Genomic DNA, 144179 nt, shown 5'->3' with positions numbered 1-144179 from the left:
TGTTTCAGGGAACACCTCCAGGACACATACACCAAACAACCCCATCCCCTGTGACTGACCACTTCAACGCTCCCTCCCACTCCACCAAGGACATGCAAATCCTGGGCCTGCTCCGCCGTCAAATCCTAGCCACCTGATGCCTGGAGGAAGAACTCCTCATTTTCCACCTTGGGACCCTCCAATCACTAGTTTCCTCATCTCCCCTCCCCCACCTCATCCCATATCCAATCCTCCAACACAGCAGTGCCCTCTTCAACTGTCCTACCAGTCCTTCTTCCTTCCCACCTATCCTCTTCAACCTCCTCTCTGACTTATCTTCATCACCCCCCCACCTGCATCTACCGATCACCCTCCCAGCTACCTTCACCCCCTCCCTGTCCCAGCCCCACCCTCCTATTTATCTCTCTGCCCCCTTTCCCCCTGCTCCCACCACATTCCTGATGAAGGGCTTATGCCCAAAGCATCGATTGTCCTGCTCCTCAGATGCTGCCTGACCTGCTGTGCTTTTCCAGTGTCACATTTTTGACTTTGATCTCCAGCATCTCCTTTTGGTAGAAAAGCAAACAGAAAGGTAGTGTAATTCTTAAACAGAGAGAGATTAGGAAGCGTTCACATCTAAAGGGTGCTGGGTGTCCTTGATCTGAGTCATTAGGATGCAGGTACAGTAAACAATCAAGAAGACAAATGCTATTTTGGCCCTCGTTGCAAAGGGATTTGAGCTCAGGAGTAAAAATGTCTTGCAGCAGTCTTCGTGGAATCCTGTGTATAGCTTTGGTCTCCTCAGCCAAGAAATGGTGTACTTGCCATAAAGGGTGTGTGATGGAAGATAAGCAGACAGTTTCTTGTGATGACAGGATTGTCTTATGAGGAGAGATTGAAGAAACTGGTCTGAAATCTTTAAATCTTTGAATGAGAGATGATTTGGTTGGAAATTACAAAGTTCTTATTATAATAGGGTGGATATGGATAGGATATTTTGCCCGGCTGTTGAGTCTAGCATCAGGAAACAGAGCCTCTGAATAAGGGACAGGTCATTTAAGACAGAGAGTTGAAGAGGAATCGTTTTCACTCAGAGAGTTATGAATCTTTGGAATCTCTACCCCAGAATCAGGGAAGTTTAATATGTTCAAGCCAAAAATCAATATATGTCTAGTTATTAATGATATCGAAGGATATGGGGAAAATGGGGAGAAATGTGTAGAGGTAGATGATCAGGCATGACCGAACTGAATAACAGAACAAGGTTGAGTTGTCATTCCTGTTCTTATTTGTTATATTTCTATACAGTCATGTTAGCAGCTCGCAATCTTGGAGCTTTGAGTTAAAAAGACTTGCTGGAAAAACATGTTCGACATCTAACTAAGTTCCTTCCATATTATTTGTCCGTGATAATGAAATTTCTGTCTGATTTAGAGAGATGGAACCTTTCAGCCATTTTCTGTGCTGGCAGAAATGCAGATCATGTGCAGAGGAAAGGCAGTATGGATTGCATCTCTTTCTTAGCACCATTATTCACCATGAACTGATACACACAGGGTGTTCACAAGATTAAAAACAGCTTCGGGAGCACACAAATCACATCAGACCCTCCATTATTAAGCTGCGTCAGTTTCTTATGTCTTCTACAATTTTAAGATTGTGCAGCAAATGCACTTGTCAAAACAGCAAACAAGAAAGCTGGTAAACAGAAACAATGGAAAAATAGCTTTTATTCTAAAATATCAGCAATGTATGGAAGTACCTTTAATACAGTAAGACACTTAAAGGGTTTGAACGACTGGATAAACTGCTCAGTCTCAGTTTATAATGCCATTTTAAGCCAGTCAAGTGTGTTATAGCCTTGTAAAATGTTCCCAGCCATTTATTATTCTCTGTATAAAATGACACAAGTTTTAACTTATTGATTGCACAAAACACTGCAAAAAGCACTGCAATTGTTAAAGTCATTGTAGCAGCATTTCATTCAAGTCCATACAGTGGAAATAGCATGTTGAAGACAGAAAAAAATCATTGCAGAAAATAAACTACCTGATAATGTAGGTCTATTTCACCACTATTATAGCTGTTTAACAGCAAACCACACAATGGGCAGAATCTTATGGAAGGAGTCTCTGCCACAGGCTGGAGAACAGTGAAAGCCTTGCATTGTCTGTTTACTGAGATATCCATATTCTTGTTGCAGTCAGGCCAGTGTGGGCCTTCCCTCAGGATCAAGGACCTCCAGTGCAAGTGGACACTTGATTAAAGATCTCAAATGCATGAAGGACAACTGGGCGGTCCACACAACACACTCCATCTCAAAACCCTATACAGAGGAGGGCAACGGTTTTTGTTCAGTGTGTACTGTATATTGCATGGCCCAGAGTGTTTGCTTAAACAAAACTAATATTGTGTTATGTGTAAGACTTTCCTGCCATCCTATGTCACATAGAGATTGAGTAGCTGATGAGTTGGAATTATTTTTGCTGCTATTGTTAGGTCAATTGATTTGGATTCAGTATGTGATTGTGGTCAATCTGTGAATCTGTATAAGATGAGCCCAACATAGGAAGGATAACAATTGGGAAAGAATGAAGAGCAGGAAATATAAGGTCTGGAAACGAATAAGAGAGGAACAGATCAGAGAGAAGTTGGAAAGATAAGCTGGAGGAAAGCCAGATTGCAAATAACTTGCTTGTGACTTGATGATGTAGGATTTGGTAATACTTTACCAGAACTCCGAGAGCAGATTAAGACTACACCCTTCTAGTGAAACATACTGAGTAAACCCTCCCTTGCATAGTGTGAATTTGCTAATGCCAATAAACAGTTTTAGTAGATAGTATGAAAATATGATTTATCAAAGTTCTGACACACAGCTAGATACAGTAAAAGAACCAGCAGCAGCTAATCAATGCATTGCCTTGGCAACATACATTGCCAATAAAATACATGCTGTAATATTATTATCAGTATAATCTACTAAATGAAAGGTGCGAGTATCAGAATAGAAAATTGGGTAATGAACTGAATTAAAGCCTCCAGAGAGATTTATTTTCTTGGAGTTCATCCCAAAAAAGGTCTAGGACAGAAATCAAATTTGTTTGGCCATTTTCCATCAAGTCCTTAATGTTTATTTTGTTGATTGAAATATAAATAAAGCAGCTGGTAATTATACTATTTTCTGATGTCGTGCCATATCTGATCTGACGCGCAGAGCCTACTCACAGAGAAGTTCTCTATTGGTGCCAGAACACAATTCTTTGCAAACTTTTCAAAGACAACGTTCTTTTCTTTTGATGGTTTGGTTTCATAGAGATACAGTGGAGCATTCCGGAATAAAGGAGAAAAGAAAGCAAAGTTGAGAATATCCATGAAGTTTCCAAGTGAATTTCATAATGAAGTTAACTGTTACAAACCAGGCTCCTCACACAGACAGCAAGGCTATATAAAATGAAACATAATCTTAATGTGCTAAAGAAGGGCTGAAAAAAACAGACTTAAAATGCTTGCAGTAATCAACTGACCACAGGTTGAGCCAGCTCATGAAACTATTAATAGACAAGAACTAATCTGAACTGAAATTAACCTCAGTACCAAAAGCCATTAAAATTCATATCTTTATCTCCTGTTTGACTTAGAAATTTATGGATACGTTTTACATATTGGAATGAAAGACTTGTCGACAAATGATTCAGCTTATATAAAATAAAGCCAGAAATGGGAACGCACAAATGGGCTATATTTCAAGCAGCTGTTTTGGCAGAGTAACAGAGAGGGAAGAGAATATTTTGTACCAGCAAAACTGAAAGACTTGTGCTCTCCCAGCTTTCGCTCAGCCTGCCAAAGATAATGTGCATTGATAAAGCAAATTGGAGAAACATCCATCCAAATATATCTGCAATATTTATTCCTGCTGAGGATTCAAAACATCAATTAAACAACTATTGTTACATGACCAAATGTAACATGTCAGGGACTCAAATCAACTTCATTATTAAAACAAGGAACCAAGGAATGACACAAAAGCATCAGAATTTCCTTTGCGGAGAGCATAAATGGTAATTTGTAGACTTTTGATACATGAAAAGTTTATCCAACATTAATTCCTAGTCATACAGCACAGAAACTGATCCTTCAGTCCAACCAGTCTATGCCAATCATAATTACAAACAAAACTAGCCCACCTGTCCGTGCTTGGCCCTTGAAACATTTGTTATTCATGTACTTATCTAAATGTCTTCTAAACATTGTAACTGTCCCCTCATCCACCAGTTCCTCTTCATTTTAACCATTTCTCTAAAATTCTGCACAGGATCAAACGGTTTTATATGAATAGAGTCAGATGAATGCTTTTTGGCTCATTAGACAATGTATTTGAAATGGAATAATGGCTGCTGAAAATTCTTCACAAAAATGTAAAGTACATGCATCAAATGCACTTGAATTTTTTCTGTTCAGAATATATGGTTGTTCATGACAGCACCACATAACATGTAAATCCCTCAGAGAATGCCTCTGAAGTGTCTTCACTTTCAGTTTGGTTGGGAATTTTCTCAAAACTGCTCCAGCCTTTTTGCTGTAGCTTAGCCAGATATGTTTTATTTATGTGTGATGGATTATAATTATTAGAAAAGACTGATCAGACTAGAGTGATTTTCAATGGTAAGGAAATGTCTGAATGGGATTTAATAGTGTTCCTTAAAATGGACCAGGGAGATATAGACACAATGTTTCCACGACAGAATGCTAGGACCCACAGCCATAAAATAGTCTTTACTAATTGCCATGGTGTGGCGGTGCTGGTGTTGGACTATAACCAGGTGTCACATGATTGTTGACTTTAATAATTGCAATCAGGAATTAATGAGAAACCTCCTTGTAAGGCAATCGTTGAAATGGGGAATATGGAGCAGCTGTGTTGAATTGCCAAACTAAGGAAAAGCTAGATACATTGGTATGAGATAAAGTAAATTAGAAAGAGCTGAATGGCCATTTTGTGCTGTAGGTTCTATGTCATTATATGTATATGTGGTGTCTGCAACACAAAGTGGTGATGTTACAGCTCAGAAGAAATTCTAGTCATTATTTCATTTCACTTCCCCTTCCTGGATTATCATTGGGTTCCATGAACAATGGTTCTTTTGGTCTCATAATGTACAGTGTACAATCAACCTTCTCAATCAACAGCAGGAAATACTAACGTAGTATTATAAGGAAGGCAATGATCATTAAGCGGTTATTCTAAATTTCCCCTTTACCTCAGTATAAGGACCAGATCGATAGGAGTCTTCCCTTATCCCTGTTTCATTTAGTAGCAAGTGATGGGACCCTTGCATACAATGAGAATCAGTAATTTCAGTACTTTTCAGAATATTGGAACGACAAAATCCTGCAATAGTACAATGAATTTGCTTGCTTTATGTTTATAAGCTGATTAAAAAAATACAATTAACATCTAGCACCGACAGTACAATTCTTATTTTCAGAGACACACCTTTCTGCTCCATTTCTGTTTCAATATTATGCAGCTGCACTTCAACATCCACACTATTGTGAAGTCACATCGTTGCCATTTAGATATTCAATATTGTTTGAGTGACCTTCTAAATGGGGTCATTGTGTCATATTTGCAGATTATGGCAGGTATGGATTTTACAACAGTGCATTAATATTGCAATAATTATAAATATTCACTGCTGATTAACTGCAAGCTGCAATCAATTATTATATCTAGAGTGTCTTTTAGCCCTTTCCCCTCTCAAATAAAATTATCATATCAGCTGCTTTGCCTCTCCCTGCTGGCCCATTTTTACAAATAAAACAATGTCATGAGTGCCGCTTAAGGCATTTTCAATGACATTGGGAGCTGTTTGCTGCTTCCTTGGAGTTTACCCAATTTTTTTCAGTTAAGTTGCAAACCATTAAACAGTATCCTTAACATTCTTATTAGTCTGAGCTTACTGGCTTACCTAAAATCTTTTATTTTCCATAAATTGAAAGTAGAATATCTGTCATGGTATCCCAGTGAGGGAAAATGATCATTCAGTCAGTCTCCATTTTAATGGTTATTACTTGTGAGGAGATTGAACACTGAGGTATAAAAGCTGTCCAAACAAGATGGCTGCCATCATTATTAGGCAATTAATAGTGAGCGCCTCATAAGGAATACATTTGAAAAATGATCAATTTTCCACTGTAAGTACTTACTACTAAACAATCTTAGTTAAGGTAAAAATACTGTATAACGTATTATCTTGAATTATCTTCAGACATCACCTTTGTTAAATATGTCATAGAAAATCTGAGGACTTATTGTGATTTATTTAAAATGATCCCAACAATTCATTTCATTCTTAATCTGTGAAAAGGTGATCCTCACTTCATCAAAATAGCATTGGCATTAAAGCTGGAAAAGCCTGCCAAAATATTTGTTACCCTTGCGCTTTTGGGAATAATTCATTGGAAAGATTAGCTTTTCACGGACATGTATCACTGCCATTATCATCAAGTGAGTCAGCCAGAATTTAGTTTGCTTTTGACCCTTCATGGAAATGCAAGGAAGAAAATTGTTCATTTGTCTGCCTGTGCTGACTCCAGAACTGACGAACAAATGTCCTCCCACCTAATTTAAAGCAAAATCTAAACTGTTACAAACATTACCCTTCACCCTCACCCTCCAAATTAAATGATGAAGTGAAAACTTGGCTTTCTTCCAACTTTCCACTTCAGAAGTTGAATTGAGGTCAAATCTTAATAATCGATGCAAATACAGACAGAAATCTAACTTTCTTTTGAATACTCATAGGTCACCAGCGTCGTTGTTCAAGAGACTTAGAAGCTACACAACCCCTGCCCAATTTTCTAATTTGTTCAATACCCTCTCAAGCCCAAGGATGTTTAGCCTGCAAACCCCACATCTTCTTAAAAGCAAGCATCTGCCTCAATACATGGGAAGTGGAACGTTGAGGCCCCAAATTTACTACTGAGGCAGAGGAATAAAGTAGAAAGGTAAAAACAATGACTGCAGATGCTGGAAACCAGATTCTGGATTAGTGGTGCTAGAAAAGTACAGCAGTTCAGGCGAAATCTCGCTGCACCTTGGATGCTGCCTGAACTGCTGTGCTCTTCCGGCACCACTAATCCAGAATGAAGTAGAAAGCCAAGTTCAAGGCACTTGGGAGAAGACTTGATCAAAAAGAGTTTCTATCCTACTACATGTCCAATTTATAGCTAGGTCTGAGTGAGGGGATCAGATCAAATCAGATCACTGACCATAAATTAACATAAATTAATATTGCTTAGATTTAATGATGTAGAAATAAAGGTACAACTTGAGGTTGATAAGAAATTGAAGGTAGGTGTTAGTTCAAGGAGCTGTATTGATGTACAGAGGATGCTGTGTCATGCAACTCAAGAATTGTTTTTGAAATCCTTAAAGATGGTATGATTCTGAGGAGGTAGCTAAGGAATTTAAAATGGCTAGGCAAAATTTATCCAACAGATTAATGGTAGCCAAAATAGCAAAATGAATATATGAAAACATTTATTCCATGAATGGTGTTGGAGTAGATAAAAAGATACAAAGTTAAAGATCACACAACACCAGATTATAATCTAACAGGTTTATTTGGAAGCAGTATCTTTCGGAGTGCTGCTCGTTCGTCAGATGGTTCATTCCTGATGAAGGGCTTTTGCCCAAACCATCGATTCTCCACCTGCTTCTCAGATGCTGCCTGACCTGCTGTGCTTTTCCAGCACCACACTCTCAATCCTTAAACTATAGCATTGCACCCAGTTCTTGTTATTGACACAATAGAAACACTACACCTTAGTATGAGAGCAGATTAGGGAAACTTGGATGTTTCACAGATTACTGAGATGTGTAATTCTAAAACAATATCTGCACTTGAATTATGTCTGAATCTGAGTCCAAAGATGTACAGGTTTGATAGATTTGGTCATGCTAAATTGTCTGTAGTGTCCAGAGATGTGCAGAAGAGATGGATTAGCCATGGGAAATGCAGGGTTGTACAGATAGAGTGGAGGGCTGGGTTTGGGTGGGATTTTTGTTGGAGAGTCGTTGCAGACTTAATGGGCTGAGCAGCCTTTTCCTGCACTTCAGGGATTCTGTAATTCTGTGAATTTGGGCATTCAGCTCTGAAACTTGCTCTACCATTCAGTTAGGATACTGTGGGTTTATAGCTTAACTCTATTTAGCCACTGAGATATATTAAAAACTCTCTCAATTTTAGTTTGTAGGCTCCAATTAACCCAGCCTCCATAGATTAATGATGCTTTGAGTAAAAGGTTGTCACGCAATATTACGCCCATTGAAAAATATTCAGCGTTTAGCTTTTTAACTTGTCACATAGCAACTGTAATGGTGTCACAATTGTTAGTCCTAATTTGCATATTTAACCACGGAATGTTAGCAGTGAGTATGCCATCCATCATTGGCATAAAACAGAATGAAAGCAGTTCAAAAACTAAGACAGTTTCTAAAGAATAAGATACCTTACAATCTTTCAGAAGAATCTTTATAAAACTGGCTTAGCCTCAACTAGAATATTGCTCAAATCTGAGCATTGTCCCCTTGGAAGGATGCAAAGACAATAGAAAAGGTGCAGAAATAAATTACTAGAATAATAAACCTGAGGAACAAGGCTTCAGTTGTGACAATAGATTTGAGTAATTGAAGCTGTCCTCCTTGGAGAATAAAATGTTGAGAGAAGATTGAACAGAGTTGTGCTAGTTATGTGAGGCCTAGACAGAAGTATCCAGGTGGGCCGAATGGCCTGTTGGTGGGTCAGAGGACTTGTTCCTGTGCTATTCTAATCAGGGGACAAGCCCGGGAACAAAGGACTGAATGGTCTTGACTACGCTGTATCTGTAGTATGATTCTATGGTGGACATAAAGCACTCAGCTTTCACTCTTCGCATTGATGATGTCATCCGGATTGGATTATTACCTTTAAAACATTCCCTGGTGTCCATTAATCTAGATATAAGTCTTTTTTTTTACTGTATTCCTCACTTCCTAGTTACAGGCCAGTCTTGTACCAGCATCACTGGGAGAAACAGAAGAAACCATCGTAATGGCTTTCAAAACTCTCCCTGCCATTACTTGGAACAAATGGTTCACTGGAGTTCGAAATATTGAAATCCTATCGTTCAAACACTTCAATAGTTTAATTATGCGAGGCATACTCACGTCAGCCAATACTGCAGCCTGATTTATAATCATTAGATGAGGGTTTTACTGAATTAAAGCAGCATCATCCTCCAATGGTCCTTAATCACTTCTCGAGTGTTTCTCAAACTTTCTTCCTTTCTCTTTTAAAAGGGCGTTATAGATAAATAAGTAATTCTTAATTAATACACTGTTTGTGGTCATGGCATATCACAGGCTTTACATTATATCTCATGCATATTTCTATCAAGGCTTAGAAAATATAAACAAAGTATACATTTGGAATTTACGGTTGGTGTTTGTGAAACTTACCAACAATGGCATCCGAATTTGCCACAGGATCTGGCTAACAGCAATCAATCTCTAACTGACCTCAACTTGAATTTATAAAACAATTATAGCCATGTCCTTGAAGCTCTGGTTATGCACAGCTCCACTTTAACAGAAGTATATCCAGAATTGTGTGTTAAATGGTAAAGTGGTCCAGTCCTTGGCACTGAAGCTAATCCTTTGATTTCCAGGGGCACTTCTCTGGAAAGCCAATTAGATCTGATGTCATCTGTTGTGTAGAGTTGCTATATTGATCGGTTAGCCATGTGATTAGAATCAGGCATTAATGTGGCTACCTTTACATTGACTTACAAATTAAAAGTCACCACAATTGACATAAGCAGGTCTGAATAGTTAATTGGTAGCATTTGTTTCTAAGTTAGTATTACTTTATCTCAATAGAAGTAACTAAAGCTCACTATTTGAATAGCTTTGGAGATGGAGTTGATGGGAAGAGGAGAGGAAGCTGTGGTGGGGAGATTACCTGGACTGCCTGGAGATCTGAAGACAACTTAAATATAAATGAATGCACCAGGGCTGATTTTTCAGGCTCACCATTATTTTGTCAGTGATGGTGTCCGCCTCCAACGTGTGGAGGGGCTTCCAACTCAGTCAGGGAAAAACCCCTGAGGCAGACTGCGATGAGGAGGCCATTGGAGTTATTGGGTCTCTACAACCCCAATAATTCCCCAGGAGGTCCTACCAGATGATACTCTCCCCATTCTGCATTACCATTTTAAATTCATGTCTCCATGGAAGGCTTCACACTATGATATCCTCTCAACTCCCAACCTCAGCAACACCCACCTTTCCTCCTGGTCTTTCTAAACATCCAGAGACAGCATCAAGGACCCTCTCTCTATGTTTAAAAGGGTGGAGAGTGTTATTGTAGAACATAATATAGAACAGTACAGCACACCTGCAGGCCCTTCAGCCCACAATGTTGTGCTGAACACGGCACCAAGTTAAACTAGTCCCTTCTGCCTGTACATAGGCCTTATCACTCCATTCCTTACTTATTCATGTGCTTATCTAAAAGCCCCTTAAATGCTTTTATTGTATCTGCCTCCACCACTACTTCTGGCAGCATGTTCCAGGCATGTAACACTCACTGTGTAAAGAACTTGCCCTTCACATCTCCTTTGACTTTCCCCCTCTGACCTTAAATGCATGCCCTGTAGTATTAGACATTTCAATAGTCATGTGTCCCCAGTGAATGAGTACAAAATACAGAAGGCAGGAAGGATTAGTAATGTGGGAGGATGAAGTGGGTGAGAGCCATTGAATGGACATGACGCATAGCAAAGTGAGAGGTGTAGTCTTTGGTGGGAAGCACTTGTAAGGACAGACTTGGGTGAATGATGACCCTGTAAATGTGAAATAGCAGACAGAAATGATGACATTTGCCCATGTGGAGAGTAGAATATCATTGACCTTCTTCCTGTACTGCTGGTCATCCCATTTCACTAGGGAGACAGCACTGACTCAACGTGCAATCTCTGCCCGGGCTAGCTGGAAAAAGGATCACCTTCCTCTCCTCGTCATTCACCAACACCTCCAAGACCCTGGCCCCAAGCAGGGGGTGAGTTTTCTTATCCTCTGGACCAACCATTGAATGTACAGGCTAGAGTACCACAGAGTGGGAGGCAGTTCCGGGCTTGCAGGGTCTGGGGTGGTGTGCAGCTTCCCTTTAAACATGGCGCTGGAGCAGTGAAAGCTGAAGGGTTTCGGCAATGGCAACCACTTCCAGCTCCTGCATGGTTCCCAGGGAAAGTTGCCTAAGAGTCCACTTGCACAATGGCTGAAGTGAAGAGAGAAAGGTTGTGTGAGAAAGGTCACTGAGTCACCACAGACTGGCTACCATGAATCTTACTCCGTAAAACTCTTTAACAGAAAATGGGAAAATTCAGTTTGTAGAATCACAGCATAGAGACAGGCTATTCGGCCCAACTGGTGAGTGATGAGCAGAGATGGGTACTGCAGATGCTGGAGATTAGAGTCAAGATTAGAGTGGTGCTGGAAAAGCACAACAGGTCAGGCAGTATCCAATGAGCAGGAAAATCGATGTTTCGGGTAAAAGCCCTTCATCAGGAATGGTTCCTGATGAAGGGCTTTTGCCCGAAACATCGATTTTCCTGCTCATTGGATGCTGCCTAGTCTGTGATGGTATTTGTGTACAATGCAAACCTCTCCCCACTTTCAACATTTATTCTATCATACGATGTGGGTATCACGAGCAGGCCATGCCTAGTTGCCTTTGAACAGTGTCTCACTCGGCCAGTTCAGCGTGCAGTTAAAAGTCAATCACATTGCTGTGGGTCTGAAAGCACACGTAGGCCAGTCCAGGCAAGGATGGCTGATTCCCTTGCCCAAAGGACATTAGTGATTATTTCATGCTCACTATTAGTCAGGGTAGCTTTCAATTCCTCACGTATTAATTGAATTTAAATTTCACCACGATGGTGTTTGGACTTTAGCCTAGGTCTCTGGTGTATTAGTCCCAAAACATTACAACTGCACCACCACCATTTCCCTGTGCATTCTGTCATCACATCCCTGACTTCCTGATTCTCTAACATTTACATCAGATTTCCCTTTTCATGTGTCAACACAACTTAGACATTCGGACCAATCTTTTAAATATGAAAAAAATCTTTCCTAAATTCTTTCTTTAATCTATTTGTGCCTGTCTTATATTTACGGTTCCTTGTTACTGACAAAGCAAATTCTTCCTACACCATTTTTATGAAATATAATTTAGAGAACATTTATTTGCTTTCACTTACAAACAAACAATCTGATGTGAATCTTGTTAAATTTCATCCTGTACGCCAAGTGTCACAGTAATGAAAATTGTGCAGCATTTTCCTGCTGCCTCTCCCACAGCTGATAACAAAGGGTCGGAGACACCATTGTTAGAAAATATTTCTCAATACCTTACTCCTAATAACAATAAAGAACTACAGCAGATGCAGTTGTTTTTAATACACATTTGATTGCAGAGAACATCTGTTCATATCAACAGATGCCAATTTTTAGTACAGATTTTTTTTTCCATTTTTCATAAAATTAATCATGTTAAAACATTTCTGCTGCTATGAAGGAACATGAACTTCTGAAGCAGTTCAGTAAACAATGACAAAAAGCATCATCTTATCTCTCATGTTATTTATTTTATTTTCTCTGATGTTAGAACAAAAGCAGGTTTGTGAAATATTTCTTTGATGCTTCTTTGTATAGCTGGGATTTTATGAGCCTTTTTCATCAGCTCATCCTCAATTGTCCCATTTTGAGCAGATTCCTCAGCTTCAATCTATTTTTTTGAAAAGAATCGGGGAAATTTAAGTTGAATTTTACCTCACATTTCAGGTTAGCTGTTCATGTTAAAACAATTCATGGTATGGCAAACTTGACAACTTCTAAAAACTAGAAATAGAGAATAAAAATGTTTCAAAAAAAATCTCAAGCCAGTGAATTGTTGAAATCATGAAAGAAATGCAACGATAATTCAGGTTGCTTGTATCCAGTTATTTTTTTCTCTGCAGCAGCCTGCACACTAATTCAATTTCCCCAAATCCCGATTTGCAGTCTTGTTTGACAGGGGTGGCACCTGAATCAGTGCAGTAAACAAAGCAACCCACTAGGGCTTTAGGCAGCAGTACTGCTGGGGTAGCACAGGAGGATTGCTCCCACTGCTGCATCGATTTGCCCTTCATCTGTTTGAACAATGAATAGCTGTGTTGCCCTTTTGCTCCCTTATCTTCGCACTGCCTCTGTTAGCGATCCAGCTATAGTTACTTCAGAGACACAACCTCACCCTTGTTACTATAGTGATAACAACAAAACTGAGGAAGTCACATTCCGTTTGATCTCTGCCTTGAAACGAGGGTGTTGCTAGCAAAGATCAGGATTGCAATGACTCTGACCTTGATTGGCTGATGCCAAGTCTTGGAACTTTAGTAAATAAAGTTGTGTCAGGCGATTTGTTGGTTAAGCTATTACTGATCACTAATGAGACAGGATGACAAGAACTAGGGACTGGTGGCCCAAGGGCTTTGGAAATGTTTTGCTGTAAAAACAATTAAGTGCACTGTTCTTACTTTTTCTTGGGTGCTTTCACTGTGCTATTTTTCTACAACTTGTTTGAATTTAGAATTTTCTTTGACAGATCCTAGATATTAATTTAACTCGGAGCGATTTCTGAATTTGCTCTATTGTGTAGGTACAGATTTAGCTACTCAGTGCACATCTCTCCTTGTTTTCAATTCCAGTGAAGCGAGTGGAATAAAAACAGAAAGTGCTGGAGGATCTCAGCAGGTTCTGGGAATGTCTGCAGAAAGAGGAACAGTGATAATATCCCAGTCCAAATGACTCTTCTTTGGAAAACAAATCTTAATTACAACAGTAATACGCATGCAAAAGGTGTAAAATGTCTGGTCTAATTCTATACCTTAACCCACGGTCAAAGTGATGCATACTGTGTCTTATTAAGGAAGCTCTACCGTTTTTCCTAATGATCTTCCCTTGAGATTTACTAATGTTGCACACTATAAGTGGAATTTAGTTAAGATGACTGGAGTGGGGAAGATTGTGTGAAAGCATGGCCGTTCAGATAGGAAGCCCTGGTTCTGATTCCTGTTACAGCAAAACTGTCCCACATTAAGTGAATAGGAGGAAGAAGCTAAAGCAAGATATACACCCCAAAATGGCAAGGGGATAGTAATGCTCAATAATGAGCTGTTTAAATCTAATTATCCCTCTGCCTGACAGGTTACAATGGTGGCTCCTTGTTCTTTTGCTTGTACTTTCGATGCATGCTCCTGATCTTTCATTACCTGGCTGAGAGGGGACAGGCAAGTCCTTATGGTCCGCTCTTGGTCCCAGAAAAAGTAGCCATCACTAAGTCCAGGCAGTAGGCTGTGGAAAGGGTCATAGATCCCTGACCATCTTCTGTGGCTACACTCATGTCTGGGTGTCCTTAGAGGGGGAGCATGCAGTGACAACCAATACTCTCAAAGCTTTTAGAGGCATGCGGGGACCATAGGGTTTGGAGTGTGCAATTCCCTGTCCATCTCCATTTTAATTTCATCCCCTCTATGATAGTACTGTGGATTTAAGAGATGTACTTTGTTCTGTTTTTTTTTAATGAAGAAAGGTTGAAACAGAGGTGAAGAGCAATAGAGCCAGTAGAGTAAACAGCTTGTGAGGCCTAAGGTTTTTCTTTAAAGTGGGAACAATAGAAGCAGCCCGAATGGGTTGGGGCAAGTTCCCACAAACCCAGGATTTTTAGTTTTAGTTTTCGACAGTTCCTGGGGTCTGGATGTGGAAGCTCTTATTCCTCTCTCTGTTACAGCTAGTAGGTTGGGGTTTTCTTCCTGCTGCTAGAATTGCATGTGAGACAATCTATTTTTACCAATTCATAATTATGAGATGTTACTATACTGGAGCAATTAATTAGTAGTAGTTTATATATATATTGTTCAACATTTCAATAGAGTTACAGCTAAGCCAGTTCTTTTCTTTTTTATTTTGCCCATATTTTAACTGTAGTGTAAAAATAATGTGTGATTTGCTTAAAATTGATAATTTGACCAATAAAATTGCATTTGGAATGCAATGCCTTACACTTACCTTTAAAATAAGAAAAAGTTAGGGTCGAAAATATTTTGAGGGGATTTGGTTTGGTCCATAACACCTCCCTCTTTTCCTGCTTCCACTATACAGAGGAACCTCAATTATCCAAATACCAATTATCCAAAAATCGAATTATCCAAAGGAGATCTCGAGGACCCGATAGAAACACTACATCAGAGACGTGTTTACAACAGTGATCGCGTCTTTTGTTCACAGTGGTTAAACAGGCACCGTCTCTAAATGGCTGTCTGCCCGCCCTCTCTCTCTTCCCCCCCAAACACTTTTCTTGGAGTTCTACACAGGGGTGTACCCTAAACCCCCTCCCACATAATCTCTCCAAGAAACAGCAGTCTTGTTGTCAGTATCCAGTCCAACTGCCCTGGAGAAAGGGCAGTTGTGTATGGGGTTGGTGGGCGGTGGGGGAGGCAGTGTTGGACAGGGTCTGGGGTGGGGTTGGTGTTGGGGGCAGGGGACAGTGTTGGATTGGGTCGGGAGCAGGGGGCTGTGTTCGACAGGGTTGGGGTCGGGGCTGTATTGGACATGGTCGAGAGCGGGGGACGGTGTTGGGGGCAGGGGGCAGTGTTGGAGGCGGGGGTAGTGTTGGACGGGGTTGGGAGCGGGGCTGCGGGGCCTCACGTGCTGTGTGCTGCTGCAGTCTCCTGGACGGGGGGCAGACGTTAAAAACTCCGAGACCCAGAGGAAAGGCATTTAATCAATTAACCAGATAATCTATTATAAGAACAAAATAGTGCCAGCCCATCACGTTCGGATAATGGAGGTTCCCCTGTATTTGTTGTTATAGTTGCGCTGTCCCTAGTAGGTAGCGCTTGTTAATTGGTATTTTAATTAGAACTTGGAATTTCCACCGTAAGGTCATTGTGGATCTACCTACAGTGCATGGCCTGCAGCAGTACTAAAAAGGTGTTCCCCCCACCTTCTCACGGACAACTGGGGTCAGGCAATACATTATGGCCAGATGGCGGTGTATGTCCCACAAGTAAATAAAAAATAACCTTCGACAAGGGTGATTTGGTGGTGGGTTATTAAAAAATGAAGAATGTAATGGTGGCTTGGGGCTCTTGTGGTACAGTGATAGTGTCTGTGCCTCTGGGCCTGGAGGCCTGGGTTCAAGTTTCAGTTACTCCAAAGGCGTGCAATAACATCTCTGAACAGGTTGATTGAAAATATCTATAAATATAGGTCGGGGTTCTGAGGTGAAAAATGAACAATGGTTGCAAGAGGTGACTTTCTGCTGAGAAGGGAAATATAGTCAGCCCTCTCACTTGTTTCTTCCTGATCTTTATCCCTCAGTTTGAAGTTCCCTGGCACACTACAGGTTCATCATTCCACTGGCCCCACACAAAAATTTGCATTTGGAGTCTTTTTTTTAAAGTTCTTTAGAAAACACGTTGGAATACAAAGTTCAAAATGTTGATAAGGATTCAGACCTGACATTATTACTGGAAAATACCATAATCTAAGACCCCAACTGCCTCCTTGGATGGATTTGAAAGATGCCACTATTTCAAAGAAGCGTAGAGAAGTTATTCCTGGCCAATAGTTATCCCTCAGTCAACATCACAGACGTTTTAGTCATTATCACACTGTTACTTATGAGAGTTTGTTGAGCACACATTGACTGCTGCATCACTAACATAGCAATAGTGTCTACACTTTAAGGAGTGCTTCACTGGATGTAAGGGCTTTAGGACATAGAGTAGTCCTGTGTAGTGCTAAATAAATGCAATGATAAGCAAGCAAAGAGAGGTGTGGAATCAGGCAATTTGAATGTCTTTGTGGGGCCAGCTGCATGTAAATTTGCTTTATGCTTGCCTATTTGCCAGAGTTTGAAAAAAAGTAGTTCACAACTGTGAAGTGTTTGGATTTTCTGAGGATTTATATAAATGAGTGTCCCTTCATTACATATTTCATTGCAACACTTAGTGTTTCTCTCTTCCTCTACTCCTTCACTGTTCTGACTGCTCTATTCCATTGCAATGCACGCTGTCCTGTTAAAATGGGCACACTGCCCATTCTTCATGGAGATCACTTATAAAATAAAATGCCCCATCACAGCTGGCAACTGGCATATTTACTCCTCCCACAGAGAATAGAAATGTGGGTGGTTCTTTCTGACTATTTTCAGCTACAATTTCTATCATTGCAATTCGATGGAAATTGTTCCTGTTTTCATGATCATGAGGTGTAAAGGAAGGTGACAATTCTACTATTTGATGTCCCTTCTCTGACATATCAGTCTCAAAGATCTGTGAGCCCATGAACTATTGCCTCATTAGTGACCATTTAAAACCAACTGATCCTGATAATATTGTCCAATGTCTGAAGATTGAAATGAATATTTGGTGAAACCCTGTACCAGTATTGCTGCCTCACGTGCATAAAGTTCATATTCGTGGGCACACTTCCACTCATTTCAATAGATAGAAAATCAAGTTTAGTGTGGCATTACTGGTGATACAGGGTAAAATGTCCTCTTGGCATTAGATAGTCAATAATATGCATTTGAGGGTATATCAAAGTTTTGTGTCAATTAGAATCCCTACAGTGTGGAATTCAGCCCACACTGACCCTACAAAGAGCATCCTACCCAGAACCTCCTCCCCATCTTGGCATCCCTGTACTTTACCGTGGCTAATCCAGCTAGCCTGCATACCCCAGGACACTATGGGCAATTTAACATGGCAAATCCACCTAATTTGCAGATCTTTGGGCTGTGGGAGGAAACCTGAGCACCCAGAAGAAACCCATACAGACCCAGAGAGAACATGCAAACTGTACACAGGCAGTCGCATTAGGCTAGAATCGAACTCAGGTTCCTGACGCTGTGATACAGCAGCACCAACCACTGAGCCACCATGTCATCTTCTTGGTTATGGCTGGCGTATTAAGGTTGACTTGCCAAATAAATTTTACCATGAAACTGAATTAAGTTGTATTTTATTCTTATAATTTGTCTATCTACTCTGATCTACTCTGTGCTACTTAAAGTTTACTACATTAACAGTGAAAGGCTGAAGAACTACCTTCAGTACTTTGGTGTACAGTGCAGCATTATAATCTCCAGGAACCAACAATCCATTCAAAGTTTCTCCTCCATCTCCCCAAAGGCACCTTTATCCCACAGACTAGATCTGAGGAAACAGGGCATCTCTTTCCTTTGATCTCCCTCCATTAACTGCTGCCTGACAGGTTGCAGTCCTCTTAATGATTGTGAGGAACCCGTGTTCTTTTGAAGTGGGCCTTCTGCTATTTGTTTGGTTTTTACTTCCCAAGAGAATATCTTGGCCTCAGCCTTCTATTATCATTGCCTTGTGGTCTTACTAAGCTGCAGGTTCCATTGCAGCTTTATTTTATTAAAGCAGAAAAAAAGTGCAAACAGCCTCATTTTATTCAATACCCACATGATAGAATGGTAATTGTGTGAAGCTAAATGTGTGATTTTGTGTAATTGCCTTCTGACTTGGATCAAGCCAGCTAAATATTACGTGATTTCAAGTAAAAATAAAACAGTATGTAAGGTTAATGTAGGTTTAACCTGCAAGTCTTGGGAGAGGGTCCACTGCCCAATTCGGTGTCCATCCTCCCTCTGGTGCTAAGTAAACTTTTATTTCTACCTCCAATGTATAATGTTATAATTTAACCTTTCATTTCAACTATCTCCTCCAATTGCAATAGTTTATTTTCTCCTTTTAAATTGGATTGAGATCTAATTTGATTTGGTGTTAATATAGTGGGATGTTTCAGTGTATATTCTCTGAGGGGATGGTGGCATTGTAGTGATGCCAGATGAACTATGATTTAGAGCCCTAGGCTCTGGATATAAGTTCCATTCACACACCAGCATCAAGGGAATTTAAATACAATTAAATAAATCTGTAATGGTTACCATAGTTGATTTTAGAGGGTTTCGAGATCACAGTTACCTACCATAGGCAGGCGATGAATTGTAGCAACTTTCTGATAGTTTATTGAGTTTGTTTAGAAACTGTAGTTTAGATGTGGTACATTAGTTAATTAGAGAAAGGAAGTACACAGCCAGGACAGATGGGAATGCTTTCCAGGTCTGTACAATGGAGGAGCGGGGACCTGTTACCAATATCCAATGTAGAGATAGGGGTTAATGAATATGTAGACGAGCCTCTGAGGTGAGTTGTAATGAAGATATATACTGCATATAAATTAACCCCTTTAGCCTATTCTGACTATTGAGCTGATTTTATTACTTGACATTCCCCCCACCCACAAAAACTTCTTCATCCTCTTCTTCATGAAGAATGTATCGACCCCTGCCTAAAAAATATTCAAAGAGTCTTTTTCCACAGACTTTTGAAGAAGTGAGTTCCAAAGATTGACAACTCTCCATGGGAGAAAAACAAATACTCCTCATTTCTGTTTTAGATGGGCACCCTTTGTTTTTTAAGAATTGTTAGGTTCTTCCACAAGGGATTTTTCTTCCCCATATACAACCTCAGGGTATGATATGTTCCAACCATTATCAGCTCTTCTAAACTCCAGTGGATACAAGGCCAGCCTGTCTAACCTTTGTTTATAAAATAATCCAACCATTCCACGTATTAGTCCAGTAACTTTGTCTACATTGCTTTCTACTCATTTACATATTTCCTAAAATAAGAAGTTATTTTGATCCAAGCTGACAGGCTGCCTAGTAACTACTCTACTCCCACTATTCCATGGAACACACCATAAAATAAAATACTTTTCCCAGTTTCTAAGATGGCCAATTAAATCCCTTATCCATATCAGGTATTAAGTAAAAGAATCCATCAACCAGGTTTACTCAATAAATGCAATAATTGATTTATTTGCGAAGCAAAGCATATTCAATGAAGCTGCAATAGCTCATAGTCAGTAATAAAGAAGTATAAATGTTTATCCTTATAACACAAAAAAGACTAGTACATACTTCAAAAACAGAGAGAGAAAATATTTTTTCTCCTCAGAGGTTCACTTTAAAGAAAACACTTTCTGGCCATTAGGGTTATTCTTGAAATCAAAAAGCTCAGGGCAATAAAATGTTGCAAAGTCTTTTGCTGTGGTGTTCTGGCATGTGTAGTCAAGTCACTAATCAGGCACAGATGTTTCTGAGTCTTGGCAAATTCAGCTTACTGAGGAGATACAATATTGAGAAGTTCCTTCACCGCTAAGAAATGCACATTCTTAAAACATAGGAGCAGAAATGGAGCATTCAGCTCCACTTATTCAATAAAATCAAGATTGGTCTGTTTGGATTTCAACTTCCACATTTCCATCTACTTTGATTATTCTTACCTAAAAATATTTAATCTACATCTGTCTTAAAAATATTTATTGGCCACTACATTCATCACCTTCGTAAGCAGAGGTCCAAAGTCGAACAACCCTCTGAGAGAGAACAATTCCCCTCATCTCTGTTGCAAAATGGTGACTCTTAATTTTAAAATGGTGCTGCTGAGTTCTGGACTCACCCATGAGAAGGAACATCCTTTTCACATCCACCTTGTCAAGACTATTCAGGGTCTTATACACCTCAATCAAGTCACCTCTCACTCTTTTAAACGTCAATGGAAACAAGTCCAGCCTCTCCAATCTATCCTCAGAAGGCAATGTGCTCTTTTAGATATCAATCTAGTAAACCTCCTCTGAATCACCTCTTACGCCTTTACCTCTCTCTTTAAATAATGAGGCCAAAACTACATGCACTGTTCTAGATATGATCTCACCAATTCCATATATAACTGAAGCATGACAATTTAATGATCAATTTCTCTCACAATAAAGGATGCTATTCCATTAGCTCTCTTGATTACATGCTGTACCTGAATGCCAACTCGTTGTGACTCATGCACAGCAATATTTGGAATTCTGCAATCATTTTTTGTTTAAGTAATACACAGCTTCTTTATTCTTCTTACCATAGTGAACAACTTCATATTTTCTCATATGCATCATTTGCCATATTTTTGCCCACTCGCTCAACCTGTTCATATCAATCTGAAAGCTTCTTATGTCTTCATAAGATACTTTTCTAACTGTCTTTGAGTCATCTAAGTTTATCTATCATGCCTTCACTCCCCTGATCTAAGTAATTGATGTAAATTACAAAATGTTGAAGACAGAGCATTGATCCACTCATTGGTCTGCCATCAAGAAAATGACCCATTATTGCCTGGTCTCTGTTCCTTGGAGAAAGTGAGGACTGCAGATGCTGGAGATCAGAGTCGAGAGTGTGGTGCTGGAAAAGCACGGCAGGTCAGGCAGCTTCTGAGGAGCAGGGGAATTGATGTTTCGGGCATATAAGCCCTTCCTGATGAAGGGCTTATGCCCAAACACTGATTCGCCTGCTCCTCAGATGGTGCTTGACCTGCTGTGTTTTTCCAGCACCACACATTCAATTGGTCTCTGTTTCTTGTTGACAAGCCAACCTTCTCTCCATGCAATACCATAAGGTTTTATTTACCAGAATAAACTTTGATGTAACAATTTATCAAATGTCTTCCAAGTACATAATATGCCAGTTCATCTTTACTCCCAGTATATATTACTTCTTCAATAAACTTCAAAGAACTTTGTTGAACATTCACTAAACCATGTTAACTCTGTCCAATTACCTTAAACCTTTCCAAATGCCATGCCATATCATCATTCCATAACAGCTTCTAACATTTTCTCTATGATATTAAGCCAACTGCTTTCGGACTTCCTTCCTTTTTGAATAACAGAGTTGTATTCATTATTTTCTAATTGAATGAAACCTTCCCTGAATCTAGGGAATTTTATAAAATTAAATCCGACGTTTCAACTCCCTTACTAGCAATTTCTTTTCGGACCTGAGAATGAATTTCAGCTGGATCCGGTACTTGTCAACCTAAAGCTCCAGCACTTAGCTTGGTGACCTCAGTAGTTATGTGTTCACCTGCTAAGAGGTTGGAACCTGTACAGCACAGAACATGCTGCTCTGTAGCCTTATGGAACATGTATAGACAGATCATAAATATTGTTTCAAACTAATCCAGAAGTCTGGCCTAAGCTCATAAGAAGACCCAAAGAACTGATACCTAGGACACCAACTTCCGATGTAAGGCTTTTTAAAAAAAGTTATATGTTTCTCAAGCTAACAGTGGGAATAGAGAGAAAGTAAGCACTGCCAGAAACATCAACTCTCCTGCTCCTCAGTTGCTGCCTGACCTGCTGTGGTTTTCTAGACACTAACAGTTGGAATACCTCTGCTACATCGATTGCAGGGACTCACAATCACCTTCAACTCACAACAAACCACATCTCTTTAATGAAGTAAAAATCTGAGCTGTCAACTATCAACTTGTACAAGAAGTATTTTTTCCCTTTTATTACCAGCTTTAGGATCAAATTGGGCTTGAATTACGTTAACTTATTACTTGAGGTTGTGTTTATGGCACAATATTAGCGCTCACATTGCAAGGGGAGAGTGAAACTTCCAAACACAGTGACAGGTGCCAGCCTGAACCTTGATACCCTGTTGTACCTATGTACGGAATGATTTGTCTGGTTAACACACAAAACAAACTTTTCACTGGAGCTCAATACATAAGACAATTATAAATCACATCAAGTCAAATTATCTTGTTACTCAGATTTTGATCCTATGGACTCAGGGGAGAATGTGAATAATTTCTATTTCTAATAACAGTGTAAAATAAGCAATATAAGATTGCCATTGAAGACAATAGAAACTAAAACTGGTAGAGAATACTAACTGGTGGCTTATCTCTTGTCCATTTTATTTCATCCATCCATATTAGACTTAACTCCGGTGAGTGTAATATTACTTAAAGCACTGGGGTGGTCCTCTCAAAACTGTAAATGTGTATAACGTTGAAAGGTTCTGAGGAAGGGTCACCAGATGTGAAACACTAACTCTTGATTTCTCTTCACAAATGCTGCCAGGACTGTTAAGCTTTTGCAGAAACTTCTGTTTTTGTTTAACATTGAAATGAGTAACAGAACAGTGAAATGAACAAATTTATCTAGAAATTGAATTTATTTGATGTATTTCCTTTAAATGGAGACCAATCTGCACACTGAAAGCCAATAAGTGATTGAATCTTGTCAGAAATTGTCCATATAGCAGTTTGTCTTTTGAGATTTTTTTTTGCAATAGCACCTCACACTGCAAGAAGCAAGCTACATTACAAAGTGATACACCTTCTCTGATTCAACAAACTAGAGTATAGGTTTTCAGGGATGATTTTAACCATGAGGGTAATTTGGAAGGTGGTCACTCATGCATTCACGTCATCCAAGATCACTAGCCAGCAACCTGAGCCATTTTGAGCTCTGGAGCTCATTTCCATCATCCCATTGAGTATTGTTCCAGTTGGAGAGGCCAAACTGAAAATATTCTTACTGACAAAGTGGGAGATAATCATGTGGAAGAGGTCAAGAAAGGCAGGATGGTGGAGGAGATAGTTGTCTTTGGTGTGTTCTTAGGATGTGCGCATCCCTGACAAAGCCAACATTTATTGTCCATTCTTGAGCAAGTGGTGGTGAACTACCTAAAACTGAAAGGCTTACTATGCCACTTCAGAAAGTAGTTAAAAACTGATCTGGAGTCACAGACACCAGGCAAGAACAGCAGAGATCCTCACCAAATGATATTAGTGGATCAGGTAGACTTTTAAAATGAATGGCAGGCTTTATGATTATTTAAATTTAAATCCTTCCAGCTGCTGTAGTGGGATTTGAACACGTGTCTCTAGAGTTTTAGTCGTAGCCACTGGCATTCTACTTCAGTGACACTACTCTATGCTACAATCACCCAGCTGCCAGGGGCCAAGAGGAATCTGCATTAAGGTAGTAACTGAATTGAATAACACACACAATTACAGCTTAATTGTTTTGTGACAAAAAATGTAGACACTAACAGAGTCATGACACACTGAGCAAAGAAGAGGAGGTGAGATATCCAAACCTGACTTCTATTCAAAGATTAATAAATGAATCCCAAAATGGACGTTTGATAAGGCAGTGCTATTCATTGAGTGCGCACATTACTAACCATAGTTTCTCTGAAAGTATTTACTATGTATATCAACTTAGACTTCTGACCTATGCCCCCTCGAAACGATATCCTCATTGTATATTGAACTTTAAAGCAATTGCATTTATTTAACTGTAATTCTTGATGACAAGGATCTGAAGGTAGTATTTTTAGGAACATTTTGGAAGGGTTGACAGACAGTTTTCTTATTCTGAAATCTCATTTATACTTGGCAACTTTGCACTACCTAGTAGCAATCTATGTAACCAATGGTACCTGCAGTACCATAACATGGCAGTTTTAGTGCTAACAATGTTAACCCATGAATTTTCCAAGATAGTTGCTGTTTTCTTCAATATTTTGTATTTTCAGCAGTATGTGAACTCCCTCTCTGCTTGCTTTCTAATTGTCTTTCAATAAGTTTGTACCTTGATGATGGTCATATTGAATTGTAACACTAACAGTATGATTGGTCAAGTATTCTCTACAACAAGGAATCACCTGATGTCTGCCTCATGTCTGCCTGGTGTCTGACTGGCCATGGTTAATCAATCATTGACGTTGAAATGGTTCATTAATATTTGGGCTAAATCATCATTTGACCACATTGTTTGATCATAATTGATGTTATTCATCAATAAATAGTGCCACCACATTTCAGTCCTGAATATCTATGCGACCTATAGAAAAATCATAACACTATTATCAATATTAAAACAACTAAAACCAATCTGCTTCATATCGAAATGAGCTGAAATGAGACTATGAAATTACAGAAATGTAATTTTTCTGTATGGATTTGGTGAAGTATTTATTATACCCCTCTTGCTTACTTTTGAAGAAAATACCTTCAACATTTTCATTCTGCAATAACATTAATAGACAAAATGTAGGATTTCATTCCCATCACAATAGACGAGTTTATAACAAGCATGGTAGGTTTGTAAGTCAGAAAATTCAAGGTGCAGTCATCATAACGTGATGACCTACCGGCCATTTGCAGCTGCAGGCAGATGTCACATTTTATCCCAATTATATTCACCGTCACAAAGATATGTTTGATACACGTTCAATACTTCAGAGTGAAGCAAATGTTCAAATTGGCACAAGGAGTTGAATTTTACCATTTATATTACATATCACCATTTCCATCTCATGTTCCGATCAAAATCATTTTCTGATAAGTAACTATTAAAATAGTTGCAGCTGAAATCAGTATTTGCTCCATTCATCTGTCTAAAAACTCCGTTTATTATTTATACATGGGCAGAGTCAATAAAACCTATTCCAGTATTCAACACTTTTGGGAAACTCCCATTGGTACAAGTTAAACTGTGAATCACTTGCCTAGCATGCTCCTGGTTTCAAGCAACATTAATACTAACATTCTTTGCCATTAACCTTGCAACCTACCAACTATTTTCAAATCAAGTTTTCTCTTTCCTTGTGTGAGGGTCAGTTTGCTTAAATGCAAGTCAAATTGTTGGGTTTCGCACTTGCTCAGAAATAAGCTTAGAAGGGATAAAACTAACCCAAATAATAATAGTTTCCTCATCACCACAATCATTAACTCTCCACCACCGAATCTCAAAAGTTTGTCACTAAAATCTTCTATTATAAACCACTTTTTTCATTCCCGATTAAATCTCTATCAAAGTCAGTAAGTTCAATAAGATGAATTGCTGATAAAAGGGAAGGCTTTCTTGGTCTCCACAATGAGGTTTGCCTTATTCTATAATATCAAAATGATCTTTCCACTTAACAGATAGCCATATTCTAGTATTTGTTAAATATTTACTGTTCAGTTCAAAATGGTGATTGTGAAAATATGGTCCAACTGAGAGTTCTGAAATGCACTAACTAATGAAACTGGTAATGGCAACAAATAATATTCCTAACAGAATTCACAAACAGCTAGGCAGCCATCTGTGGTATGTCTCAAGGGAGTAAAAACCAAGTGTTGCCTTCAGATGAAGGAGTGTTCTGAGGGAGGGGATGTCATGCCATTTCCACAGGCCACATCGACAAATTTCACTCATAATATAAAATCATACATGTTGTCCTTTCCAAACTGATACTTTGATTTTTTATTATTCTTGATATTTGGATAGTAAAATAATTTAAAAAGAGAGATAGAGATGGTTGAAACATACAAGATACTCCATAGTAAGGGTTGAGGAGCTAGAAGGTGGAAAACTAAGGTATTACATTACCACGACCATGAAAAGGTGTCATTATAGTGTGATAAGTTTCCGTAGCCAGTTTTCCTTATAAATGTAAACATCAGAACTCAAAATGGTCAATGTTGACAGAAGAAAACTCAGATATAAGATGCTAACAGGCTATCGGCATTGTTAAGTTTAATTTGCAATTACATCCAAGCCATAACAAATTCAGTTATTGAATGAATATGAATTGGTCAATGGTTTAAGGCTGAAAATGTGTTGCTGGAAAAGCGCAGCAGGTCAGGCAGCATCCAAGGAACAGGAAATTCGATGTTTCGGGCATAAGCCCTTCATCAGGAATGGGCTTATGCCCGAAACGTCGAAATTCCTGTTCCTTGGATGCTGCCTGACCTGCTGCGCTTTTCCAGCAACACATTTTCAGCTCTGATCTCCAGCATCTGCAGACCTCACTTTCTCCTCAATGGTTTAAGGAACAAGTATATTAGTCCCTTGAGGAAAAATGGCATTGGAGCTTAGATTTGTCAGGAGCTAGTAATGCACTCTGTTCAGTTTTCTTTCCTGTTAATTTCCAATGAGAATTTAAATATTTACCTTACATAACATTTGTTCATTAATTGGAGAGGTGTATACATCATTAAACTAATTTAATTTAAAAAACTAAAGATGTGGGAGCCATTGGTAAAGAAAATATTTATTGCTTGTTGCCTTGAGAAGGTGATGAGTGAGCCTTCTTTTTAAACCTGTATATTTTCAAAGTACGATCAGTGGCAAGTTACAAGATTTTGACCCAGTGATGGTGAAGGAATGTTTCCAATTCTGCATGGTGTGTGTATTGGAAAGGAACCTTGAGATGTTGGTGTTTCTTATCTTCCTGGGTGGTAGAGACCAAAAGTAGTCTTAGAAGTTAAGAATTAGAGGTTAGGAATGTATGAACACTTTGAGAGTAAGTGGACAAACAACTTGTTGCTAAGTCTCCACTAAAGTTCTGTTCTTCATGCTTAACATGTGATGTAAGGTCATTAATGCTGATTGACTGCATTCCAGGAGGATTCAGCACGTGACACCCTGCCTTTGTCCTCTAGATTGACTGCCCAATCTTCCTTATTTAACTATTATCACAACCATTTGAGGGAAGTTTCTTGAAAAGCTGCCATTATTTTTCAACGTTCTCATGATTTTAATGGGTTGCTCTCTGATATATCGTGGAAATCAATTTTTACTTCCTAGAAACCATAGGACAATTCTGGATGATTGCTTTTTGCCTAGGTTGGTTCACCTTCTAGCTCTCTTTCCTTCCCCACATGGTGAAGAACTGCCATCTTCTTGGCATTCACCTCAACAGCATAACTGAAATGCAGAGGGATTTCTCAGGTAAATGAACTTGCATATTGATACATCAACACACTGTTCTGTTGCACCACCATCATATTACATTAATTCTATTAACAGTCTGTCTTGGGCTCATAAATTCACATTCACCCGACAGTGACCTCTGAGTATACACAGGCTCTGTTTTTAATTTAAGCAAGCATTTATTACTTAAATAACATTAAAACATGATCAAAGGGAAGTAATTAGCAGAATTCATTTAGGAAGGATCTGACGTTTAATTTTCTATTGAAGGAAAGGTATTCTGTCCAAACAAATTGGAACTTTGTAAATTAGTTCTCCATGTTTACTAGATTCACGTCACTGAAATTGTGCTTCTGCCTGGCGTTAGCTTGTATGGACTATATTTAAAAGCCGTTAGCAATGTACCTTATTGATGGTCCCTGCGGGCCTTGTCAGCAAAGGCACTGCCTGGTAAATGTACGTTGATCAGAACTCTGCAGTTTCAAATCCTGAACTGTGCTGAGATAGCTGGTCCTCGGTCTTAGCTAGGGTGACAAAAATTATCTCAGACCTCCATTTTCAAGCACCTATTTATTGACTGGTGACAACAGGATTGGAAAGTCTGTATATATGAATATTGGATGGTGACAAGATTATCTTGGCTGTGATGCATCGATCACTAACATTATTTGTTGATGAAGCCCACACAAGCATAACTGGAGTGAGATATCGGAGGCTGTTGCTACCTACAACAGTCAATGCTTTCAAGAGGGAATGGAAGAGAGAAAAAGTAGGAAGGGCAAAATATTCCATTGACACATGTGGAACTAATATTGTCTTCAGATAGCTACCTGAATGGGGTATAAAAAATAAATAGGCAGCAATTTTTGAAACCCACTTCAAGACTTTTCTACCAAAATTAGCTTTAGGTGTATAACGTATCTAATCAAATATTGTGATTTGATGCAAGTAGCAGTTTACCGAGTAGCCTACAATTTTCACATTAGAAATACATGTTGCTACTGTTATGCAGTGCAGGGTGGAGATATTTCTAATCAATCTATTCAGAGATGTTCTTACACGCCTCCAAAGCAGGTAGGACTTCAACACAGGACCCTCTGGCTTAGAGATAGCGACACTATCACTGCACCATACACATTTTTTATGGTGTGAAGTTGAGGGTAGAAATTAAATTTTAAACCAATGCCTTTGCATATTCAATTGATTGTGACAATTTAAAGGACTTGAGAATCTTGGAAAGTAAAATCCTTAAATAATAGTGAACCAAGTCAATTCAAGTTATAAAAAAAAAGAAACCTGCACTTTAGAAATCAGAACAACAAATATTTTACTTGACCAGCACAAATTGCAGGCTGCATTTGGAACTTCTTCCCCTATTTTGGGTACCCCAATTTAGAAATGTCATCAAAGCCATGATTATAAAGTGTGTAAGAACTTCACAAGGCTGATTCTCAGGAAAGTTTGGCCCAGAAAGTATTTAGTTTAGTGAAGGTAAGTGTCATGATAATCTAAAATATTTACTATTAATCTGTGAATTTCATTGAGTAGAATAAAAACGTTGAACTTTGGTTTGTGAGACAACAATTAATATTGAGCTGAGACATTTCCAAATGACAGCTAAAAGTAACCTGATCTGAAATTGACAAGCTCAACAGACATTGTCCAGATCAACATGGCTGAAGCTATCTGAAATACCATGGAAAGGCGAACCGGGAGTAATTACCTGAACACTAAAATTTATCATCTGAAACATATCATTCACAATAAGACCTTGAAATGTCTCTGGGAAAATAGTTTGTGACATGTTTCTCTGGAACAAAGAATTATTCTCTGAAACTCATATTACAAAGAAGAAGATTGAAATGCACCCTATCCATGTCAAACAATAAGCACAGAACTTTGACAATGGATCATCAAACACTTTGTGGGAAATAGATTGGCCCTGTTGTGGGACAAAGATGATGTTTTGTTTCTCCCAGAAGATAATGGATCTTCAGAATTCTTTACCGCAAAGTTCCATTGAAGCTGGATAATTAAATATATTCAAGGGTGAGACAGACAAATTTTTATTTAATAAAGAAATTAAGGATTGTGGGGATAGGTGGAATCGAAGATGATCAGATTAGCCATTGCATGATATCCAGTAAAATTTAATCCCAAGTCTGACCATCCTTCCAGGCAGTGATTACAGATTTTAATGTATTCTTCATCCTGTTCCTGGACATCTCCTATCTCCTACAATTTACTTTCAGTAACTGGTAAATGTTTAGAGACTTCATTACGTAGGCTTCGACCTCACCAATAAAGTCTAAATCTGCTTATTCCACTTGATGATGTCCTTGTGGATATATCTACTGTTATTGGGTACTTTCAGTAATTGAATGTCATCTCTGGTGATGATAGTGGTTAAATGTGAACTATTACAACATTTCTTGTCCTCTATTGTCTGATTTTAATACCTGAGACAAGGTACCTCACAAAAGTTTAAGTCATTAGATAAGTGCCCAACATGTTAGAAGTAGTATATTGGCACAGATAGAGAATTAGCTAATGGGCAGGGAAAATGATTGGGGATAAGGTTGGTGACCTGTGACCAGTAGTGTTCTGTAGGGATCAGTGCTGGGACTTCAGTTGTTTATAGAATGTATTAGTGACTTAGAGGAAGGAAGTAAATGAACAGTTGCCAAATTTGCAGGTGACACAAAAATAGATGGAAAGCCAAGTTGTGAGAGGGACACTGGCAATATAAAGAGAAATATTGACAGGTTATGTAAATGGCTAAGAAGTTGGCAAATGGAGTATATTGTGGAAAAACATGAAATTGTTGATTTTGGAATGGAAAACAAAAAAAAAACGGCAGAAAGCTGTAAGATAAAGTGACGTGGTGCTACTGTGCCCAATGCACAGAAAGCTAGCATACAGGTGCAGTGGTAATCAGGAAGACTAATGGAATATTGACCCCTATTTTAAGGGGGTTGGAGTGTAAGAGTAGGGAAGTTTTATTGCAACTGTACAACATGTTGATGAGAACAAACCTGGAGTTTCAGTCCACTGCTTTAAGAAAAAAATCTTAATTCTATGGGGACAGTTCAGAGATGATTCACTAGGATGATCCACAGTATAGAGGGATTGTCTTATGAGCAAAGATTGAATAGGTTGGGACTCCACTCATTGGAGTTCAGAAGAATAAGAAGTGATCTCTTTGAGACAAATAGGATTCTAAAGGAGCTTGACAGGGTAAATGGGAACATTGAAATTCAAAAACTAAATGTATTTCAGGGAGTTTTTGTTTTGGTAAAAATTAAAATGTATGTGTAAATGGAACTTAAGAGGTGTATCTCTTTCTTCTTGCTGTTTCTCAGCCTCTTAAATGACAAAGAAGCTGATGATTACTCAAACTGGAGAAAATAGATCAATGGCAGCAGTGGAGTTCTCAGTGATTATATAAGAGATCCCTAATCAGCCATAGTCTCAGGTTAAAGTTGAATACATAAGAACACTCCAAGGACAGTGAAGTGCAGATTATATCGTTTTTATTTTTGTACTGGATATCATCTCCTCTAAACATTAAACTTGTGTATGTATTTCATGTTTTTATTATTTTTCTTAGGGTTTACAAATAATAAAATTGCTCTTCCATTGACTCAAAAAATGTCATCAGCTTCTTAACTGTATCTGGTGAAAAATTACCTGCATTTTTATTTAATTGAGGCATAGCTGCATGCCAAAAAGATTACTAAATATTTGTGACCAACTGGTGAGGTTGAAAAGACAGGGACCGATTCATCCCTTCTCACCTGGTCATAACACTTGTAAGTCTTAATCTGGACCTGCTGAATTCTGGCCAGAATTGTTGTTTTCAGAAGAGTAACCAATGATTTATGATTAGTCGTAATTTTGAACTGTAAGACCATCACATAATCTGAATGTTTTTGGCACACCCACTTTGCCTTCAAAGCTTCTTTCTCATACATGATCCCAGTATTAATTCCATTACTCCCCTCACTGAACTTGATTTGTTTTGGTTTCTGGTCTCTCAAGAAAAATGGTAGCAAGCAGCCATTTTTGTTGTTGCCTTGTAAAAAAATCCTCGTTTCTCTTGACAGTAACATTTTAAATTAGGGATACATTTGAGAACCTTCAGACAGCGTCTCATGTATGTAAAGGAATTGCTTATCTGCCAGAACTGAATTTAGTTGCATAAAGAGCATTCTAGTATAATGCATGTTTCATCAATATGAATTGGCCATAATGCGATTGACGAATTGTAGACAGGGTTTGGATAGTGCAAACTTCCTATTGAAAGGGCATGGCGATTTTCTATAGTGAACGTCTATAGAGTAATTTTCTATAACAGTTTCCCATAGCGTGAGATTGAAGAGGAATGTAACTGTCGTGTTATACCAAAACTACATGCAGCTTAATCTTTGCATACTCCTGTAAAAGGATTGCCTGTGTTTCTTCCCTACACAGATAGCTTTGAATTATAGAACTCCTACAGTGAGGAATCAGACCATTTGGCCCAACAAGTCTGAACCAACCCTTCGAAGAGTAACCCACCCAGACCCATCCCCCTGCCATATTATTCTACATTTACCCTTGACTAATGCACCGAACCTACACTTGGGCAACTTAGCATGGTCAATTCATCTAACCTGCACATCTTTAGATTATGGGAAGAAACCCATGCAGACACTGGAAGAATGCAAAAACTCCACACCGACAGTCACCCGAGGCTGGAATTCAACCTGAGTCCCTGGCGCTGTGAGATAGCAATGCTAACGACCGAGCCACTGTGCTGTCTTTGTATTTTAGTTATTTTGGTTAAAAAAATACTCTGCTCCCTAAACAAACAGAATTCTACTCAGTGGTAGTTTTAGCACAGGTCTTAAATCCAGCTCAACAAAACTTGAAGTTACCTGAAGCTTGTACATTATTATATACTACCGTACATCCAATTGCTTGCGGTTAAGGGATTATTTGGACAAGAGCTCTTGTGGTAACTGTATGCCAGTCACTTCTTGTACTCCACGTGACCTTTGACCCCAGCTGACCCAGCTTGGCCCAGTTTATATACTGCGCTTGAAGCTCTTTGAAATGGCTATAGGGTCACATTTCCATATATACGGAAATCTATGCTTTTCTGGAAGTTTTGCTGCCACATCTGTACTTTGTGTGCAGCACAGATAGCACTTACATTACTATGTAAATTTTTCAACACTATTTCTTTACTAAGGTGCATTTTTTTCAAGCTTTAATAAAAAGAAACTTATTGATTTGATTCCATTTGTCTCCTATTAAGTAAATCATGGATTCAATTTCTTTATCCGATAACTAGCAACATCTCAGATTTGACATGGTCTCAGCCCTGAGGTTGCCAGTTATGAGACTGCTTCTATAAAATATTTAAAATGAACCTCAGAAATCAAACCAAAAAGTACTTCCATACTAAGTCCTTTAGGACGACCCATAACCTGAGCATAATCTCGTTATGGAAAGGGCAAGTGTGTCCAAACAAAGGGAATTAACTCAGTCGCTTCCTCTAGAGTTTTTATTTTATCTTTAAAGCAGGCTGACTTCACATATCCATGGTGTCATTAACTTGAAATAGCACTAGACTCTTCTGCCTCACAAACAAAGAAACTTTAATTTCCATCAATAGTTCTAAGTGCTTACAATTAAACAGTAATTATTTACAACAATACCAGCACTAGCAAGCAGTTACTTAGACTGGTGGGCATATTGAAATAGAATTTAATCCATGACTGAAAATGTAGACATTATTATAAATGAACGGAAGAATGCTTAATACACTTATGTAACATGCCTTTTTCTGATATTTTAGCTTTCTTTGATATTGTAGCTGATTAGCAGACAGTAGAACAAGTGAACACAATGAGTGTTCAAGCACCATCAATAATTTCTAGGCTATGATCTTTAAAGTTCTGTCAGCTAATGAATCTCATTCTGGTGTTAATTCAGTTCCCTCACATCCAGTCCTGCTATTGTTGAATCGAGGAGGAAAATGTAAATGGACCTCAAGTGATTTAATTACTAAGGTCAAACCATTTTGACAAAATCCAGCTGTGCAATCCCAGGACTCTGGGTGCATGTTCTATGAAATTGTAAACTGCTCTTTAATCTCAGGATATTTGTTTCCATTGAACAAAGTATCAACTGTTTTATAATCCTACTGCAGTACCACAACACTGTGTGCCAGTATTCTACAATTTCAGCTTACTGGGACAATAAGCTAACCGTTGATTTCCATCGCAGCTGAGAATCAAGGAGATTCATGCCAACATTAAAAACAGTTATTAAAATAAGTTTATTGAGATACATTTTGAGGCACAGTGCCCAAATTTGAGCATTTGGTTTTCACTTTCAATTTACTTTTAAGCCATCTGCATTCACTTATTTTCAGTAGGGAGCTTGAAAGAACAAGTTACTGATGCCTCATAACATGCAGCATCTATGAGTATCTTTTGATTGCTGATGGAAAGTTCATTGTGGCTAGTGTATAAGTTATTTCTGGTAATAATGCTTTAAACTGGAATGAACTATCAGAACTGACATAGAAGGCTGGCATGTGCAAAAGAACTGTCACCTGTAAGATTTAACCATACAGAGCATCTCATGCTTGTCTGTAAAACTGAAATACCTTTTCTGGAATGAAAGGGCATCACCAGGTTAATTTTGTTAATGTGCTCTGATGGCTGAAAATGCACACATCAAGTTTGTTGAATGTGATTTCATGGAATATGGTTTGCAGGCTCATTCAGAGTCTGCAATCTATTTCCTTTTTATCTCCAAGCCCTTCAGTTGAAACATCACAAAGTTCTATAAGCCCAACTGGTGGCAGCACTTACACACTTCCAAAGGTTCATACTGATTTTGTCTCCAAGCAGATCTATATTAAGATTTAGATACATATGGATCTCTTTCCCTATCACTTATCATGCACAAGCTACCAAACGAGATGGACAGTTGCCCAGTGGTATCCTGTCCACAAAAAGAAACAAATCCCATCCAGCCAATTACCCTCACATCCATCTACTCTCAACCATGATTGAAGGTGATATCAATAGTGCTAACAAGTGGCGCTCACTCAGCAAAAATCTGTTCACCTTAGGTTTACCACGGGAACTCAGTTTCTGATCTCATTACAGCCTTGGTCCAAACATGGGCAAAATAATTGAATGCAAGAGGTGAGGTGAAAGTAATTGCCTTTAATATGAAAGTAGAATTTGACAGAGTATAGCATCAGGGAATCTTAGTAAAATTGATGTTAATGTGCAACAGGGTAAGATTCTCCATTGGTTAGTGTTATACTTTGTGCAAAGGATGATGGTTGTGGTTGTTGGACTCCAAACATTTAAGTCCAGTATTATCTTCAGGAGTTCCTCAGGGTAATCTCTTATGCTCAACTTCTTCAGCTGTTTTATCAATTACATTCCCTCCATCAAAAAGCAAGAAGGGACTCTACTTGTTTGTGGTAGTATTATGTTCAGTACAACTCATCACACATCAGACACTGAAATTCGTTGAGTCACATTCAACAAGACCTGAACAACATTCAGGATTGAGCTGTCAAGTGGCAAATAACAGTGTGTCACACAAGCAGTTTAAGCAATGACTGTCTCCAGAAGAGAGAATTTAACTGTTGTCCCCTTATGTTCAATGGCATTGCTGAATTCCTAACTAACAACATCCTGGGAGATCCCATTTATCAAGAGCTGAACTGAATCAGCAATTTAAATATTGCAGTTAAAACAACAAGTCAAAGGCTTGGAATTCTATGGTGAATGTATGATCTCCTGACTCCTAGAGTGTCTCCACAAGGCGCAAGTCAGGATGTAATGTTTCCCACTTGCCTTGAATAATGCTGCACCAAAAACACTCAGAAAGTTGAACATAATCCAAGCCAAAGCATCCAATTTATTGGAATCCTGTCTACTACCTTGAAAATGCAGTTCCTCTACATCTGACCTGTAGTGGCAGCAGTGTACAACACCAACAAGGTGCACTGCAGTGATTCACCGAAGCTCCTTCAACAGCTTCTGATCTCTACCGCAGTGAAGGACAAAGATAGCAAACATATCAGAACACCACCAATTCCAAATGCACCATCCTGACTTGAAACTAGATCACTTTCCTGCCACTTTGATTGCGGCAAAATCCCAAAATTCTCCTCTTAACAGCACTGTTGGGAGTAGCCACATCACATGGACAACAGAATTTTAAGAATGCAACTCACCAGCATCTTCTCAAAGATAATTAGGGTTGGGCAATAAATGTGACCTAACCACTGATACCTACATTCCATGAAAGATATTTTTTATAAAGATAGTCAGACAAAATATGATCAATATCCAGTTTTCTCAAGAAGGATACTATTTGGGTCATATTTCTTCTTCAGGCACAGGTCTTCATTAAGCATTCCTGGACCTTATAAGATGCAGCATTATATAAATTCTGAGTGCTACATTATAAGAAGGATGGGAAGTCTTGTCAAAAATCCAAATTAAGTTGACTAACAGGACAGCCATATTGAGAGATTTCAGTTAGGCAGAGAGACTAGGCTGGAATTGTTCTCCTGAAAGCAGTCAAGTTTAAGGGGAGATTTAATTGTCCTCTTTTTAACCATTAGCATTTTGATATAATAAATAAGGAAGAAACACAATTTCCACTTGCTGAAGAGTCAGCAATCAGAAGTAACAGGTTTGAGATAATTGGCAAATGAACCAGATAGTAGGTGAGCAATATTCACTTTGGGCATTGAGTTCATCAAGAACTAGAATGTATTGTCTGAAGCAAATCCAATATTAACTTTTAAAAGGGGATTGGATGAATACTTGATCAATCAAAGAAATGGGACTATTTGGGTAGCCCTTTGAAAGAGCTGACATGGGCATGATGGGCAAATAGTATCCTTTTGAACCGTACCATTCTAGGATTCTGCAAGGTAGAAGTACTCTATTACGGGCAACCTTTTAAGTCATTGATATTTTTAATTGTACACAAATGTAAGACTATAACCTTGCATGCTTAAAAGCATTCTTTCCATTTGGTCTTACCGCATTCTTATGCATATACTTGATTGAGAGGCATCTGCAGTTCCCCTTATCTCCGATCCTGTCCTCAGTACATGTCGGCAGATTCCTCTTCCCTTCCACTCCTAAGGTATCATCCTTGTCTGTGATGATAATCCGAGAGCTGCACTTTCCACTCTGAAGGTAAAAAGACAGTGAAACATTGAAACACACAGTGAACTGTTCAAAGAGACTGAATAAGAATGGTCTGAGAATTGTTGTTTTGTGTTCTAATATATTTCAGTTTCCAACATTATTACTTGTTAGTAATAATTAGTTGAAATATTTAACATATAATATTCTCCTTAGGACTAAATGCATTTCCAACCCCACCATTGCTCCCAGTGAGGTCTATTATTCTCAGGTTCAAGCAATGTGGAGACTTTGTAATTCTGCCTGAGCTGGTCATTCAACAAAGTACTGAAGGGTAAAATAAAACAAAGAACTATGGATGCTGAAGATCTGTTAGAAACATAAAACAGAAATTGCTGGAGATGCTCAGCAGGTCTAGTCACATCTCAACAGTTAACTCTTCAACTCACCAGTCAGCAACATTTGGGGAATCATCTGAAGATTTTCTTGCTTGTTGTTTAAGCTTTCTTCATTGTTGCTTGGTGTCTCCTTGTGGTTCTTCAACTTCATCTGAGAAAAAACATCACCTTCTGAGAACAGTATCTTCAATCCATGTTGTATTCTGTTCTATTTTGGGTCATTTGGGTTTTCATACAAGCTCAGGCCAGACTTAATTATTGTTAGACAACAGTTATTGCACTCTGTGCATGATTGTAAGGCTAAAGAGCAGCATGCCATCTACACTACAGGGTCTAACTTCTTAATACAGAAGTTACTAATACCAAAACATAACTACTAAGATGCTCACCTACGTATTCATTAAATCCTGTCTCAGCAAAAGCCATACAGGAGAGCAAAAAATAGGGAATTGTAGAACAGATCGGTTTATATAAAGAAAATTTAACTTTTGAGTGACAAATGAATTTTTTTTAATGAAGAATCTCAAACAACACTTCCATAACTTAAGCATGGACTTGTTTCTGAACAGAACTCTTAGACATAACTACATACAATACATGGTTGATTTTATGAGAATTAAGGTTACACACAATGAAACAATTATGAATTACTATTAAATAAGCTTGCCATGGTTACTTTAAAATTTTCAGTATGGATACCTAAAGACACAATACTGGCCACTACTGGTGTTATAATAACTCCTTCCAGCTGTGAATGAAGTAATCATGAAAGTTCAGTGCATTTTGTGACAGCAGCAGATTGGTGGCAGTGGTTTTAAGAGAGTATCTCATTTTAGGGTTCATATGATGATTAGAGGCACCTCCAGCTTCACATCATGATCTAGGATGTCACTGAACCCCTTGCTTCAATTGCTGTTTGGCAATTGCTTCCAAGTATCTATTTAATCCTTTTCCTTTTTCAGGCTTCTCAGAAAGTACAAGGTGAAACACATTCTTATAAGAGAATAACTTGTTCCCCAATAAAATAAAAACTTTTTATTAGGAGTATCATAGTAACAGGATTTCACTTTGTCATATATTTCATAAGTTTGTTTTAGTCATTGCAACGTCTCTTGTGAATATGGTGAACTAACCAAGATTCCGATGTGTTAGGATCTAGAGAAGTATCCTGCCTGAGGACAGTTCATATCAACTTATTTGGTAACACGAAATAAGCCCCAGTAGTAACTGAAAGGGAGTGAAACTGATCTTGCAAAAAATGATCTGAATGTCTTTGTTGGATTGCTTCCCAAAAATTACTCCCATTTCTCCAGGAAATACAGAGATCTCAGGAGGAGAAAGGAAGAGGTTGGGACTGGATTTTATGTTGTCCCCACAATCCCTGACTAAAACTGGGGTTTAGACAAATATGCCAATGATCCTTGTGACTGTCTCATGTGGTACCTGAGGGTAGTTCCTCTTCTTTGACTGTGTTCAAGAGACTATTTGGTTGAAAGTGAAACAACCACCAGTGAATCTCAACAAGAAGAGGTTCTGTCTTAACAAGAGGAAGTTTCAGTGCATAATAGCAAACAGATCCAGTGAACAGCTTTTGTGACACAGTGATAAGATGCTTACCCTTGAGCCAGGAGGCCTGTGTTCAAACACCACCTGCTCCAGATGTGTGCAATAACATCCCTGAACAGGTCGATTAAAAAAATCTACATTGGCCAGTTAGGCATTGGGAGACATAGACCTGTCCTCTTTGAGATCCAGAACTACACTTTTGATTTACCTACCCGGGACTATATGATCGTATCAGATTGCATGGAGCTTAGTGGAGCTCGTTGAATGGATCAGACTCCAATATTAATCCTCTCAGAAGCAGCCTACAACAGTTTAGCACAAGGAGAATGTTAATTTCTTTAGGGTGATACTTTGGCCCCTATCGCAGTAAGAAATCCTGTCCTAGAGAGATGCCAGCTAAACTAATTGGCCAGCAGCTCTGTAGCACTAGAAGCACCAGCTGGGAGTGATGGCTGCTGCTGACCCACATGGTTAGGGAGCCCAGGTATAAGTTTGGTTCCGAGGTTATAGTGAGGCGGATAGGGTAGGAAAAGGCAGGATTCATGAGGCAAGAGTTAGTGTCTTAAAGTGAGGATTGCTTTGAAAAGTACAGTGTACCTGATGGTCCCAGAGAACCTGCAAAGGTCATACCAAACACACATATGCCCAACTTGTGTGGCTGCCCATGGGCCTATTAAAACCCATACAGAGCAGTCTACTGATCAGTGTGAAGTTTACCCAGCATTACCAGGATTTTAACACCAGTGAGGGGTAAGCTTTATCATGAAGGATTCTCCTTCTCAGTCTCTTGCCTGAGGTGAGGTGACTCTCAGGTTAAACTATCAGCAGCTGTCTTTCTCCATAAGGAGAGAGCACCCCTACGGATTGATAAGACACTGGTGACTTTACATCAACTTGACGAGATCATTCCAGCTGCACATTCACAAACTCGTGAAAAACGCTAAGGACAGTCACACTTAGTCTAGAAAACTGCTCAGTCTAGGTCAGGTTACCCTGGAAATGTAAAGTAGTAGGTGAACCTAACTATTTCACCATGTGACTACACAGCAGCAACATGTGTTTGCAATTAAGAAGATGCTGCCATCAAGCCAGAAAGACATTCTTCCCTTAACACCAATGAGTAATGTGGCATATGAATTTGTGTTGTTTTGATGCCAGGTACATGGGCTGTGCATCCCAAGTCTGATCCAGATAGTATCAAACAGGATATTTATTAGGCTGTTTGCAGCAAACAAAGTATTCTATGTACCCAACCAGTTTTCATTTTCAAAACTCATAATGTTAGGTGTGGTTATGCAATTGGACAACATTTGCTGGGCAATCCTGTGCGTATTGTTCCCTTTAACCTTTCTTGCTGTGCGGAACTCCAAGGACCATGCAGTGGTTGTGCAGTTTAGAGGATCCATTGCCTGTGTGCGAGATGCTTACAATGAGTTGTCTGGCACACTTGTGTGTACTGGAAGCTACATATATTACTGCACAGGATCCTTTCCATTGTAGAATGCATGAACATGCAAATGCATTGTGTCTATTTCAACTCAGCAAAAGAGATTTCAGCCATTCGCTGGCTCATTTCTCAGGGCAATACCATGACCAATCAAATTCAACTTCCTGGTGTCAAATCTGAAAAAAAGCCTGGCAGTTAACAGTCAATCATCATTAACTACTGAATTTTCTATGGCAGTATCTCCACCAATCAGAGTGCACTTGGCAATCAATCAGCACTTTCCTCTCGTACAATATTAATATTGATTTTCCCTTTTAATAGTATTTGTGTGAATTGTCCTGATAATGAAAGCTTCAATAGGATGTGCCTTTTTCCAACTATAGTCATTTCATACAACCGAATGATTATTAGAATAATCTGTATTTTTAACTGGGTCATGGCAAATTTGATCATTGCAACGTGAGCAAATTGTCTGAAATCAAACATATTTTTATGTAGTAGTATTTTGTGCCTTAGTCCCAATGAGTTTTTCTACACAGTGATGATATCGATGATCAGACAAAAGGAAGCAAGATTTATGAATATTGAAGTTGATTGGCTCACCGTGAACTGAATTTCCTTCACTGTTTACAGCCTACGATAATTTGGCAACTTGTCTACAGAGGAATTTGCCTACATATGTGCTGGTTTTCTAAAATTGGACTAATTGAAAGGGGAAGGTGAGCAAATTCTTGAAAAGAAACAACATATTCATATTATGTGCTGTCGACAACTGTCAGGATCAATAATGCTTAATAAAATCATAGATCAAATTGATCTTATTCTAAAGAATGTACAGCATTTTATTTTTGCTGATCCTCTGGATTCTATGAAATTGAGTATGATTATTTTCCGGTACTCCACTTCAGTAGAGAAATGTGAAAGTAAATGGTTTGCATTTACATAGCACCAGATCTCAGCACTTAGCATTCAATTAATTACTTTGACATTCCATAACTGTTGTAAGACAAGCAAGCATTGTGCCTGTTTTTTCTGTGTATGCCACCAATAATAATGAAATACCTGTATGCAAGGATAACTCCTTGCATCTCAAACAATGGCACAGCATCATGAACATCTACTCAAGGTATCATAACAAACAGCTGACCCTGATTTCTCTCCACAGATGCTGCCAGACCTGCCAAGTATTTCAAGCAATTTCTGTTTTTGACTCAGACTGACAATCTCTCCTCATTGGACAGTCCTGCCATTCTTGATATTAGCCCAGTGAATCTCCTCTGCACGCACCTCAAGGCAACTATGTCCTTTCTTAGGCAGGGAGATCAAAACTGTATGCAATATTCCAAGTGTGGCATCACCGAGGTCCTGTGTAACCATAGAAAACCATCCCTATTTCTGAACTCAAATTCTCTTGCAATGAAAGCCAATATATCATGTGCATTCCTAACAGCTTGCTACACTGACCTGTCAACTTTCATCAGTTGGCATAAAAGGATGCCTAGATCCCTTTGTATATCCACACTTCTCAATATATCACTAGTTAAACAATAACTTTCCTTTCTGTTTTTCACACTGGAGTGTATAACTTCACATTTAGCAACATTGTACAACAACAATCATGTGTTTTCCCACACATGCAAGTTGTCTAAATCACATTGAAATCTCCTTGAGTCCTTCGCATGGCTTACAATCCCACCCAGTTTTGTATAGTTAGCAAACTTGGAAATGTTGCATTTGGTTACCTCTTCTGGTCATTTATATTTTTCATGAATAGCTGGAGCCCAAGCATTGATCCTTGCAGTACCACACTAGTCCCCGACTATCAATGTGAAAAAAATGCACTTATTCCTACAGTCTATTTCCTGTCTGTCAACCATAATCCATATTAATATGTTACCTTTATTCCTTGTGCTTTAACTTTGCTCACTCATATCATATGAGGGACCTTATCAAAAGTCTTCTGAAAATTCATTACATACTTTATTTATTTTACTAGTTGCTTCCTCAAAACAACTTCAATTGTTAGTCATGATTTCCCTTTCATAAATGGAGCAGCACGAGTGGCTCAATGGTTAGCACTGCTGCCTCACAGTGCCAGGGACCCGGATTTAATTCTCACAGCTGGTGACTGTGTGGAGTTTGTACATTCTCCCCATGTTTGCATGGGATCCCTCTGGGTGCTCTGGTTTCCTCCCACAATCCAAAGATGTGTAGGCCAGATGAATTGGCCATGCTAAATTGCCCATAATGATAGGTGCAATAGTCAGGGATAAATATAGGTTAGAGGAATGGGTCTGGGTGGATTACCCTTTGGAGGGTCAGTGTGGACTTGTTGGGCCAAAGGTTCTGTAGGGAATCTAATCTAAACCCATGTTGGCTTTGTCCTATGCTGCTAATAGCAAGTGTTCTGTTATTATATATTTTATAATCAACTCATGCATTTTACTGCTGACTGTCAGTTAACTGGTCTATAATTCTTCATTTATTTCTCCCTCCCTTTTTAAATAATGGGGTTACATTTGCCAGCTTCCAATCTGCAGGAGCTGCTCCAGAATTTTGGAAGATGACTACCAACGCAGTCAATCTTTCCAGGGCCACTTCCTTTAGTCCTCTGGAATGGAGGTTATCAGACTTGAGTGAATTTAACCTCATTAACCTCCCCGGCACAATTTTCTTGCTAAAGCTGATTTCCCTCAGTTCCATGCTTTCACCATACTCTTGGTTGCCCAATATTTCTGGGAGGCTGTTTGTGCCCTCTTTTGTAACACATAATCAAAGCGTGTGTTCAAATCTTTTGCGATATATTTGTTCCCCATCATAATTTCCTGGCTTCTCAGGGACCTACATATGTCTGAATGAATCTTTTCCTCTTCACATATTTATAGAAATCTTTATGGTCAGTTTCTATGTTCCCCGTCATTTTACTCTCAAACTCTATTTTCCCCTTCTTGGTCAAATCTTTTGTCCTGTCTTGCTGAATACTAGCATTTTCCCAATCCTTAGGTTTAGTGCTTTTACTGGCAATTTTATATGCCTCCTCTTTGGATTTTGTAAAACCTATAATTTATTTTGTAAGCCATGGTTGAACCACCTCTCTTCTTTAATTCTTGCACCAAACAAGAATACATAATTTTTGCAAGTCATTCACGTGTTCTTTAAATATGAAGGTGAGAGGGGTGGCACAGTGACTCAGTGGTTAGCACTGCTGCCTCTCAGCACCAGGGAACTGGGTTCAATTCCAGCCTCAGGTGACAATCTGTGAGAAGTTTGCATGTTCCCCCAGTGTCTGCATGGGTTTGCTCCAGTTTCCTCCCACAATCCAAAGATGTCCAAGTTAGGTGAATTGGCCATGCTAAATTGCCCATAGTTTTCAGGGATATGTAAATTAGGTGAATTAGTCGGAGTAAATATAGGATAATAGAGTAGGGGAATGGGTTAGGTGTGTTACTCTTCAGAGGGTCGGTGTGGACCTTTTGGGCTGAAGGGCATGTTTCCACACTGTAGGGATTCTAATTGTAACATCATAAACACATGGAACTGGGATTGACCCTGAATCTGATCCAAGACAACAACCCTCTCCAAGGATTCAGGGCACTAAAGTGTACTTTTCTCATTATTAAGAAAACACTTTCAACTATGTCTTTAAGCAGGTCTGATTGTTTTCATTCATCAAATGCATGGATAAGGAGAATAGAATCACTGCCCATGGATTTAAGCGAATCAGCTCAATTAACCCTAACCTTCAATTTTCACAAAATCCACAATGATTGTATTTTCTTATTGTTATAAAGAAAGGTCAATTGAATAAAAATGTCAGTAATCTCTAAGGTAGACCATATTTTTACTCTGATCCCTATATCAATCTCAATTTCATTTTTACGGTCATACAGTGTAAGATGTTCTTATGGAGGGGAATGAGTAAACTCACAATAATTCTATCCATGACAGAAATACAGCCAAATGGCCAGGAATCTTGCAGCCCAGTTCACAATTATATCACAACTGATAGATTGATGGTGTTCTCGCTATCCACAATGAAACCAAATTTGTTGTATAATGAAAAGTTTTAAAACATATACTATTTGTGCAATTTATTCTCCAGTGTAATTCAGACAACTGATTGCCTCAACTGGATGTTCATTAAGCCCATATTATATGTCAAACCTCCTTCATGAAGCAACTTAACTGACAGAAATTTTTACTTTGATGAGGTAGCAGTGTGCATCATCCTAAAATGTACAAAAGGAGGATGGTTACCATCCACACTACACAGTCAAAATTATGTATAAGGGAGGACAGTTTTTGATTAATGCATTGTTTTTGACTAATATAGTGTATCGATTAATAGATCCAAACAAATGCCCTTTGCAACACATTCAAACTTTATATTATGTATATGTGTTATTGAAAGGGTTAAATATGAGTGAACTTCAACAGTGGTCCCTGGCAAATCATCTCTTCTCCTGCTTCATTGAACTTCTTTTCGTGATTGAGTTTGCATAGTACCTTTTAATATAATCTGGAATAGCATATTGGAAGCTGGTCAATTATATGACATATTTGATGGTTCTAGCAATGGTTTATTTCTCTCATGAGCCACTGCTGGAAATACTCACTGATTCTACTATAAAGTGTGGCATGAAATGAATAAATGACTTGGGAGGAGTGGTTTATTGAAAACTAAACCACCTCATGAATATTTGAACTCCAGAACCCATTCACATTTCAAACTAATGGCTTATGTGGTCTGATGTCACTCACTGTTTAATTTCTGAGTAACTCACTGCACACTTATATATCTGACTAATGTGATAAATAATATTCTGTCTTTAAGAGCATTTTACCTAATACACATTGTTATCTTTTTCCTTTATGAATAAGCCAGGGCAGCCATTCAATGTTCAAGAGAAGGACCACTACGTGAATGTTTTTAATTAATGTTTCAGTTGATCATTAAACAAGGATGTTCCCTTTACACGATGTATTGTTGCCTCTACATGACTAATTGCGATTGGGGTGGGGTTGATGTGCGTGAGCAGGAGGGGTTATGAGAGGAGAAGAAAAGATGCAAGCTTTGACTTTTCAGGCACTTTGAGTGTCCGTGAAATGGTCAGTAAAGCAGAAAGAGCTCACCAATAATGATTTGATCAATCAGGACAGAGTCAATCTGCCCATAGGACATGGCTGAGATAACAAATCACCCTTGCTCTGAAAGGATAGTACCGCACAGTTCACTGTTCCACACATCTTTCATCTTTATAGCTACAGTGACCTGCATCAAAGCAATCCATCACAGAAAGCTTTTACAGTGAAAATGTCTATGTAGTGCTAAAATAGTTTCAATCAATTTGCATAAGATATAAAGAAATGTATTAAAAATGTGTGCCACACATGCCTCAGGTACAAAGGTATTTTGAGCCAGAGAGACCTGTTTTTCAAAATCCAAATGATAGATTACAGAAGGGTGGCTTAGGGTTTAGAACATTTTTAATCCACAAATCATTCTGTATAGATTGTTCTTAATGATGTGCAATAGAGGTGCGTCAAAGAGGAGATGTATTAGTATTTAACACTGTATTTTGTAGTAAGTGTATATAATGATGTAATGGGAAAGTTAGAAATTCTTTATATGTGATTGGTTGAGTACTTACCATGGCAACCAAATCATCATTGGTCAGTTAACGTCTCAGTTCATGATGCACCAATATTGAATAATTGCAGAATCCTTCAGATTAACAGGCTAGCCCTTATGATTTATATCCAGAATGTGAAGAGTGTTGTGGCAAAATACGTTAGATATCAATTTTTGGAAGAATGTTGGTCAATTGTACAGTAAAGCTCACCTCATATAAAATTCTATATTTTGTTAAGACCAAGAAGGGATATTGCACTGTGTCTCTAACTCATTACTTCACACATTACAACATAAAATAATAAAATTATAACCGAGTCCTGATTGTATATCCTTACTGTATGCTTTCTCTAGATTATACTGAGAATGAAAAGTTCCATTAACCAGATTTACTTAATAAAACAATATTATTGCTTTGTTATGAAATAAAACCCATTCGCTGAAGATACAGAATGTGTTAAAACATGCAAATTGTAACATGAAGTTATAATTTTCTTTCCCCTCTGAATTATCTTACAGACATGCACACACACATGCACACACACATACAAATTAATGGGGATTCACTTTGAAAATAAAATTAATTTCTGGCCAAAGATGCTTCTTCTTGAAGGCTAAAAAGGATAAGGTGTAGAATGTCTGTTGATCTGATGCTCTTGTACATATGGTCAAACCACTAATCACATAGAATTAGTTATTTGGTCATGGCAAACAGAACTTGCTCAGTAGATACAAAATTGAGAAGTTGTTTCAGTGACTCTTCCAGGGGAACAATCAGGTCTTTTCCCTGATCTCACTGCAAAAGATATTTTCCAGAAATGGGAGAAACTAGCTGGACAAACTTCCTCAGTCTTCATCCCAATTAAATCCAGAAAGCAAACATACTTTCCAAACCAGCATGATTCAAATAGGTTTTCATAAATCATATGTATTTCAAGAGTTAATTCCTTTATTAAAAATGATGTGAAAGTGGCTATTCGTGACTTTTTTGTTTAAAAAAACAACAATCTACATGTTCATATTGAACGTGAAAATGTCAAATTTTTCCACGATCTTCAGAAACCCAAGTCCCCAAAGAAATATTAAATATGAAGCACTTGATAAACTAATGGTCAAGAAAGACTCATAGAACATAGAACATAGAATAATACAGCGCAGAACAGGCCCTTTGGCCCTCGATGTTGCGCCGACCTGTGAACTATTCTCAGCTCGTCCCCCTACATTATCCCAAAATCATCCATGTGCTTATCTAAGGATTGTTTAAATCTCCTGAATGTGGCTGAGTTGACTACCTTAACAGGTAAGGCATTCCACGCCCTTACCACTCTTTGCATAAAGAACCTGCCTCTGACATCTGTCTTAAATCTATCACCCCTCAATTTGTAATTATGCCCCCTCGTACACGCTGATGTCATCATCCTCAGAAAAAGACTTTCACTGTCTACCCTATCTAATCATCTGATCATCTTGCATGTCTCTATCAAATCTCCTCTTAGCCTTCTTCATGCCAATGAGAACAGGTTCAAGTCTCTTAGCCTTTCCTCATAAAACTTTCCTCCAGACCAGGCAACATCCTGATAAATCTCCTCTGCACCTTTTCCAATGCTTCCACATCCTTCCCAAATTATGGGGACCAGAAATGTACACAATATTCCAAGTGTGGGCACACCAGCGTTTTGTATAGTTGCAGCATGATATTGCAGCTCTGGAACTCAATCCCTCTACCACTGAAACCTAACATACCATATGCCTTCTTAACAGCACTATCTACCTGGGTGACAACTTTCAGGGATCTATGTACATGGACTCCAAGATCCTTCTGCACATCCACACTACAAAGAATCTTTCCATCAACCCCGTACTCTGCCTTCCTGTTATTCTTCCCAAAGTGTATCACTCCATGTTTAGCTGCATTGAACTCCATTTGCCACCTCTTAGCCCAATTCTGTAGTTTATCCAAGTCCCCCTGAAACCTGTAACATTCTTCCACACTGTCCACTACTCCACCGACTTTAGTGTCATATGCAAATTTACTAATCCATCCACCTATGCCTGTATCTAAGTCAGTTATAAAAATGACAAACAGCAGTGGTCCCAAAACAGCACACCACTAGTAACCACACTCCAGGCTGAATATTTTCCATTAACCACCACTTGCTGTCTTCTTTCAGAAAGCCAGTTTCTAATCCAAACTGCTAAATCACCCTCAATTCCATGCCTTTGCATTTTCTCCAACTGCCTACCATGTGGAACCTTATTAAAGGTTTTACTGAAGTCAATGTATACCACATCAACTGCCCTACCCTCATCTACATGCTTGGTCACCTCAAACAAACTCCATGAGGTTTGTGAGACACGACCTGCCCTTGACGAAACCATGTTGACTATCTGAAATCAAATTGTTGCTTGCGAGATGATTATCTCTTATAATCCTTTCCTACAACAGAAGTAAATCTCACTGATCTATAATTACCTGGGTCATCTCTACTGCCCTTCTTGAACAAAGGCACAACATTTGCAATCCTCCTGTCCTCTGGTACCAAACCTATTGACAATGATGACTGAAATATCAAAGCCAAAGGCTCTGCTATCTCTTCCCTAGCTTCCCAGAGAATCCTTGGATAAATCCCATCCGGCCCAGGGGACTTGTCTACTTTCACTCCTTCTAGAATTGATAACACCTGTTCGTAACTAACCTCGATCCTTTCTAGTCTAATATCTCATACTTCATTCTTCTCCTCAACAATATTCTCCTTTTCCTGAGTGAAAACCAATGAGAAATGTTTGTTTTGCACCTCTCCGATCTCCACAGGGTCCACACTCAACTTCCCACTTCTGTCTTTGATTGGTCCTATTCCTAACCTAATCATCCTTTTATTCCTCACATACCTAGAGAAAGCTTTAGGGTTCTCCTTTATTCTATTTGCCAAAGACTGCTTGTGTCCTCTCTTTGCTCTTCTTAACTCTCTCTTTAAATCCTTCCTAGCTGATCTGTAACTCTCCATCGCCTCATCTGAACCATCTTGCCTCATCAACACATAAGCCTCCTTCTTCTTCATAACAAGAGATGCAATTTCTGTTGTAAACCACAATTCCCTTACCTTATCACTTCCTCCCTGCTTGACAGGGACATACCTATCAAGGACACACAATATCTGTTCCTTAAACCAGCTCCACATTTCCATTGTCTCCAATCCCTGCATTTTGCTACCCCATTCTATGAATCCTAAAATTAAAATTAAATCATTAAAATTACCTGTGGTTTGTTAATGATTTACATTTCACTTTATTAATTTTTATTGTTTTTATATTAGATGGTGTGGTGTAACTATTTGACAACAATGCCTTTCAGCCTTTGACACTGGGTTTGAATTTGACCATCACAGATGGGAATAAGTTCTTGACAAACAGCTAATAAAGATCTTCAATAACATGGGTTTGGGCTACTTTAACTCAATTTTTGAGGAGAGATACATTGAAAGTGTAGAAAATAAAGAGCACTGTGCACAGATCAGAACGAACCCTGAAGAAAAAAAACAGTAAAACTAGAAAATGACATATACTGGCATGCTTAATATACTTCAAAACTGAACTCCAGCATGATCAGTATATTTATTTCCAAGTGTTATTGGTTTTATTTCCATGAGGGAAATATAATTTCAGCAATTTCATGCAAGGAAGCAATATTGGTAGAAAGTATGGGTGCGTGACTGTCACTATAGTACAAAGCAACTGAGGACACAATTTTGCCTGAGTCATGTTTACATTGCCCGAGTCATGCTTTATTCCTGATGAAGGACTTTTGCCCGAAACGTCGATTTCGTTGCACTTTGGATGCTGCCTGAACTGCTGTGCTCTTCCAGCACCACTGATCCAGAATCTGGTTTCCAGCATCTGCAGTCATTGTTTTTACCTCATGTTTACATAACCCAGTTCTGAACTGATTCTGAAAAGAGTCACTGGACTCAAAACTTGAACTCTGCTTTCTCTCCACAGATGTGGAGTTTCTCCTGCAATTTCTGTTTTTGTTGTAAATTTAAATGCAAATGATGTAAGCATATCAGCATTCTCACAAATCAAAATGATTAGATTAGTATTAACAAAACAAACAGTGATATTTAATTGCTTTGATCTTCTGAGTTGACTGAATTTATTTATGGACAGAAAGAAATTAACTTTCACCTAAATATTGTTGTTCAAGCTTGGCTCATTTTAATAGAAGTCTTTCCTCTCAGTCAGAAGATTAAAGCCCCATTCCAGATTTGATCTCAAACTCTAGGTTGAACATCACTGTAACATTGAAGAATGCTGTATGATTTGGGTCAAATAAGATAACAAGCAAAATTTTGGGCACAAATTAGAAAGTAAATAATCCAATGGCATTATTTAAAGAAGAGAGTAAGAAGGTACCTAGGATGTTATTCTTTCTTTAATTGTGGTTCATATTACTGCTTTTTGTGACACACCGCCGTATTCAAAATGTGTTTTGTCTAGAACAACTGTCACTACCCTTTAAAGAAATAGATTGTATTAAAATACTTAGGGATGTCAGGTAAACAATAAGGTGGAATATTATGTCTTTAGTATTCAATATTTCAGAAGTTATGTCTTTAATCAAAAACATTTGGTATAAGTATCTTTTTATGAGGTCTAATTTATGACAAAACCATTTATTTTTGCATGTAGCTGTGAAATATTACACACATAGTTATATCCTTATGTTATCCTTACATATGTTAAGTACATGCAGATGTCTAGTGGGAACTCTTATACAGCTGGGAAATGGATATATTGTTGGGGGAAAAAAAGCTTTGAAATGCATCTTGAAACAGGAATGATTGATGATGTCAGCAAGTGTAAAGTAGAACACATCCCATTTTGCCTAGCACTCTTCTTCCTTAATGATCAGAATACTCCCTCCCCAATCAATATCAAATCACTTTTAGAATGTGAACAGATATATGTAACAAACTGAATGATTCACACAGCTGTCAACTATTCCAGTAGCTGGGCATTATGGTATACGTTCAATTCTTTTTCATCTTAAAGAGCCAAGAGGAATCACAATAAAAAATACTTGTAGGCAATTTGATTTTAACTGTATTTCAGTATATTTGGAAATTTTGGCTCTCAGAATAATTTTGCAGTATGTGACTTGTAGTAGACCTATGAGTGCATCGTGTTCCTTTCAAAACTCAGGTCATAAAATTCAACTAATACATAAACAGTAGATGTGATGGATTCCGTTTTTATGCTGTTGCTGCTTCTCATGGTGGCCAGTTCTGAAATTCTGTGAAAATGAGTTGCCAGCTGAAGCTTCCTGATTATAGATACGATTTCAACTCAGTGGTTTGAAATAACTTTTAGCCAAATGTAAACAAAATTGCATGTTTGAGACAAGATTTTAGGAGTTTAGCTCCTCGGTATAGCACCACCTGGTGATTCAAATGCATGGAGGAAGTATCCAGAGTGAAAGAAAAAGAATTGTTGTCTGTGTTAGTTGCAGAAAGGTTGTTTCTATGTTACTCCATGGGTTAATCTTCACAAATGAGTACTGCAATATGATTGCAAGGAAGTAGAGATATGTCTCAGGTCACATTGGTGTTTTCTTCCTGCTTTACGCTATATGTTAGTGGTGGATGTCTGAGATGTCTCAAGCACACAAAGAGTTTTGTGATGACTTGAAACTTGCTTGATAGTTTCCCTCTGTCATTGTCAGGTAAGAAGGTTGGGGTCTGGAGGATGGTACTTCCAGGATACCACTGTTATTGTACATCCTTTACTGAGCTGCAGACCCATCAACCAAGTTCATAGATGTAGCTTTGTAAGATTGGGCAGAATACAAATATAGCCTGACTTGACTAGTATCTGTCCACTTGTCCACTTCTTGCAAACACCCCCAAGATGTGGACGTGCTGATATTGGTCTGAGGTGGACAAGGTCAGAAGTCACATGACACCGGGTTACAGTCCAACAGGTTTACTTGAAATTACCAGCTTTCGGAGCTTGGCTCCTTCTTGAGGTGAACAAAGGGACAGCACTCTGAAAGCTTGGTCTCAAATAAACCTGTTGGACTATAACCTGGTGTCATGTGACCTCTGACCTTCAAACACCCCAAGCAGCGAACTTCTTACAGACAAAACCAATAATGATGCTGACTCATAAAAAAATTAAAACCTGCCACAAAGATTTCTTAAAGCTTTGATCCACACAGAGAGAAAAAAGAGAAATAGTTAAGACGTGGCTGATTTTGAATTAATTTAACATTGCTGTATTTTAGCAGCTGGCCACATGTTAGTCACTCGCTGCTGTTTCTGGATGCCTGGTTTATGCTGACATAATTAAAAATGGGTACCATGCACAAACAAATTTGAAGAAATAATGTGCTGTACATTTCTTACGTTGAAATTTAGGTTTTTTTGGTCATAGATTCTCTACAGTGTGGAAACAGGCCCTTCAACCCAACAAGTCCACACCAACCCTCTGAAGAGCAACCCACCCAGCCCCATTCCCCTACATTTACACCCGACTAATGCACCTAAAACTATGGGCAATTTAGCATGGCCAAGTCACCTAACCTGCACATCTTTTGGATTGTGGAAGGAAACCAGAGTACCCGGAGGAAACCCACACAAGACACAAGGAGAATGTGCAAACTCCACACAGACAGTCACCTGAGGTTGGAACTGAACCCAGGTCCCTGGCGTTGTGAGGCAGCAGTGCTGACCACTGAGCCACTGTGCTGCCCTGATGACAGCTTTCCCCACTTAGAGAAATGTGTATGGCACACAGAGGGTAGAGATCTGATAAGAGTGATGTAAGTCAGGTGAATGACCAGAAAAATAATTGCTGTTGTATCTAATAGTATAGAAATTACAGGTTTTGCCACAGATAATTGCTTGGTAAGAGTAATTTCAAACATGAAGGGTGAAACTTCCATTTTTAGTAAGGCTAGCCTTCCTCTGAAAGCTGAGTAATTTATTAAGATTTTGCTTAAAGCAGGATACACACATGTACAGAGTCTTCAGACAAAAGGCAAGAGACCTGATCTATTTAGCTTGGTCTATACAATTTAGATGTGTTCTGTATCATAACACCAAAGAGCAAGCCGCCATATTCCTTTTGTGTCAAGTGTTCCCTGAGACAAACAGAAGAAAGCATCAAAAACCCAATTTGGAAAAGAAAATATGGAAACTCACCTTCAATCCCTTTTAAAACTGATACTAGTCCAAGAGACAACATCCTTTTTACATCATTAAGCTCCTACCACTTGTACAGTACAATCCTTATCTCGAGTTCCATAGGTCCATTAATCTCTGAGAATATCTTTATTCCACATTGGATGATTATTCTTATTAAAAGAACCATTTGGGTCATTGGACTTATTAATAAAGTGTTATGAATCCAGCTGACAATAATACTGGACAAGTGAGATCCTGGAGTAAAATCTCAATTGTTATATCCATAATGACTAGTCCCTGGGTGAATCACCCTATTTCATTTGGGTTCATTGTGAAATATATCAAGCTGGTAAAGTACTAGCTAAAAAGGGTTGATCTGGCAACTTCTTCACTCAACTCACCACTCAATTGGTCACCACAAAGGTTAGTTTTACAAAATATCCCTACCCACCGAGATACTTTCCTCACAGGCTCCTATACTTTATGTTTTAAAAGGACACAATTTAATCAGACTTCCTTGAGTTAGCAAAAGAGTGAGCTTGACATCTATCAAATAGTCGAAGGAATACTAACACAGCACATATACACACAGGTTAGGGAGAAGAAGTGTGTCCAAAACAGATAAAAGTTAAAATATATACAGTTCAATCATTCTGAGTCATTCATGAACAGTTGAGAGTACAGGGCGAACCCCCATATCCACAGGTCTGGTTTCCGTGGTTTCAGTTACCTGCAGTTTATCGTGGTTCGAATGTAGTATAGGGAACGTTCCAGAACCAGGGACCAGGAGGCTGCTGGGAAGGCATATTTCCCATTTAAATGAATGGGTTCACACCTATCCACGGTTTCATGTTCCTGCATAGGTCTTGGAACATATCCGGGGGGGCTACTGTAGATTGTTACAACTTTTAGAGTGGATGGTACCAGTAGCATTGACGTTGGTGGTTGAAATTCTTTGCTTTGCAAGTTGATCAAAATTCTTTTGTCCTGGTTCCTTTTGACAGCGTCTGACTGGCAGCATTCTGAATGAGATAATATTCTTTCCATTCCCTTACCTGCATTGGTCTTCCTGAAACTATGAGCTTCCCATCAGCCTAAACCAATTGTAGGATCTCAGTTCTAGCACACTAGTACAAGGTTGAAGTTCATTTCTCACCTCATTTTCAATGTAGCTCTGGAAGGGTAAACCACAATTGTGTCTGCAGCTGATCACTCCTTACTGACAGGGAGTTGGATAGTCAGCCTCTTATTATAGCTACTTTTTCTGTCCTTCCTTTTGAAGATTTCCTGATTCTGTACAACTGTTAGTTCCAGAATATGTTTCCTGTCAGCCACTGAACTTGCACCCATTGTCATCTTGGCTGGATCAATCCTCTTTTAAAAATCACTTGGTGAAAGGAAAAGTTCGTCATGATTGTAGGTGATCCAACTTTTTGCTATGTGGTCATGAGACATCTCCTTCTTGATGAAGGAAATGAGATTCAGTGCAAACAGTTGTAAAATGGAAACAAAGCACGCATTCATTCATCTCGCCTTGGTTAGTTATATCTCTTCAGTTCTAAATGGATTTCCATAGTTTCAAGGCAGAGTTTCTGCAATCATATTTAATTTCCTAGAAGTATGGTTGAAGGATCAAACTCCAACAAAATGATCTGAGTCTTAAACTTTTACACAAAAGTAGTTGGTTTATGATCGTATGGGTTGTGATACTTCCCACCCATATCAGACATATGCTCATGCTAAATTGCCCATAGTATCCAGGAATATACAGGTTAGGTGGCTTAACCATGGGAAATGCGGGTTACAGGGATCAGGTAGATGGGTGGATCTGGGTAGACTGCTATTTGGAGGGTCAGTGTGGACTCAATGGGTTGAATGGCCTGCTTCCATACTGTAGGGATTTTATGATATATCTCAAAATGTTTGAGAGCCTGTACCCAAACTGAACATTTCTTCTCCATTGTGGAGTATCTCTGATGTTTTGATTTTGGAGAAGTACTCATTTGGTCTCTCGCCATTCTGGATTTGTCTTAATGAAGCAAAATAGCCCCGATCCCAATATCACTTGTATCAATGTTTACTTTAAATGCTTACATTAAAATTAGAGCTGCAAGCATAGGATCACTTGTTAAATTGGACCTTCTGCTTTTCAAAAACTGTCATCTCCTAGTTTAAATTACCTGGGCTTCTGAAGCAGTACATCTACTGGGCTTTGGAATGTATTTTTAGTAAAACACACATGCATTCCCAAGAACCTCATGGTTTCCAATTTTGTAATGAGAATGGGAATTCTGCTTGTCTCTTTACAGACCTGGGCAATAGTCGTTCTTGACCCACTATGTAATCACAAAATGGATCACTTTGGCCTTAATGAATTCATTCTTTGTGGGATTAACCACTACGTCACTGACTCTATTTTCTGGAAGATGGCTTCCAGTTGCTATAAGTGCATTTGACAGGTATCACTGTACACTCAAGATCATCCAAGTAGACTTTACAATTAGATAAATCTGCCACTGTCTCATTTATCAGGCTTTGTAAGATAGCTGGGCAACTCAGCATCCTAATGGCATGATTTGTCAGTAATATAACCATCCAGAAAGTGAAGATTTCCTTCAAACAGACAGTCAAGGGAATATGCCAGTATTCCTTGAGTGTCTTGATAATGTATGCTGCTTTACCTATCCAATCCTGCTCCTGCTCCTAGGATGCTGCCTGACCAGCTGTGCTTTTCCAGCACCACATTCTTCGACATGTAATCTTCTGGCCAGGGTATCAGGTAGGAGTCAGCTCTCAACTCTTTTCACCAATCAATCCTGGTGGGACCATCTGGCTTGAGCATGAGTATAACTGGGGAGTTCCAGAAACTGCTGCTCGGTTTTATTACTTGATGCTCCAGCAAGTTTGTAAGCTCATCCCAAACAAGGGCTGGATTTTCTAGGCCCAGCTAATAGGGATGTTGCCTAATGTGAGGGGCCTATTGTACATCCACATCATGTAAAATAGATTGGTACAGCCTGGAGTGTCTCTGTAAGTCCTTGAATTCAGTGAACAGTCTTGTTAAATCTGCTCACTGTGCTGAACCTAGGTGGGTAAGTAAGGAACCTAGGTTTTCTAGTATTTCCATGTTTATCAACCAGATAGTAGGGGCTCAATCACGTCTCCTTTCAATTCACTCTCACTGCTACTCTCATCCTCTCGGACTGGGGAAATTGGACATACTGTGACCGGCTTGTCTCCTCCTCAATGGTGGTACTGATTTATGATGTTGACATGATGCAACCTTTGCTTTTTGTTGTCAATCTTGGGTCTTACTCAGATAATTCACTTCCCCGAGCTTTTCGGTTATTATATATGGACCACTGAACTGGATACTTCAAGGTTCACCTCACACATTGCACATAGTCTCCTGGCTAGAAATCTCGGACCCTGGCATGTTTTTCTTGTCATTGAAAAATTAGAGTGTTTTGAGGCCCCTTCACAGGCTCATGACTGTCACTCTGCTATACCATCTAACATAGAGACTTCCAGCTTCTGTTCTGAAGCATTTCCTTCAAGGGTTTGAGGTCAGGCAACCAGCAGCAGAAATGGCTACTCGACAGGTTAAGAGCTACAATCGAGTATGCTGGGAATTTTGATCAAGCTATTTTAAACTCTGACCTCAGTTAAAACTGCAACCAGGTCCTGTTGTGACCTGCAGTTTCCCTGCCTTTTGTCTGTCTGGCAAGGGAAGAATACTGGGGTAGAAGATTTGAGTACTCCTTTTCGAGCAATACGTTTCAGGTTCCCTCACACTTGCTTTCCATAAGCTAATTCAAATGGAGTAGAATTGATGAATTTGTTGCACGAGTCCTTGGTGGCAAACTTATGAGAATCTAGCACTTTATCCCAGTAAGAGAGCAGCCTTAGCAGTCTGCCCGCATCACTGGTCTAGCAGTACCATTCCAGTGCCTCCTGTTAGTGCAGGTGATACATTGAAAAGTGGGGCATGACTTCCTGGAATAGTTTGGGCATGAAATTTGAGGTCTGTTCCAACTGCATCTCCATGGGTAGACTACACCAGCTGAAGAATTGGGTCAATTCCCTCCCCACTGCTTTAGCAGATCCAGTTGTCCAAGGAACAGCCGCTTGTAAACAGCCACAAGTGCATCAAATGGCAGAAGAGCCTTGGGGAGCTGAATTGCCTACTCCTGCTCCCAAGTTTTCTATTCTTGTGTCCGAAGTTAAAAATTTGGAAACACTAGTTTTCAGAGCAATGTTCCTTCATAAAATAAGTCTGTTGGATTATAATCTGGTGTTGAGTAATTTTTAATTTTACACACCCCAGTCCAACACCGGCACCTCCAAATCAGTCTCATGTCCATAATGGGATGGACAGAGTATCTTGGAGTCAAAGAGCTATATGGCATGGAAACAAACCCTTTTGTCCAACTCATCCATGCCGACCAGATATCCTAAATTAATCCAAACCCATTTACCAGCATTTGGTTGATATCCCTCCAAACCCTTCCTATTCATATACACACTTAGATACCTTTTAAATGCTATAATTGTAGTAGCCTCCACCTCTTCCTCAGGCAGCTCATTCCATACATGTACCATCTTCTGTGTGAAAAAGTTGCCCTTTATGTCTCTTTTATATCTTTTCCTTCTCACCCTAAACTTATGCCCCACCCTGGGGAAAAGACCTTGTCTATTTATTCTATCCATGTCCCTCATGATTTTATAAGTCTCTATAAAGTCATTCCTTAGCTTCTGATGTTCCAGGAAAATCAGCCTCTCCCGACAGCTCAAACGCTCCAACCCTGGCAACATCTTTGTAAATCTTTTCCGAACCCTTTCAGGTTTCACAACATCATTCCTATAGAATGGAGACCAGAATTGCACACAATATTCCTAAAGTGGCTGAACCAATGCCCTGTACAGCTGAAACATGACCTCCCAATTCCTATACTCAATTCTCTGAACAATAAAAGAAAGCATACCAAACACCTTCTTCACTATCCTACCTACCTGTGCTCAACTTTCAAAGAACTATGAACCTACACTCCACTCCCCAGGACCTTACCGTTAAGTGTATAAGTCCTGGCCTGATTTGTCTAACCAAAATGCAGCACCTCATGTTTATCTAAATAAAACTCCACCTGCCACACCTCAGCCCATTGGCCCATCTGATCAAGATCCTGTTGTACTCTGAGGTAACCTTCTTCGCTGTCCACTACTCCTCCAATTTTGATACAATCTGCAAATTTACTAACTATACCTCCTAGGTTCACATCAAAATCACTTATATAAATGCTGAAAAGTAGTGGACCCAGCACCGATCCCTGTGGCACACCACTGGTCACAGGCCTTCAGTCTGAAAAGCAACCTTCCACCACACCCTCTGTCCTCCACCTTTTAGCCAGTTCTGTATCCAAATGGTTAGTTCTCCCTGTATTCTATGTTAAGTGACCTTGATAACTAATCTCGCATGAGGAACCTGTCAAATGTGTGACTGAAGTCCATATAGATCATGTCCACTGCTCTGCCCTCATCAGTCCTCTTCGTTACTTCTTCAAAAAACTCAATCAAGTTATTCAGACATGATTTCCCATACACACAAAGCCATGTGGGCCATCTCTAATCAGTCCTTTCTTTCCAAATACATGTAAATTCTGTATCTTCCATGTCCTTCATAATGCAAAATATCTGTTGAGTATAGAACATAGAACATAGAACATAGAAAAATACAGCGCAGTACAGGCCCTTCAGCCCTCGATGTTGCGCCGATCCAAGCCCACCTAACCTACACTAGCCCACTATCCTCCATATGCCTATCCAATGCCCGTTTAAATGCCCATAAAGAGGGAGAGTCCACCACTGTTACTGGTAGGGCATTCCATGAACTCACGACTCGCTGAGTAAAGAATCTACCCCTAACATCAGTCCTATACCTACCACCCTTTTATTTAAAGCTATGCCCCCTTGTAATATCTGACTCCATACGTGGAAAAAGGTTCTCATGGTCAATCCTATCTAAACCCCTAATCATCTTGTACACCTCTGTCAAGTCACCCCTAAACCTTCTTTTCTCCAATGAAAACAGCCCCAAGTGCCTCAGCCTTTCCTCATATGATCTTCCTACCATACCAGGCAACATCCTGGTAAACCTCCTTTGCACCCGTTCCAGTGCCTCCACATCCTTCCTATAGTATGGCGACCAAAACTGCACACAATACTCCAGATGTGGCCATACCAGAGTCTTATACAACTGCAACATGACCTCAGGACTCCGGAACTCAATTCCTCTACCAATAAAAGCCAGTACGCCATATGCCTTCTTCACAGCACTATTTACTTGGGTGGCAACTTTCAGAGATCTGTGTACATGGATACCAGGATCCCTCTGCTCATCCACACTACCAAGTATCCGACCATTAGCCCAGTACTCCATCTTCTTGTTACTCTTACCAAAGTGAATCACTTCACACTTAGCTACATTGAACTCCATTTTCCACCTTTCTGCCCAGCTCTGCAGCTTATCTATATCCCGCTGTAACCTGCCACATCCTTCCTCACTGTCAACAACTCCACCGACTTTCGTATCATCCGCAAACTTGCTCACCCAACCTTCTAGCCCCTCCTCCAGGTCATTTATAAAAATGACAAACAGCAATGGTCCCAAAACAGATCCTTGCAGAACACCGCTGGTAACTGCACTCCAAGAGGAACCTTTACCATCAACTACTACCCTCTGTCTTCTTCCAGCCAGCCAATTCCTAATCCAAACCTCCAACTCACCCTCAATGCCATACCTCCGTATTTTGCAGTAGCCTACCATGGGGAACCTCATCAAACGCCTTACTAAAATCCATATACACCACATCTACCGCTTTACCCTCATCCTCCTCCTTAATCACCTTCTCAAAGAATTCAATAAGGTTTGTGAAGCATGACCTGCCCTTCACAAAACCATGCTGACTATACTTGATCACATTATTCCTATCCAGACGTTCATAAATCCTATCCCTTACAATTGTCTCTCAGACTTTGCCCACAACAGAGGTAAGACTCACCGGCCTATAGTTACTAGGGCTATCCCTACTCCCCTTCTTGAACAGGGGAACCACATTTGCTATCCTCCAGTCGTCTGGCACTATTCCTGTAGACAACGAGGACATAAAAACCAAGGCCAATGGCTCTGCAATCTCTTCCCTTGCTTCCCAGAGAATCCTAGGATAAATGCCATCAGGCCCAAGGGACTTATCTATTTTCACCCTTTCCAGAATTTCCAACACCTCTTCCCTACATACCTCAAAGCCATCCATTCTAATTAATTGTGACTCAATATTCACATCGGCAACAATGTCCTGTTCCTGAGTGAATACTGACAAAAAGTATTCATTCAGTGTCTCCCCAATTTCTTTAGCCTCCACACGCAACTTCCCACTACTATCCTTGACTGGACCTATTCCTACCCTAGTCATTCTTTTATTCCTGACATACCTATAGAAAGCCTTTGAGTTTTCCCTAATCCTACCAACCAAGGACTTTTCATGTCCCCTCCTTGCTGCTCTTAGCTCTCTCTTTAGATCCTTCCTGGCTACCTTATAACTCTCAATCGCCCCAATTGAACCTTCGCGCCTCATCTTTACATAGGCCGCCCTCTTCCCTTTAACAAGGGATTCCAATTCCTTATTAAACCACGGCTCCCTCACACGACCCTTTCCTCCCTGCCTGACAGGTACATACTAATCAAGGACACTCAATAATTGCTCCTTGATCAAGCTCCACATATCGATTGTACCCTTCCCTTGAAGCCTACTTTTCCAAGCCACGCATCCTTAGTCCTGCCTCACCGCATCATAATTTCCCTGCCCCCAGCTATAACTCTTGCCCTGTAGTGCATACTTATCTCTCTTCCTCACTAGAGTAAAAGTCACCGAATTGTGGTCACTGTCTCCAAAGTGCTCACCTACCTCCAATTCTAACACTTGGCCTGGTTCGTTACCCAGAACAAAATCCAGTATGGCCTCACCTCTTGTTGGCCTGTCTACATATTGTGTCAGGAAACCCTCCTGCACACATTGGACAAACACCAACCCATCTAACGTACTCAAGCTATAGCTTTCCCAGTCAATATCTGGAAAGTTAAAGTCCCCCATAACAACCACCCTATTACTTTCACTCTTCTCCTGGATCATCCTCGCAATCCTTTCTTCTATGTCTCTAGGACTATTAGGAGGCCTGTAGAAAACTCCTAACAGGGTGACCTCACCTTTCCTATTTCTAAGCTCAGCCCAAACTACCTCAGATGGTGAGTCTTCATCCTTCGTCCTTTCCACTGCTGTAATACTATCTTTGACAAGCAATGCCACACCTCCCCCTCTTTTACCCCACACCCCTGACCCTACTAAAACATTTAAACCCTGGAACCTGCAACAGCCAATCCTGTCCCTGTTCTACCCATGTCTCCGTAATAGCCACAACATCGAAATCCCAGGTACCAACCCATGCTGCAAGTTCACCTACCTTATTTCGTATCCCTCTCGCATTGAAGTATACACACTTCAAGCCACCTTCCTGTTTACAGGCACCCTCCTTCGAGATTGATGCCATGTTCCTAACCTCCCTACACTCCAGGTCCTGCACCCTAAAGCTCCAGTCTAGGTTCCCATGCCCCTGCAGAGTTAGTTTAAACCCCCCGAAAGAGTACTAGCAAACCTCCCCCCAAGGATACTGGTGCCCCTCAGGTTCAGGTGTAGACCATCCTGTTTATAGAGGTCCCACCTTCCCCAGAAAGAACCCCAGTTATCCAGAAACCAAAATCCCTCCCTCCTGCACTATCCCTGTAGCCACGCATTTAACTGCTCTCTCTCCCTATTCCTCGACTCTCTATCACGTGGCACGGGTAACAAACCAGAGACAACAACTCTGTTTATTCTAACTCTGAGCTCCTCCATCTCCTGCAGTTCCCCACATAGGCTGCCTTGCTGATCTTGGAGGGGTCCTATTCTCTCCCTGGTTACCCTTCTGTATTCATAAACTCCCCTTGGAGTCTCCTTAACCCTATTTGCCAAAGCTATCTCATTTCTCCTTTTTGCCCTCCTGATTTCCCTCAAGTATACCCCTCCTGCCTTTATACTTTTCTAAGGATTCACTTGATCTATCCTGTCTATACCTTACTTATGCTTCCTTCTTTTTCTTGACCAAAACCTCAATTTCTCCAATCATCCAGCATTGCATAAACCAACCAGCCTTTCCTTTCACCCTAACAGGAATATACTGTCTCTGGACTCTTGTTATCTCATTTCTGAAGGCTTCCCATTTTCCAGCCGTCCCTTACCTGCAAACATCTGCCCCAATCAGCTTTTGAAAGTTCTTGTTTAATACCATCAAAATTGGCCTTGCTCCAATTTAGAACTTCAACTGTTAGATCTGGTCTATCCTTTTCCATCACTATTTTAAAACTCATAGAATTGTTGTTGCTGGCCCCAAAGTGCTCCCCCACTGACACCTCAGTCACCTTATTTCCCAAGAGTAGGTCAGGTTTTGCATCTTCTCTAGTAGGTACATTCTTGTACTGAATCTGAAATTTTTCCTGTACACACTTAACAAATTCCTCTCCATCTAAACCCTTAACACTATGGCAATCCTTGTCTATGTTTGGAAAGTTAAAATCTCCTACTATAACCACCCTTTTATTCTTACAGATAGCTGAGATCTCCTTACATGTTTGTTTCTCAATTTCCCATTAACTATTTGGGGGTCTATAGTAATATCCCATTCATCCCTTTCTTATTTCTCAGTTCCACCCAAATAACTTCTCTGGACACATTCCCAGGAATATCCTCCCTAAACACAGCCATAATGTTATCCCTTGTCAAAATCGCCACTCCCCCTCCTTTCTTGCCCTCCTTCTATCCTTCCTATAGCATTTGTATCCTGGAACATTAAGCTGCCAGTTCTGTCCATCCCTGAGCCATGTTTCTGTAATTGCTATGATATCCCAGTCCCATGTTCCTAACCATGCCCTGAGTTCAGTTGCCTTCCCTGTTCAGCCTCTTGCATTGAAATAAATGCAGTTTAATTTATCTCATTCTCTGCTTTGTTCCTGCCTGCCGTGACAGTTTGACTCACTTTTTTTCCCAACTGTATCAGTCTCAGATTAATCTCCTTCCTCACTACCTCCCTAGGTCCCAACCCCCCAGTTTACTAGTTTAAATCCTCCCCAGCAGCTCTAGCAAATCTCTCTGCCAGTATATTAGTCCCCTTCCAATTCAGGTGCAATCGTCCTTCTTATACAGGTTACTTCTATGCAGAAGAGATTCTAGTGAGCCAAAACTGTGAACACCTCTCCCATACACTAGCTCCTCAGCTACGCATTCAATTTTTTTTAGATTAGATTACTCACAGTGTGGAAACAGGCCCTTCGGCCCATCAAGTCCTCACCGACCTGCCGAAGTGCACCCACCCAGACCCATTCCCCTACACCTAACACTACAAGCAATTTAGCATGGCCAATTCACCTAAGCTGCACATTTTTGGACTGTGGGAGGAAACCGGAGCACCCGGAGGAAACCCACATAGACATGGGGAGAATGTGCAAACTCCACACAGTCAATCGCCTGAGGCAGGAATTGAACCCGGGTCTCTGGTGCTGTGAGGCAGCAGTGCTAACCACTGTGCCACCGTGCCGCCCATTACAAGTCCACACTGACCCTCCGAAGAGCAACCCACCCAGATCCATTCCCCTACATTTACCCCTTCACCTAACACTAACAGCAATTTAGCATGGCCTATTCATCTAACCTGCACATATTTGGTCTGTGGGAGGAAACCGGAGCACACGGAGGAAAAGCACGCTGACTATGCAAGGGAGAATATGCAAACTCCACACTAACAGTTGCCTGAGGTGGGAATTGAACCCGGGTCTCTGGCATTGTGAGGCAGCAATGCTAACCACTATGACGCCCAGGCAATTCATTTGCTCTATCCTCCTATTCCTATCCTCACTAGCTTGTAGCAGTGGGAGTAATTCAGATATTTCTACCCTCAAGAGCCTCCTTTTTAAATTCCTGCCTAACTTCTTATATTCTCCCTTTCAGAATCTCATCCTCTACACATCCTATATCATTAGTTCCAATGTATACAATGGCCTCCTGCTGGTACCTCTCCCCTTGAGAATATTCTGCACTGTCTCTGAGATATCCTTGATCCTAGCACCAGGGAGGCAACACACTATTCTGATTTCTCGTTGTCGATCTCAGAGAATCCCCTATCACAATCAATCGTTTGGAACTTGACGTATCCCTCATTAGCTAGTCTCGGAACCAGAAACTTGACTGCACATGCTACATTCCCCTGAGGCTCCATCACCCTTGACATTTTTAAAAATGGCATACTTGTTTGAGATAGGGATAGTCGCAGGAGATTCCTGCACTACCTGTCTTCAGCACAAGGAATTCTTGTTTTTAAAATTTGTTTCAAAGTGACAATTTACTCACACAAGCCTCCCAACTTGTTATGAGCAGCACAAAAACAGAAGTTGCTGGAAAAGGTCAGCAGGTCTGGCAGCATCTTTGAAGAAAAATCAAAGTTAACGTTTCAGGTCTGGTGACCCTTCCTCAGAACCACTTGGACACCGATCACTGGACCTGAAATGTTAACTTTGACTTCTCTTCACAGATGCTAGCAGACCTGCTGGGCTTTTCCAGCAACTTCTGTTTTTGATTCTGATTTACAGCATCCACACTTCTTTCAGTTTTTGTTATGAGCAGTCCCTGGGTGAGCTTTCCCAATTCGCTATACCTCCAGGTGAAAAATTGTTAAGCTCCCAGATGAAGTGGGATGAACTGTTTCCCTTGCTTTACCCACCTGCCCACTTGGTTGGTTACAGTGTTAATTTAACAAAAGGTCCTTGCCCTTGTGGATACTGTCCACCCAGACTAAAGACCTTCCAGATCAACAACAAAACCTACAGACTAACAGAACACCCATGGGATCTCCGATATCAGGTTCTTAGCAGAGGCAGTAATGCAGAGACTCGAACAAACAGCTCTGCCAACCATCCAACCCAAACTCTGGGTCCACTACGTGGATGACACCTTTTGTCATCACTAAACAAAACAAATTAGAGGAAACTTTCAAGACCATTAATAATACCCTTACTGGAAAACAACAATAAACTGCTATTCCTAGAGCAAACAGCCAATGGGGAACTTCAAACCAGTATCTACAGGAAAAGAACATATTACAGACGAAATACTGAAGCAATCATCCCAACACCCACAAACGAAGCTACATGAGAACATTATTTCAATGAGCCACCACACACTGCAGCACAGAGGAACTACGCAGCGCAGAGGAAAATCAGGTTAAACAATGTATTCAAAAAGAATGATACCTAATGAACACAGTCTGCCAATTTCTCAGCAACAAACCCTAACAAGCAGGCAAAATGTGTCCACAAACCCTAGCCACTCCCCCCTACATCAAATACGTCTCGGAAATGACTGCCACACTACTCAGACCCCTTGGCATCATAGTAGCCCACAATCTCACCAACAACTAAAACAGCAGATGATGAACTTGCAAGAACATATACAGACAACAAACAAAACTGATGTAATTTACAAAGTATCTTGCAAGAACTGTAACAAACACTACATTGGACAAATAGGCAGAAAACTAGCCACAAAAAGACATGACCCACTCTCACTAGTATCCTTACATATAGATGAGGAAGGATACCACTTTGACTGGGACAACACATCCATCCTAGGACAAGCTAAACAGAGACATGCACAAGAATTCCTAGGAGTATGGCATTCCAACTGGAACTCTATTAACAAACGCATTGACTTGGATCCCATTTACCATCTCCTGAGCAAAAGAACAGCTAATGATATCACCACATAAAAGGCGTTACCACAGGAAATGACATCACCAACCCAACGAAACCTAAATACATAAATAGAAAGCGGTCCATGCCACCAGTGCTTCATCTAGAGGCTCACTGATGATGTCACCTAGTATGGTAACGAAACGTTTGAAAGTGAATCTTCCAACTCAATAAGCAAACCTCCAACTAGACCAAAGGAATTTATATTTTAAAAGGAGCCAATTTGACCAGACTTTCTTGGGTTAATAAAAGAGTAATTTATTAATTCTTAGAGAATAAATAAAAATAATAATATGATGACTAGGAAGAAGAAGTGAGTCGAAAAGGATAGAGATTAAATCCAAATCAAGTATATAGATCCGTCTTTGAGGTCATTCATGAGGAGCAGCTGTGGAATGTTATGGCTGTTATATTGAATGGTACTATTAGCGTTGTTAGTAATTGAACAATCAAATTCAAGATTCTTGGATCTGCAGGTTTGTTGAAATTCTTTTGTCGAGGTTCCTTTCAACAGTGGCAAATTGGCAATAGTCAGAGTGAGAGATTACAGTCAAATTGCAATGCAGGGTTGTTCCATTTCTCTTCTCAAAATAGTGACTCTCACAGCACGTGTTCATCAGGCCACTAATACACACAGAAAAGGGCTGAAGCTTGCTTTTAAACCCACTGGGTGGTCAGCCTCTTGTTAATTTTTCCTTTTTTATTTTTTCTTTTGAAGTTTTTCTAACTCTATACAGGAGTGAGATTGCAAAGTTATACTCCAGACACTGAATTTACATCTGCATACATCTCCTCTGTGAAAAGCGTTTTTATGTAACACATATTAAAATTAAGTGATCTCGGGTTATGATCTGGGACAGTTACTGAAGACATTCACAAGAGGCTGACAGTGTACTTTTAATACAAATAGTTTTTCTAATAAGCAAGAAAAATATGGAATATATTACATCAGGCAACATTATAGGTTGGAAAGATTAATTACAGACATCAGAAAGGAAACTCATACTATTCCTTTTATTTCAGCAATATTCTTATAAATATTACACCTCAGAGTGAAGTTACCATTCTCTCATACTAAGACTCCTCACTTCGTTTCAGCCTAATATAACTGCCAATCATTTCCTTCCAGCAACTTTCTGTGCAGCTGCAATATGCTTTTTCCCTTTAGCTAGTATCGTTCTCAAGACACCTAAAACAAACCGCAAGCTAAATTTTCAATGACTTTAAGTTCAGAGTAACTGCATATGTTTCTTAAGCCCAGTATTCAGCAATCCTTCACTCTGTGGCCTACCCCACACAGACTAATGGACTTTCTAAGCATGTAAGCAAATAAGACCTCTGTACGACTTATCACCAGCCATAATAAAAAATAAAAATGAAACTAAACCATGCACTCCTCCTTCTTAACACACTGAAACTACAAAATTTAAATTTAACTTGAAGTGCTTCATTCCGATGTAATTCTGGTAAATCTTCAGTGCACCTTTTCCAAAGTTTTGACAAAGTGCATGAGGGTAATAGAACAGAGTGAGGAATACAATGTTACAGCTGCAGAGACAGTGCACAAAGAGTGAGGTCAACATTAAATTTTAAATTCGAGAGGTCCATTCAGCAGTGTAATAACAGTGGGGATTCGAGCTATTCTATTGATGATAATAGATGCACCTTAGAAACCATTACTTTCTATGGTGCATCTATTATCATCACTAGTTGCACTTTAGACAATAGTGGAGAGCCAACATTTTGAACTGACACAGTCCATGCAATATTTGAATGAATAAGGAGAAATTTTGGCTGTTAACCGAAGGTCAGAGATTTAAGACGTTTGGTAAAAGGACAAGCAGGGAACGATGGAGTGAGCTGTTAAGACCTGGAAGGAACTGTCTGAAATATATTTGAACTTTACAAAGGAAATTCGATGTTGGCTTGATAGGATAATGAATTTGGGGCTAAGGGGAAAGAGCAGGTTGGGTGGTATAATGGAATAAAAAGGATGGTTTTCAAAGAGCCAACAGAGTGAGCTCAGTGGCTTCCTTCCATGTTGCAGCATGCTATGTAAGATAACTACCTTAGGAAGAAATATTAAAACTTTTGGAAAGCTCCCTTGCAGACAAAATGTTTCAGAAATGGAATGAACAATCGTACAGATAGAAAATAATTTTATGTGAAAAATACTCTGGTTTCTTCCACTATTCCCCAGCTAGGAAAGGGGCAGCAGGCTGGTTCTATCTCAACAAACCTTAACTTATTTTGCTTTAATATGTTTGAGGTCCACTTAATCAGAATTCAGTAAAAGCATTACTTGGTGATAAAACTTAATGGGAAGACCCTTCACTTCTCATTTGATTCAACCACAACAATGTTTTATTACAACTTATTTTACTAGTCTACTTAGTTATTTCTGGAATTCATATACACCTTTAGAGATTAAGTTTTCATTTTTACTGGATGACAATCATTTTTATTAGAACACACATTAAAGAAAGAAATAAAGTCAGGTAGGCAAAATATATTAAGATTGTTTTATTGTTTGGAGTCAATATAAGGGAAACAAATGGCATTGATATTATTCATATATTTTATTAGGATTACGTCTTTACTCCTGTCACATAACTTCAGCCAATAAAACTTGATGCAATTTTCAGTGTAACTGTGACTGCAGGCTAATCTGTTAACAGGCAGAAATGGGAATAAATACTTATAAATGCAAGTTGTAGTTCTCCTCAAACTACTGTTTTGATGTCTATTGTGAAGTGGGAATAGCAATTTTTGAAAAATGGTCTCCATTGTGCTTCCCTCCACATTTGCTGCCACATTCCTTCTGCTTTAATTGTTCCCTAATACCACGTTTTCAAGAAGATCTCGGTGCAAGCTGGAAGAACAGCACCTCATTTTCCACTTGGGAATTCATCAGTCTTCTGGACTCTATATCGAGTTCAACAATTTTAAGGCTTAAGGCACCTTCTCTGATGTCATTACTGCAACCCCCACACAGCAGGCCTTGTTATCACATGGTCTGCTATTACACATAACCCATTGTTAGCTACTAATAGTCCCCATTAGCCACTATTCATTCTTGACTGACTGTTATCTGCTCTTGTGTCTGACAACTGTTTTTCTGTCACTTTGGGCTCTATCTTCACCTATCGGTTATTCCTTAATCCCTCCCCCCACCCTAACTTCTGAATAAAAAAAAAATCAATGTTTCCCTAGCCATCATCAGTTCTGGAGCAGGGTCTCTGGACCCAAAATGTTAGCTCTGATTTTTCCCTGCAGATGCTACCAGACCGGCTGAGTTATTCCAGCAATTTCTGTTTTGTTTCTGGTTTCCAGCATCTTCAGTTCTTTTGTTTTTTTTGTTTGTAAATGGCAGCTGGGAAACAGAATATTTAGATTCCCTACAGCGTGGAAACAGGCCCTTTGGCCCAACATGTCCACACTGACCCTCGGGAGAGCAACCTACCCAGTCCCATTTCCCTCTGACTAATTGACCTAACACTATGGGCAATTAAGCATGGCCAATTCACATGCACCTGTTTGGACTGTGGGAGGAAACTGGGGCACCCGGAGGAAACCGGCACAGACACAGGGAAAATGTACAAACTTCACACAGACAGTTGCCCGAGGCTGGAATCAAACCTGGGACCCTGGTGCTGTGTGGCAGCAGTGCTAACCACTGAGCCACCATGCTGTCCTGAATAGTTCAATGTAGTTTTCATCTTTATGGAGCTATGAATGGCAGATCTATATATTAGCAAAGATGTCTATATGAAAAATATCTAATTTTGTTGGAACTACATTAAACTTATGAAAGTAAATAATTCTTGAATCATCAACTGGTAATCAATTGGAGCACAAGTCTGGCTGCTAATAGCTTTATAGTGATAGTAAGGACTACAATATGATATTTCATCAACATCTATCAGTATTATTATGGTTTGGAGATTGAACTAGTAGTACTAGTACTTAGTGAGATTTATCCAATGCAAAGAATAGGGAGAGGATGAATAGACTAGGGCTGTTTTCCCTAGAGCGTCCGAGGGGTAACCTTATAGAGGTTTATAAAATCATGAGTGGCATGGATAGGATAAATAGACAAGGTCTTTTCCCCAGGATGAGGTAGGCTAGAACTAGACAGAATAGGTTTAGGATGAGAGGAGAAAGATATAAAAGGGACCTAAAGGGTAACTTTTGCACACAGATGGTGATGCATGTATGGAATGAGCTGCCAGAGGAAGTGGTGGAAGCTAGTACAATTACAGCATTTAAAAGGCATCTGGGTGGGTGTATGAATAGGAAGGGTTTTGAGGGAAATTGTTCAAGTCCTGGCAAATGGGGCTAGTTTAGATTAGGATAGCTGGTCGGCATGGACAAGTTGGACCAAAGAATCTGTTTCTGTGCTGTACATCTCTATGACTCTATGACTCTATGACCTTTTGCTGAGCCACAATCCTTCTAAGATAATGTATCTGCTAGTGTCACCAACTAAATATGCCAGTGAAAGCCTTTAAGAGGATTTCTTCTTAAAGATGTTTGAAGTTGAAACCAAATTTAATGGAACAAGATTAAGAAAAATGTTTCAAGTCCTTTATATTTCAATTATTGTAGTGCAGAGTGAACATATCTTGGCGGAGAAAAATGGAGATTATTTTCATTTTCCTTTGTTTAGAATCATATGGCATGGAAACAGATCCTTTGCTCCAATTCATCCATGCCCACCAAGTTTTCCAAACTAAACTAGTCCCACTTGTCTGTGTTTGACCTATATCTCTCTTAACCTTTCCTACTCATGTACCTGTACAAAAATCTTTTAATTGTTGTAATTATACCTGCACCTACCACTTCCTCAGGCAGTTCATTCCATATACGAATCGCGCTCTGTGTCAAAACAATTGTCCCTCAAGTTCCTTTTAAATCTTTCTTCTCTCACATGAAAATTATACCCCCTGGTTTTGAATTCCCCCACCTTAGTGAAAAGACATTATCCATGCCCCTGTGTGTTCAAATTAAACTGATTTGAATTAAAGGCACTAATATAAAACTAGAAATTGCTGGAAAGCTGCAGCCAGCATGGCATCACCTATGCAGTGAGCAACAGAATTAATGTTCTCTTCTTCAGAACTCTTCCAAATAAGAATCTTTGGACTCAAAACTTAACTCATGTTCTTTTTCCACAGATGCTGCTAGACCTGTTGAGTTTCTTCAGCATTTATGCTTTTCTTTGATTTCCAGCATCCGCAGTATTTTGTTTTTAATGAATTGAATGGGCGAATTGATTTGCGATTTCTTAATCCAAAGGAAATTTGACTCAGAGGAAGTGGGAGTAGAAATAAAATGTGTAAAGTGTCCAAAGTCCAGATGCAAAAATGAACATTCTCTATCTGGAAATTAAATGCAATGCATTTTTGGCTTTCCTCTCTTTGTTAATTTAGTGGAACATTAACCTGTTTAAACAGATTCTAAAGAGATGAACCCTTCCTTTGTATTGGCTATCACAGTAATGTAATAGAAAGGAAATATGATTCATTTACAAATATCATGTGTACTGATTCCTATGTACTTAAGATTAAGAAACAAACATGTCTTTTTTTGATCTGTGTGTAAAAACATCAGTCTTATGTACACTTCGGAAGCAATATCATTTTGGTTTTGTGTTGTTAATTCATGAGATGTTTAAGGAGCCAGTGTCTGTAATATGCTTCAAATCAATTCTTTAAAAAAATCTTAATTTCTACAGCCTGCTTGGTGGAAAGTAGATACTACTTAAATGTATGTATATTTAAAAGCCATATTGCTCTTCTTCATTTCTCTGGAGACCTGATTGGTCGTCTGTTTAATTAAAGGTAAGTTTTAAATGTATAATTCTGCAATCTATATGTACAAGCTAGAACATCTTTCTGAAGTGGTCTGGTTACACAGTCATTATCTTAACAGATATGGCTTTGTTTGTTGCTCAGAAAAATCTTTTACTAATTAACCAGAGCAAATAACCTTACCTATCTCAATGAAAATATAAGTCAAAAGGTATTCATTTTTAGATGAAAATTTGGCACCAGAAAATCCGCTGTGCCACATTAAATATAATTTTATGTTAGCAGCTTTAGTATAAGTTAGAAGTATGGCCATTTAAGTATAACAGGCAAAGTATGTAACCATGTCAAAACATATTCATCTATCTCCTGACTTTCTATATCAGCTTCTCAAAGAAAGTAGTATCTCAAAATATTCAAAGAGAAACTATTTTTATTCAACAGTCTGGGTCTTAAAACATTCATTGGTATTGACAGATAATTTCACCAAGTGGAATTATTTTGTTTATCTGTTGATTTGTTCTCCTTGCATTTCTTTCTTTCCCGAAGGGTTATTTAAGGGTCCAGCAATCATAATTTTAGGAGCTCTGTACTCATGGGTCAAGACTGGACTTTTATTTCCCTGCAAGAAAACTGATAAAACTCACAGCATGTATTGACAGGCAGGTACGAGTGTTCAGTCCCCACTGCTACACAAGTCTATGGCAGGACCGAAGTATAACAGTGGTGAGTGAATACTGCTACAAACCAAGGAGGCATGAAATTGCATATGGATCCTTTTGAAAAGGTGGGCGGTATTCGCTTTGAAGCAGACCTGACAACTGAAAATGGCAATGATGTGCATGTTTGTAGAGATCCGGAACCTTACTGGTTCAAAACTTTGCACATTGCTTTGTTCAAAGCAAGCTTTCAATTTCTGATCCATTTTCAAATGTGTTTCAAATCAGCCTGCATCCTTTGCTGACTTTTTTTAACCTCCTTTCTTTTAACAAAATATTCGTAACCATCCCTGTATTATTGTGGAATTGGAAGGGGAAAAATAAATGATTGATTATGAAGAAAAAAACAACATGAGCTTCTCCTCCCTGCACATCAGCAATAAAGAGAAATGTGTTGCAGTCAACTGACAGTAATGTCATGGACATCTGACCAGAAAGCATTGTCAGACTATGGTAAATCAGCAGCTAAACCCGGAGGCCAACAACAGCTCCAGCATAATCTGCTGTGCTATGCAGAGCCTGTTTTGAGAACTTTAAGCCTGGCCCTAAAAACATTGATGGGTTGTATGGTGATCAATACAGTTATATTACTGAAAGATGGCTCCCTGCACCTGCAATGATTATAGGAGTGCAATGACTGTACTGCAGTTTGATTAATAATCAATTACATTGAATAATATGCTGAAAATATGCCTAGCTGATTACACTAATTAATGGAATATTAGTTGGGACTGACTTTTATTAGCAAGAACTTTGTTGAATTTTGCTGATATCCTGTTTTAAATGCAGCAATACAAATCTCATTGATGTCGCAATTTTCTGGAGCTGATACTTTCTGGCAATGTTTAAGGGTGAGATCTTGAAGCAGTTAAATGTAAGCTGCGTGTCATATGAATTTCCCATGGCATTACCCACCGAAATTCAGCACAAGGTGAATTGTGCCCAGAGGTCGTTGATGTTGCTGTATGGATAGGCATCCCAATCTGCCTGAAGCTCCTGGAAGTAGTAAGGTTCAATCAATTGTAGATGTGTGGAGCCATGGACAAAATATGAGATCCAGGATTGATTCAATTACTAACACCACTATCTCTGACCACTTCCTTCCATTCTCCAATGTCCTTTACAACACCTCATCCATTCCATTGCCTGTTACACCCCCTACTCCATTCCATTGCCAGCTACAGCCTCTTATCCATTCCAATCCTCCATCCTTCTGATTTTTGAACAAAACCTTTCCAATTGCACTATTAAATTCACAACAGTTGAGCCTCTGGCCTTCCATTTATCATTATCCATCTGCAGCAAGTGATTATGCCATCTTTCCCCATATCTCTGCTTTTGATGCTGTTATCCTCATTTTTGTTCCCAATCAAGTCCACTCCTTTATTGCTGTAAGTCCATCAGGCATCTTGTTATCACTGCTGTTTAGTTCTGTATCCCCTCCAACCTTTCTTCAACAACAAACTGCAAAGAGCTTGTGAACTTCTTTTTCACAAAGACTCAGACCATTTCTTCTTATGTAACAAGCCAGCCTGTTCCCCTATTTCCTCAATCCTTCCTATGGCCTCATCTCTCTCACTTTGACCTTCATAGCTTCACTGAGCTGACCTATCTTCAAGTATTGTCCTAATCCTTCTTCAAAACAACCATTTTCAAACATCACTGTTGATCAATGCAAACCTTTCTTTTACTGTCCAATGTTTTAAAGAATATGTAATTATCACTTAAATCCAGAGAGATTCAAATGACAGTACATGAATTGAGAAATGGACTGTGGACATGATTTACTGTCTGCCTTGTCTTTCTCAACCTTTCTGCAGTTTTTATCAATGTCAACAATTCTCAGTCAATGCTTTTCCTCTGTTGTTGGAGTCCAGTGAGACCGTTTTGACTATGCCCAGCTGTACCGTGTTATCACTGGAGATTCACTAGGAAAAGCTTTTGAATACTTCTTACCCTCACTCCATTGCCTCAGCTACATGCTGTTGGTGATACCATCTGTATGTCTGGAACCAGTCTAACCCCAGTTGCGGAGATAAAACAGGTAAAGTCATAGAGTCATCCAGCATGAAAACAGACCCTACAGTCCAAATAGTCCATGCCGATCATAATCCCAAGCTAAACTACCCCTGCCTGCCTGTGCTTAGCCCCTATCCCTCCAAACATTTCTTATTCATGTACTTATCCAAATGTCTTTTAAACATTGCAACTATATCTGCATCCATAACTTCCTCTGGAAGTTTATTATGTACACAAACCACTCTCTGTAAAAATGTTGCAGCTCATATCTCTTTTTAAATCTTTCTTCTCTCACCTTAAAACTATGCCCTTCTTGTCTTGAAATCTCCCACCCTCGGGAAAAGACACTTACCATTCACCTTATCTGTACCCTTCATTATTTTATGAACCTATGTAGGGTCATCCATTAACCTCCTGCACTCCCGTAGAAAAAGTCCCAACCCATCCAACCTCTCCTTATAACTCAAACTATCCATTCATGGCAACATCCTGGTAAACCTATTCTGAACCCTCCTGCAAATGTGTTGCTGGTCAAAGCACAGCAGGCCAGGCAGCATCTCAGGAATAGAGAATTTGATGTTTCGAGCATAAGCCCTTCATCAGGAATCACTCGAAGATTTACTCGAAGATTTTTTACTATTCTGAACCCTCTCCAGCTTACTAATATCCTTCCTATAACAGGTCAACGAGAACTGGACATGATATTCCAAATATCTCCATCATTTTTCTTAATTCTTGCACCATTAACAAAATATCCCACATCAAGAGCAGGACTTACCCAATGGACTTCAGAATTTCACCGTCAACCATGGGTCAGAATCCTGAATGATACAGAGGATAGTCACTCAGCTGAGACTTTGCTCAAACAGCCAATGTTAAGAAAACTTGTTCAACTATTTGTGCCCCTGAGTTGGGTCTGGCCGACCCACTGAGATGTAAGGCTCTGCACTTAGATCAGAGGTTCAGATCAATGGCTTTCCAGTGAATCTTTGGAATGTTTCACAGAAATCCTCCTCAGAGGGGAGCTGTTGCTGAACGCTTCAGGCCAAACGTGTGGTGCTGGAAAAAGCACAGCAGGTCAGGCAGCATCTAAGGAGCAGGAGAGTTGACATTTTGGGCATTAACCTGATAGCCATGTACAGTGGGATGAGGAACTTTGACTCATTACAGATTCTCCTTCCACTCTAGGAGGTAGGTTCTTGCCAGCAAGTAGCTACAGAATGGAGGAGTGACACACAGACACCCTAGAAGCTTCTTCTCAGCGCAGTTCAGAAGTGCCCTGTCACTCCAGCCTGCCCTCCTGTAAGTGCCCAGCCTGCAGTAGTTCGAACCAAGGAGGTTCAGAACCTGTGCATGGGCCAGAACCTGTTAGGGTTGGCCAAAATGAACTGGACGACCACCCCAAGTCAACAAAATCAATCACAGAACAGGCCCCGTTTCCCTCAGGTGAGGAAGTCAGACCTGAATTGAGATGTTGCGAGAGGGAAAGGATGAAGAAAATACGGTGAGCGAATACAGGATAGATCCCATTATTGCTGCATAATTGTAAACAAGTCATCATTTTTCTCAGTATGATTTCTCTTACGCTGTTATAATGTTTGTTGTAGTATTGCTTTCACTATAGAACCAGGTTAAGTCATACCTTTGTGAGAGATGGGGAGCCTCTTCACATATCCCAAGCATGTAAATTGTTGTATATATGGGTCTAATATTTAAATGTAATGGTCAGATGCAGTCATCCATTATTCTTCTAATCCACCATTTGCAAAATACAGATCATCATGGTTGTTCAGACTCCCACTTATTTCTTCAACAGACTTCTTCTCCTGCCTAAGCTGCCTTTAGCTTACTTATACTTTGCCTGAGGTGAACTTACAATGAGGTAAATTACTGTCATTTCTTTTCTTTCCAATTCCAAAATGAGTTGGCATGTATACTGCAATGATAGTATGAAATGCATACATATGTAACCCAATAGATTCCTGCAATAATGATTAGAGCTATGTTTAGTCATTAAAGCAGATAGTGTACATTATTCCTACCAACACCTATCTACTTACAAACTGGCCTTTAAACAACAGCAAATTATTTCTGTTTGATATTGAAGTGAACAATATCTAAAGTTTGTCAGTTTAGTGTTCAACTGCTATACTGTCACAGTTAATGTCAGGCATGATCATGAGAACAGAGTTGCATACTGTATCACCTTTCTGATGAAGGGCTTTTGCCCGAAACGTCGATTCTCCTGCTCCTCAGATACTGCCTGACCTGATGTGCTTTTTCAGCACCACACTCTTGACTCTAATCTCCAGCATCTGCAGTCCTCACTTTTACCTTGACATGTTAATTCCACCTAAGTCATATGTAAACAGTATATTTAGTAAACCATTGGGAAACCTTATTTAAAAGCTTGTATTTTCTATTTCTTGGACTCAACATTTTAGATGTAGTTCACAGATATGCAATAATCATTAACTAATACCGTGAACATGCACAAGTTTGAAGGTAATCGGTTAGAAATAAATCTTACGTGAGTTTCTAGGAACAATCTATTCTTGTCTCAGACAGCACACTGAATTCTCATGTGCAGGAGCAGCTTTTGCATTTGCAAGGCAACAGATGCACAGTTGTCTCTACTTGCTCAGCTTTAAGGAATTAAGTAATTTAACAACAATTGATTTTCCCAAATAGTGAGCAGTCATCCTTTCCAGAATGAGAGCTGTTATTTTCTGTTTCTGAAGCACAGAGAGGCAAGCTGCTGAAAGGTTATTACAAAAGGGGAACCCATAATGGATGAAAGTCAGATATTGAGTGACAGACTCTGCACAGTTTGTCTGATAAATGCAGTCACATACATGAGAACCCAAGGTCAGTTTGTGCCTAAAGCAGAGGTCCTTCCGTTACCACCATCAGCTGCTTCACTGTTCTGACTTTTAAAGCACTTTAGAATGAGCCTTTAGGGTGCTTTTTGTTACATACATTATGTCAATACACTTCATAGCATTTACAGCGAATGGATAATGTAACTAACCCATTTCTCCAGTATGTAACTAGATTATGAAAGACAGCTATCTGCATCATTGTTTTAACTTGGTACATGTGCCTCTAAATTTAAATAACTTTTTTTCTGTATTTCTGTTCCTTAGTGCATAACCTTCCTAACGTTGGACAGACTGACAGCTGTTGACATCATTTGTTGATGATACTTTGTTTGATACTTTATATGCCCAATTGTTCCTGAATCTCACATCGCATTTGAGAACTGAATAGAGTTTTTTACCTAAGACATTAGAGTTTGATCAATAGGTGGATCACAGTTTATCACTGCCAAATTGGAATCCAGTGCTTCACAGTCAAACATGTGGCTAACCTTTAAGTGTGAACTTATATTAATTGAACACTTCTGTGCTACAGATATACAATGTTACTGTAGTTTAAATTATCTGTAGTCACATCCTGTGGCATTGCAAAGCTTGTGTGCACCTACAAAATTATTCCTTTACTGGTCATTTCTTAATATTGCTGGTCACTCTGCTTATCAATTTGTAGGAGATACTTAGAACAGTGCAAATATCTTTAGAGTTAAAGGAGGAACAGGCTAATCTAAAGCCTTTTTCAATATCTATCATCAATAGCGCTTAAGGAGTGGATGACAGAAGGTGAACTTACAATGAGGTAAATTACTGTCATTTTTTTTCCAATCCCAAAATGAGATGGTGCGTATACTTCTATTTATCATGAGATGATGATCCATTTATTTGTTAGAAGTGTGAAAATCTTATAGAATGACGTTGTTAGAGCAAGGAATGATTGAGATCAATATTCTTGCTAAACTGCATGGGTGTGTGGCTGCACAGCCTGGAAGTTACAATACAAGCCCTATGAAAAATACTCTGCACAATGAAGTGTAAATAATCTGTATACTTATAAAGTGAAAACACTAATTGAGATCTAAATCAAAATATAAACTTAGAAAAGACCACTTATAATATTACAGTGCCTACTCTTTCCAAAATTTGTACCACATTTTCTTGTCTGCTAGCTTAATGCTTTTGTATTTTAAATGGGTTGATAGTTTGGTTAACAGATTGTTATTTGAATATTTAAAGCATTTTCATGTAATGATTACTAAGCAATGATTTTGTCATTTCTATCACCAAATTAAAACCCTTCATATCAGCGTATATCCCTTCACCAGTTTGCCCCAAGGTAGTCAAAAGTTAAAAAGTGTCACAATACTTCAGAGATAATCGAGAAAAGTGATCGTGAGCATTTATAAAAATGATTCAGCAGAATTGAGCTGTTCTGAGTAAGCATAATTTAGTATGAAATATGATTCAGCTCCAGAAAATGTGTGAGTTTAATGCATGGGGCTAAATGAATCAATTGGCCGGTCACCCAAAATTTCTATCTTTTATGATGATGGGAGGTGTAACCTAGTAAACTTTAGCTTGTTTCTAAACTGCTTTAGATTTCTAGCAAGCCCTTCAGCAAGAACATGTTCAAATTTAAAAGCTGACAGCAAAAGTGAATTCATCAGGTCTTCACTCAGGAAGAAAACAGAAGTGGTTTAAAAAGGCACAGGTAATCTGACATCAGTCACTTGGGAATCAAATGCTGTAATACATTCACCTTGAAAGAAGCCAACATTTTAGTCATAACTTGTTACTTTAAAATGGCCTTTTGTAATGGAAATTTTTCAGAAATTGGCCAAAGTCTGTCTTGCACCAGTCCAAGACTTCGAACATCTTACTGATACGGAGTGACTTTTTTAATGTGTCAGTCAAGATGTAGCTGAACAAGTCACGAGTTCACACATACTGCCGACATGATATGGAGTGACTATCTGATTGTGTGCATGCGTTCTTTCAAAATGCTAAGCACTTTTCAGTCAGACCGAATCCCACCTGATCCAGTACCCAGGATGCTCCCCATCAAGAACATCTTCATATATTAGTGGATTATTCTCAAACCCAGAAGATGACAGTGTTACAAAATGCACAAAGACAGATTTTGAGAGGGGTCTGTGGCAAACATTGTTATGGGTTTGAATTTTTGTTAGTTTTTAAGAAATGTGTCTTAGTAGTAAAAGAATGGTAGCAGCAGGTCGCAGTAACAATCAAATTAGACAATAGTAACCACAGCAACAGACAACAGTAGCAGCATTGCATAGCATAGCATATTCGTCAAAATAAGTTAAAAAGGAAATTAAAGCAAGAGAAACAACAAGAGCAGAAGTAATAAATTTTCAGGAGTAACAATTAACAGCATGAGTGCAGTTAAGAAGTTAGGGGAATGGTATGATATGGATTTAACTTAAAGGGGAGCTGGTTACTGGTGTCTGCAAGTGTATCAATATAACAATAAAATGTTAAAAATGAGTATTTGTGAAATGTACCATTTTTGCCACCTTGAATAGTTCAGAATGAATTTTAATGTCAAAATGTTTTGCCTTGCACTTATTTGGATAACTTGCAAGAAATACCAAAGTAATTACCAAAGTAACTCAACAAACCTTGCTCTGGTTCTTTTCTTGTGTTAATTCCCTGCTCAATCACAGTCAAATTGCCTGGTTTAAAATTTAAACAAAATTTCATAGTCAACTTTCAGTCTTCATTTTTTTTTATTCCTTCCTATTATGTGGTCATCACTTGTTAGGACAGCAATTATTGCCAATCCCTAGTTGCCCAGGAGAAGTTGACTTAGTGAATCCCTGTTAGAAAGGGAATATTTCGACTGAGGATCTTTGAAGAAACACTAATGGAGTTCCACGTCAGGATGGTGTGTGGTTTGGAGGGGAAATTCTAAGCAAAGTTGCAGTGCATCTGTGTCCATTGTCCATCTATATGGTCGAGAATTTATGATTTAAGATGTTTTCAGAGAAGTCTTGATGAAGGTATGCGCTGTTGCAATTGTGTGTCAGTGGTAAAAGGAGTGAATATAAAGGTGATGGATGAGGTGTCAGTTAAATGAGCTTGTCCTGTCTGGTCCTACCTGCCTATCTTCTTTTCCACCTATCCACTCTACCCTCCCCCACCCCCCAACCTATCACCTTCATCCCCTCCCCCACTCACCTATTGTACTCTATGCTACTTTCTCCCCACCCCCACCCTCCTCTCACTTATCTCTCCACCCTTCAGACCTCTGCCTATATTCCTGATGAAGAGCTTTTGCCCGAAACATCGATTTTACTGCTCCTCAGATGCTGCCTGAACTGCTGTGCTCTTCCAGCATCACTAATCCAGATCCTTGTCCTGTCTGGTGTCAAGCTTTTTGAGGATGACTGGAGCTGCATTCACTCAGGCAAATAGAGACTATTCCATCACATCCCTGAGCTATACCTTGTTGATAGTAGACAGATGTTAGGAAGTCAGGAGGTGAGCTTCCTGCAACACAACTCCCAGGCCTGACCTTTGTGTGTAGCCACAGCAGTTATACGGTTTGCCCAATTCAGTTTCTGATTAATGGTAACCCCCAGAATGTTGACAATGGGGAATTCTATGATGACACCTCCATTGAATGTCAAGGGGCAATAATTAGGTTCTCTGCTGTTGGGGCAATTGTATGATATTAATGTTATTTGCCCTTATTAGCCCTAGCCTGGGTGTTGTCAAGATCTTGGTGCATATGGACACAGTGCCTGCAGACTCTCAAATGATTCTGAACATTGTGCAATCATCAGTGAATATCCCACTTGTGGTGGAGAGAAGGTGATGGAGATGGCACAACTGAAGATGCTTGGGCCCAAGACAAGACCTTGCAAAATTCTTGCAGTGATGTCCTTTCCTGAGATAATTGACATCCAACCACCACAACCATCTCCTTTTCTGATGGTTATGATATTCACCTTAGTAGAATTTTCTTGTTACTTCCCATTGGCTCCAGTTTTTCTAGGGATGCTTAATGCCATATTTGGTCAAATATATTCAAAAACTGCTTTAAAGCAGGATTTAAGTTTAAAGAAAGTAGAAACAATTGTGCCAACAGGGATGTGTGCATTGTTCCATTCTGCTTTTTGCAAAGTTAAATTTAATTGTATGAATTTCAAAATGATAGCAGGGACCCAAACAGCCCATCAAGGCACTTAACTCCTTTTTTATTTAACCTGTTTTCCTGATCAGCCCGTTCTGAGATGTTACTACACACCTTTAGAGCTGGTGGGACTTGAACCCGAGGAATCTCTTGATTCCGAGGTAGGGACACTACCATTATACCACAAAAGCCCTACTATATCTTTTTCTTTTCTTTCCCATAACCAATCTGTTCAGAGACATTATGACATATCTCTGAAGAATGTGAAACTCAAGCCCAGGCCTCCTGGAAATGAATAATATTGCTGTATCTAGTTGCATGGAAGTATTTAAAGGGTAAGGAAGGAATTAGCCAACTTTTTTTATTTACCTTATTTTCCTAATCTTATTCAGAAATGTTATTACACACATCTGGAGAACTCCTCTTTTCAACTAGGGTTCAATGAACTAAATGTTAGTGAATAGTATTCAATGAATAGACGTATTGGTGGGCTGATTCATTATGTGGAGGATGTGTCCTCATGACTAGATTAGTAGCATTGGTTTGGGTATTAGATGAGGTGATGTTTGAAGGTGTGGCAATGGAATTTGCTTAGCTTAGGATTTATGACAGCAGAGATTGTGCATACTTCATGCAATATTGTGAGAACATAGAACTTGATAGGATCTAATGGGTAGTGATTAGATAGGTTGGACAGTGAGAGCCTTTTTCCTCGGATAGCAACAGCTAGCACGAGGGGCATAGCTTCAAACTGAGGGGCAATAGATATAGGACAGATATCAGAGATAATTTCTTTACTCAGAGTAGTAGGGGCGTGGAACACACTGCCTGCAACAATAGTAGACTCACTAAGATTAGATTAGATTAGATTACTTATAGAGTGGAAACAGGTTCTCCGGCCCAACAAGTCCACACCGACCTGCAACCCTCCCAGACCCATTCCCCTACATTTACCCCTTCACCTAACACTACGGGCAATTTATCATGGCCAATTCACCTAACCTACACATTTTTGGGTTGTGGGAGGAAACTGGAGCACCCGGAGGAAACCCACGCAGACACGGGGACAACTAACTTTAAGGGCATTTAAATTATCATTGGATAGGCATATGGACAAGAATGGAATAGTGTAGGTTAGAAGGGTTTCTGACTGGTTCCACAGGTCGGTGCAACATCGAGGGCCAAAGGGCCTGTACTGCGCTGTAATGTTCTATGTTCTATTACTTAATGAATCTGCATTCATAATGTCCTAGTTGTTAATTCTCTTTTGTGATCAGTATCAGATGCTGGTGACGAGAAGTAGTATGAGAGTTATATTTTTGCTAAGAATCTGTATCATAAATGGCAAGGATTAGAATGATTCCAAGGGATTAAATATAGCCATTATTTTTGAATCCTCTTCAAAAATCAACATTTACAGCACTGCAAACAAGACAACATTATATATCCATTTGGAAGTCTCTGCTGCTGTCTTCTTGAATATGTAATGCATTGTATAAAATTTGTATTGACCAAAAATGCCATGTGATCTATTGCTGAATTTTGTTCCTTGCTTTGATGTGGGCTTTTATTCCAGATATTAATCTGGTCCTTGATGCGAAAGGTCAATTTGCCATGGAACCTAATATGCCTTACGTGAGATGTCTTTTCGGAACAAATAACTTGGTTAAATAAATCCTCCTTTGTCACAGTGTTTAAGAATGCTACTACATCATACATTACTTTGGAGGATTGAGCATTACAAAATTCCACACACTTTGCACAAAAAGGAAAGGATAGTGAACTTTTATAACTGAGATTTAAATAAGGTTGGTGCTGCCAGAGATTCTTCCCCAATCATGGAATAGAATTTAGAACAGTAATTTATTGTTACTTGTATTTTTACAAAAAATACACTGGAAGGCATTTAAGTCACCTTATCCCAGCGCCAATATTAATAACAGAAATCATTTGTGAAAGAAAAATTAGGACAAAGTCCATCTTTATTCGATTCTTGGTTCATGGTTTCCCAAGGTCAAGGAAAGGACAGGAGCTACATTCTCCACCGCTGCAGAAAGGCAGCATCAAAGCTACTGAGTCTCAAGCTGTTAGAATCCCAGGCTGAACCACCAAGCTGCTGAAGATGCTGCAAAAGCCAAGGAAGACAACCACGCTGGGCCGATGAAATCCCGGACTGGAAGATGCCACAGAAGCTAAGGAAGACCACCACGCTGGGCCAGTGAAATCCAGACTAGTAGATGCCGCAAAAGCTACCTCGAGGAATCCTGGGCCGTTGGAGAGGGCCATTCAGACTCCTTGATCCTGTCCCACGTTTGAAATCATGTTTGTGTTCCTGATGACCCTAAAGATGTCTAAATGCCAATATAGCTCCTTTCATTTAGCTGTCTTGCCTTCATACAATCCCTCTTCCTATTGCACCATTAAACTCACTCAAACATATCAGAAATGAATTAGAAGAGCAGGATCTGAGAAAACTGAAATAAAATTAGAAAACATGAAACATCTCAGTCAACACTTGTGGAAGGAGTAGCCAGCATAACACTTCAGATGTCAACACATTCTCGTTCCTGTTCTGAAATGTTAATTTGTCAGTTCTCTTCCCAGCTGAACATTTCCAGATATCCTTTGACATTTATTTGCTAAACAAAACAACGTCAATGTTTTATTTCTGACTAAATGTTGTAAAGGTAGCCAATCTGAATTCATTATTACCATCAATAAATTGGACAATAGAAGGAAATCTTTGGAGTTATAAAGTTCAAGTCAAATATATTTAATAGGAAAATCAAAAGTGTGGGCATGGATATCAAGTTCTGATGCCCTGATAGTAATTAGAAAATATGTTGAGACTGATTGGGGCAGAAGGCTAACCAACATAGTGTGGAAAACCAGGAAGCAGGATAAACATCTCTACTAGTGGCCTTATTTTAAATTGTGGTTGAAAATGTGTTGCTGGTTAAAGCACAGCAGGTCAGGCAGCATCCAAGGAATAGGAAATTCGACGTTTCGGGCACAAGCCCTTCATCAGGAACCTACTCGTTATCATTCTAGTTCCAGGCTTCTCATCCAGTCAACATCAAGGAGCACAGGAGGATCATCAATCATGTAATTGAAAGAGTAAGAGTTGACAAGATGTGACAAGGAAGTTTCTGAATCCATCCGAGATGCTGCAAGGCTGTGATAGAGGTGGTGGTACTGTGGGATCACTGGACGAATAATCCAAAAGCCCAGACTAATGTTCTGGAATCACAGGTTTGAATTCCACCAAAGCAGCTGGTGACATTTGAAATCAATAAAACCTGGAATAAAAAGTTAGTCAAATAGCAACTATTGTCAATTGTCAGAAAAAGAAAGCCCCATTTGGTTCATTTCTAATTTTAGGGGAAGGGAATCTGCCATCCTTACCTGGTCTGGTCTGCATGTGACTCCAATTCCATAGTATTGTAATTGACTCTTAAGTGACCTCTGAATGGTCTAACAAGACAGTCACTGTATAAAACCATGACAAATCCCAAAGACAAGCACAGCTCTTGTCTGCAATCAAGGTGCCCCAGCAAAGACTGGAGACAACAAAAATCAGGGGAAAGGTCTCTAGTGGTTAAGAATCATATTTACCACAGGGAAAAATGTTTGCTGTTGTTGGAGATCAATTATTTCAGTCTAAGGATATCACTGCAGGATTTCCTCAGGATAGTCTTCATGGTCCAGCCAATTCAGCTCCTTCATTAATGACCTTGGTAATGTAGAATTTTTAGCTTTTTCCTATTTGCTTTCAGCGTTATTCTTTATTTCTCTATTTTGTACCTAATGTATTTTCTAACTAGGTACTTCATACATAAGATAGCACTGTGTGATGATAATGTATAATTTTCACGGTACTCCTGTACTTGAGTCTACATGACAATAAAATCTAATTCTAATTCTAACTTTTCATTTATCATAAGGTCAGGAGCAGGGACTTTTGCTGATGATTGTGCAATGGTCGACATCATTTTATTTTGTTCACTTGTCGGACATGGGCGCTGCTGGCTGGTCAGCATTTATTGCCCATCCCTAGTTGCCATGAGATGGTGGCAGTGAGCCACCTTCTTGAACCGCTGCAGTCCATGTGCAGTAGGTAGACCCATAATGCCCTTTGGGAGGGAAATCAAAGACGTTGGCCCAGTGACAGTGAAGGAACGGTGATGTATTTCCAAGTCAGGATGGTGAGTGGCTTGGAGAGGAACTTGTAGGTAATAGTGTTCCCAGGTGGTGACACCTCAAGTACTGAAGTAGTCTGTGCCCATGTGCATCAAGATATTGACAACATCCAGAATTGGCTGTTAAGTGCCAACCAGTAGCCTCCTTCTCGCTGATAATTACTCTCCACATGTTATCAGACTATAGGGCTGCTAGAGAGAGATGACTTGTGGTGACTTAACCTGAGTCTTTCATGGTAACCTCAGCAGATGACAGGAATTGAAGCAACGCTTTTGACATCGCATTGTTTCCTCAAATCAACTATCCAGCCAATTGCGCTAAACTGAAACCCCCTCCGGAAATAAAAGCTATAAAAAATCCAATACACTTACTCATACGTCTAATCCTTCCCTGTTTATAGAAGAGAGCAGACAGCACAACTTACAACTGCAAAGAAGAAGGCCTCTGAGAACAGTGGATGTCAGTGTGATGGCAAATTTCATGGTGATGGCAAAGCAGAGAGGTCTAACTACCTGGGAACACAATGAAACATCAGCCACCCACGTGTCATATGACATTCAGTCGTATTGACTTTGGTTCAAAGGCAAGTGAAATATAATCATCTCTATAACAAGCTGCACCATTCTTACTTTGCCAAAACTGGTTCATGTTATTTACTTCCCACAAGAACTCTATATATTCAGCTGAAATTAATGGATGTTCCAGGTAATGATTTCTCGGAGGGGCACAATCCTTCTGAGGCTGCACCCTCTCTGACATAAGTGGAGGTGCCTTTGCTAGGGAGCATGCAGATCATTCACTAGCTCAAGATTCCCACACTTCTGTGGACATTGTAACTACTTGTGAAACGTATCCCCAGTGACTGAATACCTCTAAGTCAGAGCTTCCCCCATCTCGAAGTTGCAACCTCTGTGAACCTTACCTTTACAAGGGGAATCCAAACAGCATTTCTTTCACTGAAAAGTTTTAAATGTCTGGGAAATCCAAGAAGCTAACATTGAAGTCAGAAGTCTGTGTAACCATCTCACTCTTGAGCATTTAACACGTTAATTGCTGACCCACTTCTCTTGAGAGGTGTATATAGTCTAACTGGTTGGAGTGAAATACAGAGGTCAGTGGGCTGAATCCAGTTTCTGAATCTAATTATTAATTGCCTCAGTTTTAACATCCCCCCCCCGCCCCCACACTAAACACACATACACACACTCTCCTAAACCCATCCCTGCCAAGTTTAAATTTCCACTCAGAATCGAGAAGGCAGAAAATTCAATTTCCCGAAAGGAAACAAACCAATCACTATTTTTAAAATGTAAGGTAAAGATCTTTTAGTTTCTAAATTAAGATTTCAACAGTCCAAATGTAGAGCTCACTTGGTTTTCCCTGAATGTTACTCATAAAGCCAAATACACACGTCCAACTGCAACACTATGTCTAATGATGATGAGTCTTTCACTTATTGTCAAAGCAAGAAGCAGCTACTTAGCACAATGTCACTGCTTTGAATCAGTCAATAAATGAGAGCACTTGTCGGTAATTTGTCATGGGAAGTATGTAACAAACCAAAGAAAGCTAGACATACACAGCAGGTCAGAAGGTATTAAGGAGAGAGCAGAAAAGTCGATGTTTCAGTCTGAGCCCTTCTCCAGAACTCGGTGAGTATTCCTCACATTTATATTAATGACATTGGTGTTGCTGTTTTGGCCAGGGAAAGCTATCAAACTAGTGGTCACACTGACAAAGTTGTCAAAAGTTTATTAAAATGTAGGCCATCCCATACTAATTTTTCAGAATGGTTTATAACTTAAACTAAAAGCATGAAATGTTGCAATAAAGTGTTACCTTCATCTAGATTAATTAGAAATAAACAATAATCATATTTTAATTCAATTGTCAGTCATTGTACAAAATATGATCATGTCCATTTAATCCAGGCTTCCCAGTGCTCCATCCAACTTTATACCTTTCAATCCACCTCACTAAAGAGATCAGCTGGCCATTTATTTCACTGCTGCTCAAAGGACACAGCAGCATGCTTATCATGTTTGTCCAGGTAATAACACTGAGCACAGCTCTAAAATTGACTGAGAAGTTTTAGGATGTATTGAAGACGTGGGAATTATTATCTTGCTGTTGCAACTTTTTTTCATTCATTCATACCTGACTGGTGGAAACTATCTGCACAGTGATATTAGTAAAAGTATCATATGTTAACGGGCACATGGGATTCGGTTTTTAAATCTAATGCTCTGTGACACAAAATAGACGCACAAGAGTGTAGAATAAAGTATGTCATTGACTTACAGACAGATGAAACAGCATCAAAGCTTTCCTTTATATGATCCATTTCACTTGACATTCCAAGACATTTTAGTGGAGGACACTAAGCAAAATTAGAAAATTTAAAGCAAAGGGAGAGAAGATTTCAGGCAGTTCCTGGGGTATGAATGGGTTCCAATCTGGAGTCTGTTCACACATTGATTTGTGCACAAGTCAAAACACAATGCAGGGTAAAGTAAAGCAGCTGATTTTAAGTACAGGGCATATTCATATGTCGGGTCTTTAAAATTAAAACCATATATGGGATTCCACTTGTATTTACCAATGTTTGTAAATCAGAACAGGGATTTGTGCAAGTTTTTATATTATCAGTTTTAAAATAATTAAACTTGAGGATTAGCATGTAAACAATTTAGAACATTATTGTTCTCTTAACCTGTTGCCATTCCTCAGTAACTCCTATTAGCTCAGTTGGCTAAATGGCTGGTTTGTAATGTACAGTAACACCAACAGAATAGGCTCAGTTGCTGCACTGGCTGAGGTTACTGTGAAGAACTCTCCTCCCTCCTTTCCTGAGGCATGGTGACCCACATGTTAAGCCATCACCCGTTATCTTTCATTAATGCCAGAGGAACCTTCTGATCTGGACCACTATGGCAATTTGACTGATGGATACATCAGCCATAATAATTTCCTTAACCAAAAATAATGCATGAGGAATTTTGGGGGAAATATTTTTCTAAGATGATAATACAATCCAGCAATGTTGAATTTTCCAATCTGTAATATGCAGGGTCTTTAATTATTTAAATATTTAATGATATGTCCTGCAGTGGAATCAAATAGGACAGACTGTGTATAAGCATAACCAAGTATCACCATTTAGTACCACTGCCAGGACAGTTATCTATGCCTGTATGACTAGATGTTGGATCAGAGTTAGGCATAGCTGCAGCTGCTTCTTGCAAAGGAAGAATCACTGTTTCATTATTGCTCTCCTCTATACTGCTTCCTTCAAGGTTTACACAAGGTTTGTCTTAACATCAGCTTCAGTAGACTACGATCCAAGCTCCACACCTCTCACTGCAGACAAATGGAGATTAGTGAAAAAAAAGGAGGCAACATTTATCTTTCTTTAATTCAGATATTCTAAACAAAGTACATATACTTTTGATGTGAAAATATATTCAAGTAATGCAGTAACTATCATACTCCAACATCACGCTTGGGTAACACGGAGTGTGACTTTCTTACTGTACTTATTGTACATACTCTTACACTTCCATTCTGTTAGCTATATCATTGTGAGTGTTTTATATTAGAAAAAATGGAGCACAATTGATTGTCAAAATGAAGGACTCTCCTTCTCCCTTTTCCTGAGGCACAGTGACCCTCGTGTTAAGGCATCACCTGTTATCTTTCTTTAATGTCAGAGGAGTATTCTGATCTGGACCACAATGGCAATTTTACTGATGGATACATTTGCCATAATAATTTCTTTAAACGAAAATAACGCGTGAGGAATTTTGGGGGAAATATTTTTCTTAGATGGTAATACAGTTTACTACCTATAAAAAAATGAACAAAGTCACCATCACCATTCCCAATCTTTAACAGGAACAAAGTATTGTGTTGTTCAAGCAAAATCAATATTCAAAGATTGAAAGAAGCCATGTTTTGATTCTTTCCACAATGATTTTATGCATGTTTACTTCCACTAGCATGTTTCTTTGATTTTCTTTTAACTATAGTAGACTTCTCTTATTAGGATAAATTGAGTTGTAGTTAGATCCCCACAGTAAACCCAATATTGAATCAAGAGATAGCTTCTTATTGCTGTATTCCAACTATTCCATGCAGTAAATGGTGCATCTTATTTTGGAGTCACTTGATAGGAAATGCCATATTACCTTCCTGGTATTTGAAGGCCTAGTTGTAGAAATACATTCTTCCTAAAGTATCCTTCCATGATTCACCTTCCAAGCAAAGGGCTGCAATCTGTAGTTCTCGCTTTGACTTGCCCCATTGGGTTAAATGGAGTCACATCAGGGAACTTTCTTTATAATCCATCTAACTCTTGATAGATTCTTGTGGATCTAACTGGGAGTTCAGTGAGATATAACTTCAGCTGGGCACATCTTATATATAATTGCTGAATGGATGTCTATGCATATAAGAAATAGGAGCAGAAACTGACTATTTCGCCACTCGAGCCTGCTTCACCATCCGATACAATCGATGAATTCCTGTCCACTCACCCTCTGTTCTGCAACCCCACCCCCAATCCTGAGACCATCTCCTTGACTTTGTCTGGTATTAAAAATACACCTCTTTAGTTGATCACAATCTGTCTATATGTGGTAGCTCAGGATTAATGTAATCCAATCTAGGGAAATTTAATGATCAAAGTGAGAGGTTATTACATTTCGGTGATAAACATAAACATTTATGGAACAGTACACAAAAAAGGCAAAGCTGTTTTTGCCTTTTGCAATCATGAACAGGAAAAGATTAGCATTTAAATCCAAAATCACAAAATAAATCTTAATGAAAGTGAAAAAGCAGCATGGAATAGAAAAACAACTACAAAAATACTAATGTAAAACAATTTGAAATTAAATTGAGTTATGGTAACATTGATTTGATATAGGATTTGGCTATGTAATGTTTAGGTTATATATTTTATAAACATTTGATATTGCAACAAATGGCAATTGCTTCACATGTTTTGAAAGTAAAACCTCAATGGAATTTGATTTTGATGGCATCAATGTTAAGTGAACTTTTCTGTGATGGTAAATGCGAATAGTTTGAAAGATGTCACGGAACTTCAGGATTCAAAATATTATAGACTGAAGTGTAAACTGTAGGATTTTGTTGAAGGCACAGAGGCCATGCCCTTTCTTGCTCCAGTACCTCAATGATCAGACAATATTTGGTTGAGAGTTGTTCATTTACAGTGAGGCAAGAAACTGTGAATGATATATGTGCCAGATGTCGAAGATGTGCTGACATTTCTTGACAAATAAACATGTTCCATTGATCTTTCTCTATATCAGTTGCAATGCTCTCGACACTGCTTTCCAAGGATCACAGATTCCAACTAGGATGTGAATGATCACTGGTGTCTATTCAAAACAAATCCACATTTAGCACCAGCTAGGCTTGCCAACCAGCTGCTGGTATATATTTAGCAGTGGCTCAATTGTTGAGTGACTTATGGACTGTTCAAGACATTAACCTTGCACTACATCACATAGCAAGTGATTTATTTGGAAAGTTTTAATGTGAGAACTCATCAGCGAACTAGCTCCTCATTACAGGGAAGAATTGCAAAGTTTTGTTTCCCAAATCCAAAATAAGTTAAGTTTGTCAAAACATGGAATTTTAAAGGGCAGGCGGCCTTGTATGCATTGACAACACTTGTATGTATTCGCTACCATTCTGCTGCACTTCTGAGTAAGGCCAGTTTGTATCTCTTGCAAATATTTATGCACATTCCTTTTAAAAGTTGCTATTTACTCTGTTTCTGCCAATTTTGCTGACAAAATACCCCAAAAATAAAAGCAAAGTATCGAGAATGCTGGAGATTCAAAGTCTGCAGTTTTGAATGATTGAATGAGTCAGAATAGCTGTGAATTTTCCACGCAGTGTTGCATGGAAATAAAAGAATATATGGTATACAATTGGGATTTTCTATTCTTACCCTATTGTTAGAGCTACTAAAAGCACAATAAACTCTTGCAGTGATGTCTTGGAGCTGAGGTGATTTGCCTTTAACAACCATAACCATCTTCCTGTTGTGTGAGAATGCTCAAACAAGTGGAGATTGTCTATCATTTTGCTGTGGCTCTTTGATGCCACATTTGGTCAAACTGCCTTAATATCAAGGTCAGTCACTTGCATCTCACCTCTTGTGTTGAGATCTTTTATCCATATTTGGACCAAGGCTGTAATGCTAAGTTGTGTGGCCCTGGCAGAACACAAATTGAACATCAGTGAGCAGGTTATTGCTATTCAAGTGCTGCTTGATCTCAGTGTCGATGATGCCTTCCATCACTTTGATGATCAAAAGTAGATTGATGGGACACTAATTGGCCTGGAAAGATTTGACCTGCATTTTATGTACAGAACATATCTGGGCAATGTTCCACATGGTTGGAAAGATGCCAGTTTTGTAGCTGTACTGGAACAGCTTGGCCAACTCTGGAGCACAAATCTTCAGTACGATTGCCAGAATGTTGTCAAGGCCTCAAATCTTTGTAGTATTCAGTGCCCTCTACTATTTCTTGATAACATGTCGAGTGAGGTGAATAAACATATATGATACTGATGACCACAGAATGAGGTCAAGGTGGATCATCAACTCAACACTTCTGGCTGAAGATGTTTGCAAATGCTTTTAGCCTCATTTTTTGTAGTATTGTAGGGGGAATATACATGAAACCTTCTCCAGCGACTTCCTAACTTAGCCACCACTATCCATGATGAGGTGTGGCAAGACCATAGAGTTTAGATCTCCTGGCTATGGATTTGCTTAACTTCCCTACTGCGCATTGCTTACCCTTTTTTTTAAACCACATTTATTCCTGTGCAGTAGAAATATTTTATGCAGCATTAAATATTTTAATGATTTAACCTGTTTAACTGGTTTAACTATCACCCACTGGGCTTTTTATGATCCAGAAAATTGTAGTTTGAGGGAGATAAGGGGGAGGACCTATCATAGTGCTCCTTTGTGACAGAAAGAACTGGAGTCCTTGTCACTGGTGCCCAACCTTTGACTGGAACCTGAAACACTCAGCCACCATCCCCACATACATGCACACATGCACATGCATGCACACACACACACACACACACACACACACACACAAAACAAAAGAGCTGAGATCACGATGCAATTCCACTGGGCACTGGGCCATGTTTTGTATCTATCTTCTGAGGCCTGTTAAAGAAAATATACAACAATTCATGGAGATAAAACTCTATGACAGTTTCACTGTCCGAAACATTACTCCCATCCCCTTATATTAATCTGTAGGGCTTTGATTCTAATAAGTAAGCAGTTTTAGGGGTTTGTTAGGAATGGTGAGATAGTGGAAGGGGAAAGTTGGGGAGGGTAGTGCTGAGTGATCTAATTGAGATAAGAAAAGCCAGAAACTTTGTCGTAGTGTTGACACCATTGGGTCCATCCCTGTCTGGGGCTGAGTAGGCTGATGGTCCACAATAGCCCTCTGCAAACTTCTTATGGATTTGCTGGATGTTTCACTGAAACGTTGGGGCCGTGCTGACACATGAAGCGAGCTCAGTCCAGGCTGGGAGGGTTCGGGTGTCGAAGTTTCCTTTGGCAGTCTGGAGAAACAGGACAGCCCTCCTCTCCAACATACCATCCACCAGGATTTGCCATCCCTGTCAGCAAATCATAGCGCAGTTTGCCCATATCTGATACACAGCGTGGATTCAAAATGCTGTGCTTTCCGAGTGCCTAGTGGTGCCAAGAATGCCAATCTCTTCTGGATGACCCAGCAGCGGTGACATCTTCTGGCTACAATGCCTAGGAGACCCAAGCCAATAGATAATGAGAGGGCACCATAAATGCAGTTTACTGATCTAATTATTTGATTTTGGGACAATAGCCTGAGAAAAGCTCTCACCCTAGTGGAGAGAAACTCTCCATGCAACATCACAAAAATGACACTCAGCCAACAAGTGGTGAGCAAAATGTTAATGTTGTGAAGTTTCAAGCAGGTCTCCTCTCTGTAAGCACATGCTGGAGATGTGACATTGGCAGAGCACAGTGTTGTACAATATCGTATCTGCCCGTTTGTATGATCACAGATGACAAACATGGCAGGGTGCCTGGTTTTGTTTGTATGCTAAAAGGCAAAGCTAAGCCGAAGGATAATGATCCTTAAGGTTCTGGATGCCCCAAAAAACAAGGCAGACACGTATTGAGCATCCAAAGTAAGTGTGCACTGAGAAAGCAAGTTAAAGCCATAGCATGCCCTCTGTTCCTATGCACGAGATGGGTGCCTGAAGCTCTGTCCTAAACAGCAATATTCCAACGTAAGGTGTCAGTGAGCTCCAAAATTCTCTACTGAAGTGATGAATTCTATTATAAGTCAATCAGAGATGTTCCATGATGATGCGGTGAGGCTGGTGCTTATCTGAAGGCAATCTATGTGAAGGAAAGACTTGTTGCTGCCCATGGCGCATGGCCCGAGATGTTGGGGAATGCCAGCTGAGGTGAATACCTGGAGAAGACCCTGGCAAGTTGCAGCTGCCAGGTCCCCGCTCACACTTTCATGGTTAGAGTTATCACCATCTGGTTTCTCACCACTACCTGGGAAAATAGCAACCTCCACATAAATGAAGTGAGATTAGGCAATATTGAGACATAATGAATGCAAATAGGCCCTCTGCCACTCAATAGAAAAATTTTCATCAAGCCTTGCAAATCTTATGCCCAAAATTAGACTTTTTTATTTCAACCTTGAGAATCTAATTTTTCTGTTCTCACCATATTTTTCCAACTGACTTTCCATTGTACACATCATTTAGGGAAGATTCTGTCTTAATTTTCGCTTGCATGGTCCAAGGTACACTGTTCTCAAAGATTTAGCCTGTTATTCAAACATCGCTGACTTTTGTCACAACATTTAAACTATAGTAATGACTGTATTGCACAAAGCTCTATGCAGTATTTAAGTAAAAAATTCTCAAACAATAATTTATTTTCTTATCATATAAAGAAGAATTTGAAAAGACAGGTAAAAGAGTCCAAAACCCCAAAGCATGAGTTCTGACATACATCATTAATTTTCCAACTAATGAAATGAACAATTATGCCAGCAATACCCAAAGTGCAAGAACAAAAAATAACTAAGATCCATGACAAGATTAAGCCTGTTAAAAATCTGCTTTGGGGAGGTACAAACCATTCTTCAGAAGCTCTCCATAAGTTAAGTAATGCTCATGACCATCACAGTTTGAAAGAACCTTGTGGTATCATTGTGTTTCTAATCTAATCTGTAAGCAAATGGCTCAAATATAATAGCAACTTTACCTTTCATCAAAGACACCTCTGAAATGACAGCCAGACTACTCAGATCTCTTGGCATCATGGTAGCCCAAAAACCTAACAACACACTAAAACAGTGGCTAATGAACTTAAAAGACCCTATACATACAATAAGCAAAATACCTTGCAAGGACTATAACAAACACTAGAGTGGACATATAGGCAGAAAACTAGCTACCAGGATACATGAACATCAACTAGCCACAAAAAGACATGATCCACTATCATTAGTATCTATACATGCAGACGAAGAAGGACACCACTTTGACTGAGACAACGTATCCAACCTAGGACAAGCCAAACAGAGACACGCATGAGAATTCCTTGAAGCACGGCATTTCAACCAGAACTCTATCAATAAACACATCGATTTGGACCCCATCTACCAAGATCTAAGAAAAACAACCAGAAATGTATCACCCACCCAAAGAAACCTAAAGACATAAATTGAAAGCGGGACTTACCACCAGCGCTTCACCAGAGGCTCACTGATGATGTTACCTAGTATGGTGACAAAGTGTCTGAAAAAAAACCTACCAGCTCAGTGAGCAAAGTTACATCTATTGCCCATCTATAATTGCCCAGAGTTAAGGGTCAACCCATTGTTATGGGTCCTTCCCCAGAGGACATTAGTGAACTAGATGTGTTTTTTCCCAACAATGGATACATGGTCATCACGAGATTCTTAATTCCAGATATTTTATTGAATTCAAATTCCACCATCTGCCATGGTGGGATTTGAGCCTAGGTCTCCAAAATATTATCTGGGTCCCTGGATTAACAGCTCAGCAATAATACCACTAAACCATCGCCTCCCCACTTTAATAAGCTTTCCCATGTAAAAATACACTGAGTATTGCTAAAAAAGACACCTTTATCAAAATTTTCATTTTGATTTGTCAGGACAATTTGTAGAAGTAAAGTGAAAACATATAGACTGTATGAGACGAGATTGTTGTTTGGTTGGTAAGTGGACTCTGATTGGTTGTGATGTTGCCATGGAGAATGTACCAGTTAACGATGAAAAACAATCAACTGCCAAGTTTTGTTTAAATTTTAAAGCAGAAAGATTGACTGATTGGACAAGGTATTGGCCAGAGAAGCAAATGAGAGATTGGCTGCCACCTGTTTTGTTCAGGGAAAACAGTATGTGCATGTTCCTGTCTGCAAATAACAGAGCCTGTGTATTAATATATGTAACTTTCAATGCATGCACCAGCGTCACACTGCACGCCCAACTGACAATCCTAAACTGGCTGTCAGAGTCATTCTTTGCATGCTCAGCTTTATTTATCAAAATATGTCTATTTTTCAGCACTACCAAATGACTATTAAAATATACATTTAATTTACTAAGATACTGATGTGCACACCAATTAAACTACAAATTGCTTCAGTGTAGTTTTTACATCATTTTAAATTATTTTAAATCAGGTATTCTTAATAGAAGGATTGGGCACTATTCTTAAAAACATCTCTTTGGCAATGGGCCCATTTTCAGTTGAATTATTAAAATCGCGTAGGTTTGCCATTTTTAAATAAGGATTTTTTAAAAGGGAAACAGAAATGATTGCTGTCTGATGAAAGTAAAATATTGCAGATACTGGGCATTTAAAACAACACGAGAAGAGCTTGAGGAATTGATCAGGTCCGATAGAGAGAGAGAGAGAGAGAGAGAAGGAGTTAATGTTTCAAGTCCAGTATTACTCATCTTCAGAATGACTACTGTCTATTTGACAATACATTTGCCTTGAATGACATACAATTGTGATGAGACAAATGATTTTTTGTAACCTCAGTAGCACAATTTGAGCAGTTTCTCAACTGGGCCCAAAATTGAAACTGTATCCTTTTGTCATCCTGTGTGTTCATAAATGATGAGCTTTTCAACCTTGCAGAATTACGTTTATTCAGTTATGATAAGGCTGCTTTCTAATTTATATACCTCAGTAACAACAAACTGTCCCTGCATACAAAACGTGAAAAGGAAGTGATGTTATAAAAACATAATGAAAGACTAAGAGTTTCCATTTGACCCTAAGAGGCACTCAGTGGTTACTGGCATTTGGTGTTTTCTGTTAGTTTGAGGGTGGTAAAAAGCAACATCCTGTACTGCATATTTAAATGACTGTTACCTTCTTCTCAAGGAGACCATCAATGAATGCAGTAAAAATGGTACTGCACCTATACAAAGGCACATCATTGGAAGCTAGTCAAATCATTGAGGGTAATGCAGCACTTTTTTTGGTTATGGTTTGAAGTCTTAATCTTTGCAGGAAAGTAAAAATGCTTTTTGAAGACTCCAGAATGCTTGATTCAAAACTTATGGTGGATGGTGATATTAAAATAAGATTAGCCACAACTGCGGTATTCAGCGGAAATATTTCTGTTTGTAAATGAAGAATAATGAACTGCTTTGATTTTTCTAGATTACTTGTTTTGGAATTCACCAAAGCAATGGATCAAGAGTGTAGTGATTGTAACGAGGTCAGCCAGAGAGAATTCATAGAATACAAGTTCTCTGATTGACCGCATTACAATCATTACAAATTGGTTCTGCTATTGTTATAACTTTTTCATTATGTGATAGAATTGCATTTGTGAATTAGAAATCAAGCACAATTCAAATGTACAAAACTATGAACTAGAGTTGCACCACCAAGATGAAGTTATTAAAAATTTGCTTTGTTTTCCATTACTTCAAAAATGTGACAAATGTGAGGGAAAATAAGTTCTTCTTTTTCATTTCATAGGGTCAGCAGCAACTACTTCCTGGTCAGTCATGGTGGGGGTCAAGCGGAAAGCAGAAGACACTGGCTGTCTTTAAATTGCAGCTGTAACATCAGAATCCAGACCTGACATTTCACAGTCTCTACAACATAGCAATTTTGTGTTAGCAAAATGGATTCACACAGAGGATAATCATGAAGCTTTTTTTTTCATAAACGGAGAACAGGTTGTGCTCAAGCCCAGTTAAACATCAAAGTGAGCAATTTTGTGTCCGTTTTCAAACAGTTTTGATTTTTGTTTGGCTGCAAAGCTGAGATTCAGTTGGACGAAAAAGGAAAGACTTTCATTCAAAAAATACTTTTTCTCACAATTCAGTATAAATGGTTTTTTTTTTAGCAATCACTTCATGTAGCTTGTTTGAACAATAACTCTGTGTGACAGAAAGCTTTACACCCAATGCTAAGGGGAGTGCTGAGTGATGAAGAAACTGTATTAATATAAAAGCCATGGTGAACCAATTTCTACCTGAATTCTGTGGACGTGTCATCATTAATAGCACAGTGTGCTCATACTCTGAAGCATTATGGGAAATACATCAAAAATTCTGGAAGCTGGAAAAGGGGATCAATACCAGCCTGAGGATAATGAGAAACAATAAGTGAGATACAGGTTTTAGCCCTAATGTTACTACCTTCTACCTTAACAGCAAGTCAGTGAAAATCAGGAAAATGCCGGAACAAAAATGTATGATATTACTGTCATCTCAACGGCTGCAAAATTGCTATGGCAGTGAGCCAATCAATAGGGCTGTTTCACCATGTGCAATTGCATCAGTTGGATAGCTATTGACTGGAATCAAGATCTATATCTGTATTGAAATGACTTGCTTGGATTAACACCCAGCTAAAAGCCTGATCAAGGCAGTTTGTGACCAATCCTTTAGCATAATTACTGGCACGATACACTTCCTGCATTGAGTGCTAGGCCCGAGCAGAACCATCACACTAATAGCAAATATTTTAGGTTTTATTGTTGGTTTTCAATGTGTAATTAGTTCAAATGTAAATAAAAAAGTGCTTAATTAAGAATTTTAAAAAGGACACACACAACATTCAGGAACTGTACCGTTTTACAGTAGCATCATAAAATCGATTCGTGCAATCTAAATTATCTTTTATAATGGACGTCTGTGCAAAAGCGTATTTAAATATATGTTTTTTTTGTTTAAAAGCCATCGGTATCTGAGCTGTACAACAATCTCTGTCCATTAATGGAAATGATAGATGGACGTGATACATTATTCAGAGAGATAGCATCCTTTTATTGTTGACTACTCTTCTACTTCATATAGTCATCATCCCCCTTCAACAAACTTTAGCCATATGCCTATCATTCCATTGAAACATCAGCCTTTATGCACAATTTACACAGTACAATATCATATCAAACATGCTTATTACCTTCCCTGCCTTCCGCTGACTTGACTCCAATGGCCATTGACGTCTGAGTGTCTTATCTTTGTGACTGGTTTTTTTTTGGAACTCCACAAAAAAACAATTAACAATGTTTCCCAATATTCAAGTTAACAAACAGTAAGGATTTCTCTTGTAGTCTTACTACCACGTCAAAAGTTTGCTAATATATACTAAATTAATAAAATTATACAATGTGTTATGAAGTTCTGGTCTTTCAAAGTTCATGATCTAGTTAATTCTTCAATCTAGTTATTTAAAAAAAAGAGTCAAGTTAATTTTGCCTCACAACTAAAAATGTTAGACTGGAGACGATATTGAAAATTTATCAGCAATGGATCGATGTTTCTTCTTGGTTTAAAATAATTCTGACACATGATTACAAAGTGTCCCTGTGCCTATAAATGATCAAATTCGCTTCTTTAACCACACTCAAGTTTCATCTGAAATGTGCTACACACCAGTTCAAGGAGAACAAATAGCTGTCGGTTTTTCAAACCCTTGTTTCGGTAACCAGATATCTTGCAGCTTGTATTCCTGGGAATATTACAAAGATAGTGATGTTGTAGACTGTTCTTAAAAATCTTGATGTAAAAGCATTCTGTAGGTACAACATTTAATGCCAACTTATTGTTATCTTTCTTTCTGAAACATTATAGCTAGTGTGTTCAAGATGCTCCAGCAAAGCCATTAGGTAAGATTTTCCAGGATATTTATTCACTAATCAAGAATGATGGTAAGTACTGAAGTCAGGGTGCCAAGAGAAGAATGTGGAATTGAAAGAGACCCATGTACTTGCTGCCCTTATTTTTCTAGCTGGTGGAATTTGTGAATTTGGAAGGAATTGTTAAAGAAGCCTTGATTAGTGGTTACAACTAAGGCAGTCTGATTTAACATATCTTCAAAATTCATTGTTAATGCTGATTAGCAAAGCTTGGACTGATAAAAATTGAGAATAAAGGAATGTTGCATTAAGAATGCATTGAATGGAATGTTATAATTTATACATCTTAGTCTGCATTTTTAGAAATTTAATGTTTAATTGATGTGACCAAATTTATTTTCTAATTTAGTTTGCAACTTCTATTCATGCTATTGTATCATTACTTTGTTTTTGGCATCTTATTATCTTGCTTCTAATAGATTAAATGCAAAGTTGTTACTGCAAAATTCAGAGAATATTATCAGGAAGAAGAAAACAAATTTGCATTTATACAATGCATTTGATGTCCTTGGAATCTTCAAAAATCTTTCCAGTTTTTTAGCTTTCTTCATTCTTTTCATGAGTTTTCTGTTGTTGAGTACACTTCAGACTAGGGTTAATAGATCTTTGGACCATAGGGGAATCGAGGCCGATGGGGATTGGATGGGAAAGCACAGTTGTGATTGTAGGTCAACCATGATCTCGTTCAATAGCAGACCAGGTTCAAGAGATTGTGTCACCTACTCCTGCCTGTACTTCTGATATTCTTAGAACCCACTAGGGCAGACCCAGTGTCATAATATGGTCAGAAATTTTAAAGAGAATGACAGTTGACTTAATTCATAATTTCTTTCTTGCAACATACATGGAAAGACCAGACAATTTGCTCATTTGTGTAATGTTGATCTATACCCAGCTATTAACAAATCATGATCAATGCTTCCATCCATATTGGAAATATGCCATTCAACATTGGCCAAGAACTAAGCTTGGCTAATGCATACCGATGAGTTTTCTCAATGTCCAATTTGATAATGAGGAATGCTGGCTAGCACATGGCAAGAGGCTGTATCTGTGCAACTAGAATCAATGGAGAATTCATCTATGTAATGGGAATTTAGTGATAAATTTGCATCTGATTTTCTGGTATGTTGCAATGAGAGATATATTAGATATTTAAAATCCTAATTCAAATCCCTTATATTCAAAGTTAGAACCTCAACAATTATACATAAACTTTAATGTTCTTGTGTGCGTAACTATTACCACTACATTTTATAGGCATCTCAATCTGGGGTGATATAAAGTTGCTTTGAAATTAAGTACAACATGTTGTCAGATTTGATTAAATAATACATTCTAAACTGAGTATAAATTGGATCAATATGGAACTAATATTACGATAGAATATCCTACCTGTAGGGAGATAACTGTTGAATTTATGTGAGGAGCTTCTTAAGCCTTCACTGTGACTTCAGTGGAAGATTTACCCACATTTTAGAAAGGAATCATAAGTTCGCATGTTTTCCCTGAACTTAAAACTGACATTTTTAATCGGTCAAGTCTTTCCAAAATAAAACACTTGCAGCCTCCACTTGTATCTGCTTTGACGTGTCTGCTTTGATAGCTGCAATCATCTGTATGTAGGGACTGCATAGTCTCAGCTTGGACCCCCAGTGTTTCTAACTCTAACCTCAGCCACTGAACTGAAGCAACACAAACCACACAACACTACTTAGCATTCCTTTATATCAGTGGGATTTCACAGGTTTCTGTTCTACTTAATGAAAACTTTCAAATTGTTTATGATTTTGGAGATTTATAGCCATCAACAAACTCATTTTATAGTGTGGGACTAACAATTCTTGCTGGTTTTTGTATTCTTCCTTTGGCATGTTGTAGTTATATCATCCTACTCCTATTGTTCCTTCATTCAATTAATTTTGCTTAAAGAAAGCTAACTTCATGAAATTTTACAAATTGCAAAATCCAAGTGTGTAACCTACTCATACGTTTTATATATATATATATATATAGAATTCTAGTTTGCTACAATCAACATTAAAGTCATTGTATCAAGATAATAATATCTGATGAGGTTCGACTGTATTCTATTCAGAAATATTCAATGTTTGATAAACTTCTCCTGTTTTGAGTAATGCAACAGTGTTATCAAGCAGCATATTCTCAAGAAACAAGGAGATAAGGGTTTTGGAGCAATATTAAACCCCTTCTAATATTATTCATTGAATTCTATATGACTTCCTAGTTTCCAAAAAATCAGTCACTGCCAAAGGATGATCTCATGTTTAAATCACAAATTCACCAGGAAGCCATATAAGTTTTCTTATTTACATGTACTAATGAACAACTGCATTTGTTAAAAAAAACAACTATGATAACATAATTTCAAAGATGTCACTTGTTTTAGAAGTATTGAATTTACAGCTGTAATATTATTTTTTTTTAAAAGGAGAAAAGCCTTTGTTACACAGGTTTAGTTGCACATGTTCAAGTTTTCTTCATGTTATATCTCTAAAGTAACAGAAAATGCAACACATGATGCACAACTTATATGAGGGATGGTGTACCCTAAATCAATAGGCAAGGAATATATTTAATAATAAATCCCACAATGTGACATTTCCTTGCATCATTCTTATAAGTAAAATTGATTACATGTCTTTCTTTTAACCTTTGAATTTTCTCTGGCAGTCAAAACTTTGTTATTTGAATGCAAATTAAGCTGTGGAGAAATATGAATTGATGGTCCAGAGTTCAAGAAACATTGTTGGCCCCTTGAGTAACCCTGGGCATAACTGGAGAATTCGCCAGGAAAATTGGGTGTCAATATCTTGTGACTTCACTGGGAAACTTCAAAGATGGAAAAAATACCTTTTGAAGTGAAAGTCGCTGTCTAAAGCTTTGAAGGAAGGGAGCTGTATCCCTGCCCTACGTCTTGCTTCTTTGAGGTTTTGTTGTATTTGTTAAGTGCTGACAAATTGCTGGTTTGTTCTATTAATTTTACGAGCTGCGAAGTGATTGCATCCTGCAATCAGTTTATGTGTAGCACTCCAAACATAACATAAATCAAGCATATCAGAATAAATGCTCAGAAAGTAGTTTGTATAAAAGTAAATTTTTAAATTTTTCATTAGTAATAATAACAGAAAAAAATAGAAAAATAGCTTTTTATATATATGTTAGACATTCAATTTTGTGAATATTATAACTTCAGTTAAAAGTACTGATGTGAGATATTAACTTCAAAGAAATAAGAAAGCATTTCAATGCCCGAAGCTGAACGCTATCATTATGTAATCAAAATCAGTTCTTGAACTCACAATAGTACGTGAATCATGGCATCAAAAATGCTGTAGGTTTTTCTATCCTTTGGTATAACTTTGAACAAAAATGTTCTGTAAAAAATGAAAGACATTTTTATCTACTTTCACAAGCTCTGATTTTTAACACGGAGAACAATTATTTCTATTCTATCATCCATGGCTATATAAAATATTTTCCTTAACTTTGATAACAAGATCCATTCATATTTAGTTTTCATTCAAAATAGTGAACAGGCTGATTCGTAGGATTGTAATGTAGGAACCCGATTCTTTTGTGTGAAGACTTGATTGTCTTATATATGCAGTTAATCAATGAGAGATATTGAGGGTGTAGGGTCCAGGAAGAATGGAATTTTGACAAACCAAGCAACCATTAAAATCTACAAAGCAGCTATTTACAAAACTCCAATAAGGCCAAAGAATAAGCCCATCTGCTTTCTGAGAGAAGTAATACATGGAACTGAGCAAAACTAATACACATATTTTAGACATACTAACACTATATGGTCAGAGAGTCATTGAGATTGACAGCACAGAAAAAGGCCCTTCAGCCCATTGTATCTGCACCGGTCAAAAACAAACATTGAACTATTCTAATTTCCTTTTCCCTTGGTCCATAGCTTTCTATGACTTGGCATCACAAGCGCACATCTAAATACATCCTAAATGTTACAAGGCTTTATGCTCAACCGCCCTTAGAGACAGCAAGTTCCAGATTCGCACCACCCTCTGGATGAAACAGCACCTCCTATAAACCTTCTATCTTAAATCTATGCTCTGTCCCTGATCCCCAGGTCACTGATCCCTCCATAAAGGGTAAAAGTTTATTCCGTCTACCATCTCTATATTGCCCATAATTTTAAACATCTCAATAGTCTCCCATCTCAACCTTCTCTGCTCTGTGGAAGGAATCACAGTCTGTCAATCTCTTTTCATAACTGAAACTCTCCAGCCCAAGGAACATCCTGAAAAATCTTCTCTGCACCCTCTCCAGTGAAATCACATCCTGCACACAATACACAAGATGTGGCCTAACCAACATGTTATACAGTTCCAGCATCACCTCTCTGTTTTACACCTCTATACCTTGGCTAATAAAGGAAAGAGTGAGGACTGCAGATGCTGGAGAGCCAAAGTCAAAAGGTGTGGTGCTTGAAAAGCACAGCAGGTCAGGCAGAAGGATCGATGTTTCGGGCATAAGCCCTTCATCAGGAAAGTGAACATTCCTGGTGAAGGGCTTATGCCCGAAACATTGACTGTCCTGCTCTTCAGATTCTGCCTGATCTGCTGTACCTTTTCAGTGCCACACTTTTCAACTCTAATGAAGGAAACGCTTTCTTAACCACACTTTATCCACCTGTCCTGATACCTTAAGGACATGCATACCAAGGTCCTTCTGATCTTTGTTGCTTCCCAGGGTCCCAATTTTCAGCATGCCTTGCCTTGTTTAAGGAGATTAAATTCCATTTGCCACTGACCAGCCCATCTATAGCTTCCTGTACTCTACGGCTATCTTCTTCACTATTTACCACTCCACCAATTTTTGCATTAACCGCGAACTTGCTGATCCACACTATAATATTCAAGTCACAAACAGCAAGGCCCCAACACAGACCCCTGTGGGACCTGACTGGATACAGACCTCCAGCGAAAGTATCTCAGGCAACATTTAGAAATGGCCAATTGTTTTTTCTTTAGTTTTCTTGTGACAGTTTGGAAGTGAAAGCATTTTAAATCCATGCCCTGACTCCACAGAAACAAAACTGCAGTGTGCCCAAGTCAGAGATATAAAGCCATAGAGATATAAAGCACAGAAACAAACCCTTCCATCCAACTCATCTATGCCAATCAGATATCCCAACCCAATCTAGTCCCATTTGCCAGCAAATGGTCCATATCTCTCCAAACCCTTCCTATTCATATCCCATCCAGATGCCTTTTAAATGTTGTAATTTTACCAGCCTCCACCACTTGCTCTGGCAGCTCATTCCATACACCTACCAGCCTCTGTGTGAAAAGGTTGCTCCTTAGGTCTCTTTTATATCTTTTCCATCTCACCCTAAACCTAAGTCCTCTATTTCTGGACACCCTCCCACACAGGGAAAAGACATTGTCTATTTACCCTATCCATGCCCCTCTTGATTTTATAAATCTCTATAAGGTCACCCCTCAGCCTCTGACACTCCAGGGAAAACAGCCCCAGCCTATTCAACCTCCCCCATTGCTCAAATCCTCCAACCCTAGCAACACCCTTATAAATCTTTTCTGAACCCTGTCCAGTTTCACAACATCCTTCCGATAGGAAGGAGACCAGAATCGCACACAATATTCAAAAAATGGCCTAACCTATGTCCTGTACAACCGCAACTTGACCTCCCAATGCCTATACTAAATGCTCTGATCAGTAAAGGAAAGCATACTAAATGCCTTCTTCACTATTCTATCAAACTATGACTCTACTTTCAAGGAGTTATGGACATCGACTTCATGATCTCTTTGTTCAACAACACTCTTCAGAACCTTACCACTAAGTGTATAAGTCCTGCTAAGATTTGCTTTGACAAAATACAACACCTTCAATTTATTTAAATTAAACTCCATCTGCCACTCCTTCGCCCATTGGCCCATCTGATCAAGATCCTGTTGTAATCTGAGGTAACTTTCTTCGCCGTCCACTACACCACCAATTTTGGTGTCTTCTGCAAACTTACTAACTATACTTCCTGTGTTCGCATCCAAATCATTTATATAAATGATGAAAAGTAGTGGACCCAGCACCAATTCTTGTAGCACACCACTAGTCCCAGACCTCCAGTCTGAAGAACAACCGTCCACCACCACTCCCATCTTCTACCTTTGAGCCAGTTCTATATCCAAATGGCTCGTTCTCCCTGTATTCCATGAGATCTAACATTGCTAACCAGTCTCTCGTGAGGAACCTTATCGAGTGCCTTACTGAAGTCCATATAGGTAATGTCTACCACTCTGCTGTCATCAATCCTCTGTTACTTATTCAAAAAACTCAATCAAGTTCATGAGACATGATTTCCCACACACAAAACCATGCTGACTATCCCTAATCAGGCCTTGCCTTTCCAAATACATGTAAATCCTGTCCCTCAGGAATCCCTCAAACAATTTGCCTACCATAAGCTCACCGGTCTATAGTTCCCTGGCTTGTCCTTAATACCTTTCTTAAATAATTGCACGATGTTAGCTAACCTCCAGTCTTTTGGCACCTCATCTGTGTCTATCAGTGATACAAGTATCTCAGCAAGGTGCCTGACAATCATTTCCCTGGCTTCTAATAGAGTTCTAGGATACACCTGATCAGGTCCTGGGGATTTATCCACTTTTATGCATTACAAGAAATCCAGCACTTCCGCCTCTGTAATATGGGCATTTTTCAAGATGTCACCATCTATTTCCATACATTCCAACTCTTCCATGTCCTTCTCCACAGTAAACACTGATGCAAAATACTCATTTAGTATCTCCCCCATCTCCTGCAGCTCCACACACGGGCTGCCTTGCTGATCTTTGAGGGTCCCTACTCTCTCCTTAGTTGCCCTTCTGTCCTTAATGTATTTATAAAATCCCTTTAGATTCTCCTTAACCATATTTGCCAAAGCTATCTCATGTCCCCTTTATGCCCTCCTGATTTCCTTCTTAAGTATACTCTTACTGCCTTTATACTCTACTAAGTATTTATTCGATCTCTCTTGTCTATGCTTACTTCCGTTTCTGAACCAAAACCTCAATTTCTCTTGTCAACCAGCCTTCCCTGCACCTACCAGCCTTTCCTTTCACCCTTGTTATCTAATTTTTGAAGGCTTCCCATTTTCCAGCTGTCCCTTTACCTGCGAACATCTGCCTCATCAGCTTTTGAAAGTTCTTGCCTAATACCATCAAAATTAGCCTTCCTCCAGTTTAGAACTTCAACTTTTAGGTCCGGTCTATCCTTTTCCATCACAGTTTAAAAAACAGTAGAATTATGGTCTCTGGCCCCAAAGTGCTCTCCCCTGACACCTCAGTCATCTGCCCTGCCTTATTTCCCAAGAGTAGATCCACATTTTGCTCCTTCTCTAGTAGGTACAACCACATACTGAATCAAAAAATGTTCTTGTACACATTTAACAAAGTCCTCTCCATCTAAACCCTTAACACTATGGCAGTCCCTGTCTATGTTTGGAAAGTTAAAATACCTTGCCATAACCACCCTATTATTCTTAAAGATAACTGAAATGTCCTTATAAATTTGTTTCTCAATTATCCCTTTCTTATTCCTCAGTCCACTCAAACAACTTCCCTGGGTGAGATCTTTTGAAATATTTTGCACAATATTTAGTCTGGCATTTTTAAGGTTTTTTACAGCTATTTAAGGGCTTGAGGCACTTTCTCCCATTTCATTACCCGGTTTCAACAGTTTGAACTTGTATTTTGTGAAGGCAGCAGGAGACTCTGATGACTGTAAAGTCTGAGTGTCATTATCAGAATAAAATTGGATAAACCAAGATGTGTATCCCGAACTGATGCATATTCTGGAAAGAATCCACGGCATTATTTGTTTCGACACGGAAAATGAGTTTGAATTTAGCAATTGACTAAAAATAATCATGTCCCTGGATTCTTCACTGATTAGCTCACCCCTGGCTAGAATTAAAGCACTCTGACCTCCAGCCAATCTGCATTTGCATTGCTTGCCAGGTCGATTGGGTATTGATTCCGATTCCCTATCAGTGGTCAGTTGGGCTAATCAGACTTGCAGGGCTTCCACTCAGTCCTCTCTGAAAAGAAAAGCCTCGCTGATCTTTGGGTACTTTCACCTTTCTCCACTCACCGGCACCACCCCCCCTCCCCACCCCAGTGTTCATAGACACCGCTACAGGCAAAATCAATACTGCATAGAGACAAGAGGGGAATATTTTTAGCTCCTAATTGGGAAATGCGCTTTGACAAGGCCCAGGGAGTGTGGGAGAAAGGGCTTTGTTCAAATACAATAATTTGCTGTTGTTGTGGACCCATAAAATATATGAAGAAATATGCTTGAAAAATTACTAGGTTTGCCTTAGTTGCCTGCTGGACTGCTGTTAACATATACCAGTTATGAACCATAAAATGTGAATTATGTTTTAAGAAATTGTGAGATTGACTTAAATTATTGGAGAGAAAAAATCAATTTTTTTCATTAGTGTGGTATTTAGTATGTCATATATAGGTTTTATCTTAATATTTCACTCGGCTAAATTACAATCGTACAAAATATCCACCTAAGCAAACAATCTTGTACTTGTGATGGTCATATTCTAGTTGGGATATGAGTATTCTAAACTACTGGATATTCCTTTACCTTCCTTGCTACTCCTGTCAAACTTGTATGTCAAACACATAATTTTTGATGTTTATAGATAGAAAAAAATCAATGAAGCTGCATTAAAAACCCAACCGTTACTTAAATTGAATGTGATATCCAGATTTGCAAAACAAAATATGACAGGAGAAGCAAGGTGCATTCGGCAAAAGATTAACAAGCTGTTAAAAAAGATTAATGTGTTAGGTTCTGTGGGAAATTTGCATGAAGCCACACTACACCTATGGTAGCAGCAGGATTGCAAAATTTTAGGATGACTATTTGTATTATTGATTACCCATTGATTACTTATGTAGTGCTAATATCATACTTATGTAAAAAAAAATTTTTTAAAAACGGTTTTCAGTTTGACACTTTACATAGCAAACACTTCATTTCATGTTAATTACACTTCCAGAACATTGTATCCTGTCAAGATGTTGACCTTCAACTACCAGAGAAACAGGGTGTGAAAGGTCAGCAGGGACTTCATGATTGTTGTGAGCATCCCCAGTGTACCTCTAAATAGCCACTTGATGCTGTTCAGTCTCTTTGCTTGATGGCTACAGATTTAACATGAGACAAAGAACACAAGCAACTGAAATAAGGATCTTAAGAGGCTGGCAACTAATGCTATGGAGATCCATATTGCTTTGCAATCCAAGGACAGCTTCTTCAAGGCTGTTGAAATGGTTTGGAATTTGGAGACATTACATTTTCTGAAACAACCAAAGACTGAAGCTTTTAAACTCCATTAGCTCATGGTACCTCATTCTTCTGTTTGATCTGCGGTTACACTTCCTGCTGTGAGCATTGTGTTGCCTGACTTTGGGATCCTAATGTTAGTAAAAATATAAACACAAAAAAATCCAAAGTTTTCATTATCATTGTGGTTTTTCAAATCACAGAATGTGTCCTAATATTGTGTCAAATTTTCGACTTAGAACATTAGACTGACAAAAACTCAGGAGTATGTCATCCTCAACGTTTTCTTAGTGCGCTGTTCCAGGGTGTCTTTTAGCATTTGTATATCTGTTCTCTTGCATCTTTGAAATGCTTTATCTCAGTTTCAAGTTTATAGTTTAGTTAAACTATCTGACATATAACTTTTAGGTGATAGACATAATAATGGACTCCTTATTTTTGGTTCTTTAATTGGTAACGTGTTGCTGGAAAAGCACAGCAGGTCAGGCAGCATCCAAGGAACAGGAAATTCGACGTTTCGGGCATAAGCCCTTCATCACTTTCCTCATTCCTGATGAAGGGCTTATGCCCGAAAAATCGAATTTCCTGTTCCTTGGATGCTGCCTGATGTGCTGCACTTTTCCAGCAACACATTTTCAGCTCTGATACTCCAGCATCAGCAGACCTCACTTTCTCCTCTTTAATCGGTAAGCATATTATCAGCTGGAGCTGTAAGTATCACGTCGATGTCAAGAGAGGGAATTCAAAATTTGAGTTGACTGGTGATGCAAAACAGGCAATAGTGAATAAACAGTGCATTCTCCACTCTGCCCAATTTTCTTTTCCACTGTGGTGGCCAAATGTTTCCGTTTAGTATCACAATGATTTCTAAAGAATCACAGACTACTAATAATGACTTGCAATTACAAAATGTCTTTAAAACTGTGAAACGACTCAAGACATTTAATGTGTTGTTAGAGAATGTTTGGCACGGAACCATGTAAGACATTAGCTTGTTCAAGGAGGTAGAGCCATAGAGTCATACAGCGCCGAAACAGACCCTTCGGTCCAACCTGTCCGTGCTGACTATAACTCCAAATTAAACTAGACCCACCTGCATACACTTACCCCATTTCCATCCTAACACTTCTTATTCAACTACTTTTCTAAATGCCTTTTAAACATTGTAACTGTATCTGCATCCACTACTTCCTCTGGAACTTCATTCCACACACAAACTACTCTCTGAGTAAAAAAAAATGCCTCTCGTATCTTTTAAAATCTATCTTCTGTCATCTTAAAAATATACCCCCTAGTCTTCAAATCCCACACCCTGGGAAAAAGACACTTTCCATTCACTTTATCTATCCTTCATTATTTTATAAACCTCTATAAGATCACTTCTCAACCTCTCAAAAAGTTTTAAGGAAAATCTTTAAGAAAGATGGAGGAGTGGAGAGGTTTAAACAGAGACAGCTGATAGCACCAACTGTACAGCAATTAAAAATGGGAATGAGCAAGATGTCAGAATTGAAGGAGCAGAGGGGTCTTCAGGACTTGGACTGGAAATGTTTATATAGGAGGGGAGGGTTGAGTCCTTGGAGGAGTTTGACATGGATGAGATTTTCAAATCATGGCTTTAATGGACTGCAAACACAAGCATATAGCTAAGGAGTGGGAAGGACTTGCTGAGAGTTAGGCCTCAAATAACAAAGTTTTCAATGAGTTCAAGTTTAGGGGATTTGGAAGATGGATAGACAGTAAGAAATATGTCAGAATGATCAAGTCTAAAGGCATCATAATCATGAATAAGGGTTTCAATAGAACTGAGGCAGGTGTCAATGTGGATATTATTACAGGCAGTCTCAGTGACGGAATAGCTATGTCAACAGAAGTTCACCTCAGGACCATAGTCTCATTCAATTTCAGGCAGTGACTGGACAAAGGGATAGAGTTAGTCATTGGGGAATGAAACTCAGTCTCTTTAATCTTTTTAATATTTGAAGGCAATTTCCTCCCATTTAAATCTGGACAAATAATCTGACAAATCAGAGAAATGATTTGTGTCGGATGAGCACATCGGAGTGCTTTATCATAGTAATGCCTGGAAATTCTTCATTATGTTTCATGGGACAAGACTTTGCTGAATACCAGCAGGTTTGCCACCTGGGCTGAAAGCATTAGATGAGCCTGCTACAGGGGTGCCCAGATACTGGATGGTATATTTCTGCCACCACCAAAGCTGCCACTCAATTAAAGTCAATGATCCATCCCCAGGAGCTGCTGGCTGACCCGACCGAATAACCAGTAGTTCAGCAGCTTCAGCACTGGCCATCACTAAGTTTGCAGATCATGCAGAGGGCACATCAGCAGCAGGGAGCTCCCAGAATGCACAAAGGTAGGGATAATGTTGGGTCAGGTCACAGTGATTGGAGTGGGCAAGGATGGTGAAGTACCAATGAGCCGTTGTCAAACAGGTGGCCATTGGAATCCCTGTAGGTCACAGAATACAACAAGGCACCTCCACCTTCCATACACCACCCCCAACCCAGAGCTTGCTGGGAGACCACCATGTTTTATCCTCACATTTGCGAGACATCTTGATGCAGGCTAAATGCTGACTAAGACCATGTTCTCCTTAATTGGCTACTTAATTGGCTCAAGTGACCTCTCAGAGGACACTCCAAACACCATATCTCCCACTGCTAGCAATATCTCATAATGATATGAATAAACTTCCCTTCCATTTTGCCAGCCCTCCTTCTGCCCAGCGCATCCCGAAAGGGGTCAAAAGGCTCAGGCCCATAAGTCTTGTCACATTTTCACTGAGATTATGTGTGAGATAAATGTAGTATGACAGAATTCTACCCAAATGCTCTTCAATCTTAAGTTTAGGACAACAGAGGTCAGTGTGTATTTACTCATAATCGTTTGTTCTGAAGATATTATGCATCAATTTCAGTTTTGAACTAGACCATAAAAACATAGGAACAGAAGTCAACCATTTAGCCCCTTGAGCTGTTCTGCCACCATTCGATGAGATTGTGGCTGATCTGTGGCCTAATTCCATATAACTACCTTTGTTCCATACCCTGCCATTGAATGATATTCCTTTATACCTCACTTAACAACAGTGTATCTATCTTAGATTTGTTTAAAAATTGATCCAGCATCAACATGCCACTTGCAGAAGAGAGTTCCAAACATCTGCCACCGTTTCTGCATAGAAGTGTCTCCTGAATGGTCTGGTCCTAACATTTAACTCTTGCGAGGTAAAAACAATGACTGTAGATGCTGGAAGCCAGATTCTGGATTAGTGGTGCTGGAAGAGCACAGCAGTTCAGGCAGCATCCAAGGAGCAGCGAAGCCAAGGGCTTTTGCCCGAAACGTCGATTTCACTGCTCCTTGGATGCTGCCTGAACTGCTGTGCTCTTCCAGCACCACTGATCCAGAATTTAGCTTTTGCACCTAGTTCTAGAATCAATTTTAAAGCAACACTTCTAATTTTAACCATCGTCAAAGCTAAATTGATGAAAATATTATTTTGTTTCTCTGCAATGATTTTTATTGATCCAATCTTTCAAAACAACGGCAGAAGATTCCACCATCTTGAAAAAGAACAATAATGTTGAAGAAGTTCATAAAGACATCTAGCAAAGGGCAAGGTAAAAAAGGTCACAGTGCAGCCAAAATATAGGAATCCTCCACTGCCTTAGAAACAGAAACAAATGCTGTAAACACTTAAGCAGGGCAAGCAGCATTAATAGAGATTGGAATCAATAGAAAATCAATGAAATTAATCTTTCAACTTAAAAATCATTTGAGGAAGGCTGGTGTGCGTCTGCACCCAAGTCGCGACTTTCTGCCTTCAGACCTTGCACCAATACCTTACCTTGAGCCTCCTCCTAGGTGGTGCGCCCTGGTGAAGTATTTTTTCCGCCAGGTGCATAAACTCAACTATGACACGCAGCTCCTGTTCATCGACCGAGACGGTGTGGGAGTCGCCCTCAGGCCGCTGCCTGTCTTTAACCAGATTCCTGATCACTGTCTGGAACATGGTCGAATCGCGTCACGCCTACCCTCCGGCAGGAGTAGCGGCTGTCGTCCTGTTGCTCATGAATCCGCGGGTTCGAGTGGCTGTCAGAGGGGAGGGCCGTGGCAGCGAGGGTGACCAAGGTCGGGGACGTGCTGGGTGGCAGGGACTTGGGCTGGACGCTGCCACAGGATATAGCGAGCAGGACAGCGGTAGACATCCGGATCGTGACCACTGCCATTTGACGCTTTAAAACGGCGGTGCTCAGACCCGACATAGTGCACCAGTTGGAGGATGCTCAGGTGTGCGGTGGAATCCCGTCTGCACTTACCCCTGCCCGGACGGAATTTCACATTGGCCCCAAGGTCCGTAGGTCCCCTGGGAACCTATGCCCACAACCTGAGCCGTGTCCAGAATTTTAGTTTTGTAACTTTTAAGGACATAAAAAGGCGGGCCCTGTATCGACTGCTGCTGCACACTGTCCACCTCTTCTCCCTCATCTACCGCCTGGACGCACCTTGGTGTGCCCATTTGCCACTGGGAGGTGGAGATCCTCAGTGGAGGGCCCTCTATTCTGGGGTCCTCCCCTTTTCTCTTGGGGATCTGGGGTGGAGAGTACTGCATGCAGCAGTCTCCTGCAACCGCAGATTGGGGTGGTTCACGGACTCCCAGCCCAACTGCTTGTTCTGTGGTGCTGTGGAATCCGTGGACCATATATATACTGGGTGTGGGTGCTTGCACTCCCTTTTTTGATTTTCTTAAAAACCTCCTTCTCTGTTTTTGGTTGCACTTCAGTCCCACGCTCCACGATCTTCAGGCACCCACTGCAGAGGGTGGAGGGCAGGTCTGAGGACCTCCTCGTGGGTCTGCTCCTGGGGCTGGCCAAACTGGCCATAAACAGGTGCAGGCAACGGGCCGTGGAGGGGGGTCGTTAAGGCTGATTGCCTGCCCTTCTTCCGCGGTTATGTTAGAGCACTGGTGTCCCTGGAGAAGGAGCACTCAATGTCCACCAACATCCTTGAGGGAGAGATGGGCGCCGCAGGGAGTGGGGTGCTTTATTTCCCCCTCCAACTCTATTTTGATTTAATCCCTGCCAGACTTATTGAGTATTTCCAACAACTTCTGTTTTTCCTTAAGATTTCAAGGAATCACAGTACTTCATTTTTACACACAGTCTTTTCCTTGAGTCCGCCATTGGACAGGACTAAACAAATTGGAAGGTCATGCACAAAACATACAGCAAGCAGTTAATATGTATTCCTTCAGAAAAATCCACAGCATGCTGAAGGAGAACATTCATCTGTTTTCAAAGTATTCGAAATGTCCATGAGTTTGCTGCCTCACAGTGAAATGCAGCCATTACATTATATCTATTTGGCAAAACAACATTTGCTATAACTGAATATTAATTTATAATTTTTTGGAGTTCTCTGCTGCTGTATCATATTCATATTTTGCCTGTTTTATGGTCAATGTTCGATTCTTCTCTTGGTCATATACATCCGAATCCACAGAAAATTCCAGCAGGGCTGACCCCTTTCAATGATGTATTCTCCCTAGGCCAATGGATAGTCATGTATTAAAGAATAGGGGCTTCCATACTTTGTTCAAGTTGGAAGATAGAAATCAAAGGGGAGTGGAAGAGACAAAAATAAAAATCGCTACCATTACAAGCAAAAAGCAAAAGCAGTTCCAATGCTTACAAAGTTGGAAAATGGGGATCTTCTGGGTTATAAAGGTTACCAAAACGGTACCTTTTTTAGCAACAGGCAGGTGAGCAAGAAAATGAATCCAGTCCAGAAGAATCCATGGATCTGATAGACATGAGTGAGAGATTTCTGACTGAGATATATGGCTGAATTTTACAACCCCACTTTCCACACAAGCAATGTTTTTGATAGAGGGCTACGTAAAATAGATCAGATGATCAGCCTTCCTGCCCACTCCAAGGTGACCCTCATAAAAGACTACGTGAATGGACACTGAAAATCCTGCCATACTTAAGCAAATAATTCAAGATTTGTTAAGGAGCCTACAAACCAAGATAATGCATTGCCTAAGCCATTATACGGCTGGTATGAGCAGATGGGCAGGAATGCATAGGCAGGGCATTATTCTGTAGCTGGATAAGAAAAGGTAAGAAGAAGGTTGGGGGGATACACCTTATTCAGGGGTGGAGGGGATTATACTCTCTGTCCATCTGGGACAGTCCCCTCAGGATGTCACTGTCTATCTTTGCTGCTTCCCCTCCAAGATCTGACCACTCCACCACCCTCTCTTTCCTCCTGGGCTCTTGAATCTCTTCCCACCCTTTGTGCCACATCATGCAAAAGTGGCAGTGCCCTCGACTGAGCTCTGGCATTTTTGGGAGCTCCACTTGCAGTGCCAGCCAAAGTGATTGTTCTCAAACGCTGGCAGAGAACAACCCTTCCAGGCAGTGCAATTAAAGGCAGGCCATAAACATGAGAAATTTATCAGAAGATTATTTTCAAGAAATAATGCCATACAACATCTTCCAATCTGCACATTTTTATATTTATAGATTCAACATCAGGAATCTATTGTTCCTGGGACCTTAGTATTTTACTTCACTTTTAACAATTTCTCATGATTTTACATTATCTTATATTTTTAGTAGGTGTTTTAAAGAAAATGAAAGCTACACTGACAAAATGCATCCTGACGGTTTAGAACTGCACTGCAAAATTAAAAAAGCGGTTGCTTTATGTACTCATCCCTTTGTCCATCATATCCAGTTTAGTCCAAGACTATGCCATACAAATGTCTGTGTTTAACTCTTCATTAAGTTACAGAATTTATCACACTTCTTTGTGTAGATTAACTGCTTATAATATTCTGGAAAAGTTAAGAAATATTAGGCCAAGGCATTATTAACTCATTAGTAGAACAAAGCGTAAAATAATCACTCTTTTTTTTAAATAGGTCATTCTTTTCCAAGGCAGAGATTATTACTGTTCAATTGCTGCTCAAATACTATGTTTAAAGGATTGAAAGGGCAGTCTTGAATCCACCTCAAGGTGATAGTCACCTCTGGCCTATCTGCAGTCCCACTGCCCACTGTCCATCCATCAAACAGCCACTTGACAACAGTCTCCTCAACCATATTTCAGACAGTGAACATTATCTATTGATTTATTGACAGCAGCATGCCTGGGCCAAGAGCTGCGACTCAGGGAGCCTATCTGCTCTCTGCCAGCTTTCAGTCAGGGATTTAGCTCTCTGCTGTTATCTCAGTCTTGTGGAAATGGCTGCAATATCCCTATTCAAAACTGCAAAGCAAACTGAGATTCTACTGTTTCAATTTTTTTAAAAAAAATCACATTTTACTGAATGAAATATTTCCTTCACATTGGATTCCATGTAAACGCTCCTTGACACAATGAGTAAAAAGAAAATTGGTTTAGATAGAATTTTCTGTTTCCATGTTTTTGCTATCAGAGATCGAAGATTTTGTTATGTTAGGTGCAGAGGTTCTTCTATTGCCCTGTCTTCCCTGCAGATGACATCCTTAAATTAGAAATAGAGATTCTTTTCTTGCAAGTTCCTTTCAAATCTGATCTTCCTTTGAAAGAATAACCTCAACCAATTGCATTGATCAGATTATTATCTTCACCAAGCAACCAAGGGCCCTCTGATTGCACATTCCCGGGCTCATCCATTATTTGGAGAAATATCATTATACCCTTAGTATACTGGCTAGCTTGGCATATTCATGTAACCTCTACCTGACTTAAGGCAGTGATACAGAGGTAATGTCACTGGATGAGTTATTCAGAACCCCAGATTAATATACTAGAGGCATAGGTTTGATTCCCACCAAGGCAGATGGTGGGAAAATTGAATTCAATAAAACTCTGGAATCAAAATTGGTGACCACTGCTGATTGCTTTTTAAAAAAAAGCAGATTCACTATGTTCTTAGAGATGAAAGTCTGCAATCCTTATCTGGGATGGTCTGGCCTACATTTGACTCTATACCTTCAGCAAAGGGGTGGACGTTTAACTGGCCTCTGGTCAGTTATTCACAGGCAATAAGTGCTGGCCCAGCCAGCCACACCCACATCCCATCAATATATTAAAAAAAACTCTGTGTAAGTGCCCTCGTTTCAGCCAATGGGAACCATAAAACACGCAAAACTTAAAACATGGAGTCACAGTGATACAGCTGAAAATGTGTGGGTTTTCAGAGCTACGATACAGCAAGGTTTGAAACAAAAATAACAATGTAGGTGTAAAAGAAAACAATCTTCAACTCTGAATTTCTAGATGAGTCGAAATAGCTGTGCATTTTCTATTCCCTGTTGCTGTGGAAATGAAAGGAGATAGGAGACAGATCCATGACTTTCTTCCACATTGTCAGCACCAAAAATGGCAACAGAATTAATTTTTAAAAGCCTGAGAATATAAAAGTCACAATGTAATAGTCAGTGCTGGATAAGAGTGCGGCAAGTTGTATTGCTGCCTAGATCAGTGATTTCTGACCTTTAAAGGATCAAGGCACAGTTCAGTTAGACTAACAATTCCACAGCACACCCATATTTTTCAGCTGATGTGATTGCTTATAAATATCACATTTATTTGCATTTACTATAGTTTGGGTTGACAAGAGAGTTTTGCAACATAACAATTCAAATCCTCTGACAAAAATACTTTATATGAAATGTGTGTACAAAGACAGATGAAAGTGGAATTGACTGCAGTTAACATACTGTTTTGTTAATGAATAATAATGGTCTTTGTGACCATGTATTGGATAACTTGTGTGATTTGTAACTACAAATGATAGTGCCTGCAAAACGTTTTTTATTAAAAGGGGCTATTTTCAGCAAGCCAGTTAGTACACAAAACATCCAATTGTATTAATTGTATATTTTTGTACTAGCTATCTTGCTGTAGACATGAGAGACATCCAAACAGTCCTGATAGAGCTATACAATATTGACAGAAAGAGGCCAACAAAATTTCATAGGAGGCATCATCTGTCTCTGCATTTGTGGCTGGCTGGGATGGTCTTTGAAGTGTCAGTATGGACTCAATGGGCTGGATGGCCTGTTTCCAAACTGTAGGGCTTCTGATCCTGAGAGTTGTAGTCCATCGGCCTTGGTCACTTGGGTGTGCAGCAAATGAAATTTGTTGAAATAGTAGTGGCCCTGTGAGCTTGGGATAGCAGAGAGAAGTTGGTGGCATCTATGTTTGCAGAGCACATATGGTCATTAACTCTCTTTTAGCACCGAAAAGCTTTTATGCTAATCCAAGACACCACTTTGGCCTGGTGACTATCTCCATCTAGGTTGGCTGTGTTACGTGGTGTTGCCTCGTTTACTGTCCTTTTTTCAACCACCTTGTCCATCATGATTCTTGGTCCCTGTCAGGAAAAATCCCCCCAAAATATATTTTGCCAAAAGATGGGAAAATTCAACCCACAGTTACTGTAACAAATGGCTATAATTACTGTTAGCTAAGTACTGTCCTTGTGGGCAAGTTATGTTTTAAACTACAGAATAAAGTATCCTCCTCGTTCTTTGATCAAACAAATATAAACACACTTCACGAGTATACTTCACATTATCCTTTACATAAATGCTTTTTTTGTCACAGAATCAATCCAAAGTGTCTCCAAACTCTTGGGGGTTTAGTCCTGCTCTTTTCTTTACATAGCCTGGTAGTTTAAGATCTTAGAAATGTCTTTCATCATGAGGTTTTATTTTCACGAAGACTCTCCCTCAAGCCCAAGCCAGGCAGCACTTCTAGCCTTATTATAGTTTCCCAGGAATTTTGAATTTCCAGTCTAATTGGGAGCTTCCTGTGTGATGAAGCATAGAGACATTTCTGGTCTGTAGCTGCTCCTTCCCTCCTGGATCCAGACAGACTCAAAACACTGTCTGTATGTTAAAAACATTTGCAACTAGATGCTTTCCCCTGCATCTTTCTCCACAACAGTGTGAACGACATGGGTTTTTTTTGTATCTCAGTAAAAATAATCGTTGGTATCCTTGACAGCTTAAGTCCATTTCATCTCAGAACCAATTGGACAGTCAAAAACACAACTGTTTACAAATTGACATTCCAACACCTTTATGGAACCTTGGGGATTCATGGCCTCCACTTATTAAAAAAACTTTACTAGTGGGAATTGCTACTTGACCAGCACTTACTGCCTCGTCCCTAGTTGCCACCTTGAGAAGGTGGTGATGAGTTACTTTCTTGAATCACTGCAGCCCATGAGCTGTAGGTAGGTCCACAATGTCCTTAGGGTGGGAATTCCAGGATTTTGACCTAGTGACAGTGAAGGAATGGCAATATATTTCCAAGACAGGATGGTGACTTTGGTGGTGAATCAGGCGGTGAGTTACTTGCCACAGCATTCCTAGCGTCTGACCTGCTCTTGCAGCCACTGTACTTATATGGCAAGTCCAGTTGAGTGTCTGGTCAAAGGAAACCACTAGTATGTTGATAGTAGGGGATTCAGCATTGGTACAATTGAATGTCAAGAGGCGGTGGTCAGATTATCTCTTTTAGGACAAAGGCTTCTGTTATTGTCTTTAAGCATACATAACTTGCACCTTCTTCCCAGTAAAAGCATCTAAGTGTTCCTCAGGCCTCCAACAATCAAATCATCCAAGCTCACTGTCAGGCAGACTTCAGAACAGGCCACATGACCGCATTCATTTTTACATTAAGTTTAATGACACAGTGCCAAAACATAGTAATCTTTCAAACTTCAAAATTGGAACACAACAACAAATTGCATTTATGTTACACCATCATGTTCAAATATTCGACAACATTTTACAAAACTTTACATACCTCGACGAAAGTTGTTGTCAAGCCAAAGAATTGTATAGGTCAACTTTTTTTTTCATGAAGATAGGTCAGCAGGAGACAGTGCAAAGTGGAAATGGAGGTCAAATCAATTCAGTTGCCAAAAACAGGTAGTTGGAGGGATATGGGCCAGGTGCTGGCAGATGGGACTAGATTGGGTTGGGATATCTGGTTGGCATGGACAGGTTGGACCGAAGGGTCTGTTTCCATGCTGTACATCTCTATGACTCTTTGACTCTATTTATTTTATTTACAGTAATCATGAGTAGTAATATTAATAAGACCATGTTACATCTACATTTTGATGTATTAGTTTTCCATTGACATCTTGTCACATGACATAAATCTATGCATCAAAAGCTGCGAACCATAACAAATGCTATTTACAAACTCATCCGGCGAACTTCAAATCAGAAGTGGCAAATATTAACAAAAAAACGAAGGAAGACAAAATAAAAACATAGAAGATGTGTGGTCAATTTCTTTTTGACTCAACAACATACATGGTAACTATATAAACCATAAGAGCTTTATCAATGTGGCACTGACTTAACCTTCATAAAAATTTCCAACACATATCCCACTGACCTGTAACATACTGGTTGATGAGAAAAATATGTTAACCTATGGCTTTGGCTTTCTCATTCTAATAAAAATTAGACTAGGCAGGAGAAAGGGCATAGAGGGATGCACATAGATACATAGTCCGCTCTGCTGTTTTATTATATGCATTCAGTATTTGGACACTAAATCATCTCAACTGCCTCGATGCTTATTCCTGAAAATAAATTAATTTTTTAAAAACGTATTTCTCCTCTCTTCTTGACTGAAGACAATAGCTGAAAATCAATACCAGCCTTCTACTTGCCATCACGATACATACATCAAGCAATCTAACTGAAATGCATTAAATAATATACAGCCTATGAGTATAGGGACAAAGATTCGAATTTCACACTGAACACCAGTTGACACTGAAACTTCAACTGAGATCCATGGACAAACTATTTGTTTTCCCAGACATGAGGGAACTGAATAGTCATTAAACAAAGAAAATAAAGGAGAGAAATGTATGAAATCTCAAACCTATGCAGTGAATATGAGTTTGTTCATTACACAAAGGTTCCAATTCCACTGATCTCCAACACATCTGCTTTAATATTCTGATTTTTTTTCAGTTTGTTTCCCCATTAAGGAATCATTAATGAACTTCCATTAAATTGCGATTATATTGAACTTGCAATTATTCTCTTGTGAAGGCTAATTATCTATGAGGAGGCTTTCTACATGAAGAATGGTTTCTTATGAAGATAAACTGGAGCTAAAGATTTCTGAGTGGAGATGGAGACTGAGTTTAAACCCATGCAATCCATTATATTTTAACAATTCTTTCTGGGGTTGTGAGAATTGCAGGCAAGGCCAACATTTATTGTTCTCAACAAGATGGTGATGAACTAACTTCTTGGCTGCTGTCCACAGTGATCTGCCCACAGTGTTGCTGGAGTGCTGGTGCACTTCCAGGATTTTAGCCTGGCAACAACAAAGAAAATGTTTTCAAGTCAGGATGGTTTGCATTTAAGACAGAAATGTGTACGTGGAGGATTTCCCACAAGCCTGCTGCCTTTGTCCTTTGACGTGGTAGAGTTTTCAGGAGTGGAAGATGCTCTCAAATAATTTGCAAATTGCTATGGTGTATCTTGTAGATAATACACACTACCGATACAGTACACTGGTTGCTGTGATAGTGAGAACATTAGAAAAGGCTGAGATGCATTATTCACCTGGTACTCCTGGATGCACACTATTGCAAATCCTTCAGCCTTGCAATGAATGTGTGATTCATAGTGATATGAAAAATTATTTTATCAGTCTGTTTGACTGTCTTATGACACACATCTGTGGCCGTCACTTCCTGAGGTGAGACTTGAACTGAGATAAAGTGGCCTAGAGATAGTAGGACCCTTCAATTGTGATAGCATGCTACTTCTGTCCTACATAAGTGTAAACTCTTCACAAAGGAGTTCTTGTGTTCAAGGGCAAAGACAGCTTTCCCTCAACTACCAGTGGGACCATATGTGTCAGCGCCCTATGAAGAACTCAATGCTCAGATAATGCAGAAAACAGATGGATGTTCCATCCTTACCAGATTTACAGAGACTAGTACAAATGTTCCACCATTATCAGATTAGCAAAGAGGGAGCATATACCCAACCATAAGCTGATTCATAACCTATCTGCACAACTGGGCATTACATTTGTGGCTTGATTTTTGGAGAGGCTTTTGAGAGTCTGGTATTGAGTTAATTGCTGCAGAATACTCAGGCTTTGTCCTGCATCTAGTAACCACCCCCTGTCCGAACTCCTTAATGCCTCTCCTACATACAAGGTACAAGCTAAGAGCCTTATGGAAAACTCTCCACTTGAATGATGGATGTGGTGGCAAAGCATTCAAAATCTTCCATGTGATCAAGGACAAAGTTGTGTTTGATAAGCAGCCTATCCATTAGAGTAAATATCCCTGCATATCATGTACACCATGGCTGTGATGTGCATGTGCAGGATGCACTGTGCCAAATCACTGGAGTTAGTGTTGGGGTGGATTGATGAAATCCAACATGTGAAAACTAATCTTGTGCATACAAATGATGTTGCTGAGGGGTTCATTTGGAGATAATGACCAGGAGATAACCCTTGGGCTTACCAGAAGTGGTCCTGTAGTTCAGTTTGTGAATAGAAACGGAAAATAAAAGCAGGATCTTTTTGCTTAATAAAGATTTCTGTTTCCAAGGCTTTCAGTCCGATGTTGAGCACATCTTATTTTTAAAAAAAGCAGGCACAGGATGTAGAGGTTAAAATCGCACTTCAATTTATTGAATTATGAAATTTTAATCCTCTGTAAAATCTGGGATCATAAGAAGAAGATCAAGCCAGTCAGTCCATTAAACCTGTTCCACCATTCAATGCTATCTTGGCTAATCAAATGCTTCAATGTCTTTTACCTACCCCATCTCCATATGCTACTAGTAATCAGAAAACCTTCAACCTCTACGTTAAACATACTGAAAGACTGAGCATCACAGCCCACTATGATAGAGAATTCCAAAAAGTTCACAACCTTCTGAGTAAACAAATTTCTCCTCATCTCAAACCTTTTTCCATTGTCCCCTGGTTCTAGACTCCCCAAACATGGGAAACATCTTAACATTTGCTACTTTAATTGGTGAAATTATTTTGACCTTTGCTGCTTCATTGCAGATGCAATCTTAGCCAAGTCATCTCACATGTTTCTTCTTTCATTTTTATTTTCTGGCGGAAACTTACAGAAGTCAATGTCATTACGTACCTGGAAAAAGTGAGCACTGCAGATGCTGGAGATCACAGTCAAGAGTGTGGTGCCGGAAATGCACAGCCGGTCAGGCAGCATCCGAGGAGCAGGAGAATCGATGTTTCAGGCATAAGCCCTTCATCAGGAACGTATGGAGCTCTTCCTGATAAAGAGCTTATGCTCGAAACGTTGATTCTCCTGTTCCTCGGATGCTGCCTGACTTGCTATGCTTTTCTAGCACCACACTCTCATCATGAGGTACCGAACAACTTAACTCCAACCTTACTCCAAATGTGCACTTCCAGATGTAAAAAATCTAATTAAGGTTCAAAACAATAATTTATGTCACCAAAATAATGTTGCCACAAGGAAATCAAATACCTACAACTAAAGTTTCAAATAATAACCTGTGGCTGTAAAAGGGTAATTGTAAGTAAGTAAATACGTTTTCCAAAAAGTACTAAATTAATTGTCTTAACATTTTTTTCTTTTAAAAGGTTAGTAAAGGGCAACATTTTATTTATTTCTATGCTATACAGATTAATATTAATATATTTTTATTTATTTTGTTCTCTTTGTAAGCATTAAAGTTGTTTGCTGAAAGAAATTCATAATCTGCATTATTACAATTCAGCTATTTAAGCTATTTCAATATGAAGGTTTAATTAAATAATTGAATATTTTTTGTTTAGATCTTTAATAATAATAAACTTAATAGATGAATTAAAGTGAGGTAAAATTGGAGTCAATGGTCCATGCACGTCTCAATTAACTATTAACATTACAGACTTTATGTTGAAATTTTCTTTTAGATTAGATTACTTACAGTGTGGAAACAGGCCCTTCGGCCCAACAAGTCCATACCGACCCGCCAAAGCGCAACCCACCCATACCCCTACATTTACCCCTTACCTAACACTACGGGCAATTTAGCATGGCCAATTCACCTGACCCGCACATCTTTGGACTGTGGGAGGAAACCGGAGCACCCGGAGGAAACCCAGGCAGTCACGGGGAGAACGTGCAAACTCCACACAGTCAGTCGCCTGAGTCAGGAATTGAACCCGAGTCTCAGGCGCTGTGAGGCAGCATGCTAACCACTGTGCCACCGTGCCGCCCACGACTGTGCCACTGTGCCGCCTGCAAGTGCCCAGGAAATGGTTGGAAATCCAGGTGTGTCAGCTTTGTTCTATTTCTAGGGCCTTCCAGACTGCTTTGTTTACCTTTTATATAAAAAAAAACCATGGAGCAGCTTTGGGGACTTTCTAAGCCAAGATTCCAGCTGCTGGGCATGGAAGAGGACTTACTTGGAAGAGACAAAGTGACAGTCCAGTCCAACCACAACCATCTCCAAAACATTTTTCTCAAGTCATTACTATTTTCTCCAAAAACAAACTCTCACTCTCTTTACACAGTTACCATCTGGATCTGGCAGACAAGCAAGGGAAGTAGATACATATTGCAGACACGCTGTCAAGAGCAGTCTGTCCAATGAAGATAACAGAGGGTGTTTTGACATAGTGTCTGATCTTCCAGATTTAATGTGAAGCAGTCACCTGTCATGATTTGGAAGCCATCAACCCAGCAGAAACTCTGAATATAACAAGCAAGGATTTTGCTCAAATAAAGTAAACTACCCAACACAATGGAACACTCCAATTGTTGCAAAACATAGTAATGAAAATTCAAGGACATTCCTGTTGCTATAAGAGCATATTGGACATACAGATACGAATTAGGTGACTGAGATCTAACATCATACAAAGGAAATAGGATCAGTGAGCAGAATCTTGCAGGTGTGTGAGGGCAATGGCAAGATTCATGGTATAATTGGACAAGTAATCTGGCAAGGGTAATCTCACATCAGGAGCATCTCGCTCCATCTTCTATTTTTTTCACAAGTGAGGTGGTAAGATTCTGATGAGGCAATGGTGAGTTGCCAATTAAAGGAAGAGTTTGCTTACTAAATGCCTTGTTGGTGGTCCAACTCATCTCATTAATATTCAGCTTTCTACCATACCAAATTCGCCAAACCAGTCAGATGTTGAGAAAAATCGGCATGGAAACCAAAGCTGGCACCTGGTGAATTCAGCTCATTGCTTACACTGCATGACTTCTTTGGTACTGACCAAGCAACAACATCGCAGGACATACTCAGTGGGCACCAGCCACACACACACTCTTGTCCGTGGACATTGGCATCTGATATGTGCCAGCCACTAACAATCCTCATGTAACATCTCTGGGGCTACTGGGATCTTTTCTACTTCCTTCAGCTGCGCTAGTAATTGTCATTGTAATAAAATTGTTGCAAGGACACTATGGTCAGGGGCAAACACCCCATCAGGTCCAGACCAGGCTGCAGCTCTGGACTCTTCATTCACTCTCACAGTGCACACTCAGTCTGGACCTACCTGAATGCTCATAGCATTCCTGCTGGGCATTACCTTGTCTTGTATTTTTGAGCTTTACCCCTTCAGCCTGAGATACAAGATTCACTCTTGTCTTGTCATTTAGTGCAGGCACAAAGTTGGAAGGTTGATATTGTCAACAGGCACATTAAAGGGATAGCTATCACTCAAGGAGCCCTGGCAAAGTAAGTGAAGAGCGGCTCTGATATCCGTCTGGGAGCTTAGAAATGGTCAGTCCGTCACTCAGGGTGGTCAGAGTCAGGATGCTTTCCACTTAAGGGGTGAAGAGTGGAATATCAGACAGCCCACCAAACACCTTGTGTCTTTTTGCACTACTGAAAGTCTTTTTCCCTTCTGGAATGAAGGAGTGGCAGGTATTAAAGGAGCTGAAATGGGGTGACATGACTGTTAGCCCTGAAGCAAACGAGAAGGTGTCCCACGTGATTGAGTGGACAGTGGTGTGGGCATGCTGGGTTTGTGGTGTCAGAGATTGGGTGATAGGGTGAGGGAAGATGTCACAGGCAATAGTGAGCCACGGGCTTTGGTAGGAAGTGGGTGCAATAACAGAGATAGTGTGTGTGAGGTATCAAAGAGGAGATGACGTCACTTACACTGACAGAGTGGAGAAGGAGATCAATCTTCTTCCTATATTGCTGTGCAGTTCTCCAGAAAGCTGAGACTGCACTGACCTGGTTGGCAACCTTGGACCAGGCTGACATTTTCTGGTGTCCCCTGGGGGATGATAATGCCCACCTCTGCACCACCCCTTCCAGGATATCTGCAGAGCAGGATGTTGGTTTTCCCCTGCCTGTTGTGTCCAGGGCAAATATCAGGAACTATTTAGAGTAATTCTGGACTGACAGTGCTTGTGCAGGTGCAGTGGAGTGCAAGCGATGTCGATGCTTCTGCTGAGTGCCGAGTTGTTCTGAGCACAGCCCATGCTAAGAAGGGGCTGGAATTAGATGTGAAAGACACCATGGGGGCAGGGTGGTTAGTTAATGAGACAAGCCTGATAAATACAGCAAGAAACAGAAGTAAGCCTCGTGACTGAAATTCCTCCAGCATCTTAATGTAAAACTGACTTCCAAAGATTCAGCCTGGTTTCCCTGTGGATGTTTGAGGAGATGCTAAAATGCATCTTTGCAAGCCAACAAGGAATCAAACAAGTCTGAGGAAGTTAAGGCGTGTTCTCTACTAATCAAGCATGAGAAATAAAATCAAGAACCACATCGGTCAGTGCATTGCCTATCATGAGGCCAAACTAAGGAAGCTAGAAAGCTGCTGATGACACACCAACATCCCAGACAGACCATGGATAAATCTGGGAAAAGATCATTTCACACTCACAGAAAATGATTAAATTGTTACTGTAGAATACTATACAGCAATGTGGTGGATCAGCTGACATCAATGCCTGGCATTGGGGTTAACTAAAAGAACACATCAGACATAATGACATTCCCAACATTGACAATGGCCCTCACTTCATGAGTGAAGGATTCAGTTGCTTCATAAAAGATTGGGAACCGTACATCATCTTCACATTATTCCCAACCAAGTGGCAAGACTGCAGAGCAGTGACTATTGCCAAAGGAATCATAAAGAAATCAAGTACGTTCCATATGGATGTATTCAATTTTCAAGTGTAGAAGTACTCCTGTTAATGGCCTAGAAAGTAGCCCAACACAAAGGCAAATATAGCACTGCACCCATACCACTCTTCCAACAGCAGAAGACCTACTGAAGCCAGAAGTAGTAACAGATGAGAGTGAACAAAATCACAGTGAAACAGCAGAAATCCATTTCCAAACAGCTGCTAAACCATTGACAGAGTTGCGCATTGAAGAACCAGGCAGATTACAAACTGTTAATGGCATCAACAAAATCCAGTACACATGGCAATGTTGGACTTGCAGGAAATGTTCTCTGTTTCATTGTATGTGATGGAAGTGAGCGCCCAGTTAGATTTTTGCCATCTCAGTACATATTCCAAACTGGAGAAGGTATTCTTCAACTGCAGGCAACTGCTCAGGAAGAGGCAATCACATTAACTACACAGTTCACCCATTAAACATTAAACATCAAACATGGAAGTCCACAGCAATGCAATCAGAAAAATTTATCAACATGAGGTAAGCTAGCACCACAACCTCCAGATGGAAGTTAAATGCATGAAATAGTGTAATGCATGCTACTGTGTGTGCCTCAAGGCAGACATCATATGACACATGAGATTGACAGTAAGGAAGAACATTCATTTATTATTGTACTTCTATCCAAACTTCATCTTGTTTCCACAAAAGAACAAACATAATTGCCTGTACATTTGAATTAGGAGGAGAAAGTGAGGTCTGCAGATGCTGGAGATCAGAGCTGAAAATGTGTTTCACATAAGTCTGTGAAATTTTTCGCTGACATTTTTTCCTCGGTTTTATCCCGGTTCTCGACAGCAGCCAGCGTCTTTCTGTTTGGTGTTGTCCCGCCGTCCAGACTAACTAATTGCTGTCCCTCCCTCCTCAGCGAATTCTGAGCCCTTAGAGAGGGAGAGAGAGGCACAATATACAGGGAGAACACAAGGGAAAGAGAAGGTTTTTTCGCTGACTTCAGTTTCCATCCCCTCATCTTTTTTTTTAACGGGGCTAATGTTTTCCTCGTGTTTCCCCCTGTCAAGTTTTCCTCCTGTTTATTTTCACGTGTGCTAACTCACTACGATTTAATCTCCCCATCAAAAAAAAGTTATATTAAATTTTGTTGTCAGCTGAAAGTTATTTAACTACTTTTTCTTTGGAAGAAAAGAGTTGCCATGGGATAACGGGAGGAAAAAGCAATGGAAACAAAAAGTGCAAACGCATTTTTTGACTTAACTCTCAGGGGAATAAGCTGAGGAAAAATATTGTTGGGTTTGCCAAATGGAGCGAGTCAATGCTGAGAGGGAATCTTGCTGTTAGAGCACACAGTTCGGACTTGTACATATGTTGTTTTTGTGTGTTCACAGTCACAAACCTTTGTCCTTGGGGAGAATACGTATTGGAGATCCTTTTTATTAAAAGTGTAAGACTTAACAGTAACGATACGTCTCAAGTATATATTTGAAGTTAATTATTTATTAAAGCATATTTGCATCTATATTCCTGTTCAAATTTATAAAAATTATGCATTAAATGAATGAGGAATAGAATTTTCCTATTTTAATTGAAATGCATGTACAGGGACATTGAGATCTTGTTTGGATAATCCGAAATTCAGATAATTGATGTTCGACACCAAGGTTGTTCTTCATAGTGGAGTTTATATCTGTTTGAACCATGTGTTTGTGCTGATGCTGAAGTCTCTGATAGACTCATATAATCATTGGAAGCTTAAGATCCTTCATGCTCAATAATGATAGCTGTTGATTGTACAATGATAATGACAATTCTTTACTCTTCAGATAGTGACGCTATGCATTTCATAAACAACAAATTGCATTTGTGACACACAAGTGCCAAGCATTGGGGATCTCTAACAAGAGAGAAGCGAACAATTTCTCCTAGGTATTTAAAAACATTGCCATTACTGAATCCCCAACTACCAATTGCCTAAGGGCTATCATTGGCCAGAGAATTAATTGGACCAGCCAATTACAATGGTTACAAGAGCAGGTCAGGGGTTTTGAATGGTATGGCAAATAACTCACCACTGACTGCCCAAAGCCTGTCCATCGTTTACAAAGCACAAGTCAAGAGTACAGTGGAATTCTGTCCACTTGCTTGATCGAATGTGGCCCCCACAAATCGCAGGATGCTTGACACTTCAAGGACAAAGCTGCTTAACTAGCAGCTGAACAATATGTTTTTAAAAGGCACTAACTACAGATTTATACTGACTGCAACAATTACACGACCACACAGATCAGTCAAGCATCATGAAAATATCTGAGCTGAAATTAGCATTTTATAAAAAGATACTGAAACTAGTCAAATCAATTGGGTGTGAAAAGGTCCTCAACTCTGATTTTGAATTCCACCTGTGTGATCCGTCTCACATAAAGAGGATGAAAAACACTTCGTACAATAATCAAACTTGGAAATGAATGGAAAGTCATGGAAAAACTCAAGCCAGCTTTTAATTTTATTTTTGGCAGAGAGATGCTTGAGGTGAATGATAAGAAATGTGCATCTCAGTTAACAGTAGATTTTATGTGTGTAAAAACTGGGTTCCAATTTTCTATTCACTTAAACACTACCTGGCTATTTCTAATGTTAAAGGAGTTTAATCAGGGCTAAGGTTGGGACATCAGCGCCACCCCATTCCCCCATCATCACATTCCCCTCCCCAACTCAACAAAAACCTGGCAATGGAGGCAATTACAATGGAATGCATGACATACTGAATCTATTCCAATTACATTGTAACTTTCAAATGCTTGAGGTTTTTTTTGATGAATGAAGCTTTTGCCTGAGTCAGGCAGCTCTTTCATATATTTTTTACAATTTGGGATCTTCAGGACTCCTATTGCTGCCAACAGCTGTATTCTGACAACTGGTCGCCTGCTTGAAGAGTCTTTTCAGGTAAGTTCTACACTCCACTTTGTGGAGCCAGGTGGTGTCAGAGTGTCTCTCTTGGTCTCAAAAATGAACTATAGGCCTTCCTTCTAGGCTGTCCACTCCCTTCATGAAAACTGACCTCTGCACCAACACCCTAAGCATAGCTGTTCTGAGCAATTGTATCTCCATCCATCTAAGTTAAAGTGAATTATCAGTAAATTCCCACACGTATTTTCAAATTTCCTTAAAACATATTTTACAATATACATCCAGGCTATGAATATATTGGACACGCCTCAAATTACGTCACAAATTTTATGCCTTACAAGTTTAATTTATAAGCTAACACAACTATGTTGTGGTGGATTTAGGATTTCTCTGAACCCTATTTTACATTAGCAATTAACCTTTCTGCTGTTCAGAGCTTCTGGTAATAAAGAACACATTGAACAGATGTGAAATCCAACACAATTGTTGGAGTGAGTTAAGGAAATGAGAAACCAATGTCAACTTCAAACAATAGTTTTCACCAGTCCAATGTTTGCATTGCACAAAGAGATTTCGGAAAATCTGTCATGCCAGAGCTGATAAGACTCGACTTTTCTGATGAATGTTTAAGCTCCAATCTGAAAGCAAGCTTTTTTTTAGAATACATAGACAACAAAACACAATTGTGAATAAAAAACACAAAAGGGGAAAAGAAGCAATAAAAAAAATGATAAATCAAAAGGAACATACATAAAACTTTTAAATTCCCTAAATACTTGCACACCAGAAAGTAGTAGAAGATTGCATTGTACTCTCAAACTAATCCATATTCAGAAAATGATTGTCAACTCCAAACTGGGCTAAATGTTATCAAATAAATCCCTTATTGTCTAATTTTACGAATATGCTGTTGAAATAATTGAAACCATTTGTATGTTGAGAAAAAAAATCTATTTAATCATATAAATTTCCATTCATTTTATATGATTGCCTTAGAACTTTGAATATGTTGCTTTGATGTTATTAAAAGCTTGAATTTAACTGCCATGACAAAATGCAAAGGTATTACTGGAAAAAGACATATGTTGTTGAAGTTTTGTGTTTTGCAATCAACAGAATAATTTGCAAGAAATCAAACATAAAGTGAAAACTAACTTTTAATACTGTCTGAGAAGAGAATGCTGATTGGATGCTCATTGCTGCAAGTCTTGTCATGAAGAATGAACCATTTTGATGATGACTGACAGTTAACCACCAGGTTTGTTTACATTTAAAGTAAATAGGTAAGTTCTGGTTAAACTTAATAAATGGATAAGAGAATGGCTATCATATGTTTTCAGAGTTGAAACAGACTGGAAGGGTGTACATATTCTTTTGGTTTGCAAAAAGAAAAGCCCTACATATTAATATATGTAGTCTCCAGATAAGGCAAGCACTTCACACTGGGTAAAAACAATGACTGCAGATGCTGGAAACCAGATTCTGGATCAGTGGTGCTGGAAGAACACAGCAGTTCAGGCAGCATCCAATGAGCAGTGACTGCCTGAACTGCTGTGCTCTTCCAGCACCACTGATCCAGAAGCACTTCACACTGCAAACCCAACTGGCACACGTAAATACATTGTTAGAATTATTATTACAACTTTCAGACTTATTTAGCAAGTGCTGTCTGATTATGGAATTATGTCTAATGTTGGACAATGTGTTTTGTGTTTGTAAACCCAGGCTAGTTGGGTATGCCAGTACCCTGCCTATTCCCATCAGACAAATGTTTAGTTATGTTTAATTTTGATGCGCTGGTCTTTCGAACATGCAGCCTTTATTCCTCGCATCGCTCCAGCACTGAAATTTATATACGACATTAACGATTTGTGTGATAAATCAAACATCTTTTTGGCTTGAAGTAGAATTTTGTTGGTGACATAATAGCATCATGAAACAGATAGATTCACCTGCTTTCTCAAACTTTTAAAATATTTTAGCTTTCCAGGATAATCTGACATGGACTGAGCACATTATTGGACCAAACATAATGACCTTCGGCCCATTCTTGTGTTTGTGTGATATACAGCAAGGCATGATCTAATCAGAGTTACCATTATCCCATAGGATGGCTTTGATGTACACTACTTCACTCTCAAGATTGCATGGTGACTAAATAGCTCAAGCTTTATTCATCAGATTGCTCATACACCAATCTTATCACATGGGGAGCTGTAAGAATCCAGAAGCATATATTGACCAGTGAAGGTAGGCTTGGAATAAAAAGGATGTAGTGATTGGAATGAGGTTGGCCAGGTGGATCATATTGAGTATGAATTCCCTAATTGGGGCTGTTAACTTGGGCCCTTTGATGCGAAGGGCACTGCTTGTCACTGGCCACTCAGGTGTTTCCTTTCTTTCTGGTGGTGGAAACTGAATAAAGATTTGTGCACCTGGTGTCTTTCACTGTGTCTCACATCTGCACACACACACTATGGGTGCTGGGGAAAAATAAGCACTACTGCAGTTAGGCGGTAGTGTGGGTTTTTTTTATATATATAAAAAAAATAAAAACTAAACTGGAGTCTCCCTTCCCTTCATTGTTTGATCACATAGCATTGCCCTTTGATGCAAAGGGCACTCCTTGTCATTGGCCACTCGGGTGTTTCCTTTCTTTCTGGTGGTGGAAATTGACTAAAGATTGGTGCACCATGTGTCTTTCACTGTGCCTCACACCTGCACACACACACCATGGGTGCTGGGGAAAAAATAAGCACTACCGCAGTTAGGCGGTAGTGGGGGGGAGGTTAAATAAAAAAGAAAAAAGAAAGAAATAATAGGGAAAAAGAAGAAAAAAAGAAAAAAAGTGGAGTCTCGGGTGGTGGAGATTCCCAGTGGAGGGCTCTCTATGCGGAAATCCTCCCCCTTTTTCTCAGGAATCTGGGATGGAGGGTGCTGCACACAGCAGTCCCCTGAAACCACAGATTGCATTGGTTCACGGACTCCCAGCCCAACTGCTTGTTCTGTGGTGCTGTGGAGTCCGTGGACCATGTATATATTGGGTGTTGGCGTTTGCACTCCCTTTTTGATTTTCTTAAAAACCTCCTTCTCTGTTTTTGGTTGAACTTCAGTCCCACGCTCCTGATCTTCGGGCACCCGGTACGGAGGGTGGATGGCAGGTCTGAAGACCTCCTCGTGGGTCTGCTCCTGAGCCTGGTCAAACTGGCCATAAACAGGTCCAGGCAGCGGGCCGTGGAGGGGTCATTAGGGCCGACTGCCTGCCCCTCTTCCGCGTTACGTTATAGCCCGGGTGTCTCTGGAGAAGGAGCACGTGATGTCCACCGACACCCTGGAGTTGTTCAGGGAGAGGTGGGTGCCACAGGGAGTGGAGTGCATTACTTCCCCCTCCAACTCTATTTTGATTTAATCCCTGCCCTCCCCTTTACTGTTTAATCACGCAGCATTGCCCTTTGATGTGAAGGGCACTGCTTGTCACTGGCACCCTGGTTTTTCCTTTCTTCTTGATGGTGGAATATAAATAAAGATTTACACACTTGCTTTTCTTCACTGTGTCTGATTCCGCACAGCATGGGTCCTGGGAAAAATAAGCATTACCGCTGTCAGGCAGTAATGTGGGGAAAAGAAAAAAAAAAGAAAAAAAGAGCATTAGTGTCCTGCCCTTCTTCCATGGTTACTTTCGAGCGTGGGTGTCTCTGGACAGGGAGCACGCGGTGTCCATCAACACCCTTGAGCTGTTCAGGGAGAGGTGGGCACCGCAGAGTGTTTTATTTCCCCCTCCAACTCTATTTTGATTTAAGGACAGAAAGAAGAAAAAAAAAGCAAAAATAGATTAGATTAGATTAGATCAGATTACTTACTCTCTTACGCTTGCACACACACAACATGAGTGCTGGGGGGAAAATAAGCACTACTGCTGTTGGGCGGTAGTGTTGGTGGGGAAAGGCAAAAAAAGAAAAAATATAAACTGCTGTCTCAGGGACTTTCCTCGCTCTAAGGACTGGCTTTGAACTGGCTGGTCAAAATTCATGTACTGTGCACATGTAAATAAAGGGTGACTTGGTGATGGGATACCAGCCTCCATGGAGTTATTTCACAGTACCAGATGGCCCATTGCTAATTTCTCAACTAGAATGCCAACGAAGAGAGCTCATTTAACTGCTCCATTTCAAAAGTGAGTTTATGTGCATTAGGATGGGAAAGGAAATTCTTATATACCATTATGGATTCAAATAGCAAATTAGAAATATGTTGCATGTAAGATGTTGGGTATTATTCCCTTAATGACATGTTTCTTAAAGAGCCTGAATAAGATATTTGTGATAACTGGATCTCGTGGGGATCCTGTGGCAACACCATCTATTTGACCATACATGATGTTGTTGAAACTGAGCTCAACTGCCAGAGGTGCTGATCTCCAAATTCAATGAATATTGGTGCTGCGTCTAGCTCGCCATAATATAATACTGCATTAAAAATGCCTATTGCATGCTGAATAGGTCTATAAGGTTATGAGCATATAGACACAGCATTGCTACCAAAATTCAAGTCCAGTTTAGTCTTCAATAATGTGAAGTTCTCCTTAACTGTGCCTGCAGGAAACATGTTCAAAATTGATTCCAACAATTTGATCAACCAGTGGCTAGTTCACAACATGCAGAACCAATCATGGATAAGATAATGTGTAAAGAAACCTCACCTTTGTATGTCTTGAGAAGCCCTACATTTGTGGATGCAGTAAGCAGTTAGGGTGAAGCCAACGATATATATCAGTTGGTAGCTCTGACACAAGTTCAGCAAGGATTTTATTTTTTAGCTTACTTTTGTGCGAGGCTGTCTGATGATGATAAACAGCAGGTACAATGGATGTGAATTTGAATGTACTATTAACTATGTGTATTTTATTGATAGAGTTGCGTTTATTAAAGATGACTACTCCTGTCACTTTAATAATATATGTCCAGATTGGTCTTGGGGTCTCACAAAGCCAGATCTTCAAGTTGAACTTAATAACTGGACAATTCATTTGGAATCTAACAACATGCATGTGCTAGATCAGCTAGGTGCACTTTCAAGGATTCACCATCTGCAGAGGACATTGGTTTGTGGTGGGACAGTTAGAAGTAGAGGAGGTTAACTTCAGCATGTGTGATCAAAGTCCACTTGCCAATCAATCAACACTCTTTTCTTTCACAGTGTCAAAAGGTTGTTTCCCATTACTCTACTTCCTGTGAATTATCCTGGTGACTACAAGTTGAAAATCTTCAACAAAAAGTGTCTTTTAAAAAAAATACTCATGTTCTGTACTGCTATGTGACTAAATGTAGAAGTGTTACTTTATACTACATTCTCGCCAAAACACCATAGATTCTTCTTAATCATGCTCTGCAACAGTCCAGGAAAATGATGTCTTATCTGAAACTTTGCAGGAGGAAGAAAATGCTATTAAGAAAGAGTAAGCTGTTTGCTTATTGTACAGCAGAATGGTCTATGACTCATGTGAGAAACTATAAAGCATTAATTGATGTGAATTTGAACCCAGACCACAGATTTTCTCTAAGACTGCAGTTTGGAGAATTTCAAAAGGGCTCATTGTTGCTCAGGTCACTTTGGTATCTTCATAACTTAGCCTTCATTTGTAGTTTTATAATTTGTTTATTATACCTAAGTGTATGATGTTTGTAAGAAGTGATAGCAGTGAGTCTATGCAGATTGTGCTGTAGATACCAATTGCACATTTCTAGTCGATGACAATATGATTTCCTGATTGCTGAATCATGTCTTTTTGTAAGTTTTATGTGCTGCCATTTATCTTCCTCAAAAAGATGATTTTTAAATAAATACAATTTTGGAGAGAAGTGCGGAATATATTTTTTGCTCCATTGTCCAGTGCTAAGTATTCAATCCACAAGATCTTTTCCACGTCTTCTATCTCAATAGTTCTTCATAACTGGCATCTTCTGACTGCTGCCTTATACCTATCTCTTTCAGAACAATGTGTAATAAACAATACTATAGATTGGTTCTTTCTTCATGACAAGCAAGTAAAGTACTGAATTATGTTTCGGCACAAAACCTTTATCTTAAATTAGCCTTGTCAAATTTCTTTCTATCATATTAATGCTTCAAAATGGTTAAAAGCCTCACAGAACAAAAGGTATAACATCATGTTGCTCACTTATTCAGCCAACAAGCAAGAATTTGTTGCTGTTTGTTTTTGGGGAGGTATCTTTTTTTTGTTTCTGTGTGAAGTCAAGTAGTTCCAGCTAATTTGGATAATTTCACTTTATAATCTAGTGAAACATCATCCACTTGAAAAGTTGTCATTTCTTGTTCTACATGCCACTGTCTGACCTGCTGAATATTTTCAATATTTTCTGTTTAAATTTCATACTTCCAATATCAGCAGTAATTTCCTTTTGTAACAATAGATAATTTCATATCTCACATTCTCAATTCTGGTAGAACTGCATATTGATTCAATAGTCCTCCTGTTTCTCTGCTTCGGGAAAAAACACTCTGCCAATTTTCTTGCGTATTACCATTTCCCTCAAATATCAAGAATACACAAGAATTCATAATAGTCAATAATGTAGACTTCACACTAAAATTAAATATTCATTTAGCCAGGAACTTATAATCAGAACTCCGCTGTTCATTAATAGAAAAATAAACACAATTTGTGAAGGGACAAGATATTGTGTGTAAGGCTTTTGATTTTTGTTTGAAAGTGTTTACCTGACCTCTGACCTGGCTATTTAGTCTGTGATCCTTGTGGTATTTAAATTATATCCAGGCAAATTCTCCTTGAAGCTCACCTTCCCCATCAATTATTAGGAGCTATTTTGCTCAGTATATCTCAAGTGAGTCATTCAGTCCTCTTTTGAGCTTTGCAACTAATAGCTGTCCAGATTACTTGTGTATCATTAATCTGCATTTAAAAAGGATTCTTTATTCTTTTACATATTTTATTTTCTAAAATAATTTTAGTGCTTTACCTTATTCTTTCTTCACATTACATTGAAGTAAAAGTCAGCTGATTCAGCTGTTGTTAGCTGGAAAAATATAATTCAACCTTTTTTTTAATTTGCATGTTTTGTAGCTTCTATTTGGAAGACAAATTTATCATAAAAAAGAATACGTTTTCTTGAACCCGTTAACTGTCTTGGTATAAGTGACCACATCTGCTTTCTATTTTGATGATATGCTCATTGTCCCAGTTATTTCTCTCCCCACTTGTGCTTTGAGCCTGTAGTTGTATATCAGTTCCACTGAACTGCAACTAATCGTGCTGCAGCACAATGTCAAACCCTAGCATCAGGCATTAATATCAAATTAAGCAAATTGCTTCTTACACCATTTATGGACTGGTTTCCATATCCCAGCTGCGAAATTATTGTGCTCAATAATCTCTCATATTTTGTGCTTTCCCATTGGTTTAGAAAGATTTTTTATTCTTTTGTTGTCATTGAATGGAATAGGAATTCTGCCTCATTCTAAACCGATGTAGATTAAAATGATTAATCAATATACAGCTGTAATATATATGTAATTGAAATACTGCTTTGGTATTTGTACTGGCATTTAATTTACATGATAGCTGAGTTCCAAAAATAAACTACACTTTAAGAAAGGTAAATCCAATCCAAACAGATATTTGATCTATACATGAATAGTGGTTTTAAAAGAATAGATCCTGCCAGTTAATAGTTGACATTGAAAAAGGAGCTGTTTTTTAGCTTCCTTGTTCTTAACCCCAGTGTCCACCATGTGAAATATTGTTTTAAACTTCTGATCTGCAGTAAAATGACAAGTAAAAATCCTGATTCAGTCAATTCATATATTGATAGAGTTAGAAGCAGAGTATTGCCAACAAAATGATTCATTTACTTGTTCAGGGCTTCTAATAGGAATGATATAAATTAGTTGAATATATTCTATTTTTAGAGTAATGAGCCAATTTGCAAACAATACTGATGATTAATTTATTATAGCATATGGTATTTACTGTGCATTTGCTGGTGGGTATAATTTCTGAAGCAGAGGAGTAGGGCTGTGAAGAGTGATCAATATCATAGGTTTCATAGTCATGATGGAGCTGCTCATCATATTTGTGGGTAGAAAGAGCAGGAAATTGTATTTATAAAAATACGCTGATTCTTTCTGTCAAATTATATTTTGTGGTCTCATGTCCATACATGGGTTTTCTTGCGACAGGAAATGTATGCAATGATGGTGATGTGGATTTTTCTTGAATAACCACAGCATTGATTTAGGAACGTGCTCTTTCCATGTACTGTTGCTGCAAATGTTGGGCAGATATCGATTGGTCTGTCTTGCTGTTATGGTTTCAGCTATGAGGGAAAAAAAGAAAAAGAGGAAAGAGCACTGTTTGGAATACGCATTTTTGAAAAAATTATATGCCAGTAATTTGTAACTCTTTTTGAATGTCAGCTTTCATTAGTTTCCTTCAGCACCTTCTCACATACCAATCATTAAATGTACATTATGCTATTTACAATTTTATTTCACAGCAACAAAAATCTTACTGTAATTTGCCCATTTTATTCACAAAATTGCATGAAACTTTGATCAGTTTATATTTCAAAAAAAATAAAAGTACTGGTATAATTAGAAACATACATTAATGTGATGTGGAGAGCAATTAGTTGAACCTTAAATACACATCTGAGCCAAGAGTTAAGTTAAGGATACAGGATTCTTGTTTTGTGACCTGCATAATCTTTCTTTTAAAGGGATTGATTAGTGGACCATGAGAAGCAATGCAGTATTTTGTACATGTTCTCTCTGACTTCAACAATGCAAACTCATGTTTATTTGTAGGCTCATGTTTCTACAATACAAAAATACTATTATATGTTCCCTTCATTATGTTCAACTGGTAACATTGTGTATTTGTTGATCCACTGGTACATGAACTATGTTTGTTACCTCAGGTGCTTGTTAATCCCAGTGTCACTCATTATGTAACTATGATAATTGTATTCCTGTATTTTGTGAATCCAACAGAATGTCTGTTCCGAAGATGAGGCCACATTCTGAAATCCCTGAGCACTGCAGTAACTTTCTGTAACCAGAAATAAACATTTTTTATTTAGTTGTATATTTATGGCAACTTTGTTCATTTTCTGACAGTCCGTATACTCAAACTTAAAACTGCACAAGATTTTTATTTTTTGCTGCAGTCAAGTTAGAGACAGATATGCAAATATTTTGAAAACTCTGAACATCATTCAGCAGTAAGAGAGTTAAAAAGTGGTTCAATAAAAGCTCAAAACACACAAGGAAGCTTGGAGTCTGCTACCGTCTGGAACATTTTACAACCTAACCGCAGTGAGATATTGGAACTATTTAACATAAACAATAAAGAGAAAATTCTCATACGGCAGACTTTCAAATGTTGAGGAGAAGATGTTATGATTTACGTCCATTATTAACTGTGGTGCTCTGAAGCTTTATAAATCATAAATTGGGATAGATTTGAAATGATCCCGTCTGAAACAGACAATCTCAAGGACAGTCATTGCTCCATCTTCAATCTGTGTAACCTGATAATTAGAAGAAAAAGTCAATAACAATTACACATAACAGCCACTTGCCAGAATTGACACAAATTATTTTAATTTTATGTTGTTATTGATGATCACGTATTACGCAAGCACCCCCTTTTCATCCTTGTTCCTATTGATGGTCATTTTTCAAATTTTTAAAAATAATTTTGATTGTCCATCTAACATGATACACCTTGAGGACAGAGGTCTTTAGAAGGAACCACACTCCTCTTTTTTTTATCTCTTTGTACACTGTACTTTGGGTTATCATAACCATCTGAACACTCATTTTCTCATCTATCTCACAAGAACCCATAGAGATATACTCTACGGAAACAAACCCTTCAGATCAACTTGTCCATGCCGGCCAGGTTATGCTGCTTATTTAACCATTAAGTCATGAAATACAGTATCAAATTCGAAAGACATCACAAAAGCAGATGTATCCCCTTCAGAACATGTCAAATAAAATAAAAATGTGTGCAGACAAAGAAAATTCTTGATCTCAAACTTAGAACACCCAAATTATTCAAAAATTATTGTGTAAATATTATTTGAGAGAATTATTTGTAGTTTAACATGTTTGTACATAGAATTAACTTGAATAAATGTCTTCCATTGGCTTTTACATACATAATTCAGTGTCACCCATTACGTCTCTACCCATGGATTTTTGTTTCCATGTTCTAAAAGTATATCTCTGCAGCTTGCTCTGTGGTTTTTCTCAGTGAAGTTCTCTGGGAACAGAATTTCCTAGTTTCGATAGTTTTGGGTACAGCAAGCAGAGAGCCTCAATGACCATCAACAATGTTCACTGCATCAAATCGAAGACACAATACAACAAAGTAGTAATCATACAGTAATGTGTGTGCCTAACATTCTTGAAAAGAAAGTAACGGATACGTACACAGTTTGTTTACAACACAGAATAACAGAGGGATTTGCAGAGCTGAGCTTTTATTTCTAAACTGCTGATTGGACTGTTGTAATAAATTAGCCAAAGGCTCTAAGATTATTTTAAAATCAGTGTTAGATGATTTATGTCAAGGCAGTGCTGAGGAATCTTGGCATAGTCATATTCCTTGAGATATATTTTTTCTGGTGATGTTTTGTTAAAGAGATGCATCTGAGTCTGCATATTCCGCATTGCAGGAGCTCTGGAAATATATAATCAGTCCCATTCTTCAGTGAGACTTGAGGCATTCTGGAAGCCTAAGTGTTGACCAAATGTTGAGAGGTGCCATTTCTGGGGAAGATTTTCATGGTTAATTCATTAAAATGATTTAGTCCACTCCTACTTGCCTATTGTAATGTTTCCAAAATCCTTTCAATGTCTAAGCTCCAAGTAAATGACTTCTATTAAACATTTGAGATCCTGTATCTAGGATGAGCTTGATTTTCAATTTGCTATAATCAAGTTTTTTTTACTTAAAAAAGTGGATTGTTCCAAACGTTGAGGATTTGAAATGAAAACAGAAAAAGCCAGACACCCACAAATCATGAGTCAGTACCTGTAGTGAAGCCAATAAGTTGAAATAGTTGAAAAAAGTGTTTTGGGAAAGAAATGTTAAAAAAATCACAAGCAGAGATTGGTCCAATGAGCTCTACAATTTTGATCTTATGTACTCAAAAGTTGTCCAAACATTGTAAAAATCATTTAAATCAGTACTAAGTTTTAGCACATGAAATTCAGCCATTAGGATTATGTGTGATAGTTCACATATGGCTCTTTGAACAAAATTGTCATGCACAAGTTTTTTCATTGTTTCATAATCAATTCATTTTCTTTAAATTGTGCCTTCAGGGAATAGGCTTTCAAGCACTAAAATATTTTGTTAAAATAAATGTGCATTGACCAAATGTTGTGTTAAAAATTATTCTCACCTCTGATTATTGCCATTAGTGTCTCATTGATGCTCTTTAAAGAATGCATTGACAAAATATAACTTTTGACATGGGACATGTTTATTGAAATAAATAATAGGGCCACAATGAAATGGAATAAAAATACTCTGAAGATGTTTGCCATCTTATTCTTAAATTTCAACACCACTTCCAACCTCTCTATGAAATTGGAGTGTCTCCTAAGTAGAAAAATGTCAGACATAACTATTTATGTCTAATAATTCTGTGGGACTAAGCTTAACTCTTACTTCCAATTTCATCTTTTCTAACTAACTTCAATCCAATCTGTTGCCCTTTCCCCAATTCTAGGTGTGAATCTAAGTGGTGAGGATAGCACAAAGCATCAGCAGAGGGACATAGTCAGGTTAAATGTATGGGCAAAAGCTGGGAGATGGAATATAATGTGGGAAAATGTGAGATAATGCACTATCATACGAAGAATAGAAGAAGCTGAATGTTATTTAAATGCAGAAAGACTGCAGAAAGCTGCAACACAGAGGGACTTGGGTGTCCTCATACATAAATCACAAAAAGCTGACATAAATGTTCATAGGAAAAGCAAATAAATCATTAACCTTTACTTCAAAGAGAGTGCGTATAAAGTAGTGAAATATTGCTAAAACTATCCAAAACACTAATTAGTTCACACCTGGAATGCTGTGTTTTTTTTGGTCCCCTTATCTAAGGAAAGATACACTGTCATTGGGAAGCAGTCCAGAGAAGGTTCATTATATTGCTTCTAGGTTTGGGGAGTGGTTGAGTAAGTTGGGCCTGAAGTAATTGGAGTTTAAAAAATAATAAAATTATTGAAACATATACTATTCTTTAGAGACATATCAGACTAGATGTGGAGAGGGTTGTTTTTTCCCCTTGAAAGAGAGAGAGACTCTGGGACCAGTAGGCATAATTTCAGAGTAAATGTTGCCCATTCAAAATGGTGTAAAGGGGGAATTTCTTCTCAGATGGCAGTCAATTTATGAGTTTTTTTTTAACCACAGTAAGCTGTCAAGATTGGGTCACTAAGTATATTCAAGACTGAGACAGGCAGATTTTTTTTATAATCAGTAAAGAACCAAGGCTTATGAGGAAAATGGAGTTGAATGTTAGCCAAGATCTCATTGAAGGCAGAGCAAACTTGATGGGCTGAATGGCCTGCTTCTGCTTGCACACGTTATGGTTTCATGGTCTTAGGTATCCTTGTAGTCACCTATTAGGCAGGTTATCAAAGGCTTTTTGAAAGTTCACGTTGTCAGCATCTGCTTTGTATCCAACCATTAGCTGTTACCTCAAAAAAGCATGATCATCCTTTCCAAGACCCATGTAAACTGTTTCAAAACTATTTTCTCTCCATCTGGAGATGCACTGGGAAAAATAACTTTAATTTACATGGTGCTGTTCATGTCCTCTGAATATGTCACTGTATTTCATGGCCAATAAATACATTTGAAGCACAGCAATGTAGCAAATATTTGTGCTCAGCAAGTCCCCCAAACAGCAATGAGATAAATGATGAGGTAAAACATAAAGAACTGCAGATAGCTGGAAATCCGGAACAAAAACAGAAATTACTGGAAAAGGTCTGGCAGCATCTGTGGAGAGAAATCAGAGTTAATGTTCTGGGTTCAGGGATCCTTCTCCAGAACAGATTGGTCAGGACACTAGAGTCAATAAAGTTAGTGCTCCTATCCAAAGCGTTGAGTCTTCTCCTCCTTGGATGCTACTTGACCTACTGCGCTTTCTCTAGTGCCACACTTTAACAACTCTGGCCAGGACACCAGAACATTCCTGCTCTTCAGAGAATGTTGCAAGGTATTAGAGGCAGATGGGTCCTTGATGTTACACTTTATCTGAAAGGCAGTACTTTGGCAGTGTAGCAACCCTACAATTATTAGTCAGCCTGGAAGTTGTGTTTGTCTCTGGAGTTAAATCATTTCGATGCACCAGACTCTTTTAAACTTGACAGATGAACAACAAGGTATACAGTTAATGGGGTTGTAACTGGCAACTTCATTTTATAATATCAACACTGCACTAACACTCAGCAGAGACATTGCAAAGTGATACCAACATTGCCTGAGATGTCAATTTACTCAACAGGGATATAATCACATTTATACAAATTGACGGGCTAGTTAGCAATCAT

The sequence above is a fragment of the Hemiscyllium ocellatum genome, chromosome 28 (genome assembly GCF_020745735.1).
Source record: "Hemiscyllium ocellatum isolate sHemOce1 chromosome 28, sHemOce1.pat.X.cur, whole genome shotgun sequence".
In the NCBI taxonomy this organism is placed as follows: Eukaryota; Metazoa; Chordata; class Chondrichthyes; order Orectolobiformes; family Hemiscylliidae; genus Hemiscyllium; species Hemiscyllium ocellatum.
The sequence above is the reverse complement of the archived record's forward strand: the minus strand, read 5'-3'. Positions refer to the sequence as shown.